Source organism: Pseudonaja textilis, chromosome Z (assembly GCF_049901715.1).
Source record: "Pseudonaja textilis isolate UNSWEBS1 chromosome Z, rPseTex1.2, whole genome shotgun sequence".
In the NCBI taxonomy this organism is placed as follows: Eukaryota; Metazoa; Chordata; class Lepidosauria; order Squamata; family Elapidae; genus Pseudonaja; species Pseudonaja textilis.
In genome coordinates this window covers 6981364-7125542 of record NC_142008.1, presented here as the reverse complement: position 1 = coordinate 7125542, position 144179 = coordinate 6981364, and the positions used below count along the sequence as shown (strand labels likewise).

The following is a 144179-nucleotide window of genomic DNA, read 5'->3' as shown; positions in this document are numbered from 1 at the left end:
TATTAGAGAATAGGTTGTTTGTCTCTAAGTGGAGGATAATGGATTGGTTAATAATTGACTTTACAGGGGATGCAGCATAAGGAGATTAGTCTGTAATTTTCAACTAGGCTGGGGTCTCCCTTTTTGAAGATGGGGATGAGCGTGGCTTGTGACCATAGTTTTGGCAAGGAGCTGGTCCTGAAAGATTTTTCAAACCTTATGCTTAGAGGTTCAGCTATGGCAGTGGATAGCTTTTTTAAGAAGTAGGCACATATTCCGTCTAGTCCAATAGATAGAGATGGTTTTAGATTGCATAGTGCTTTTTCAACATTGTCTTCTGTAAAATTGATATGTAGTTGTCTGTGGTTCAACTAGGAAATACTGGGCTTGATCCATTGCTGTTTACAAATACTGAGCCAAAGAATGTGTTAAAGAGGTTGGCTTTTCAGGGACTTTCGGTTTGAGCTTCTTCAGCGACAGACCGAAACCTCGTATCTGCAAGGCTTCGATCCGTGCTCGCCACTGGAGCACCCCGAACCAGCTGGCTTCGGGGCTAAGCCACCCCATAGAGGTGGTGAAGAGGTGGGAGACTGCCTGCAGGGTTGAGGAGAGCTGCTTCTCTCCTCCCCAGCTGGCCATTACTCCCTTTCCCAAAGGCAGTTGCAGCAGTGGTCAGAAATGGCCACCACAAAGAAGAACTCAACCAGAAAAGAATGTGCAGGAGGAAGATAAGAGGAGAAAGTTTTGGTTGACTAGGTCAAATAGCAAAAGCAACAAATAAGGTACCCTGGAATTGAAACAATTAAAAAAAAATAACATTGTTCCCTAAGAAGTTTTTTAAGCTTTGAAGGAGAGAGAAAAGGGAAAAGATTTGGGTTTTTTTTTCTCCTTTTCCTATACTGACAGTTAAGAGACTTAAGTAAGAAATTGGGGAAAAATCCACTGTGACATCAATAGGCATTTAATGCTGAAAGTAAAAAAGTCAAAGGGATAATAAAGATTTCTGGATAATTAAAAGCTTTTGAAAACAGAAAAGGAGAGAGGAAGAATAAAAGGGCAGGATCTGGAAAGGAGGAGACTGCCTGAAATTAAAAAAGAACTTATAGCAAAATCTCAACAAGACTTCCAAAAGATACATTCTACCTGAAATATCGCAACAAAAAGGAAGAGAAAGTTGCAAAAGAAATAAGAAGATATAACTTGGGACTATCTGGATTACTTGATGATTTCTGGATTCTTGGTTATTGTTTTGAATGACTAAAATTAATTGGGTGGTTGTTTAAAACTGTTTAAAATGGCTCCACTTTTAGAAGAACTGAAAATGGAACTTAAAAAGTACAAGAAGGGAGAGGTTCTTTTGGCTTCCTATTTCAGTTTTTAGAAATGGAGATTTGGAATTATGAGAAACAACAAGAAATGTCTGCAGAACAAGAAGACTGCGACAAAGAAGAAGCCATCTTTAATGAACAAGTAATCTTAGATGGGGGAAAAAGGGAAAGGGGGGGAAGAGAATGGAAAGTTTAAGATTGGGAAAAACAACTCCAAAAAAGAATAGAGTGAAAAATAAATATAAAATCAGAAAGCAACAGAAGAGGGAAATGCAGAAGAGAGAATTAGAAGTAGAGAGACAAAGGGGTAAAAGGGGGAGGAAGAAGATGAGAGGGAATAAAGAAAGGAAAAGAAGTTATAAAGGACACAAACAAAATACAGAGAAACAGGGCCTATTTAGAGATAATGGGTGAAAATTTAATGGAAAAGGGGATTCTGCAAAGGTACATAAGATAGTATGGTTATATTAGAAACAGAAATAATTATAGAAAATATGAAACAATGTATGATTAAAATGTCTGATAAAATAGCTATTGTAATTCAATGGAATGTTTGTCAATAAATAAATGTAATAAAAGGTATATTTTATGATTTATAAAACATCTGAAAAGAAATGAGGCAAAAATTAATTATGGAGATTATATGTGTTTTAAGGAAGTATGATTTTAATTGAAAAGAAGTGTTAAAGATGTTAAGATTTCAAGATTTTAATGATTATTAATGATAGAACTGAACTGGAATGGAATGAAGGTTTATAATTACATATATTTACAATCTTTTTTTAAAAAGAATATAGTGTGTATTATAAGAATGTACCAAGCAGAATTCGACTGGAAGTTATGTATTATGTATTATATTGAAGGTCATAACCTTAAGGTATCTATTGGTAGTTTACATAAGAGTTTGAATGGATGTAATTAAAAGATATAAGGGTGTCATACTCCAATTAGTAACTATAGGAGAAAACTTGTTTAATGAGAAAAGATAATATGAAATTGAAACAGAACAGACAAAAGTATAAATATAATGATTTGAATTGAGAAGAGATAATCAAATTAAAATCGAGAAAATCAAAAGAGGGAAAACTATATAGAAAATGTAAAATAGTATAAGATATGGAATAGAATACAAAAAGGAGCATGAAATTGAGTTTTGTGTCTGTATAAAGAAGTTCAACCCGGGACCATGCTATTTTTAAAAAAGATGTTTTACTTGTATTTTGTATGTGTGAAAACCCAAATAAAACTTTATTAAAAAAAAAAAGAGGTTGGCTTTAATAGTGTCGTCATTGCAGTCTTTACCATTAGGTCCTTTCAGGGGTGGGATGGACCTTGAGTATTTTAGTTTATTGTTTACAAAATTGTAGAAAGCACGGGTGGAATTGGTGCGTAGAAGGTTTTCTTCTTGTTTAATGTGATAATTGGTACATTAAGTTTTTATTTGGTGGCGTAAATTTTTGTATCGGCTTTTGAAGTTGGCAATGTGACCAGATTTGTTTTTCCACCAAAGTGATTTCTTTTTGGATTGAAGCTTCTTTATTGTTATGGGTAATTTGTTTTTCTGGTTTGGGGAATTGTTAATGGTACATATAGTGAGATGACTCATTTGACTTCAAGTAAAAATACGTTGTAATGGTCTTCTACAGTATTGCATCCAGAGAATAGAAATTGCCAATCAAGGAATAAGAGATCGTTGTTTATAAGATCATAGTTGCCTTTTTTGAAGTTATAATTGGGGATTCCGTCATTGTGATGACTTTTGTGTGGACGTATGTTGAGACAAAAGTCAATCATATTGTGGTCACTGTTGGAAAGGGGTTCTTTAATTTGTATTCCATAAATTGAATTCAAACTATTGTGGAAGATGAGATTGAGACAGTTGTTAGGCCTAGTATTGTTGGTTACTAGTTGTTCTAGTCCCAGATTTGTTACAGCATTGTAAAAGGTTGCATGTGTGGGTTTAGTTCTAAATTCGTTAAGGGTCCAGTTAATATGAGGTAAATGGAAGTCACCAAGAAAGATGAAATTGTGGGTGGGCAGGATGCTGCCCATGTTAGTAGTTTATTTAGCTTGTTTACATGTTCAATGTCATAATCAGGGGCTCTGTAACATAGTAAGAACCAAAATGTGATATTTAAGGATACATTTGTTAAGTCCCTGCAGTTGTTAAGTTAGTAATATGAATCTGGCTTCCCCGTTTTGTTGGAAAGTTGCAAAAAGTGACTCACAACACTCTGGGACACTGCAACCCTCATAAATAAGAACCAGTTGGCAAGCATCTGAATTTTTAATCACACAGCCACAGGGATGCTGCAACAGTTGTAAGTCTGAAAAATAGTCATAGGTCGCTTTTTTCAATGCCATTGTAACCTCCAAACCGCTGTAAGCTGAGGACACCAAAGCCTGTATTGTAGATTTAAAAGGTGGGCTTTTGCTCACCTAGTAACGGCTGCCATCGTCACCTTTTGGACACTTAGAAAATTCTAAGATATATCACTGCAAGCTGAACTGTTTCAGTCCAAGCTTAGTACTTCCAAAATGCTTAGAAAAGCCCAATTCACAGAAACCTTAAAGCTGCCATATATAATTAGAAAGCTGCAGGTCTCTGGACGTGCACAACAATGTATTGCTTAAATTTTCTAGCAGATACGTGCATGAGAGAGAGGGAGAGAAAGAGCAAGAAAATGAAAGAGAGAGGGGGGAAGGAGAGAGGAGGAGGAGGAGGAGGAGGTTCAAATGTATCATGGCAGCCTTGAAACCTACAAGAAAAAAATGGCTATAATTTCTGAAAGGCTAGGTTTTAGAATTCAGTGAGATAAAACTATTCAAGCCCTGTACTGCATTTTTTATCCAGCTTCATTTTAGCAAGAGCCAACCTCAAGTCCGCGGTTACATGCTGTGAATCCAAAACCTATCCCCCTAAAACTGCTATCTTCACTTGCTCAGTAGAATACTTGGCATTTTAGAAATTATCCCTTTCGTGAGGCCATTTTTAAAATACTTGGCAGTTATTGGTAATGCTGGAGCTTCCGTGAACTTCCTCAAAAACTGACATATCATCTAGGGATTTGAATAAAAAACAAATCCCAAGAATTCATAAAATGTACATAGATCTGGGAAAGACCAATCCTTTCATTTCTGTTCCTTGTTCGGAAGCCCAAGCTCTTTTTCTTAATGTGTTGCTTCTGTTCATAGGGTGACTTCTAAAGGCTCCTTCTAGTTAATGGGCAGAATAACCTTGAAGAACAAGAAGATGAGCTACAACTCAGAGTATGGTGACATTTTTAAAAAAAATCTGAGTTCAAGGCAGTAATGAAATCTGAATAAAGCTCGCAGAAATATTCTCCTGAAGATACAGATAGTCCTTGACTTATGACCAGTTTTTCAGTTGAAGTTGCAATGGACCCATCTGGTGGTACTTATGACCCAGACTCAAAGTCCTATCAGCTACACCTCCTCACCTCTGCAGTCACATGACACCACTTCAGGTGCGTTTATGGCTGTTGGTAGCATTCTACAGTCTCATGACCCCGTTTAAACAATCATTTTGTCCCAAACTGGCATTTACTTCTGGTTCTCAGCAAAAACAGCCTATGATGAACCATTGGTTCACTTAACGACCATGGGGTTTGCTCAGTGACCACTACAAAAAGCATTGTAAAATTGAGTCGGTCGTATGAGTGACCTGTTTTACAAACATCATGAGTTACAATGAGTAACCCAGGGCAGTAGCTTTTTTGAATTTTATTTTATTTTTGTATTTATTTTTGTATTTATTTGATTTGTCAATCACTTACAAGATAATAGGTATAAGTATAAACATAATTATGAATACATGAAATGGATACATATAAGAATTCTGCAGTGTCGGGGGCGCAGTGTCAGGGGTTTTTGGTTCAATGTGTGGAGGGTGAAGGATGTATGTTGTTTGTGTTTATTTTCATGGTCATGGTCATGATATGCACTGAAGATGGTGTTTGACTTCATTGTACGAGGTGCGATGACAATAAACTAAACTAAACTAAACGAGCGTGATGGGCAGTCTCCATTATGGTCGTAACTCAAGGAATATCTGTAATGGGGGAGAAGGGGAAAACACATTTCAAACGTGTAAAATTACTACTACAATGACCTTATAATTAAAGTAGTATTAGCTTACATGTCTTGGGCTTCTAAATTTGATCTCATTTGGAGGTCTGACATCCCATCTTATTATCCAGTTCCTCTGATTTAATGTCTCCAAAACAGATATAGTACACTTAAAACTCTACACTGGATCTTCCCATAATGTGCATATAGGAAAATGCAACTGTTGTACCATAGATATTATAAGAGGGGATCTGTGCTAGTCTCTGGGTGGCCTGAAATCAAGTCAAATCTAACAGCATCTTTGCAGACTAACACATTTTATTATAAGATATTGGCTTTCATCCTCAGACAAAACCTGCATTTGCACAACCATTCTGTCTTCTCCTCCCTTCCCACCTCATCTCATCCCACTTTAAACCCTAGATTGTTTTAGCTATTTCATACATCAGATGGAAAGCCATCTGGGTGGCTTTGGGCCAATCACCAGGAGATGGTGAGTTCTAGTCCTGTCTCAAGCATGAAAAGTGACTGGTGAGTTTGGGCCAGACACTTTCTCTCAGCCCAACTCACATTAAAGGGTTCTTGTTGTGGGGAAAATACGAGAAAGAAGAAGTGTTAGGTATGTCCACTGCTTTGAGTTACTTATAAAGTCATAAAGATAGGATAAAAATCTAATAAATAAAATTTGTTGGATAGGAAAGATGTTATTGGACTCTTCCTAACTACCATCTCTGAGAAACAAAACAAAATTCTTCAGCATGTCAGAAAAGAAGCTTATGGATTAAAGTTCAATAACCAGCCATATTTATTTTGGCTTCCACATGGAAACCCCAAGAAAAGAGGGGGGCACCAGGGCAGGGGTATCATTTTGAGCTGAATTTATGAAAGCAGCAAGCCTTATTCTGCCAGGTGACAAAAGGTGAATTGCCATTAAAGAGAATGACCCTGACTCGGGTGAAAGTCTAGCAGGCAGAGAATTAAAAAATGGAGACGTGGCTGCCCGAATAGTACCAAAATTGCTTCGCAAGAGAAAAGGCCCAGGGGCAGAGAGAAAGGTGAAGAGGTGCTACGTGTGAGGATTGTAAGTTAGATCTCCCATTATGGGTCCTGAAAGATGAAAAGAAAATGGGAAACCTTTACAAGCCACAGCAGTTATTTAAATCAGGGAGAGGAGGAAACGTAGCTATCTAAGGCAACCTTTGAAGGCCTGGCCTCATCCACAGATGCACTGCAGAGTTTGGAGACTCTTTTCAATTCCAGTCCACTCCATTTTTATTTACAGCCAAAGGGCCTGAGAGGATTTGGGGACCTGTAACATTTAGTACTGTAAATCAACCAGCTTTTCTGCTGTAATGGAAACAACCTCATATCTGTACACTCCTTATCTCATAAAAGAAGACAGGTTGACTTTCTTATTGAAAATATTTCAACAAACAATTCTCCAATTACGCAAAGTAGCTTTGTCCTACCTGAACAATGAAACTTTTTTGTCAACATTGCATCTCCTCGGCCAGCTTCTTTGTCTGGTTCTGAGCATGCATCAAGGCTGTTGTGGAGAGTCAGAAATGCAGTAGGTGAGCTCATTAGTAGAGCACCTGGAAGCATGTAGGGTGCAAAAGCTGTGGCAGCAAAAGCTGTGGGAAAGTATAATGCTCTTGAACCTGGAACGGACAAAGGAAAAGCAGACTATCTCAGTAGCTTCTGTGGGAAGATTACCTAAACTTAAAGACTTCCTCAGAAACAGATGTGAGATCTCAGTTGCATGCCGCACACAATAGCCTGATAAATGCCTGTGTACTCAGGATAAAGAAGAGCATTATAACACTGTCAAAAGTTTCTGGACTTCCAATAGCTTGTAAATGCTGGATACATTGTCCACATCCACCACACTGTTTCTTTCATGGTCCAGAACAGAAAACCACCTGGTGTCCCACTTTCCATCTGTATTCAGCTAGTGCCATACAGGTAGTCTTCAACGTATAACCAGTCAATTAGCAACCATTCAGAATTGGGACATATCTCCAAAAAGCTAATTATAGCCTAAATTGGCTCACATTTCCATGTTTGCAGCATCCCATACTTTACATTTTTTGTGGTGTGTGTGTGTATAGTTAGAGAGAGAGAGAGAGAGAGAGAGAGAGAGAGAGAGAGAGAGAGACAGACAGACAGACAGACAGACAGACATGGAGACGGAGATGGATGGATAGATAGATAGATAGATAGATAGATAGATAGATAGATAGATAGACAGACAGACAGACAGACATGGAGAGGGAGAGGGAGAGGGAGAGGGAGAGAGGCCACATATGTAAAAGTACTAAAGCTGGCATATTTAAAGGCTTTTGACACTGCCCATGCAAATTATTCACAGTAGTTATTCCAATGGCACTGAAAACTCGGTGTCTTTTCTAGTTCTTAAATTGTTTGATTCAACTACCAAACTCTTTTTCCCAGTCTTGAATAAACTAGCTATCCCCGCACAAAAAACAGCCTATGTTGTCTGCACAAGATCTCAACCGTGATTCTTGCAAAGTGGATCCCTAGCTGTCATACACTTACAAACTTCCTGAATACATTCCCCAGGATACATCCCAATTAACCCTTAGGTGGTACTTTTAGAAGGCCAGATATAGATCAGTGTTTCTCAAGGGAGAAAAATAGATAAGGGAAAACAAAGAGCTATACAGAGCCCTCTAACCACAGTGTTCTGCTGGCAGGGGAATTCTGGGAGTTGGAATCCAATCTTCTTATGGTCTCCAAAGTTGAGAAATTCTGATATAGAAAGATAAAGATGTTAGGTTCATATCTGCTGTTCATATCTCTTTGTCTCCCTATGTTTCAGGGGTAGGCTTCAAAAATTTTAGCAATGGGTTCTTTGCCCAGTTGCTGGATGGGTGTGGCCAGGGGTGGGATTCTACAGGTTCGCACCTATTCGCTAGAACCGGTTGTTAACATTCTAAGCAGTTTGGAGAACCGGTTGTTACAAGAAATTACTGGCCTAATCCTGTAAGGAAGGCAGGAAGGAAACATTCTGGTGTTGCTTACAGAAACTGCCTCTCCGTTAACTCTTTTTACATTCTTGGCAGTACTAGACTTCCTGTCTCTGGAATGTCTCTGGAGTTTTTTTCCCCTCTTTTGCTGGTACTTTGCTTGTGTGGAGTGACCATTCATCATTACAATGGCACTGAAAAAAGTGGCTTATGACCATTTTTCACACTTACAACTGTTGAAACCCACAGTCATGAGAGGCCAGGCGAGGAGATGCGTGCCTCAATGTGAGTTATATTGAGTTGGCCACACCCAGTCAGTCACATTACCACCAAGCCACGCCTACCAATGAAGCCACTGTTATGTCTTGGGAACCGGTTGGGGCTCCAACCGGGTCCGCTCTTTATGCAGATTCAACAACCGTTCCTATTGGCTGGCGCCGTTTGACAGCCGGCATATAAAAAGCCGGCTGTCAAGCCAAGCCAGCCGTTGTTCGCACGCCAGTCTGCCCGTCACCGGCAGACGCGACAACCACCGGTTCATCAAATAAACTTTGTTAACCGTATGCCCTGGTCTAGCCTCTCCTTTCCTTCGAACTACAACACTGGCGACGAGGGTGGGATAGGAAGGCTAGTCAGGAGCATTTCCTCAAGGAACGGAAGCCGCAGCCGTTTGATTTACCGAGCAAGCCGCAGCCGCTTGGATTACCGAGCATCGGGCTCAGAAGTGAAAGTGCTAGAGCCGCTCAGGTTAGATCTGCCGCGGTTAGCGAAGGCTGGGTGCTGTCAGTAAAAGTTACAAAGGTTAGAGCACCACAGATAGTGAGAGTCGGGCGCTGAAGCCGCAGCCGCCAGCAGCGCCACAGAAAAGGGCGCGAAAATTCTAACGGCTGTCATTGAGCTGCAGCCACTAGAGCAAGCTACGGCGCTGAGAGCCTCAGCTGCCTCAATTACAAAAAGGGCGCAAATTACAATAGAGGTCACTACAGAAGCCACCAAGTGAATTGAGAGCCCCCAAAAAAAAAAAAATAATAATAATAAAAAAGGCTCGAATTTTAAAGCGCTGTCAGTACAGCACCGCAGCCACAGCCGCCTAACGCTCGCAAAAGAGCGCGAAAATTCAAGCGCCTCAGGAAAGTCGAAGTCATTGAGTGAGACTAGGGCACTGTAGCCACAGCCGCCAGCGCTCTCAAGCAGCATCAATCCAAGACCACGAGCACCCAGTGAGGCAGACCAGTCTACCAAGAGACTGAGGGACCCAAAATGAATGTCAATTCAGTATTCCCCCCTTTCAAACCTGATGAGGAAAAGTGGGATTCATATAAGAATCGCTTCAACCACTTTATCGATGCTATTGGACTGGCTGAAGCTTCAGAGCAGAGGAAGAAATCCTACTTCCTCAGCTACTGTGGGGCTGTAGTATATGACACTGCCACAGCACTCCTGGCCCCACGAGAAATAGGGAATGTCCCATGGGCAGAGCTGGTGGAAACGCTATCCAACCACTACTCACCAAAACCGTCTCAGATTGCTAGGCGCCGCCTTTAGGATGAGGAAGCAAGCCGAGGGGGAATCCATAAATCAATATATGGCAGCCCTGAGGACAGCAGCTCTACAATGTGAGTTCAAAAACTATTTGGACGACATGCTGCTCGACCAACTCGTCTGTGGGGTGAGGGATCTAAAACTCCAGAGGCGTTTGCTGGCTAGAAGAGACCTCAACCTCCCCCAGGCAGTTGAAGAAGCCTTAGCTGCAGAACTTGCAGCACAGTCCGCAGCTGAGATCCAGGGCACCGCTTCCAGACCCAGCACTTCCTCCGTACACTCTGAAGAAGCGGTAAGTGAGGATGACCCTGCAGAATACGCTGATGTGCATCGCCTCAAGCCAACGAGACAGCCGCAGGTAGGAGCGAGGCCAAGAAACAACAGTGGCCCAAAACAAACTCTTTTATGCCTGACCTGTGGAGGTTCCCATTCCGGGCATCTTGCAGGTTCAGAAACGCCACCTGCCACAATTGCCACAAGAAGGGTCACCTCGCAAGAGTCTGCCAGGCAGCGCGCACCTCTCCACAAAGATCTCTTTCCTCTCCTGTTCCCGAAGGCAAGTAGAAAAATGCCATACTTGTTACCAAGCCAACCACACACTTTACACCCCAATAAAATTACACTTTCTGTCTTACTAGAAGGTAATCCCTGCCGCATGGAGGTAGACACGGGGTCAGCGCTCTCAATCATATCTTGGGACACGCTTAAGAAGATCCAGCCCAGACTGACAAAGAACCAGCTTCAAAAGTGCCATCTCACCTTGAGAGACTACCAAGGAAAGAACATCCCGTCCTCGGGAAAGGCAAGTTTCTCGTGAAATTCCAAACCTTTAAAGGCCATTTGCCTTTAGTGGTTGTTAATGGTGCCCTCCTTAGTCTTTTGGGGTTGGATTGGTTCCCTCTCTCGGCCTTAGTATAAAAGGAGTCCATGCTGTCTCAACTTCTGATGTTGACTCCTTATTTACAGACTTCTCTGACGTTTTTAGTAGTGAGTTAGGCTGCTATAAGGGCACTCCCATCTCCTTCTCAGTAGACCCACAGGCAGTCCCGTTTGCTTAAAACCACGTGAGTACCTTTCGCCATCCTCCCCAAATTGGACGCGGAACTAGACAAACTACTAAAACAAGGGGTGATAGAACCCACAGATTTCGCTAAGTGGGAGACCCCAATAGTCACCCGCTAAAAAAGGCGGTAATCTAAGAATTTGTGCTGACTACAAGACGTCAATCTACAGGTTAGCGCATATCCAGTCCCAGTCATCCAGCACCTGTTACACACATTCGAACCTGGCACCATTTTCGCCAAACTGGACATGTCACAGGCATACCAACAGTTCCCGTGGATAACCAAACAGCTGACTTACAGACCATAGTTACACACAGAGGGGCATTCAGATGTAAGCGTCTCCAGTTTGGCGTAAGTGTAGCCCCAGGTATTTTCAATCACTGATGGGGCGAATCCTCCAAGGTCTCCCGGCGTAGTGCCATATTTCGATGACATCTTAGTCACAGCCAGGGACAGACCCCAACTCATCCAGAGAGTCAGGGCAGTATTAGAAGTTCAGGCAGCATGGCCTCAAACTAAAAGCGGGAGAAGTGTACCATCGCCACTAGACAGGTGGACTTTCTAGGCTACAGGCTAGGCGCCTCAGGCATCCACCGGTGGAATCGAAAGTCAAGGCCATCCACGAGCGCCCACGCCTACCAACAAAACCGAGTTACAAGCCTTCCTGGGGTTATTGAACTTCTACGCTTCATTTCTCCCACACAAGGCGTCAGTTGCTGAGCCATTGCACAGGCTCTTAGACAGAAACACACCATGGCACTGGGGACCCAAAGAAAACCAAGCATTTGTGGCAGTCAAATCTCTACTCACCTCTGAGGCTGTCTTAATACAATTTGACCAATGCCTTCCTTTGGTCCTAGCCGCAGACGGGATAGGAGCTGTCTTAAGTCACAGGCTCCCCAATGGCTCGAGGCACCAATTGCCTTCTTTTCAAGAACCCTTTCAGCGACTGAGCGTAATTACAGCCAGGTTGATAAGGAGGCCTTGGCTGCAGTAGCAGCAGTCAAAAAATTCCACAATTTCTATTCGGACACCAATTCGAACTTATTACTGATCACAAGCGCTTTTAGGATTATTATCAGGGAAAAGCAAACCCATGAATATTGTCGCCTAGAATGACCAGATGGACCTTATTCCTGGCGGCTTACTGCATCAAACTGGTCTATCGTCCCGGTAAAAATCTAAACCACGCTGATGCCCTCAGCCGCTGCCCCTTGCCAGCCCCAGTCGAGGACCCAGCTCCTGTGCATGCCATTTTTGATGTAAACGAACTCAAGCTGCCGGTGACTGCAGATGACATAGCATCACATTCCAAGAAGGACAGAACAATCACCCAGGTTCTGGACTGGGTAGGAGGGTGGCGGAAACTAACTATTCAGTTGATTTGCCCATTTAAAACTCACCAGCTAGAGCTCTCTAAGTTGCAGGGATGCCTATTGTGGGGTACCAGAGTGGTCATACCAACCACCCTTCGCATACCCGTCTTGAAGATGCTGCACGAGGGCCATCCAGGAATCGTGCGGATGAAGGCGTTAGCTCGAAGCTACGTCTGGTGGCCGGGATGGACGATCAGATCGCCAAGTGGGTAAGCTGCGTGTCGACCCTGTCAAGAATCTAGGGCAGCCCGCCAACCGCCACACCCACAAAGTGGGAAAGTGCCAATGCCCGTGGTCACGGCTTCACATCGACCTGGCCGGGCCAATGCACGGCAAGACCTTCTTGGTGGTCGTGGGCGCCTATTCAAAATGGATAGATGTGGCCTTACTTCACCGACCACCACACAGGCAGTTGTTAAAGCCTTGACTCACCTTTTTGTAACTCACGGACTCCCTGACACACTGGTATCCGATAATGGCCCCCAGTTCACCTCGAGCAATTTAGTAGGTATGTCACAAATCTAGGCATCAGAACCGTCCTCATGGCCCCTTTCCACCCCGCCAGCACGGGTTGGCGGGCAGGCAGTCAGATCAGCCAAGGAGCGTTAGCCAGATTCGGCCCAGTGGGTTGGCATTCTAAACTGTCTCAATTCCTCCTAAGCCAGCATACCACACCGTGCACAGTTACGAACAAATCCCGGCTGAGCTGCTGATGGGGAGGCGCCTGAGGACTGCCTTAGACAGGCTGCACCCCCACTACTGTCCAGACACCCCTTTGGGGTCCGACAGTCTGGCCAGGAATTTCGCAGTTCAGGACCTAGTGTTTGCTAGGAACTACGCGGGGGACCCACTGTGGGTGGCCGGGAAGGTCGTGGCCGTCACAGGTCCGAGATCTTATCGGGTCCAACTTGAAGACGGGCGTGTGTGGCGAAGGCACCTGGACCAGCTGCGGGGACGACGGAGCAGCCTGACCGGCCCAGACCCGTCTCCACCAGATGAGCCGCGGGCTCCACACCAAGATCCAGCTGGGGATCCCCAGAGGGACCAACCTTCTCCAACGGAGCAGAGGAGCAGGCAGTAGACCGGGACTGCCAGCCGGGAGCGCCACCGTTTATCCCCAGCGAAGGCAGAGACTTTTCCCTGGCTCCAGTTCCTGCACGAGCCCTATTCGCCCCCTACGTGCCGGACCAGGGGTCCGCGAACTGTCTTCGCCCAATGACCCTCCTGAGTTCACGTCGCTCGGGTCGCCAACACAGACCACCGGCGTATCTCAAAGACTATATGTGTTCCCATCTAGGGGAAGGGTGTTATGTCTTGGGAACCGGTTGGGGCTCCAACCGGGTCGCTCTTTATGCAGATTCAACAACCGTTCCTATTGGCTGGCGCCGTTTGACAGCCGGCATATAAAAAAGCCGGCTGTCAAGCCAACTCAGCCGTTGATCACTACGCCAGTCTGCCCGTCACCGGCAGGCGCGACAACCACCGGTTCATCAAATAAACATTGTTAACCGTATGCCCTGGTCTAGCCTCTCCTTTCCTTCGAACTACAACAGCCACGCCCACAGAACCGGTTGTTAAAAAAATTGAATCCCACCCCTGGGTGTGGCCATGTGAGTGTAGCCTAGTAAATCTCCTGCACCACAGTGGGGAGCTTTTTTGCCCTCCCCGGGCTCCAGAGGCTTTCCTTGAACCTCCGGAGGACAAAAACAGCCTCCCCGGGCTCCAGAGGCTCTCCGGGAGCCAGAAACGGGCCCATTTCCAGCCTTCCCAAACTTCTGGGAGGCCTGTTTTTCACCCTCCCTGAGCCTCCGCACACACCCTGCACTTACCTGCATCCTGGAGTGGAGGAGTGGGATTTGGGGGTCCTCCAAACTGCACAGGATCTTAGCTAGGGGCTCCCCCGAACCCTTGCAAACCCCCAGCAGGCCACTCCTGCTATGTTTGCTGCCTTCGGGTCTCATTTTTTTCCTAGCTGTGAAGGAAGAAAGTAGTTTAAAATTTCCACACAATTAAAAGTTGGAGTGAGCAGAGCCTGTCTGTTTCTGCGCCGGTTCCCATTTACATTCCAGGAACGAAAGGCACTACGCTCTTTGCAGGAAGGTTTTGTGATTTTCTGTCTGATGGACTTTCATTTCACACTCCTTTGTTTTAATTACATTTTAAGATTAAGTGTGGGGACTGCAGTTAGTTATAACCAGGGATATTACACTGATTAGAAGGGTCACTGCAGAAAGGACCGTGGAAGGAGGAGGTGGGGGGAAGGCCATTTTTAAGATAATTGTTGGGAGCAGCCACAAGAGAATAGGCAGTCAACTGTAGAGTGGAAGTTAATAGGAATCTGGCTTGACTTTACTGAGTAAAGTTGAGCAAAAAGTTCCTCAACTTAATAGTTCAGCTTTTTTTAAAAAAAAAAATCTTTCTTCACTTGCAGCTAAAAGGTAGCTGAGTCCGTTTGAAGGCTGGGCTTCAGAAAAATTAATCAAGAAATGTCTGGAATTGTAACAATGCAACCATCATCTAGGTAGAAAAAAAGTCATCAACAAGGCTGGAGATATTCAGAGTGGATATTATTAACTGCAAATTTAACTCTTAGAAAAGGCAGGTAGCCCTCAACTTACAACTATTCATTTAGTAACATTCAAAGTTACAAGAGCACTGAAAAAAGTGACTTACAACCATTCCTCGTACCTATAGCTATTGCAGCATCTCTACAGTTACGTGATCAAAATTTGGGTGCTTGGCAACTGGCACGTGTTTATCACAGTCCGGTGTCTGGAGGACATGTAATTACCATTTGAGACTTTTACAGCTGGCTTCTGACAAACAAAATCAATGGTTGAAGACCACATCATTCACTTAACAATTGAAGTGATTCACTTAACAAACATGAGAAAAAAAGACAGCAAAAATCAGGCACAATTCATTTAATAACCATCTTGCTTAGCAACAGAAATTCTGGTCCCTGTTGTGAGTCATAAGTCATGGACCACCTGTATTATTTTTCATTGATAGCACTTGTGCCCAGAGTGTACCCAGGGAAGGGGTCTCACCATGCATGCAAAGAATATGGGGCTTCAGTTACGTGGTTGTGGCTGCCATCTTCATTTTAAGGGGGCACATTTGTTCTGTGTAGGGAACGCGGTGGCTCAATGGCTAAGACGCTGAGCCTGTTGATCAGAAAGGTTGGCAGTTTGGCAGTTTGAATTCCTAGCACTGCGTCATGGAGTGAGCTCCCTTTCCTTGTCCCAGCTTCCGCCAACCTAGCAATTCGGAAGCATGTGAAAATGCAAGTAGAAAAATAGGGACCACTTTGGTTGAAAGGTAACAGCGTTCTGTGCACCTTTGGCATTTATTCATGCCGGCCACATGACCACAGAGATGTCTTCAGACAGCGCTTGCTCTTCGGTTTTATAATGGAGATGAGTACTTCCCCCTAGAACAGGAAATGACTAGCACATATGCACAAGGGGAACCTTTATCTTTGCTTACTTGTCCTGCGGACCCCTCACTTGTGATCAATGAACATAGATTCAAAACAGAAGGAATTGCCATAGTACATCAAGGAAGGGACATGGATTGTGGTGTGACATTCAGGTATTCCTTCCATTACTCTTCAAATTGTGAATGAGAGCCTTTGTGGGTATAATAATGCAATGGGTTTGCTCATGAAAAAAAATTTATTCATGAAAAAAAAATCTCCTGATTTCTCAGTCCCATGCTAGAAGCAATGTACAGCTTTTTTTTTTTTTAAACCCATCACAGTGAGATGGGCTGGTCAAAGAAATTAGCACACTTCTTGAATTCTTCTAAGCATCCAAGTGGCCAATGTAGATTGTGATCTTCATGAGCAATAAAGATCAGGCCAAAGACACGTACTTGAAAGGACAACCCAGAACTTCAAAGGTTAAAAGAAACCAAAGAACGCTGACAGGCAATTATTTAATTCCTAATTATTTTATTTTATAAATAGGCAAAAGGGTAATTTGCTTAACTTTATATTAGTTGCAGGAATGGGAAAAATAACTTTCTCACTTGCATTTATTCTTTCTCAAAATGCAGCTTGCTAGCCTTTTCACTGCAGCAAGCATTACATTGGCTATTTCTCTTCCAATACTCAATTTCCAATCAATCTTTCAGGCCTGCTTCCTTAAAACAATGGCCTACCTCCCATCAATCTCCAAAAAGGTGAGCTTTGGGGCTGAACGGGGTAATTTTTCAAGAATGAAGAAAGGATTATTGGATGTTTGTTTTGCAAATGGTGTGGAACAAGAGGAATTCATCCCACCAGTGAATTTGTGAGTTATTGACGAAGTTCAGGGTTGCCTCATCCACTTGTCTTCTTGTGTGGGGTGGACATCTCTTGAAGAGAGCAAGGGATGTCGTGGGCATTGTCACATCACTCTGCAAATTAGATTATTTCCATTGGTTTTGTAATGGAAAGCATGACACACATGAGATTAATGTAGCTTGCCCTGGACAGCTATGGAGAGTGCCCCTCTCCCTCAGCCACTAATGAGGGTGCCAGAGGCTGTTTTTCAGCCATAAATAATTGGTAGTTCACCTCCACTGAACTTTTACAATTATTCCTTTTCTAAGTAAAATCCAAACAGAAACTTATAAAATGTTGCAGAAAAGAATGTAAGAAATCGGCTAGTCAAGTTTAATCAACGCATTTTCTTGCAATATAAATTTTAATCAACTTCGAGACCATCCAATTAGTAGTAAAAGATCATTCTTCATCTTGGACAAGAAATTAACTTAGGACATAAAAGTTGTCCTTGACGTATGACCACAATTGGAATCAAAATTTCCATTGTTAAGTAAATGACTGTTAAATGAACTGCACCCAATTTTATGACCTTTTTGCCATAGTTGTTAAGTGAATCACCACCGTTGTTAAACAAATCATGTGATTGTTAAGCAACTTTGGCCTCTCCCATTGACTTTGATTACAAATGGCAATCATGTGATCCTGGAACACTACAACCATCACAAACACATGCTGGTTGCAAAGGGCCTGAATTCTGATCACACGACCATGGAGATACCGCCATGATTGTAAGTGTGATAACTGATCGGAACTTTTTAAAGTGCCACTGTAACTTCCCTCTTTGGGGGAAATGGATTATTTAGAAACATGAAATATAAATAAATATAAACTTTGAATAATCACTAAAGAAATGGTTGTAAATCATGGTGTCAGGATTCCGGCATGCACCCCCATTCAAATCATAAGTCTCTAGCTGCATCTCTCAGAATAAAAATATTGATTTATTAGGAGTTGACATGCTGGTGTTTCCTGGTTGCAGCTGACTCTGACACATCATTCATTTCACCTTTGACCCTGGTCTTCCCCCCATCTCCTGGATGTATATTCTCCAATGAGACACATCCATAGCCAAGAGTCATCAATCATTCTCTCCAATAATAATCTTGTGCGCCAACAGCTTTGGCTGCCAAGGCAATTATCTGAAGCCTTTAAGGAATGCACTGCTTTCCCCCCTCCCTTTCTGCTGTCAACTAAAAAGACCAAAGAAGAATTTTTTTAGTTGATATATGGACTATTTTTAATCGGAAAGGAAAACTCTACTGAGATCACATTTCTTGGGATCCATCTGAAGGACTTTAGCTGCCCTTTGAACAAGATGTTTCAACTCCATAATATGGTTGCAGCTGAAAGGGGTAAACTACTTTTCTTCCCCAGAGGATGTTGGTCTAAATTACATCTTGAGATTACCCCCTTCAAAGCAAGCATTAGTTTTCATTTTAGAAAAAATACAGGACTTTGCTTTCCTGCAGCAGGAGCAGTTTGCTTAAAAATAATGGCACCTGTAGAATGCTAAATATAAATATAAATACAGTATAATGCAAGCATATGCAAACATATTCTATTCAATCCATGGTAATTCTCATAACTTTTTACATTTTAAGCACCACAGCTGGTAATAAAAACAAATAGACTCCTGCTAATTAAATCAATAGTCCAAGCAAATGAGTTTTTAAAGTGGAAATTTTATTAAGCCTTATTTTGTTAGAGTGGAAGTCAATTACAAGGAGGTATGAGGTGTGGATTGCTTCCTGGCCCAAGTTATCAGAATTCTCAAGCAATTAAAGTTTTTTTTAAGGTGTGAAGGCTTGGTGAGAAACCAAAGCAAACCTAATTTATATACCATCAAAAAAAGAGAGAAAACCCTCTCATGTCTATTTGTTTGTTTGTAACCTTCAATTGAATGAAATAATACATCATAGGGCCATCATTTTTGAACCAAGTTACCTCACATGGGCTAAATTATAGAATTTCAGGATCCATTATAAATGTGAGGATAAACTTTGGGGAAGTGGTAGATATTTCACCAATGCTTCATAGCTGCTACTTCAACCAACTTCCTGCTTTAGTCGGTTTATAGAAAATGGCAATCATTTTCAATTCTCCCTGACAGTTTTCCCACAAGTGGATATGGCTGGTCTAGTGAAGAGAAAGACCAGGGGACACATGATAGCAGTGTTCCAATCAGTGGTGGGATTCAAAAAAAATTATTATTGGTTCTGTGGGCTTGTTTGGTGGGCGTGGCTTGGTGGTCATGTGATTGGGTGTGCATGGCCAACTCAGCAGGCACCTTGCTGCAAGTGACGTCGAGTTGGCCACACCCACTCAGTCACATGACCGAAACTGCAGGGACAGGGTGATTTCCTACGTACCTTCTCCCCCCCTCCTTCACCCTTGGGCTGACCAAAAAAACCCCCAACTAAATATCGCAACTGCCTGCCGAGTCTGCCTGCCGAATGGGTTTTGTTTTGGGGTGGTGTTTGTTTTGTTTTTTTGCCAGAAGCCCCTCAGAGATAAATTTGCACCGCCAAATCTTACCGTACCTTGTTGCTGTGGCGCTGCCTGTTATTGCTGGGGGTGCTGCTGCGGCCGTCTGGCTGCCCAAAGAAAGAACCACACTGGCTCAGGGTGACTGTAAGGAGCAAGAGGGGAAGCCAAGGCACTTCCAATTTTGCTCTCTCTCACTCTGGTTAGATGCTCCCGACGTGCACAAGGAGCATGTAGGGAGGCAGACACTGCGCAGATGCATTTTAAAAGTCAGAGAACTTTCCCTAAGACTTCTTGTGTATTCAGGGGCTGCACCTGTCCCAACGATGAGTTGGCAGCGATCTAACAAAACATTTTCCAGCTCTTAAAGATCATCTTTAAAAGCGCCCTCATGAAAGAAGCCGAGAACAAGAGCAAAAGTAGCGGTGCTGGTGGCAGCAGGGTTGTGTGATGGGTCCCTCTGGGGTCTCCTCCTGGGTGACAGCCATGGCTTCAGCACCTCCTCTTTTCCTCAGAGGGGTGGTGTCTGCCTCCCTTCACACTCCTTGTGGAAGGACATGCGTGGCCGTCATCCCCGCCACTACTACTTTGGCTCTCGGTTCTCAGCTTTTCCCATAGGGGTGCTCTTAAAGTCAATCTTTAAGTGGTCCTGCCTGGTGCCCACCCTTCCTTCTCCTGGTGGACATGCCTCTCCCAGCCTGGCCTGGCCAGCCAGCAGTCCGGGGCTTCTCGCCCCCCCTTGTGGTGAGATGCCTGCAGCTGCTGCGTGCTTTTTTTTTAAGTGCAGCCGCACTAAAAAAAGTTCGTCCTGTTCTATGTACCAGGCCTGGCAAGTCCGAGCACCTGGCACATAGAACAGGATGGTGCCGGACTGTTGGAGAAGCAGAGTGAAGCTGGAGATCAGTAGCTGCCTTTTTTGCAGCTCAAGAAGCCTCCCCGAATCAGCCGGCTGATCTCTTTTTCTGCCGGTTTGTTCTATATAGCCGAGGAGGAGGAGACCAGTCGGGCAAAGGGGGCAGCTGCTGGAGGCGACTGTTTTTTGGTCTCCACCTACCTCTTTCGGTGTAGAAAGCCTCCCTCAACCAGCCAGCTGGTCTACTTCTCCTCGGCCATACAGAACAAACAGGCAGAGAAAGAGGAGACCAACCGGCTGATTCGAGGAGGCTCTTACACTGTGAAAGAGCTGGCTACTGATCTCAGACTTCGCTCTGCTCCTCCACCGGTCTGACACCACCCTGTTCTAGGTGCTGGTTGCTCTGACTTGCCAGGCCTGGCACATAGAACAGGGTGTGATTTTTTTGGGGGGGGGGTGCAGCTGCTGCACTGCAGACACACCAAAAAAAAGCATGCAGCAGCTGCAGGCATCTTGCAACAAAGGGGAGCGAGAAGTCCTGGGACATGTGGCCACCTGCTGGCTGGCTGGGCCTGGCTGGGAGAGGCGCGTCCACTGGGGGAAGGAAGAAAGCATGCTCTGGGAGGGCGGGCAGGAAGGCAGATGTCCTGGGGCTGCTGCACAAGCACACTGCATGTGTAGCAGCTGCACATGCAGTGTGCATATACAGCAGATCTGGGACATCCGCCCGAGCTGTGCCATGGCCACCATGTGGCAGGGAAAGCTAGGAGAGTGACCGGGACAAGTGAGCAACTGGGCCACTGGGTCAGGGGCATGGCCAGCCAGGGGTCGTCACCAGTTCAGAGACCCATGCCAAATCACTGCTACCAGTTCACTCGAACCAGTGTGAACCAGTTGAATACCACCTCTGGTTCCAATATCTGAGGGGCTGCCACAGAGAGGAGGGAGACAACCTATTTTCCAAAGCACCCAAAACCCAGACAAGGAATGATGGATGGAAACTGAGCAAGGAGAGAGATTCAACCTGAAAATAAGGAGAAATTTTCTGACCGTGAGAGCCATCAACCTGTGGAACAGAAGTTGCCTTTGGAAGTTGTGGGAGCTTCACCACTGGCTTTCAAGAAGAGACTAGACTGCCATCTGTCAAAAATGGTGTAGGATCTCCTGCTTGGGGGGTGGGGGTCAGACTAGATGACCTGCAATGTCCCTTCCAACTCTGTTAATCTAATCTAAATTCAGTGGGGAAGCTAATTTGACCATGTTTGCCAACATTCCCCGCCAGCTTTCTATAAACAAAGTCTAGTATCGTTTAAGGCTGAACAACAGTTTTCTTCAAACTGAAGACTATTGGACTATGAGATTTCCCTCCAGCAAATTGGATATGGGCCTCAGGGTCAAGGAAGAATCCTAATTTAGATGTTGGCCTTTTTTAACTTCAAATTATTCTAATTATATATTGTTTAGTTTTATTTTTCTGATTGTTAGGGATCTCAAAACCTGGAATGTGGGCTTACTAAGGATTTAGTTGTTATACCGAAACTTCTCAGAATTGTCAGTCACACCAATTTTATGCAGAAGTGTTGACAACCTCATGAATGAACAGCACATCTCTGCTATTCATTAAAGCAACCCACTTCTCTTTTTAGAAATTTGAAAAAAAAGATAATGCCTTAAGGAGGTACTCATAATGTTTTCTTTTTTTTTTTTGCATATAAATTTTATTGAATTTACAATTAAAAAAATAACATAACAACATTACATAAGAAACAGAGAGAAAAAGAAGAAAGAAAGAAGAGAAAGAGAGAGGAAGGAAAAAAAAAACGCTTGGTCTTGGACCGAAAAGGAGAAAAAGGAGTATAAAGAGAAGAAGAAAAAAACAAAAAAAACAAAGAGACGGAAGAAAAAGAAAATACGTTAAAACCAGACAAATATTCTTTTTGACAGTCTACAAGATCCAATTCTCCAATTCTTCTCTTACTTTAAATATACACATCTTATCGCTATTTATGGATATTTATGCTTATTTATGCTCATTGAACAGTTTATCTCTGATATAACCAATTATACCATGCATTCCAATTATTATCAAATGCTGAAGACTCTTTATTTTTAAGAGCTATGGTTAAATTGTCCATTTCTGCGCAGTCACATATTTTCTGAATGACCAATTGATCTGTAGGTAAACGGGATGATTTCCAGCACTGAGCAAATGCTAATCTGGCGCAGTTAGAATATGAATTATTATATATTTCGTCTTTTTAGGAAAATGTTTATCAGAAATCCCTAGTAGGAAGAACTCTGGTTTATATTCAATTTGATCTTTGGTTATCTCCTCCAGCCATTTTCTAATTTTTGCCAGTATTTCTGGGCTTCTTTATAGGTCCACCACATATGAAAGTAGGTTCCCTCTATGTTTTTACATTTCCAACATTTTGGACTAGAGTTTGGGTTCATTTTTCGCTAACCTCGAAGGGGTAAGTGCCATCTATATAACATTTTATACATATTTTCTTTGTACGCTTGCAGATTTCGTAATCTTAATGATTCTATTCAGATCTTTTCCCATTCTGTTAATGTAATGCTTCTTCCAATATTCCTACTCCACATTATCATGTTCCCTTTCACTATCTCTTGCTCTAATTCTACCTCCAATAGATATTTATAAAATTTAGAGATATTCTTTTTATTTGATCCTAATAAGATTTTATCTAAGTGTTGTAATTTGCTATAGATTCCAAACTCTTTGATATCTTGTTTGTATCTACTATGGATTTGTATATATAACCACTGATCAATTTTAAATCCCTGTTCCTGTAAGTCCTGTCGAGTTCTTAATTTTCCTAAAGGATCTAATAAATCTTTATATTTAGTCGTTTTTGTTATATCCAAATTGTTGGGATGAACCATTGCCTCCATTGTTGAAAGCCAAATCGGAATTTTTAAATAATGTTTTTACATATTTTTTCCAATTAGTTAATAGTGAATCTCTAATAAGATGTCTATGAAAGTACGCCTGTTTAGTTTTCCCCACATCCCATAGAAATGCGTGCCATCCTCTCTGAAGGTCGTGCCCTTCCAAGGCTAGAGTTCTTTTATTCCAGTAAATTGACCCAGTCTTTTAACCATAGTAAGTTGGCTGCCCAATAATATAATTCCCAGTTTGGAAGCGCTAGCCCACCTCTACTTTTTGCATCTTGTAAGGCCTTAATACTGATTCTAGCTTTTTCCCTTGCCAAATAAATTTAAGAGTTACCTTATTTATATCATCAAAAAAATTTTTGATAATTTTATTGGGATTGTCTGGAATAAGTAAAGGAGTTTTGGTAAAATGTTCATTTTGATTGTGGCAATCCTGCCCAGTAAAGAAAGCTGCAACTTATTCCAAGATTCTAGATCTTTCTTAATTTGCTGTAACAGTTTATCATAATTATTCTCTTTGAGTGATTTACTATGGTGTTAACCATATGCCTAAATATATTTGACCTTTTTTGTTGCCTGTATCCCCATGGTTTTTTCTAATTCTTTCCTCTGGTTCTCTGTTAGATTTTTAGTCAGTAATTTCGTCTTATTTCTGTTGATCTTTAATCCTGCTACTGAACCATATTGTTCTAGTTCTTTTATTAGATTATGTCCTTTTTCCATGGGATCCTCTAGGAAGAAAACCATATCGTCTGCAAACGCCTGTAATTTATATTCCTCTGCCTTGACCCTAACCCCTTGGATTTCAGGATTTTGTCTTATCCGCGTTAACAATGATTCTAAAGCAAATATAAATAAGAGGGGTTGTACTCATAATGTTTTCAACAGTCCAAACAAATGTAATGAATGGATAATTACAAACAAAATAATTTTCTCATAAATGCTATCTTCTTACCATTGTTCATGCTCTTGATTTCTGGAAATAGAGCATGCAAAGCCCACTCAGTTTAATAGCCTGAATGTTTATTCCTTTGCATTGTTTTCCCTGCTTCTGAGATAAACGTCAGCATAACATCCTGTCCAATGGTATCGTAACAGTGGTTACACCACTTTGAAGACTGCAGCAGAATTGTGTACGTATGTTATAGTGTTTCACTGCTCTTTTTTTTTTCAATTGCACTTGTGGGAAGAAAATTATATTCAGAATAATTTTATTCGTGTACTGCCTTTGACATTCTTTTAACCAGTAACATGACCTGCAGGTAACAAAAACCAGAAGAAGTTATATCGGAAACAAAGATAGTACAATGCTGTAAGGATTATTTAACTTCTTTCAGCCTAACAATTAAAACTATTCAAATTGTGCAAATAATAGCAAACCTGAAAATACTTTAACAATATGATCTTCCCTGAGCACACAGATGTAGCATCCCAAAATCAGCATGTAAGTACACACCAAAGAAGATCTGTAAACTTAATCAAAAGCAGATAATAGCATCTCCCCACCAGAATAAACACTTCAAAGGTCACGTTCACGCACATCTCACAAAGGGCCACTTCTATAAATACTAACAGTCTCTACATCCCAAATTGTAGCCTCCTTTTGAGAGCTACTGCCTCCTCTCCGAATAGCATGTGTAGTGTTATTTTTGCACAATTCAGCTCAGAACTGGAATTCATATTCTTCTAACAGGCTTTGCACCTCAGGTCACATATTTGGTAATGGAGAAAGGGAATTGCAAATTGCATGTCCTTCATCTTTGGACCTGAAATGGTCATCTCTGACTGTTTGAAATTTGAATGTCCATCTTGACTGGTTGCTCTTTGCAGGGTTAAAATATGAATATTAGTGTTAGGGCTAGATTGGCTTATTTCAGCTCTTTAATCATTGTAGGCCACACAATGACAAGTATTAAAGCTTCTCCTGCACCATAACCCCACTGTAGTGACAGTACTGCTCTTTTGATGGTATCAGCCTGAATATTTTAGCTTAAGGAACCCATAATCTCCTCAAATATAACATCATTCATTTAACAGACTCTATTTAATAGAGAAAGGTTTTCAGTTGAAAAGAAATTTTTTTTTTTGTTGGAGTTAGCTATGATCACTCATGCAAGGTGGTCAAGATTTTTCCCAATCTGGTAGAAGAAAGATGATTCCTGACATGCAGAATCGGAGTTTTCTGGCAAATTAAGGACATAAAGTGCCAGCTGTTCCATCAGATAGAATGAAACAATGGCTTTAAACTGGGAACAACAAAATGGCTGCCCTGAGATCTTCCATGAATTCCTCCTTTAGTCAATCATTCTCAGATTTGGTAAAAATGTGGCTGTCTTGCCAGTGTTAAAAGAAATCTATTCCATATTTTAAAACTCTATCCTGCTGCCTCCATGGATCAGAGAAGAAAAGGCACCTTTGTCTTTGTAATTAATATCTACTCTGAGAAAACTGGAAGGAAGTTGAAATGTCTTGGTGCATTCATTCATGTGTCATGAAGATAGTCCTGCTTTTGTTAAGGTGTAGGCTATAAATAAAAAACTGCATCACTTCAGACAAAAAGAAACAAACAAGGGATTCCTGTAGGATTTGCTTTGCTGCTTTGACACAAAGTTCTTACTATAAATCCCCAATGTAGTTTCGTTGCTGTTATAAGTTTTTCTTCATGTGGCAACTGCTATACAGTGATTTCAGGGCATCCTTAAATGAGTTTTTCTTATTCTGCCAATTATTCAGCAACCATCGTTTGCTGCTGTTTTCTTGCACAGCCTAAGGTTCTTAATTCACTAGGCAAAAGAGTAATGCAATACAAGCACTAGTGCTGGCCGAAAGTTTTTCATTTGTTTTCTATCAGTTCTTATCCAGTTTGCTTTGAAAGTTACCATCCAGTGAGGAAATCAGTATATTTTATTGATATTCATGTGGGTGGAATGCAATGTTCTTGTACTTACTTAATTACCATGGGACCAAGGGATTTGTTTGAACATCCAATCTTTTCATTGAATAACCATTTTTCCAGCAGTCTAAGCTTCATTTCTCTATATTTTGTTCAAGCCTAAAGAAATGAATCATAAAGCAAATTCTCCGTTGGGTTTTTCAATAGCACTGCTACAGTCAATGCTAAAGAAAATCCTGGACCTATTTTAGAAAATTTCTCCTTCTCCAGAAGAGTTTTCCTTCAGAGATTTGGTAGAGAATTTTTAAGACCATTGGTACCTAGTTCTAACCATCATATGGTATGCGTAGTCCTCAACTTACAGCCATTCATAGAGTGGTCATTCATAGTTATAATGGCACTGAAAAAAGTGCCTTATCACCAGATCTCAACATTTATGACCACATGTTCAGAAGGAAAAAGTCTAGAAAGGATACCAGGAAATGAGTAAAGGCTGTGAGAACCAATGAGAGTTTAAAATTGCTCTGTTTAGTATTAAATGTTTTTTTTTTTAAAAAAATTACATTTATTGTGGCTGCCCACTCAGAAGATTCTGAGCAGTTTATACTAGCCAAATATAGAATTAAAAACGTGGAGGAAAACATGGCAGCCTGGACAAAAACAATTGTAACAATAATAACACAATACAGGCTCCACAGACATTTACCCCAGAGTTGGAAGGGACCTTGGAGGTCTTCTAGTCCAATTCCTTTCTCAAGCAGGGGGCCCTTTTCAAACAAAGGGACTGTCTAACTTCTTCTTAAAAGCCTCCAAGGATGGTGCGCCTATAGCTTTTGCAAGCAAGCTGTTCCATTAATTAATTGTTGTTCCTATCAGGAAATTTCTCTTTATTTCTAGGATGGCTCTCTCTTTAATTAGTTTCTATCAAATAAACCATATGGCATAAATATGTTGATGAAGATTCTGAGTCATCCAGTAGAGCTGTCTGGATGTTGAATCATGTCAACCGGACTTATTTTCTTGCAGGCGTGAGAGATTTTGCTGCCCATGATCCCAACTTCCTAAATTCCTAGGGGTATTCCCATAGCAACTTCAGGGTTTCTTTCCCAAGTGTGGGGCAATATGTCAGTGAAGAGTCTCAGTCATCCAGGTAGAATTGTCTGGAAGTTGAGTCATAGCAATTGGATTTATTTTTGAGGTTAGTGCAGGAATATAAGAAAAGTAGCAGGCTACAGGAATCACCTCTGCTTCAATCTAGTTGGTATACTCCAACGACTTTGACTATTCACCCTAAACAACTTGTCCAGATGGAAGAAACTGCTTGGATGGGCAGCAAAACATCTCAAAGCAAAAAATAAGCCTAGCTGTCAGGACTCAACTTTCAGACGTATAAAAGGAACTTCCAAGAAAGAAACTATGCTTATGAAAAATTGCCACTTAAAATACAGTATTGTCTGGGTAGTATTGTCCTCAATGCCTCACAGCTTTTCCATACATTCGTCACTGACCATGCTAAACCCTTGATGTGATGATGTATATTCTGAGGGGTGCTTGGTGCTCTCTGACCTTTGTTGCTTCCTTCTAGATGTTTTATTAGGTAACATCATGAGTGCTGATTATTTGGGCCATGAAACACCTGCAAGAAAACAACCAAGCTCAGAGAAGACCCCTCATTTCAACCCTGAGCTACAAATAGTCTCCTTTATGGATGTATATTCTGGTTTGTATAACTCTATTCTGGTAATCCTCAATTTACCATGGATTGCTTAGTGCTCTTCAAAGTTCTGTTGTCCGCAAACTCGGTTTAGTCTGGCGCAGATGCCAATCAGAGCCAGACATGAGAGTTGACTCAAATAACTTTTATTAAAAGTACTTCAGCTAAAGGGTCTCAGCAGCTAAAGTAGCGAAGACCCCGAACAACACACAAATACAAATTTTATAGTTATGATTAAGAAAGTTAACATCCTAAGAATCACTCAAATGTTACTTTTGATCTGGTTCTTCTAATTTACCCTCCTTCTTCATATGTTTATATGTTTATGCTAATAAGCCTTCTTATCAAAAGAGATGTGTGTTTTACTATTATAATAAACTAGAGGTAACCAAATTTATGTTTTAGCTAGCATCCTTTAAGAGATGTCCTTCCAACTTGTTACTTTCCTGTGACTTTCTTGTTGCTAGGCAGTAATGTAATGTCCCACCATTAGCAATAGCACTTAGACTTATATACTGCTTTATAGTGCTTTCCAGCCCTCTCTAAGCAGTTTATAGAGTCAGCCTATTGCCCCCAACAATCTGGGTCCTCATTTTGCCCATCTCTGAAGGATGGAAGGCTGAGTCAACCTTGAGCCTGGTGGGATTCGATCTACCAAATTGCAGTAGGAGTAGCTTGCAGTACTGCACTCTAACCACTGCACCACCGAGGCTCCCTTATTATATCATTAGCTCCTGGTCTTGTTATATTGATCACAGCTGCAACTTTCTGCCTTGGCAATTCCTTTAACAAGCTTCTCTAACTCCAACCTGAGACCTTTGGTTTCAATAAGTCTATTGGAGGATACTAATGAATGACCCAGACCCAAAGTTTCAATGGTCACATGACTGCCCTTTGGGCACTGGCAATCAGATTGCATTTATGACTATGCATTCTCCCATGGTCATGTGACCACGTTTTACAATGGTTTTGCCAAAACCTGGTATTTAGATTTGTTTTTCAGCAAAACTCCACCCATGGCATTGCTTCACCTAGCAACCATGGCATTCGCATGACAACTACCCACAAAAAAGTTGTAAAATGGCCTTACAGCCATCCTGGGTTATGATCGTGATGCACAGATTCCATTATAATTGTAACTTGAGGATTACAGGTAATCCTTGGCTTATAACAGTTCATTTAATGACTGTTCAAAGTTACAACGGCACTGAAAACAATGACATTTTTCACAGTTGCAACTGTTGCAGCATCCCCATAGTCACATGATCAAAATTCAGATGATTGGCAACTGACTCATGTTTATGACGGTTGCAGTGCCTTTTGGGTTGTGTGATCAGCTTTTATGACCTTCTAATAAGCAATGGGGAAATTCACTTAACAGATTCACTTAACAACTGTGTGGCACTAACTTAACTGCAGTTATTCACTTAACGTGGCAAAAATGTCATAAAATGGAGCAAAACTCAGTTAAGAAATGTTTCACTTAGAAACAGAAATTTGGGGCTCAAGTATGGCCATAAGTTGAGGACTATTTGTATAGAATAGTTGCACCCTTGCCAATTTTTAGGTCAGCTTTGTTGCCTCTAACCATATGACAAAATTTGGGCTTCATAAGAATTGTATGCTAATCTCCCATTTTAGAACAAGTTTAAACTTTTGCGGAAAATAGTGAAAGGAATTTCTCCCACAGTCTTCATCTGAGTTTAGGCTTCGTCCTTCCTATATCTGCATACCTGTTTTCAATCACATGAGGTGAAGATTCAATTCCACCAAGTTAAAGAAGAGTAGAAATAACAAGCATTAAAACCAAGCAGGTGCTCTGCTGTAGGCAATCAACTTCATTTTCTATTTAGGGAACAGCACTGCAATTGAACTGTTTAGCTTTTTTGCCTAAATACATCTACCAGGAAGAAAGTTCCATCAGTTAGCGTGGAATTTAGCTCAATTGCCTTTACTTATGAATGCTGCCTAGGCAAAAATCAATAATTGGTGTGATAAATAGGATGATGTGATGAAAAATGTGGCCAAGTTCCTGTGGTTTTAACAGACAGAAGGAATAACTTTTTTTTCACATTGCAGATAATTTATCAGTGGAATTCATTAGCACAAAGCCTGGTGATAGCCAGCGGCTGGATAATGTTAAAGGGGAATTGAATAAATTAATGACAAGTGGTCTACTAAGAGCTATTACACTGAAGATTCAAATGTTACTTACTAATTAATGGCTGCATACTTCCAAATACCAATTGCAAGAGATAACTGCAGGAAAAGGGTAAGTTTGCAAGCTTCCCAACTACAAGTAGTCCTCAGCCATTCATTTAGTGTCTTTTCAAAATTAGAATAGCAGTGAAAAAAGTGACTTATGATCATTTTTCACACAACCATTGGAGCATCCCCACAGTCGAAATTCTTGATCAAAATTCAACTGCTTGGCAACTGGCATACATTTACGATGGTTGCAGTATTCCAGATCACAGTGTCTCCTCCTGCGATTTTCTGACAAGCAAAATCAATGGGGATCCACTCATTAACCATGTTACTAATTTAACAACTGCAGTGATTCGTGTAACAAATGTACAGTAGCAAGAAAAAGTCATCAAATGGGTCAAAACAAATTTCTCACATAGCAACACAAATTCTGGGCTCAATTGTGGTCATAAGTTGAGGACTATCTGTATGTTACCTAGGTTTGGTAAGGAAATGTCTGCAATAAAGCAACCAAGCTCAGAGAGCTTTGTTTTTTATTGTGTTCTGTTAGATCAGGAGGGAAAGAATAAGTTGGTTTGGGATTTAAATCAGTGAAATAAAGAGCAAACTGCTACTGGTAAGTCCTTTACCTTAGAACAGCTCGGGTTTATTACAGCCAAGAAATCTGGGGAAATTAAAAAAAAAAGTGTCATTACTGGGTATGATGTAGCGTGCAGCTGGTTAGTTGTCAAGAAAACAGCAAGTGAGAAATCGGATGGCAAGTTTGTGTCTCTTTGCTGCCAGCGCAACAATCTTGGGAGGACAAGCTGTGTTTGTATTCAAGGAAATGCTACACCACTGAACTTTAATTAGTGGTGAAATATAACCCAAGCTAAATCAAACAGGGCTTCTGTTTATTCTTGTAGAATTCAACTCAATATCTCTCAAACTCCCATTGTGCCTGTAATTCCAAGTTAGCATTTAATTGTATCTATTTAATTTTAACGACCAAAGGCCTCTAACTGAATGACAGCTATGACTCCTGTTCCTAAGGAGCAGACAGAACACTAAGGCAGATATCACACTTCAGTTGAGCAAACTTGCATGTGATTTCTCCTGCAGTGAAAAATATGCACACCCAAAGGATGCACATCGATCGGGGTTATTTGATCAGTCTGTGTTGCTCAGTTAGTGAAGATTGGCTGAGATAATGTGGTAAGGTTTGTAGGATCTCAGAGTTCCATATAAAACTGCAGTAGGGTTGAGCTTCTGCAGAATTTTCTGCTAGTTGAAGAAAGAAAGGGAAATGGAGAGGTCCTCAAGGACATTGTTTTCATTGTTGTTCCATCTGACTCTTCACAGCCCCCTGGTCCATAGCATGCCGGGCTTTCGTCTCCTCCTCTGTTTCCCAGATTGATCAAATTCATGCCCCTTATGCTGATAAAAGTAAGCCTCTCATCCTCTGCCATACCCTTCAGTCTTTCCCAACATCAGGACCTTTTCCAATGAGTCCTCTCTTCTGGACAAAGTATTTGAGCTTTAGCTTCAGATCCCCAAGGATAGAACAGCAAAACTCTTATTTCCAAAGAAGAAAAAGTAGCTTGGAGTCAAACTTTGGAGTTCCTTGGGTTGTTTACTTGTAGACATTTCTTTACCCAGCTAGGTAACCTCATCAATGCTAATGAGTATGGGGTTTGCTCTCTGTTTATATACTGTAGCTTGCCTTGCGAGGGTTGCTAGAGGTATGGTTTTCTCCTTGGTCTGTCCCTGATTAGGGTATTGTTTTCTGCCTAATTATTTGGCTGGTATTTATCACTGCTTCTCTGGATGCATTTTTTGTTGTTGTTTCCTTCTTAGTCTCTTTTGAATAATATAAATATGGTTTCTTTCTATGTGTGTGTTGTTGGCTAATTTGCCTGAATGCCAAACTCCAGAAGTTCTGTAGCATTTTTGGATTTGGTTTAGTCAAAGATGCTCTCAGTCTGTCTGTGTGTGGTGGGATTAAGGAATTTTCATTGTGTCTTTTGATTGCTGGTTGGTGTTCATGGACACACTCTTCAAGTCTTCTCCCTGTCTATCCAACATAGTGGCTGCTAGTGTTACAGTCCATAGATTTTATGTTGTAGAAGATGTCTGTTTTTTTCTTCTTCTTTGGCTATTGGGTCTTTTGGCTTATTCAAGATGCTTTTGAGGGTTTTAGATGGTTTGTGGTTGATGGCTGGTTATTGTTTCTGTGATGTTTAAATATATGTTAATGTTACCCATTTCAAATCTTGTGTTGGCTGTACTATAGCGTGTTGACTGGGACAGCCCTTTTCAATAAAGTTGCATGGATACCCCTTTCGTTAGAAGATGTTGTGTAGGCAGTTTGCTGTCTCTCTAATTTTCTGGCTGAATATAGAGACAGGTAGTTAAACACTACAAAGGCTTCCATATGAAGCTTATTTATTGGATTGTATTAGGCATCCTTAAGGTAGTTATGTTGAGATTCACCTAATGTCCAATCTTTGCATTGTCGTCTTCATAGTGTGAAAAGCTGGTTATCTTCATCCCATAATGATGCAGCAATACAGATGCTGGGGTCCAAGTAGGCATGAACAAAGCTCCCCACAACCCAACTAGAGGTCACTTCAATGACCAATCAGGATTACAGATGTGACCACATGACATGAACTACATCTCCCATGAGGCATTAACTACATTTCCCATAAGGCATTCCCTTAAGGGGACAGCTCTCATTCCCAAACTAACTATATACTGTTTAACCAACACAGGCAGTCTGTTTCCCTTTTCTGGTATTCCAGGCCGTTGCAAGGTATTTATCTGAATTATGTTATTACAAAGCTCTTCTTGTGGGAGGTTGGGTTGTTACTTTGATAATGAAGCACTTGGTTTGTGTGAGTGGTTTTTTTGATAGACTTGCATTTCTAATTTGCTCTCATTTCCTCTGCTCATGAAGGTATCTAAGATACTGTTTTCTCTTTTCTTTGTGAATTTTATCCCTTTGAACACACTGCTGATTGTTTCATGTGTCTTCTTTAGTTGTTCCTTTTTTATTATGACAAAGACAAATGCTTTTATTGTATGTGTAGGAGTACAATAGTGTCTAGATGTTGCTTTATACTAGTCTCTGCTATGAAACCTGAGAATGTGATTCCATGGGTGTTCCTCTCATTTGTTATTATATCTGTACATCATTCTGAAAATAGGTAGTGATGCAGAGGTGAATGAAGTCCGTGATTCTGGCTATTTCAATCTTTGTGTATTTTGTATGTTTGGGGTGGGGTTATTGCATAGTACTGCTGCCATGGATTCTTTAACTAGTTCTGAATTTATGGGCATGAAGAATGACATAAAATGAGGCCATGGTTTCATCTTCTTTTATTTTGGGTCATTGATCACTGTAGGGGAAGAGTACTGACTCCTCTGTATGAAATGTCCAAAGTTATGTTGTAAGTTGGAGTCCCTGTTATTGATAGAATTGGATGAAAAGGTATGTTGGAGTTGTGTAGTTTTGGACCTCCATGGAAGTGTGGAAGGATGGATCCACTACTTTTCATCCACTGTTGTTCTTATGATTTTCTCTTTCTTAGGTGATTGAAGGTTTTCATGAGCTGGATGCCCAACATCTAAATTAGGTTGGTATTCACTGGGATGTAAGTTTCTCTATCCATCCCCTAATCCTTTGATTTATTACACTACGTGTATTAGAGTTGGTTCAAATAGCCATCAAACAGCCATGAAACATCCAAAATCGGTTATTGGTTATTCCAAAATGTCTAAAATAGGCCTTTGAAGACTTCAATTCATTGCTAAACATTGTATGAATTAAACCAGGCACTCTGCTTTATTCAGTAAACCATGGATCGGTTAACAATGAATAAATATGTCTTTAAAATAAGGCCATTTTGAAGCAATAGTACAGAAGTACCATTCATTGAAGATTGACAGTATGATTGTTCTTTAATAATAATTAACGTTTTTACATTTTAGAAAATACATTCAGACTCAAGATAGGCCAACCAACAATGGCATTTTCATCTACAGTGGCTTGAATGGTGCAGATATTCAACAAAATAAAGTCCCGGCCTATGCCAGCTTTTAAGACATAGGCAGGGAAGATATTGGAGCTCTTTCTTAAAAATAATAAGCCTCTTGGCAATAGGTAATAATTTTGGATAAATCTGTTTCCCCTGTACTTATCTTTATTCCTTGTCCATCAAGGAACCTCAATCAATTTGGTCCATTTGACAAGTTCTTATATCTTTGCTTTGTCCTATTCTCCTTTTTCTTTCTTTGCTAAGAAAGACCCACCATCTGCCTTCTAAACCGTTAGTCAAAAGAGGTATGCATAGCCTTCCTTTTGAATTATTCATATACTTTCTTACGGACAGAATTTAGATACTGAAGGGACTAAGTAGTGGGAGCTCAGAGGACAAATGGAAAAGAAATAAAACAGGAGAACAATGCTAAATGATCAGCATGATGTACTCCAGTTATGAAAAAAAATCAAGAGATTCAAGAACAATAAATGTTTATCAATAAAATGTTCTCAAGTTGATCTTGAGTTCTGGTGACTACTCCCTCTTTCCTTCCTTCTCTCCTTCCTTGATCTGGTCTGCTCTGATCTGGTTTTCAGCTAGAATTTCTGTCCAAGCATTGACTAGGAATCTTCCTTAGCTTTTCTGAGTTCAACTAAGGTCAGATAAGTGCTATCCTTAGCTGAATTGATCAATAATAAACATCCATATTAATTTCCTACAAATTTAATTGTCTTACAAATGTCACCATCACCACCAAATTTCTGTGTAATTATATGCTGAAGGTATTGTTCCATTGCTCCTTTTATTATATATATATATATATATATATATATATATATATATATATATATATATATATATATATATATATAATTCTTCTATACAGAAAAAAATATTAGAAGTTGAAAAGTTACAGCATGTATACCCAAAAGAATGACTTGCTGAAAAATGCAAAAAGGTTTTCTGCATGTATTCAAGAGATATCCACAGGGTATGAGTTTTTTAAAAAAACATGATGATTGATGCGTCCCCCATTTTTTAAGGTCAAATACGATCCCATAAAGTAAAAAAAAAAAAGTCAAAATGGGTCACAGCTGCCACAGTGTGATCAAAGCCCTTTCTTTTTTATGGACAACAGGCAAAGCTTTGATCACATCTTGGTGATTGCCATCTTAACTTTTTGAGCATACCTTATGGCTACTACTAAGATATTACTTCTTTCAGAGGATTAACTGGATGGAGATTTTGTGTGTGTGTGTGTGTGTGTGTGTGTGTGTGTGTGTGTTATGGAGAAAAAGCATATGGTACAGAAACATAGATTTTTATAATAATAATAATAATGTGGGCACAGAATGATAAAATCCATAGACAACAGAAGAGGTATAATCCTGGCTGGAATTGCACAGTATTGTGAACCTGTTCTTTCTCTTTTCTCCTGAAAAATGCTTCCATGAGAGAGAATTCTTTCCTATCTTCCTTGTTTTGTTTTCTGTTGTTTTATCTGTAATTATAGGTTGCAAGATACAAAGCAGTTTCTGAAACCTAACTTTCAATGTTGTTTGCAAAGACCAAAAAATGTGACATAATTAGGATGGCATAAAATTCTGATTTGAGAATCAGAATTCTCAACTCAGCTCAAAAATTATTTATCAAATCCCCACGTTGAATTGACTTTCTGACTCCTTACAAGCAATGTTAAATCGTTGAATTCAATTGGATCAACTTTCTGAGCCAAGTCAATTTGGCAATGTAATTCCAAGTGTCAATTCAGTTTTCCCAAATAAATCACCCTCTGAACCAAATCAGCTTGAATATTGAAAGCAATGAGAAGCTGATTCAGGCACTCCTAAAATTTCTTTAGCAAGGACTGGAGACCTTGGCCAAAAAAAGATGCCATCAAGGTTAAGAATGCTGGATCTGTGGTCTGCATCATAATAAGTAGGTGAAGCTTTTCATTTAAAAGACCGTAAAGCTGTCTTTCCTGAAATTATAGGGACACCAAGCAATACGGATGATAAAAATAAAAAGAGGAAGAGCAGAATATTAAAAGTTGTATGCAGCAGAGAAGTGTGCTATGATGAGATTGCAACTTTTTAAATTCCTAGGATAAAGTCCCAGGACTGTAGGAGACTATAACTACAGAGAAGAAAGACCAGGGGTGGAAAGGACTCCCGGCTTTGGAATTCTCCTGTCATGGTTGTAAACCTCCACGGTCCTTGCAAAAAACAAAAGGGGTGGGGAGTTCTTTTTGATGGGGCGGGGATACTGGAAACATCGTTTCCCACAAGGTGCACAAACATACCTCTGCAGTTTGCTTTGCATTAAAATGAAACACAGGCAGCTTTAACTTTTCAGACTAATAGGAAGGCTTTAGTTGATCTTCTCAGATTCTGTTTCTATTGCTCTATGTACAGGTAGTCCTTGATTTATGACCATTCAGCAATCATTTGAAGTTATGGTGGCACTGATCAAAGGGACTTAAGACCTGTGTCCAAAGTTATAGCTGGGTCCCCATGATCATGTGATAAAAATCCAGGCGCTTGGCAGCATCCTACTCTTCTTCACTTTCTCCAGTTGCTGACAGGCCTACCCAATCTATGCGAGGCAGATACCCTTCTTACCAAGGACACCCTGCTCAACCCTTCTCCAATATGCTCCATTCTCATGGCCCTTCAGAAACCTTCCATCTGCAAATAATGTGAAGAAGAAGTCTTCCAAAGCACCACAAGAATGAGCTCCATTCTTTACTCACCAACCGCAATTCTGCTCCCAGCTCTGGTCTTAAGCCAAGAACTATCTCTACGTACATATATATTTGAGGCTTAGAGTTAGTGTTGACTCCTAGCGATTGTCTGGATGAATCCCTGCAGATTTCTTGAAAAGATTTCAGAATAGGTTTCCATTGCTCCTTCCTAGGGCTGAAAGAGGTAGACTGGCTTGAAGTTACCCAGTTGGCTTCGTGCCTAAGGCAAGGTTAGAACTCATAGTGTCTCAGTTCCTAGCTAATATCTTAACCACTAGACAAAACAGGATCTCTCCTACTTGTAGTACTACTTAATCTACTATTACTTGTAGATGAATTTAAATTTGGAAAATAATTTTATTTAAAGCAAGAATGCATAAAATAATAAGAGTATTCCTAGTAGCCTTCAGGTTCCAAATAAGTTTTCTTTTTATTGCTGCCGGTTCTTATTTTCTTTCAGCTGATTCAAGGTATATCTTCTTTTTTCACATGTGTACATTTGCATTTTTTATCAAGTGTCTTCAGGTATATTACAGTAGTGGGTTTTTAACCATGTTTTTTTTAACTATAATGGCAATTGTTAACGCTATGAACTCACTTTTAGTGGGAAATAGTGTAGAAATTTTTTAAATAAATCAATTCAGAAGATGATTTTGTCTCAGCTCAACCAAATTCACAGGATTGTAGCTGCTGGGATAAAATGAATAGAAATCCCCATGAAATCCCCTGGAGAAAAGGTAAAATATAAATCTAGCAAATATTAATATTTTAACTATTCTGTTAAGCAATTCCTGCTCTTTATACTTTGCACTTCTTTGTTCTCAAGCTCATGGTTTTTTTTAGATTGGGGTTGAAACTTTCTGGAAGTTGCCAAGGGGAAGCTTTTATTTTGAACACCTTGTATACATTTTTAAAACCAAATAAAATTAATAAAATATTTATCCCTATTTTGGCAAATTTAGCCAGGTCTTCCTACCTCATGCAAAACAAAGTTTGTGCAGTTTCAAAGGCCTCTTGTCTACAAATTGGTTGACATTAGTTTAACTCAGTATTTCTTACCTTCAGCAACTTTAAGATGCATGGAATTCTGGAAGTTGAAATCCACTCATCTTAATATTGCCAAAACTGAGAAATGGTTCATCTTTCCTTAAGCTTTCAGAACAGAAAGATAAAGATGTCGCGTTACAGATAGTCCTTATCTCATGGTGGCAGTTGGGACTGGGATTGTCACTACTGAGCAATGAGGTCATAAACTATGACATCACACGATCACATTGCCTAGAGACAGCAATCCAGGGATTGCTATTGTAATTGTATGTTAGGTGGAAACATACTTGAGTGGAAGAAATCAGCTCTTTTAAAGTCTAAGATGCTAGTTTTATTGCTTGGGTCTGCATTATGTTGGATTCCAATATGACATGGTCCCCCAAAGTTCTGGCAACTTCAATCCACTCAATCCTTTCTTCTCTGTTGTCTGTCTAGTTCCCTCTTCTACCTTTTGGACGACAAAGTTGTCACCTAGGTTTAGATAGCAGGTGCAGCAGGGACAGTGGATGGAGATCAGGTGGGTAAGGAAACTGGGGAGGGAGCAGGCCACACATCAGTGGAAGTGTTGTGGGTGGGAGTGACATACCAGACTGGGCAACTTGCAACTTCCCTGCCAGCTTCACCACTGATTTTGCTGGTGCAAAGCCAGCAGGAAGATCGCCATGGCAATAACATGACTGCCACTCTCTGCAGTGTTGTAATTGTTAGCGAGACACCCAAGTGCCTGGATTACAATCACATGATCATGGAAGTGGTACAACTTCTGGATCTCCAAGCAATGTTTATAAGTCCATTCTTTGAGCACTGCTATAACTTTGAACAATCACTCAATGAATGGGTGTAAGTTGAGGTTTACCTCTATGTCCTGCCCGCTTACATGAGGTTTGGCATGACTTCCATCCCACTCACTCCTTTGGGAGAGGGTGGCATTTCCTCTGATTTTACACAGTGTCTATCCTATGTGGTGCTCCAGTTAAATAGACCATCAGGAGGCAGAGACTACATGACCAGATATGTCCTATTTAGGACTCTAAATCAGACAGCACAAAATGTCCAGCTGGCTCTGCAGAATAATGAGGGGTCCTTGGTGCTCTCTGAGCTTTCTTGCTTTCTTACTAATGAAACTTAATTTGGTTAAGGAAAAATCTACAAGAAAGCAAGCAAACTCCGAGAGCACCCTCATGTTAAACCTGAGCTACAAATATACTCTCCTTTATTGGCTGCAGCATAATCTTCCCAAGAGTGGTTAATAGTAAATGAAGTTGTGCCTGAATGGAAAGAGCTGGAACTGGCCAACATTACAAGCAATGCAAACTATATTTGTAGGAGAACAATGTATTTCTAGGTTTGGTTTTCACAATCAGTTTCTTGGCTTGTAGTTTAAATCGGTATTTACCTCATACGGGATACAAACAACTTAATGGAAACTGGGTACTTTTGAGCAGGTATGTATATGTGTATGTGTTATGCCTCACCTGTAACCACAGGTGAGCAATCACAATTCTGAAATTCCAAAAATATAAGCAACCAGAAACAAACCCCAACCAAGATAACTGCTGAAGTTTTTTCAGTCCTCAGCAGTAATTCCGTTATCTGTTTGGCAAACCTAAAGTGCCTATAAATCACAATGCCTCAGAGAATCTTCACAAGACTTTCGCTCTAACAGGACACTTTGCTTCTGGCAAATTTCTCAAGCCAATCCGTTTCCTTTTATCCCCTAAAGGGGATAAATTAATCTCATTAATCATTGGCTTGATGCTTCTTTCCCAATTGAGATTGACGTCTCAATCTCCGTCTATTTCTCACGTCAAGCCAGAATCCCTCAAACCCCTCCTTCTCTGCACTTGAAACCTCTCTCATGTTTTCCTGATTATTTGTTCCTGGCTGCTGTATAATCAGAGAGGGAGATTCGGGGGCGGGGGGGGGGGTCACCTCCAATAAATCAGGTTCATCTCTCCACTTCCTCATCCTGGCTGCCCTCAGAATCACTCAGCAATGCAGGCTCAAATTTCACTGCCAGATCCTCTTCGCTCGAGCTCACATCTGCCAACGGAACAGATTCCAATCCCGGAGTCACAACATGTATGTATCTGAATGTGTGTGGGGGAGGATCCAGTGGCTCAGTGGCTAAGACGCTGAGCTTGTTGATCAGAAAGGTTGATCAGAAATCCCTAGCGCCGCGTAAAAGAGTGAACTCCCGTTACCTATCCCAACTTCTGCCAACCTAGCAATTAGAAAGCATGTAAAAATGCAAGCAGAAAAATAGGGACCACATACACAGAGACACATATATTCAAAAGTATAAAACGTACATATGCAATATAATATACAAGATAAAATATTAATTTAAGGTAAAACCATGATAAAATTACCATAATATGACGCCACACAATCACAATAAGATAGATGTTTGTCAAAGAATAAGAGGCTTCAAAGGAGATGCTAAACAAAAGGATATTTTGCATTGCTTAGATCCAATCCCTTTAAGATAAAAATGTGAGATGATCCCACTCATACAAGGCATTGAATTCCTTAAAGTAACCTGGAATGCCTAATTCCATACTGTTGAGAATTAGAATTCCAGTCCATGCCAGAAAACCTATGACATCCAGTCACTTTCAAGGAGTGCTGACTATGATGATGGATTCATTAAGCAATATATTTGGTTCAGCAAACAGTAATCTTGACTTACGCTCAGGAGTTTGAGCCAACAATCAATGTTCTTTTTCATGTATTTATTTCTAAGAGTATGATTGATGAACCTGAAGGGGAAGTGAGTTGAATCGGTGTATTTCATGTACAGTGTAGCCTTTACAGCGTGTCAGAAGTCCTACTTTCTAATATATAGCACGTCTCAATTTCATGACTTTCTGACATTCCATAAAATGACACTTCATTAAGAATCAACGGAGAATCATCCATCCAGAACTGTTTTTTTATTGATATGGTTTCAGCAGAAAAATATCAGGGTCACTCATCACTTCCCACATAAGGAAGACACAATGAAATCTTTATTGAGAAAGTCTAACAGGCAAGAATGCATTCAATTTTGTCAAAGATAACATAACCAGCAAAATATATCGCTCAATCGTTCCAGCAGTTACTCTGAACAAACAGGAGTATCAGCCGATTACAAATCTTAAAATGACTTCCATGTCAAAGTAACTGAGACTTACATTTTTCCACATCTTTGTCACACACAAAAATGAGGACATTAAAAATGTGTGTCCTGCATCACACAGATTTCATCATGCAGTGCAAGATAGAGTTAAGTTTTATCGCTCACCAGGAAAAAGTCTGAAGAAATTATCTTCTCAGTCTCCCTTCATATCAACTTGTTAAATCCAGGCTGAGTCCTGGGCAATTAAGTCATTTTCTTTTTCTGGCACTCAGTTTTTCATATCTTATTATTATTGTTGTTGTACACGGATTTTTTACAACAGACAATACAATGGACTGGTTCATTCATTTTATGAGCCTATCACATAACTATGGTAAACTATATAAACTGTAAATTGAAATTCACATAATAGTATCAGATATACAGTATGCAAGTCACAAGGAATGATGTCACCTAACAGTTTAAATCAAAACAAACAAGCCACATTATATGATATTGGTTAGGCCAGTACACATGCAAGTACTCTGGATTTTATATCTTTTATTTTTTTTGCCAGCACATCTAACTCACAGGTAACCATGTTATACTGGAGGGATTCAGGATTTAAGCCAAGACAAAACATAGTTTGTTTCAGCCTAGTACGTTGTATCTATAAACCAGTGTTTTACAAACTGGCAGCTTCAAGATTAATGGACTTCAAATTCCAGAATCCTTTAATTCCAGCATGATGACTGACAAATTCTGAGAGCTGAAGTCCATCCACCTTCTCTCAACACCCCAAATTTGATCCTGTTGTATTCTGTCTATTGAGCAGAAGACAGTTCAAAAAATGTGTAGCGTTCACAATGGACTAAGCCGAAGTCTTCACTCCGGTCCGTGTTTCCAGCAGGAACACGGACCGTTCCTATTGGCTGATGTCGTTTGACAGCCGGCTATAAAAGGAGCTGTCAAATGGCATCAGCTGTTGCCACCAGCTGGCTGCCTTGTTAGCGCGGCAGCCGCTTTATTGTGTCAATAAAGTTACAGCTGAAGTTCGCTCCGAGTTTTGCCTCAGGTTATTCCGCTGCTCTACAACACTGGCGACGAGGGTGGGATTCCTATAAGAGGCAACCGGGCAAAGAATCGCTGAGCAAAGTCACTACAAAAAAGACCTGAAGTCACTACCAAGCTGATTGTTACTTAAAGAGCTATCATCACTATTCGCAAACATGAATTTCAACTTTCCTTCAAAAGATACGGCATCGCTGAAGCAAGATGACTTCTAACCCTGCATTCCCGCCTTTCAGACCGACAGCTGAAACATGGGAGTCCTACAGAAACCGATTTGACTGTTTTCTAGATGCCATAGACCTTGCTGACATTTCCGACCATAGGAAAAAGTCCTACTTTTTAAGTTTTTGTGGAGCCACAGTGTTTGACACTGCTACGGCATTATTGGCTCCATGTTCAGTTAAGACTGTTCCATGGGAAGAATTGCAGGAAATTCTTTCCAACCACTATTCCCCTAAGCCATCCCAAATTGCCAGAAGACATGCTTTTAGGAGACGGGTTCAAGCTGAGGGAGAAACTATTAGTGGGTACATGGCTGCCCTACATGCAGCCGCTTTGCATTGTGGGTTTAGAGGACATGCTATTAGACCAACTAGTTTGTGGAGTCAGGGATTTAAGGCTACAAAGGCGTCTATTGGCTAAAAGAGATTTAACCCTTAAAATAGCTATTGAAGAGTCTCAAGCTGCTGAACTGTCTGCACTTTCAGCAGCAGAAATTCAGGGAAATCCAATTAGCCAGGGCAGCTCAACCATCCATTATGATGAAGCCTCCTCAGAAGAAGGCTCTGAAGAGGCTAATGATATAAATCGCCTCAGGCAGCAAAAAAACAGTCAAGGGGAAAATAGGCCAAACCCCAGTCTACCTCCACGGCATCAGCCCATTTGTCTAAGCTGTGGGGGAAACAAGTTCAGGAATGCCATTTGTCTAAAATGCCAAAGGAAGGGTCATTTAGCCAGGGTCTGTCAAGCAGGAAAGACTTTTGCCCAAAAGCCTCAGACAAGCCAACATTTTCAAAGACAAGTTGAAGACTGTTTTACCTGCTATCAAGCCATGCTGACTAACAAAGGCTCTAACAAAATTAGTGTTTTTGTTTCTATAGAAGGAAAACCTTGCAGGATGGAGGTTGACACAGGCTCAGCACTGTCCATCATCTCCTGGAGCACCTTAAAAAAGCTACTTCCCGGGATGGCTAAGTAGAAGCTTCACGGCTGCCAGTTAACCCTACACGACTACCAAGGCAGAACCATCCCAGTTCTTGGAAAAGGCAAGTTTTTTGTACAATTTCAAAATTTTAAAGGTCACTTGCCTTTAATGGTAGTGGATGGTGCCCTCCCTAGCCTGTTGGGGTTAGACTGGTTCCCTGCCCTTGGCCTCCATGTAAGCGGAATCCACTCTATTACAAATGCTGAAGTGGATACCTTGTTTAAGGACTATGCTGATGTGTTCAGCGAGGGGCTGGGCTGTTATTCAGGAACCCCAATATCCTTCAACTTGGACCCTCAGGCAGTATCAATCCATTTAACGCCTCAAAGGGTACCATTTGCAATCCACCCCAAATTAGACATTGAGCTGGACAAATTAATTAAACAAGGTGTACTGGAGCCTGTGGACTTCACAAAATGGGAAACCCCAATAGTGACACCCCTGAAGAAAGACAGGAGCATGAGAATCTGCGCTGATTACAAGATGTCATTGAACAGATATTTACAAATCAGTGCCTATCCAGCCCCTGTTATCCAGCACCTTCTACATTCCTTTGAGCCAGGAACCATTTTTGCTAAATTAGACATGCCACAGGCCTATCTACAGTTCCCTGTTGATGACACAGCCGCTGAACTGCAAACTATAGTAACACACAGGGGCGCTTTCAAATGTAGGTGCCTCCAATTTGGCATAAGTGTAGCCCCAGGGATTTTCCAATCCTTAATGGAAAGACTTCTCCAAGGATTACCGGGCGTGGTTCCGTACTTTGATGACATTTTAATATCTGCCCCTGACAAGCCTCAGTTACTGCAAAGAGTCAGAGGAGTCCTTGATCATTTCAGACAGCATGGCCTTAAGTTAAAAAAAGACAAGTGCACTATTGCCACCCCACAGGTAGAATTTTTGGGATACAGAATCGACGCCTCTGGTATTCACCCAATCAAATCCAAAGTAAGGGCTATTCACGAGGCACCCACACCAACTAACAAAACTGAGCTCCAGGCCTTTTTAGGACTTCTTAACTTTTACGCTTCATTCTTGCCTCACAAAACTTCCATTGCAGAGCCTCTGCACATACTCTTGGACAAGCAATCCCCCTGGCACTGGGGACCTAGGGAAGCCCATGCCTTCCACGCTGTCAAATCATTACTTACATCCAATGCTGTCCTGATACAATTTAATGAACATTTACCTTTAGTTCTAGCAGCAGATGCTTCTCCCTTCGGCATAGGTGCTGTTTTAAGTCTTAGACTGCCTAACGGTGCTGAGGCACCCATTACCTTTTTCTCCAGAACTTTTTCCCCAGCCAAGCACAATTACAGCCAAATTGACAAGGAGGCTTTGGCTGCAGTTGCTCCTGTCAGAAAATTCCATGAGTTTCTATATGGACACTATTTCGAGTTGATCATGGATCACAAGCCTCTGTTAGGCCTTCTGTCTGGCGAAAGACAAACTCCTCAGATTTTGTCTCCAAGAATGACTAGGTGGACCTTATTTCTGGCTTCCTATTCCTATACACTGGTTTATCGTCCTGGCAAGAGTCTATGTCCAGTATGATCAAAAGTACAAAGGATTGTATGTTAATTGATTGTTTGATTGATTGATTGATGATTGATCAGGTTGTTTTTGACCCCTAGTGACCAGATGAATAGATTTTCTCCTTCTGGTTAACAAGTCCAGTATCTTAACCACTAGCCATGGTTTTTGAAGTTTGGCTCAAGGCTCATGATTTAATTAAGGTGATTGTTGGAATCCTGACAGTGACCCTAAAAAGCAGGAGCTAATCACCACTTTCACACCCATTGTCAATTATAAGGCTGGTATTGGTATTCTTTATATTGAATTTTAGCCCCATTTTTTCCATTTTGCTCCTTAATTTTCTTTACTAAAGCTTTCAGATCATTTGCATTTTCAGCAGAATAGTTAAAGACTTCGTAAATCAACCAATGGAACAGCTTGCCCTCAGAAGTTGTGGGAGCGCCATCACTTGAGACTTTCAGGAAGAGATTGGACTGCCATTTGTCAGAAATGGTGTAGGTCTCCCGCTTGGACTAGATGATCTACAAGGCTCCTTCCAACTCTGATTATCTGTTAAACAGAATTTTTGCTAGCAGTAATTGTCTGACATATGAAGGCTTTTTTCCAAATATATCTGCATTTACTGTTGTATTTTTGGGGGGAACAAAATATCCTCGCCGGAGAAGTTTATTTAGTACCAACTTTACTTGATTTTAGTAAACAAAATATAATTTATTGCTGTACTAGCATTTTTGCATGCAAATGATGTGGTTTGGCTGAATATCCACGCGATTAGATAGATTGCAGAATGCAGCAAGGAATATGGATCTGAAAATTAATGCTTCAAAGAGTATAGTACCTGTGTTTGACCGGAAAAATGGGAGGAACAATAGCTAATAAGCTATATTCAAAGGATGAAAAACCAAAACCATTTGATAGATTTATATGCTTGAATAGAATGGTAACTAACAATGGAGAAATGGATGGAGAAATATTAAGATGTACAAATGCAGGTTTAAAAAAAGTAATGGGCCCCATGTGGTCTGTTGTAAAGGGTGAGTGTTTGTTAAAATTGTTTTCAAAAATAGCTGTGTCTAAGAGCATGCATCTGCCCACTTAGTTATACTGGTTTGATTTACAGCCAGTCCTTAGTCCTTCGAGGTTCTAATGAACCTTCCTAGGGGGTACATACAAGGGTGGGCTGCTGGGGGTTTGCAGGAGTTTGGGAGAGCCCCTAGCTAAGATTCTGTGCAGTTCAGAGAATCCCCAAATCCCACTCCTGGCTGGCCCCGCCCACCCCTCCCTGCCCCTCCCAGGAGTCCCCATGTGGCCCGTTTTGGATGCAGGTAAGAGCAGGGCACACACAGATCCTCGGGGAGGGTGAAAACGGGCCTCCCGGAAGTTCGGGAAGGTGAGAAATGGGCCCATTTCCAGCTTCCAGAGAGCCTCTGGAGCCCAGGGCGGTAGTTTTCTCCCTCCCAGAGGCTCAAGGAAATTCTCCGGAGCTCAGGGAGGGCAAAAACACCCCCAGTGCCATGGTGCAGGAGGCTGACTAAGCCATGGCCGCCATGGCCACGATCATACAGCAACTGGGCAGCAACTTTGCTAAAATTTGTACCCTGGATACATATAATCTGGATTTGAAGTTTGAATGGTCTGTTTATGCCCCATACTTCAGGTGCTCAACAACCAAGCCACTATTACAGCCATTGGTAGCATCCCACATCATGGTTTTATGACCAAGCTTTGAACAGTTGCTAATGCGATTTTTGTAAGTTATGACAATGCTGAAAAAGTGACTTATATCCTGTCCTCACACATATAATTGTACCGTGTCCTCATTCTGCTAGGCAACCAGCATGTATTTGTGACAATTACAGCATCCTGGGGTCATGTGATTGCCATTTGCAACCTTTCCAACAAGCAAAGTGACCATGGATCAATACTATTGGTTTTACCTTAATTTAATATTTTACCTCATATATTGTGTTCTCCACATATTTTGTATTTGTGTTTGTTATGTATTGTGTGTTTTATTATCGCTGTATATCAATAATTGTATGACCTCTACAAATGCCATACGCTAAATAAAATAATGACCATGGTAGTTCATTAACGATCACCATAATACACTTAACAATCATGGCATAAGAGGTTGGAAAATCGGGTGCAGACCCCTGATACTTCACGTAATGACTTCACTGTTTAACAATAAATCTGTCGGTCCCTGCTGTGATCATAAGTTGAGAGTTCCCTTTAGTTACATCATCAATAAATCAGGTATAATTTAATTGGAAGCGATACTTCTGTTGCACTCAACATTGATATGAACAGACATTGAACTGGGCTCATATTTGCAGTATGGATGAAGAGAGTTTATCCATGAGATTCAGTGAAGTTTTTACACAATGAAAGAGTGCCCTCTAGCCCTCTTCGAAGTATTTTCTATTAAATAGCCCATCCATTCTAAACAATCATCAAAGAAAAACGTTGCAGAGAGCTAGCAGACCTCAAAACTTATTGTAATTTGAGATGTAATTCATTAAGGCTAATGTCTCTGAGCCTATGTAATAGGCAAAGCTTTGAAATTAGTAATCTGCTGGTCTTGTTTCTTTTTGTGCTAGATTTCTTTTAGCAGCTTTAATAAATATTTTTTTAAAAAATTTGAAATTTAAAATGTACACTGCAAGCTGGACATGAACACATTTGGAATTGTATGTTTCATCTATTTTTTCACCTTGCATGGACAATGATACTCTCATTGACATCCCCATTTCCTGTCTAATTTTTCTTGCAATTGTATTTTATGATAATGCATAGAACATAGAACTATAGAGCTGGAGGGGACCTTGGAGGTCTTCTAGTCCTTATACCATTCTGGACAAATGGCTGCCCACAGCTGGATCCACAACTCCAAGAGGAAAGCTGTTCTATTGATTAATTGTTCTCACTGACACACTTTGTCTTGATGATTCCATCTGAATATGAGCCCTAGACCATCAACTACTTAATTTAAGCTACGGTATTGTATTTATAAACATTCCATATCCCCACAACAGTATCTGTATTTGAGGAAAATCTATTTACAGCTGCTGAAGGTTGAATGATACTTATAATAGTGTAGACATTCAGTAGAAATCATGAAAATCATCGCTTAAAATGGATTGCCAGTAGCATCAGTTGTATCTGGCTGATAACCCTAGGTCAAGGGGTTCCCAACCTTTTCTATACTCTGCACCCCTAGAATGCTTCTGATACATTCTTGCACCCCTTAAAAATAAATAATTATATGCATATAATTATACATATACACTATAATTTTGAAACTTCTAAACCCAAGTTTCCGCACCCCCAGGAATATTAACTCTGTGAGGATAAAGGAGCCTCTATGGTGCAATGGTGAGAGGGCAGTACTGCAGGCTACTTCTGCTGCCTGCCGGCTGCCTACAATTTGGCAGTTCAAATCCCACTAGACTCAAGGTTGATTCAGCCTTCCATCCTTCCGAGGTGGGTAAAATGAGAATCCAAATTATTTGGGGCAATATGCTGACTCTGTAAACTGCTTAGAGAGGGCTGTAAAGCACTGTGAAGCGGTATATAAGTCTTAGTGCTATTGCTATCTTGCATCCCTCAGGTCGTGTGAGCACCCCCAGTTGGGAACCCCTGCACTTGGTGAATGATGTAAGGGATGACATTCATGTTATTTGTATGAAAATATTATGAAACACACAAGAAATCTCCCAAGACCCCATAGACATTCATGTATAGTGGTACATGGAGATTGAGGAGTTCCCTTTGCCTTTTGAAATTAGAATAGAATAGAATAACAGAGTTGGAAGGGACCTTGAAGGTCTTCTAGTCCAACCTCCTGCTTAGGCAGGAAACCCAAAACCACTTCAGACAAATGGTTATCCAACATCTTTTTAAAAATTTCCACTGTTGGAGCATTCACGACTTCTGGAGACAAGTTGTTCCCCTGATTAATTGTTCTGTCAGGAAATTTCTCCTTAGTTCTAAGTTGTTTCTCTCCTTGATTACTTTCCACCCATTGCTTCTTGTCCTACCCTCAGGTGATTTGGAGAATAGCCTGACTCCATCTTCTTCGTAGCAGCCCCTGAGAGATATTGGAACACTGCTATCATGTCTCCCTGATCCTTCTTTTCATCAAACTAGACATACCCAGTTCCTGCAGCTGCTCTTCGTATCTTTTAGCTTCCAGTCCCCTAATCGTTTTTGTTACTCTTCTCTGCACTCTTTCTAGAGTCTCAACATCTTTTTTTACATCATGGCGACCAAAACTGGATGCAGTATTCCAAGTGTGGCCTTACCAAGGCATTATAATGTGGTATTAATACTTCACATGATCTTGATTCTTTCACTCTGTTTATGCAACCTAGAACTGTGTTGGCTTTTTTGGCAGCTGCTGCACATGGCTGGTTCATATTTAAATGGTTGTCCACTTGGACTTCGAGATCCCTCTCACAGTTACTGAGGCAGTTATTGAGTGAGGTACCATCTATACTGTACTTGTACATTTGATTTTTCTTGCCTAAATGTAGAACCTTACTTTTTTCACCGTTGAATTTCATTTTGTTAGACAGCGCCCAATGTTCAAGTCTGTCAAGACCCCTCTATATCTTAAACCTATCTTCTGGAGTGTTGGAACCACTAAAAAACCACAAAACTCTCCAACTCCTATTTGAATGGCTCATTCAGTTTGGAAAATGTTTTTAGAGAAGCACAAAAACAGATCAAAAGGCAAAGGATGTATTTCTGGGTGGACTACTTTGTTCATGTGAATACAGACAGGAATCTAATTTCTAAAATATAAATTCACTCAGAGCTTTGAACGATGGGCCTGCCTCTATTCCTCAAAAGGCCAGATTCAGCTTAAGTCTTCATTGCTATCAAAAACAGATCTTGAAAATGTCATATATCTCATTGCTATGGCAATGTAGAGATTGATGTCACAGACATTTCATCCATCAATGTTTCAGTTAAGCTGCCTTCTTATCAGAATTTAAGTCTTCTGCAGGAATCGTATACGTGGCACAAAAGCATTTTTTAGTATCCTATCCTTTTTGCTAGAGAAGATAAAAGTTTTACTTTCATATTAGTTTCCTAATAGTTTCATCAGCTCCAACTAACTGGTTTTCTATGAAGGCCAAAAGGCAGGGATTAATACAAAGAGCCTTCCGCTCTCCTATTTACCCTCCCTAGGAAGTAATGTATGGATCCAATAAAAAAGTTAATTGGTTTCCTGTGGCTTTGGAAGCATCAACGCAACACAAGAAAAATCCTAATTTCTGTTGCTAATTAAAATTTCTGAACAGGCTTATCATGGAAATGTCTCTCTGGGTTTTTAGGACTGTTCTCAATCATTCTGTTGAAATACACCAGAATGTTCCATCTCTAATTCCATTACTTGCTGGTGGGGGTAAGGACTTCCACACCTTATTTCGCACTTCAGCAAACTGCTGACACAAAATGTAGACTAGATAAATGTGAGGGGCTGGTAGTTGGTTTGGGGCATTCCTTTAAGAAACAATGGGAAATTTAATCCTCCATAATTAGATATGGAGGACTTAGATATGATTTTTCCTGGTTCTGCTGCCATCACCAAATCCTGTCCCCAATTTGGAACTCATGTTCTTGTCATCTTCTAACTGAGTTACTAGAATTTTCTGGGGGTGTCCCTGAAAACCGGTGACAACTTCAGCTGCTACAAAAGATGTGGTGACCCATATATCCATTAGGCTACTGGAATATGCTATGTAACTGCTGCAAGAACTGCATTGATTACTGTAGGAGAAAAACAGGCAGAGATGGAGGGCAGAGTTATATGTGTCATCAGTTTGGAATCATTGCTTTGCCACAAGAGACCCAAATCCAACTCCCTGTGAATTCCATTCATCCTTATCTAGCACCAATTTAGCACTGGGTGACTAGATTTTTGTGTACAGTATAGGTCACATCAACAATTTCTTCTGTGCTTTGAATCCAATGAATGCTCTTTGCTATTTGCATCTGACAATTGGTAATTGTACAGTTACAATCTGTTGTAATTGGTAATTCGAGGTGCAAGTTGTTAAACAACTGCTGTGGGTAATATCAGAATAAACTGGCTCATAAAATAAACCAAATACAGTATCAAAATTATACAGAAAGCCAAAATTTACCCAAACATGCCTCTGTGAAATTCAAATCTTCAATCATAGCATGACTGCCTTATGTGATGGAAGACTCAATTTTTCTTGTTCATGGGTTCTTCACAGGAAGAAGTTTCCAGAATATAAGAATCAACTAAAATATGTTCCCCTTCCACTGAGAGATTGCATTCTCATGTAGACAAGATCTGGTTGATGTTGAGCCTCTTCAATCTGATTGGACAGGCAGATGAAAATGGTAGAAGGCAGTCTGTTAGATAACCAAGTTCAGAGACAAGTGGGGTCTTAAAAGAGATAACCAGCATCTTTAAACATATCTGGTAGCCAACTAAGCAACCACAGCAGCTCCTAAAACAATGGACTCATATGACTGTATTGAGGTAAACCCTAGGGCCGGGATGGCGAACCTACAGCACACGTGCCAAAAGTGCATGCAGAGCCATCTCTTTGGGCACAGCAGCTGTCACCAGTTGTTCTTTTGGATTGCACCAACCAGGTGGTCTTCGTACATGTGGGAGCACCGGAAACCAGAGGAGCAGCTCCCCGGCATACCAGGAAGCTGAGCTTCCAGTTTCCGGCACCTACATGCACATTGGCCAACTGGTCTTCGCACACACATGCATGCCAGAAACCGGAAAACCAGGTGGCCGGAAGACCAGGAAACTGAAAGACCAAAAACCGGAAGACCAGGTGGCATGCCTGCCAGCCACCTGGTCTTCCTGTTTCTGGCACACGTGCACGCATGAAGACCAGTTGGCTGGCATGCATGTGCAAGCTGGAAACCGGAAGCTCACTTTCGCTGTGCACACATGCACACCAGGAAGCTGCTTTTCCACTTTCCGGTGCTCCGGCATGCACACTCTCATTTCGGCACTCGGTGCTGAAAAGGTTTGCTGACACTGCCCTAAGGTACTACATTTTATGTCAGGGGTAGCTTCTGAAGACTATTCAAGGTAACCCCACATATAACCCAAGTAAGAGGCAACTAGCATACATGTGACAATGAGCAGCGCCTCCTGTTCCAGAAATGGCCACATTTAAAACACAAGAGTTAACTCCATGAAAGTTCTCTAGGCCACCTGCTGATCCAGTGGGAACTATTAATCAGAAAGACCCCAAAACTGTGAATTATTTCTTAAAAGAGAAATATAACTCAAAGATGGTATTTAAATGCAGTTGTTTGATCCACAGATACAAAGACACTTCATCTTGGAAGTATTCTGTTTGAGTTTGTTCTTCCCCACCCGTCAGTTTCACATATAGGTGTTAAAAAGAAGTGATGTGGATAGAAAGATACTCTATAAAGTAAAGAATTTCTTGTTACCAGCATTGATGGCAAATCAGGGACCTCCCATTTCAACCAGAGGCAATGTAAAATAATACTATGATTTTTGACGGCACTGAAAGTTGTTGAGACATCAGGAAGAATCAGGAATTCTCCCAGACTTTGTGATATTCAGGCATACCCAATGCACTTTCCAAACTTACCTGAAACATGACTACCACGTGTCCAAATATACAATCTGGAATTGTATGTCTACCAGTCATTGTACAATATTTCCTATCAAGGGGAAATTGGAGACAGGTCAAAAGTTGTCCAAAACAGGGAAATCAACTGAGAGTTTATTCAGTAGAGGGTGCAATGCAGCTTCCTTCGGAGGTAATGGGGGATACGTACTCACTCGAAGAAGCATTGTTTACCGCGTTTAGAAGATGCACAGTCATTGTTGGGTATATGGATACACCAACCAGGTTTGGGTTGAATAAATATGTAAACCTAGTTTTAAGTGTTTTGTAGCTTTAAGCAAGAAACTGCAATGTCATTGTGGGTGCGGTTGCAGGTAGTAATAAAGGTAGGAAGGGAAACGTAATAGACCCGGCTTCTGGATGCACCTGGTTCTGTTCCTGGTCTGCTGCCTACTGTTTTGGAACGTCTATCTGCTTACTTTGGAGGCTACTGTGCCAGATACCATTTCAACTGAACACAAAGACTGTTTGCTTGGTGAGCTGAGGATTCAGCGTTGTCTTTGAGAGAAAGGTATCGGGAGGAGAAGATTTACAAGCAGATAAAGACATTGTATTTACTGTTAATGGACTTGATAACTGGAGGAATATACTGGATAATGATATATGGACTGAATGACACTTCTTTAATCTCTGTGTGAATTAAATAACTATTTTATAACTACAAACAGTGTTTTTGTCTCCAGTGTGTGTATACTCTTGGGCCCACTCTCTCTCTCATTTGCCTGCCTGGCTTGACTGCTGCTGCATACTCTGCTTGGGGGTTTATCCCCAAACACTAACATTGGTTATGGGCCCAGCAGTGAGCACAGTCTAACTAACCAGGATATAGCAGTGAGAGTTGGTGTGAGTTGCACATTACTGTAAATCACAAACTGTTTGTTAAATAGTTATTTTTCACAAGAGCAATGGCACAAGAAAATTTGCCACATCTGTCCATGATATCCAGACTAGATGGAACAAACTATGTTTCATGGTCAATGAAATGTAGTTTACTTCTACGAAGAGAAGGTTTGTGGGACATAATAACAAACCCCCAGATGTATCAAACTTAAATCCTAACGATGAAGAGGATTATAAACTGATACAGGACTATGAACGAAAGAATGAACAGGCTTTGTGCATCATAGGTCTCACCCTGTCTGACCAGCAACTCATTCATATCCGTGGAGTGGAAAATGCTGCAGACTGCTGGGATAATCTCAAAAGGATTTATGTTCGAGACAGTGTAGGAGCTCATATCAATCTTACACGGAAGCTGTTTAGAACACATCTTGAGAAAAATGGAGACATGTTAACTCATTTAAACTGTATGAAAAGCATTTTTCAAGAATTACAAGAAAAAGAGCTTATATTTAATGAGTTGCAACAAGTATACATCATACTGTCTTCTTTGGATCGAAGCTATGATGATTTTGTGACTGCATTAGAGGTGTTGCCAAAAGACAGTTTATCAGTAACTGAGATTACCGGCAGGCTATTAGAAGAAGCCAGAAGAAGGTTTGAACGTGACCAGCTGAGAGAAAATAAGCCTAATAAAGAAGAGAAATTATCTTCAAAGCTGGAAAGAAACCAGCTGTGTAAAGTAAAGCACCCGGAAGAAGAGAATTTATCTTCGACGGCATACACAGTTAAAAAGTGTTTTAATTGTGGAGGCAGAGGACATTTGGCAAGATTCTGCAGAAAAGAAAAAGCCAGAATGTAAAGAAGCCAAAGAAATCCTTTGAACTGGCCATGTTTGGCAATTGTGATATGAAGAATGATTTATGGGTGGTGGACAGTGGTGCATCCCACTGCATCACGAGAGATAAGACAAAGTTTATAAAAATGTCTACAAGTTCTCAACATATATCACTCGCCAATGGCTGGCACCTCAAGGCCAAGGGTGAAGGTATTGCTTATTGTCCATGTTTAAACCAGAATATAAAAATGTTGTATGTACCACAGTTAAAGATGAACTTACTTTCTGTAAGAGTATTAGATAAACTAGGATATGTAATCACATTTAAGAATAATAAGTGCATACTGGAGAGAGATAACAAAAAGGTAACTGCAGCTTTAAATGGAGCATTGTATGACTTACATGATAGTAAGAAAGGGGAGGCACAAACTGTATTTAATAATATCAAGCCTCATGATGAATGTATCCATTTATTGCATAGGCGTTTGGGGCATGTGAATTTTAAAATGCTAAAACGTACAGTAGAGTTATCTGAAGGAATAAGGTTAAAACCCTGTGATAAGTATTTGCGTTGTAATGTCTGTTGTGAAGATAAGAGTAAAATAATGCCTGCAAATAGGCTAAATGGTTTCAAAACTAAAGAACCTTTAGAAGTAGTATTTGCAGACATTATAGGTCCAAAGAAACCCAGTATGGGGGGTGCTCGATATATACTGAGCATTATGGACCATTACTCTAGATATGGGTTTTGCTACCTAATGAAAAGCAAAACTGAAACATATCAACATTTCTTCAACTGGTTAAAGTTTGCTGAAAGAAAAACCAAACGGCAAATAATAACCCTGGTGACAGATAATGGCACGGAATTTGTTAATAGCAAATTCCAGAATAGTTTAAAGGCAGCTGGAATAGCTCATAAGACATCTGCACCATACAGACCACAACACAATGCATATATTGAAAGGCGAGGCCAAACGTTGCAGGCAATGACTCGTACTATGTTAACTGATTCTGGGTTACCTGATTCTTTGTGGGGGGAGACCACAATGTGTGCTAATCATTTATTAAATAATGTGGTTAACTCAACCACTGGTGAAATACCATTCACCATGTGGCATGGCAGGAAGCCTGATCTGAGTTACCTGCACACATTTGGTGCACCAGCATGGGTGCATATCCCTACACAACTCAGGCATAAAGGGCAACATAGAGCTAAACAATTATTCTTCGTTGGTTACCAAGCTAACCATAGGGCATATAGATTTTGGGAGAAAGGCACATCTAAGGTGTTATGTAGTGCCAATGCCCAATTTCTAGAGCACGTAGGATGGGATAAGTTAGAGCAGGGTAACAATAACGAGGTGATTATTGAATCATACAGAAATCCCATTAAGTATCCCTGTAACTTTAAAAATAATGTAAAGGAAGAAATACAGGAAGAATTAGAGACCCTAGAGGAAGAAATAGCTGAAGATGAGGAACAGGTAGTAACTCAACCAAGCCCAGTAATACCCAGAAGGACTACACGTATTTCTAGACCGCCTGATAGATACCAGGCTAATACAGTGTGTCAGGAAAATAGAATCCCAAATACTGTGGATGAGATTAAAAGATATCCTTCTAAAGAGAAAGAAAATTGGTATGCAGCAATTAATAAAGAATTGAAATCTTTGAAGGATATGAAAGTGTATGAGAACGTGAGATTACCTAGTAATGAAAAACCCATTGGCTGCAAATGGATTTTTAAAATAAAAACAGATAAAGATGGAAACACAATCCATAAGGCAAGGTTAGTAGCCCAAGGCTTTTAGACAAAGTGCAAAAGACTATGATGAAGTATTTGCACCTAGTCTGAAAGCAGCAACTTTAAGGGCAGCATTAGTGTGGGCAGCAAGCAAGCAATATATAGTTCACCATTTAGATGTGGAAACTGCTTACTTGCATGCTCCACTAAGACATACTGTTTATATGAAAAGGCCTAATGGATTTAAAGGAGACAATGATAATGATTGTTGGTTATTAAAGAAGAGCCTTTATGGTCTTAAACAATCGGGCTATGAATGGAACCAGTATATTGTGAAGGAACTGACCAATATAGGGTTTAAAGCTGGTTTAGCCGACCCATGTCTATTTAAGAGAGAAAAGAATGGGAAGATATCATTATTATTGTTGTTTACTGATGATATTGCTCTGATAACTAAGACTAATGATGAAGCAAATGAAATAATAACATCATTAGCCAAGAAAATAAAAATCAAGCAATTAGGGGAGATAAAGAGATATCTAGGATTGAATATACTGAAAACACAGAAAGGTTTTAAGATATCTCAGGAAGATAAGATATCTAAATTGCTAATAGATTATAAGATGGAACTTTGTAAGCCTGCAAAGACTCCATTGAGTCAGGATATTTGCAAAATGGATACTCAAAGTCCCAAATGTGATAAGGAATTGTATCAATCTTTGATTGGTAGCTTATCATATATTAGCAATTGGTCAAGGCCAGATATTGCTTTTAGTATTAATCAGCTGGCACGACACAATAATGATCCGCTTCAATGTCACTGGATAGCATTGAAAAGAATCCTAAGATATCTTAAAGGTACATTACACCATGCACTGTATTTAGAACCAAAAGGTGATCTCATATTGAGTGCTTATGCAGATGCTAGTTTTGCAGCAGAAAGAGATACTAGAAAGTCGACTTCAGGAACAGCCATAATGCTGGGTAAGACATTAATAGGCTGGAAGTCAATAAGGCAACAGCATATAAGTTTGTCTACTATGGAGGCAGAATTCTCCTGTTTATCTTTATTGTGTACTGAGTTAATTATGTACAAACAAATGTTGAAGGATATGGGTATAACTGTAAATTACCCTATAGTTGTACATGAAGATAATCAGGCAGCAATTCAAATGGCCACTAATATTGCAGTTAAAACCAGAAGTAAACATACAGATTTGAGGTATCTTAATGTAAGACAATCTGTACAGAGTAAATTGATACAGCTGGAGTACTGCATGTCGGAGGACAATGTAGCTGATCATTTTACTAAAGCCCAAGGTGCTATTAAGCATCTAGAGAGTTGTAAAAAATATGGGTTTAGAATGTAAAGGCATTACATATTTATATCACCCAAAAGGGGAGAATGTTGGGTATATGGATACACCAACCAGGTTTGGGTTGAATAAATATGTAAACCTAGTTTTAAGTGTTTTGTAGCTTTAAGCAAGAAACTGCAATGTCATTGTGGGTGCGGTTGCAGGTAGTAATAAAGGTAGGAAGGGAAATGTAATAGACCTGGCTTCTGGATGCACCTGGTTCTGTTCCTGGTCTGCTGCCTACTGTTTTGGAACGTCTATCTGCTTACTTTGGAGGCTACTGTGCCAGATACCATTTCAACTGAACACAAAGACTGTTTGCTTGGTGAGCTGAGGATTCAGCGTTGTCTTTGAGAGAAAGGTATCGGGAGGAGAAGATTTACAAGCAGATAAAGACATTGTATTTACTGTTAATGGACTTGATAACTGGATGGATATACTGGATAATGATATATGGACTGAATGACACTTCTTTAATCTCTGTGTGAATTAAATAACTATTTTATAACTACAAACAGTGTTTTTGTCTCCAGTGTGTGTATACTCTTGGGCCCACTCTCTCTCTCATTTGCCTGCCTGGCTTGACTGCTGCTGCATACTCTGCTTGGGGGTTTATCCCCAAACACTAACAGTCATAACTATCTCTTCATTGATAAAGAAGATCCTGGCCAGACTCTGAGGATTCAGGATCAGTTGGAATACACTCACCCTCCTGGCTTCCTGAAGAAGGTGATCAGATAGACAGACAAATGGACAATTTTACTAGTGGTATCCTTTAAGGATTTTTTGTATCGATTACCAACATTCCCAGTCAGCATGCTAAGGAATTTTTATATTTTAATATCCATTATAGTTGAAAGATGCCAGGTCATGGAAGCTGCTTTAAAGTGTGAAGCATGGAAAACTATAATATCATGTTCATTGTATCGTAGGCAGTGTAGGTGGACATCTTCTTCAGTTGTGATGGCCACCAAGCCAAGCAGCCTTGAAATAGCAATAATTTTCTTGGGTTACGTATCAAGAAGTAGTTTGGAAGTGCATAGTTCAAGACTTCTGATTGTGACCCTCACCATTAATCGTGGCTCATCAGGGCAAAAGCAACATAATTACACCACAAGCGGCAGCAAAATCACTGAAGAACTTCATTGGACAGGAATGTAATTATAGCCTGCCTCTAATCCTTTAATTGCCACCAGCATTGGTTGTAAGTCAAGGACTATCTACTTTGTGGTTGTAAGTTGAGGACTACCATCATATCTATAGGACTACCTATAATCCCAGAAAGTTGAGGTTATCTGGAGAAATCCTACTGGCAGAGGACCTGGTTATCTATGGGACCATCTGTCTAATGTTACTTCTGCTAGTCTTGCCAATTTGGCAGAACAAGCATGCTCCAAGTCTCTTCCGTTAGATAATGGCATTTGAAGGGCTTAGGAAGAAGGCCTCACAGAGCGCCTGCCTTCTGGAGCAGTTTTCTCCCCAAGATCCATCAGGCCCTTAACCAGCATCAGAATCTGGACCTGTTTTCGCTGTTGGTTCCTATGTACAATAATTTTTAGATTGGATGTTTTGCTTCTACTGGACATTTGTGGACATTTGTTGTGTTTTTATCTGCACTGTTTTTACCACTGATTTTATTATACATCACCCAAAACTGTTAAGGAGTTGGATGGTTTTACACATTTATTTTTTTAAATCCTTGATGGAGGTATGTTTGGACTTTGGACACAGGATGCAAACCACCATTTTGCTTCATCTAAACTAAAATACATTTTTCTTCCTTCTCTTCCCCTTCCTCCTTCCTCTTCATCATGTTTGTTTAGAGACTTAGTCACAGTCATTTTATTTCGCTTAATGCATTATTAGCCTCCTAGAGTCACTGGATTGAGGTCAATGGCCTTAAAATTATTTAAATACTATAATAAGGAAGAGTTATGTTTGATAATACATGTAATCACTGCGGCAAGAATGATATTTGCCCAGAATTGGAAGGAGAAGAAAATCCCTAGTGAGGATGAAGTAATAAATAAAATTTTGATATGCGCTGAAATGGATAGGCTAACCCTAGAGATGAAAAATAAGGAATATATATATACACACACACACACACACACACACACACACACACACACACATACATACAAATGTATATAAGAATATATATATTTATTACTACAAAAAGTACCAAAAGTTATGTCAAAATGACTTCACCATGTTCAATGCTTTTAAAGGTTATGTTTAATAAAAATAATAATTTAAATACATTCCTTTCATTTAAAAGCATAAACATGATACTGGTTCCACTAATGGTGTTATTATTACTGTTACACATTGTAATAACTAATAGGGAAGGGAGCAGACATTCATCACAAATGTGTGTCAGATTGGAGAGCAAATAACTGCAGGAATTTGCCATTAATGTGATGACATTGTCGCACAAATGGCACAAATTCTGTAATTTACATTCTTTTCTTAATTCTTTTATAGAAATGATTTCTTTACGTATGTATAATGCCAACTGCTCACCAATACTGGTTGTTCCTTGCAAACTGCTATGTCCCTACGTTCACTAAATGGAGATTTCACTGTGTGATTAATTATTTCATTGAATTGCAATCCTATGCTGAAGAAGGATAGTTATCAAAGTTACATGGTGTTAGTACTGCTTTATACTGCTTCGGTAAGTTCCCACTTAGAATAAGGTGCCCAGTTTGGGTTACCACAATGCACAAAAAGATATTGAGGCTTTAAAAAGGGCACAGGAAAGAGCAATGAAGATGATTTAGAGGATTGGAGGCTAAAACACATGAAGAATAGTAGCAAGAATTGGATAGGTTTCATCTAATGAAGAGAAGGACAAGCAGTCTTCCAATCTTTGAGAGATGTCACATCGAAGACGGGGTCAACCTACTCTCCAGAGCACCCAAAGGCAGGACAGGTAGTAACCAATGGAAACTTATCAAAGAGAGATCCAACTTAGAACTAATGAGAAATTTCCTGATATGAGAACAACTAATCTAGAAGTTGTAGGTGTACCATCACTGGAGGTTTTTAACTTTGCAACTTTGTCGCTTGTATCCTTACTATTTATATTGACAGTTTCCTAGTGTTATTTGATTGTTTATTGTACCCTATGAATATCATTAAGTGTTGTACCTGATGATTCTTGACGAATGTATCTTTTCTTTCATGTATACTGAGAGTATTTGCACCAAGACAAATTCCTTGTGGGTCCAATTACACTTGGCCAATAAAGAATTTTATTCTGTTCTTCTATTCTTAAGAAGAGATTGGATAGCCATTTGTCCAGCATGGCATAGGATCTCCTGCTTCAGTAGGGTGTTAGACTAGAAGACCTCCAAAGTCCCTTCCAACTCTGTTATTCTCTATTCTGATTGATTGATTGGAGCAGATTGCTCAACTCAAATATGTGACCTTAAACAAAACAGGCCTTTGTCAGCCATATTACAGAGCAAGAGTTTGTAGCTTTGTTTCACACTCTCTGGTGTTATGTAATGTTTTCCAGTTGACAATTAAATTGCAGATTATTTATTCCTGTTTCCGCTGCTCTCCAGGGTGAATCTGAGCCAGCTTTTCGCTTTAGTGCCTTCAGACACTCATTTGGCACCCCTGTGCTCTTTTCCAGACAAGAGAGAACAGCGTGATCATAAAGAATGAATTATTTACAGAAGGATCAGCACTTCCCATCACGTCAAAGCTCTGCTAATTGAGTCTAATTGAAACTTTGATGGTGAGACATATGCACCACATTTTTCAAATTTATCACAAAGAATCCCAAGGGTCGTTAAACATTTACCAGTGAGGCAGCCTAGGGGATAGGCTATAGAAAGCCAACCAGATATTTCTTAAAAATGTCAGATCAGGATGGTTGAACAAAAGTTATTACATGCACATTTTTGGCTGACTCATCCAGTCCTTCCCCATTGCTGATTATTGCACATCCTTCAGACTAAAACTGGGTAAGATCAAAATCCTCCTCTTCCTGCTTCTTTGACTCCAAATAATACATAGCTTATCTTCACTGCCCTCCCTCAGTTCTTTTCCTCCAGCGATGGGATCTCTTCTTCTTCTTCTTCTTCTTTTTCTTCAGCGTTTGTCTCGCGCTCGGGCGAGGTCCGCTAATGTCCTTGAGTACTGCTTCCACACCTTTCTGTCTGCCACGTGTGTCGGGTCTGCCTTCGCGATCTCTAGATCGGCCTTGATCGTGTCCATCCAGCGTTGTTTAGGTCTACCACGCGGTCTCGCTCCTCCGACAGTCACCTTCATTACAGATTTGATGATGGATTCTTCCTTGGCGCGGCTCACGTGGCCGAACCATCGTAGCCGGGACTGCCTCATGACCGTGGGGATGGGCACGACGTTGAACCGCTCTACGCACTTCTTCGCTCCTGACGCGATCGAGTAGGGTGAGGCCTACCGACCATCGGAGCATTCGCATCTCCATTATCTGGAGTCTGCTTTCGACTTCTTTGGTCGTCGGCCAGCACTCTGCGCCGTATATGGCCACGGGCGCACCACAGAGTTATAGATTTTCGCCTTCAGGCGCATCGGCATCTTCTTGTCACAGAGGACGCCCGTGACGGACTTCCATTTGCCCCACGCTGCATTGATCCTGGCTGCCACCTCAGTTTGTAGTAGGCCTTCTTCCCAAGAGTAGTTCCCAGGTACTTGAAGGTGGAGGCGCGCGGTAGCTCCTGCCCGTTCACGTGGATGGAGCCTGTCATTTCATTGTCAGTGGTCAGGTATTCGGGATCTCACAGTAATAAATAATTGTAATTGCTTTTCAATGCTATACTAAGCTTTAATTGTACAATTCAAGCAACCTTATATTTATCAACATTTCAGAAATTATATCCAATACTGACACAATCTATTTTTTTAAATCTTTAAATGTTTAACTTACCTAAACTATGACAGTGTTAGCAATTTTTAGATTTTTATGCTGCTAAAATCCTTGTGCCTGTGACAGTCAGTTGAGGAAAACAGCATGTTATACAGCAGGGTTGTCAAACTTGATATCATTGAGGAACACATCAGGGTTGTGTTTGACCTTGGCAGGCTGGGGTGGGCGTGGCCAGGGTGGGTGTGGCCAGCTCGATGTCACTCGTGTTGGGGGTGCCTATGTTGGCCCAAGTGCTCTGGCAGTGAAAACGGGCTCCCGTTTTCAGCTGGGACGGCCTCCTGCAACCCTCTGCCAACAAAAATGGAGCTCAGGAGGTTTTCACTGGCAGAGGCACATTGTCTCAGGGTGGCCCCACGGACCAGATCTAAACATCCCATGGACTGGAACTGGCCCCCGGGGCCTTGAGTTTGACACCCCTTTTATAGAGTAACAATTTTTGAACTAGGTTTTCAATAGATGATCAGGCTGAGCCAGAAGCAGAGGACAAACACATCATCAGTCTCGAGATGCCCACGAGATCTAAATCCAGCCCTCCTTGAATTCCTTTGACACTCATCCACTGTCCATTTTCTTTGCCCATTAGTAGTTCAGATTCTTGTTCAGAGTTTATACTTATATCTGTCATGCTTGACAAATAAAAATAAAATAAAAAATAAATAAAAAGAGCATTGGGCTTACCTCAAACATATCTTCTACTTGTACGGGAGGAGAATCCAAAGCGTGGGCTGTCTCCTGCTTCCTTGCTTAAAGACGGAGTCAATCAAAGTTTAGTCCAGCCCCCTTTCCACTGCGCATGCCCAGTTATTGATGGAAGGCTGATGATTGACTTGGAGAGTTCTTTGGTGCTTGTTCTTGACCGTTCTGAGCTCGGGACTAAGTATCTCAGGGTGGGATTTGGATTCTCCTCCCGTACAACTAGAAGATGGTAAGCCCAACGCTCTTTCTCAGTTGTACGGGTCGGAGAATCCAAAGCGTGGGATGTACCCAAGCTAATTGTCCTGAGGGTGGGCCAACTTCTTGTCCCGAGCCCCCATCTCTGTGTGAACTCTTTGTAGCACCCTTCTTCCAAAGGATGCTTCCGCTGATGCAAATGTATCCTGTTTATAATTTCGGATGAATGGAGATGGCGATGACCACGTTGTTACCCTACAGATCTCTTCAATCGAGGCCTGTGTGTTCCATGCCGCTGATATGGCTGCACTCCTGGTTGAATGTGCTGTTATGTTACCCGGCAATTGCAATGATTGGCTTTCATAAGCTTTTGTGATACATGTCTTGATCCATCTGCCTATGGTAGATGGTGAAACCCTTTGTCCCAATGAATTTGGTCTAAATGAAACGAACAATGCTTCCGTTTTTCTAATGGGCCTTGTTCTCTTAATATAAATGCGTATAGCTCTCCTAACATCCAAGGAGTGCCACTTCCTTTCTAGGCTATGGACCGGTTCTGGGCAGACGTCTGGTAGTACTAACTCTTGTGCTCTATGGAATTCTCTACGTAGAATTGATCTTTGGGATAAAGGTCAGGTCTAATCTTAATACTACCCTATTCAGATGAACTATACAGAGGTCCTTCCTCATGGATAATGCTGCCAACTCTGAAATTCTTCTGGCTGATGTAATGGCTATTAAGAAGGCCACCTTAAGGGTGAGTGAAGGTAGTCCTATTGACCTCAGGGGTTCAAAGGGCTCAATCCTGAGTGCCCTTAGCACCCTTGTCAAGTCCCAAGTAGGGTACCTGTGTATCACTGGTGGCTTTAGATTGGTTGCTCCCCTGATGAACGTGCAGATTAGGGGGTGTCATGAGAGGCACTCCGAGGTCCCACAACCCAACACTGAAGCTATCGCTGCTACCTGCTTCCTTAAGATGTTAGAGGTTAAACCCTTCTCCAGGCCTTCCTGGAGAAAATCCAGCACTTGAGTAACTAACACTGTGGTTGGATCTATTTGTTTCTTGGAGCACCAGGTTCCAAATGCTCTTTAATTAGCATCGTACATTCTGTTGGTTGATGGTCTCCTGGATGCCTGGAGTGTCTGTATTACCTTGTCTGAGCACTCTAAATCCTTTAGCGTGATCCTCTCATGTGCCATACAGTTAGCTGCAGCCATTGTGGCTCTGGGTGTCATATGGCTCCCTGACTCAGTTCTTTCTTGTCTGGGAGAATTCTCCATGGACTGGATACCAACAGATCTCCCAGATCCGTGCACCAAGACCTCCTGGGCCAGTGAGGTGCTACCATTAAGACCTCCGCCTCCTCTTCTATCACTTTCTTGATTACCTTTGGTATCAAGGGAAGTGGGGGGAATGCGTAGAGCAAACCCCTTGGCCATGCTCCTCGGAGCACATTGGTTCCTTCCACCCCATGTTGAGAATCTCAGGAGTTGTGCATTTGCTGGCATCGCAAACAGGTCCAGGACTGTTCTCCCGAAATCTGTGCGACAGTTCCCTGAACAGGTCTGGGTGTAGGCACCACTCTGAGTTGTTGACCATTGTTCTGCTGAGCCAATCTACCTGAACGTTTTCCCCTCCGAATATGTGTTCCGCCCTGATTGATAGGTGTGCCTCCACCCAGCAGCCCAATCACTCTGCTTCTTGCATGAGCGCTAGGGAGTAAGTATCCCCCTGCCTGTTGATATGAGCCTTGGCGGTCACGTTGTCTGTCAGGATCAACACATGCTGTCCCACTATCACTGACCTGAAGGCCCTTATAGCCAGATGAGATGCCCTGAGCTCCAACCAGTTGATGTTCTTCTTGAGGGCTGACTGAGACCACTGACCCCATGTAATCTGGCTCTGACAGTGGGCTCCCCAACCTACTAAACTTGCATCTATTGTGATAGTCAGTCGGGTGGGTTCCTTGAACCCACATCCCTTTGTCACTGTGGGTGATCTCAACCACTGGAGTGACTGCTTCACTCTGGGGGGGACTCGTACCTTGGTTCCTGTATTGCCCTTCCTGCTCTCTGGTAAGGTAATAGAAACCACTGCAATGTCCTTGCGTGCAGCCTTGCCCAAGGTACTATTGAGATGCCCGATATCATCTTCCCTAGTATTTGTGATAGCAAGTCCAGGGACACCCCCGGAGCTGTGCTCACTTGATGGCACTTTTTGAAATTCACCAAAAAGCCATGCTCTTGTAATGTCTGTATCATGGTTTCTAGATCGCTCTGTGCTCTTAAGAGTTGACGTTGACTGTATTAATATGTCATCTAAGTAGCATTGGACCCATATGGACTTTGTCCTGAGGAAGGCTGCTACTGCTGCCAGGACCTTGGTAAAAGTTCTCGGTGCTGAGGACAGGCCGAATGGTAGAGCTTTGTACTGGTAGTGTCTCCTTGCGTAACAAAATTGCAGGAACTTCTGATGGGTCCTGATAATAGGTATCTGTAGGTGAGCACCTGTGAGGTCTACTGATGTCAGTACATCCCCCTCCCGTATGCTCCCTAGTATAGCTTGCAGGGACTGCATCTTGAATCTCCTGTATACTATGTCCCTGTTTAGTAATTTGAGATTCAAAATTGGTCTCCACCCACCTCCCCCCCGTTGCCTTCTGCACAACAAACAGGTTTGAATAGAACCCTTGTCCCTGTTTGTTCTCTGGTACCATTTGTACCGCCAGAATGTCCAGCAGATGTTGAACTGATGTTTCCATAATTACCCTTTTGGTTCTGTCCCTTGGCGTCGGGCATCTTCTGAATGAGCTTGGGGGTATGGAGATGAATTCCAGAACTAGGCCTTTTCTTAATGTGTCTAGGACCCACTTGTCCGTTGCAATCGACACCCATTGGTCGGTGAATAGGCCCAGCCTCCCGCCAATGGGCGCAATGTTCCAGTCATCACTTTGTATGCCGGAAGGCCCTGCCGGTCGAACTCCAGAAGGGGCACCTTCCCTAGGACCATTGCCCACCCCATCTCTAAATCCTGACCTTTCTAGATGTCTAGCAGGGGTCTGTGTGTACTGTATCTGTGTGTATGGTGAGTGGCTGAAGCCACCCCTCGAGATAGGAAAGGGCTGTTGCTGTGTATATAGAGAAGGTCGCCTACCTGCCTGACCAAATTTCCTGGGTAAAACCCTCCTCTTATCCTTGGTTTTAATCAGTAATGGCCCAATGGCCTCCCCGAAAAATTTGTCCCCTTTAACTGGAGCTGATGCCAGTTTCCATTTATGTTTCATATCTGCCTGTCAGTGGCAGAGCCAAACAAGTCGCCTTGCAGCCACTGAAGCTGCGATGACCGTAGTTGCGTACTTGACCCCATTAAGTGTGGCGTCTGCTATGAATTCTGTTGCAGCAGTTATTTTATTCAAATCCTGTTGCAATCGAAGATTGCCAGGTGGCATCCTTTCCTGCATCTGTTCAATCCATATCAGGACTTCTCTGCTGAAAAATGATGCCATGGACGTTGCCTTTACCGCCCATGCTGCAGCCTGGTGAACTTTTTGTAGGGTCTATTCTGTTTTCTTATCCTCCCCTTTTAGACCATCCTCTGCTTCGTTAGCCAACACTGTAGCAGACGTGGAGGCTGCCACAGGGCTGTCTATTGTGGGAACTGGGAATAGGTCTGCTAGTTCCGCATGATAAAATTTCCTCTCATTCCCCCCTGGCATTGGGAAAATAACTGGTCTGTCCAATTGACCTTCCACCACTTCCCTGAACAATTCAGGTGAAGGTATGGATTCACTTTCAACCTTGGTTCTAGCAAAAAATTTATCTTTGGGATCAGATGGTTCTAACTCAGACCCTTCTGTCCCTGTGATTCTCCCCAGACCTGTTGCTATCTTAGCCTTCCCCAGCAGCATCTTAAACGAAAGATGGTGACGAAATAGACCTGTGAACACTGGAGTTTCTGGTTCATTCATTTCCTCATCTGAGAAAGCTGACTCCCTATATTCTTCCTCTCTTGAAACAGAGGCCTCACTGTGAGCGTCTGATCTACTGGAACTGTCTCCCTGGAAGCCCAGTTCCTCCCTTACTCCTCCTGCTCAAGTAGAATGATGATGAGCATCCCGTCTCCTCTCATTATGTATCAGGCTGGGTCTGTTACGCTGACTGTCCCTGAATTCTGCCATCATTTCTTTCATCATAGCCCTCATTTCCTCTTTAAAGGACTGTTCCTTGACTTCTTGTGGAGGAAGAGCTAGAGTCTGTTGAAAATCTCTTTCTCTTGGGGGAGGGCTCTTCATTGCATGCCTGAGAGCATTGTCTTTCTTCACTCAATCCTTCGTTCATACAAAGAGCAGGCTGAAAAGGCTGATCTTCAGTGCCCTCTAGTGTTGCGCTCCTTTCCTGATACTTGCTTTCATTGGTTTGCCTGTTGGAGCGCAGGAATTTCCATTCTTCTCCGCCTCCTTTTCTGTCCTTGGGAAGCATTTCTCAATGGCCCTTTGTCTCCTTAATGCCTCCCTCTCATCTGCCTTGGACACCCTGCTGAGAGGCCTTTCTGAAGCTCTCCCAGCCTCTCTGGGTTCCTTTGTGCTTTGCTCTCTGTTCAAACTGGGGGCAGGGGATTCCTGCTCCTCCAGGCTTGCCTCTGTTTCAGAAAATTCAGCCACAGTCTTTTCCTTTGGCTTTTGCCAATATACTCAGACCAGCCTGAGCATGGACTCTAGTCTCCCTTTCTCCTGGATAGGCTTGTGTGGCTGGGTTGGAAGCTTGCTCAGCCGAAGACTGAGTTTGCCCCCAATTAAGGAGAGCGCTGGAGGCTTGTGCGGCTTCTGGTTTGTTTAACCAAGACTCTGGGAAAATTGGGTTAATTTGCCCTCCTTCTTTGCTAGCCGATTGAGCACCCGCCCGCTCTTACTGAGGCTGCTGCCGCTTATTCTCTTAACACCAAACAGCTATGTGGGCTTTCCTGTCTTGGGATGAGGTCCCGGCTCTTTCGCTGACTTTCACTCTTTCTCTTTTCTCTCTTTTTTCCTCAAAGAATCCAAAGCATTGATCCTATATTTTCTATCTTTCTTTCTTTTTTCTTTTTATAAAATTTTTATTGATTTTTAAAAACAAACATAAACAAAACATAAAACATCTTTTTTGAAAGCAGCTTGATCCCGGGTTACATCTCTTCGTACAGACACAAATTCAAATTCATGCTCATTTTATATACCATTCCATATCTTATTACCATTCTACATTTTCTATATAGCTTCTCCCCTCTTTTAACTTTCTTAATTTTATTTTATTTATTTCATCTCAGATCATTATACTTATATTCTTTGTCTGTCCTGTTTCCAGCTGTCTATTATCTTTTCTCATTAAACAAAATTTCTCCTGTAATCACTGATTGGAGTATGACGCCTTTATCTCTTTCCCCTAAGTTTATAACACTTAGCATAATACATAGCTTCCATTCAGATTCTGCTTAGTACATTCTAAAGTTACACACTATATTTTAAAAAGAAAAATATATATAAATATATAATGTAATTAAAACAACAATCCATACCAATTCAAATCTATCATTAATATTAATAATCATTTAAATCTTAAACATTTTACACATTACTTTTCAGACAAGTATCGTACTTCCATGGGAACACTTATAAACTTTCCATAGTTATTTCCCCCCTACTTCACTTATATTTTAAAACATTATGTCATTTAAATGTTCCCATTCCTCCCTAATTCAATTCTCTCATTTATTTCATTTCATTTATTTTATTCACAAAACTTTCACTGAATTACACTGAGTATTTTATCCCATTTTAATCATATGTTGTTTCCAATTTTCTAACATTATTTCTAATACTAATATAACAATACAATCTTATGTACCTTTGCAGAATCACTTTCAGTTAAGTTTTTACCCATTATCTCTAAATAAGTCCTGTTTCTTTACATCTTGCTCCACACCTTTGTAGCTTCTCTTCCCTTCCTTCCTCCCTTGCTTCTTCTCTCTGCTCTTTTTACCCCCTTGTCTCCCCACCTCCATTTCCCTCTTCTGTGTTCCCCTTTTCTGTTGCTTTCTAACATTATATCCACTTTTCACCTTATTTTTCCCTTTTTTGGTTGATTTTTGGGGTCTTAAAGGCTCCATTTTCTTTCCCTCCTTTCCCTTTTCTTCCCCAAGTAAAGTTACTTGTTCATTAAAGATGGCTTCTTCTTTGCCCCAATCTTCTTGTTGCGCAGTCTTTTCTTGTAGTTTCTCGTAGGTACAGATCGCCATTTCTAAGAACTGAAAAACAGAGCCAAGAGAGCCCTTCTCTTCTTGTTCCTCTTCTTTGTATTTTTTAAATTCCATTTTCAGTTCATCCACAAGTGAGACCATTGTAAAACATTTTTTTCAAATAACCACCCAAGTGTTTTTAGTCATTCAAATATAGTTTCCAAAAATTCCAAAGTCACCAAGCAATCCAAATGCACACAAGCTGTTTCTTTTGACACTTTCTTCTTTTTTCACTTTCTCTTCCAGGGGGTTACTGTTTAGTTACAAAGTTCCAGTTAAAGTGTTAGAAGTATTGTTAGAATTTAACCAGATTCTTTTAAATTCCAGGCAGTGTCTCCTTCCGAATCCTATTCTTATTCTTTTCCTCTCCCTTCCCACTTACAGCAAAAAAAGAGAGGTTTTTTTAATGTTCAGAAATCCTTATTATCCCCTTGACATTTAATTATCCAGTTTAATTAACTATTGATGCCAAAGCAGGTTTTCCGATTTCTCATTCACCTCTGTTCGCTGTCAACGTTAGGAAGGAGAGTGGGAAAAAAAACCTTTCCCTTTTCGCTTTCATTCGCTGCTTCCAAATCTTCCTTGGGAGCGATGTATCTTTTTTTAAAATTTAAATTCCAGGATACCTTAGTTATTGCTTCTTTATCCCGGTCAGCCAAAACTTTCACTTCTTAACTTCCTCCTGCACTTTCTTTTCTGGCTCAGTGCTTCTTTGATGCGGCCATTTCTGACCACCGCTCTTACCACCTTCGGGAAAGGGAGTTTAGCCAGCTGGGGAGGAAAGATGCAGCTTTCCTCGACCCTGCTGGGATCTCCCCCCTCTTTGCCACCTCTACGGGGTGGCTTAGCCCTGAAGCCAACTGGCTCGGGACGCTCCAGCGATGAGCCCAGGCAGAAACCACGCACGATCACGGATTCCTACCTGCCGCCGAAGCCCTGCAAACCGGAAGCATTCAATATATTTTCTATCTTTCTTTCTGAGCACTCTCTCCTCCTGTTCTCTTTGCATGAAGACGGAGTCAAAAACTGGGCATGTGCAGTGGAAAGGGGGCTGGACTAAACTTTGATTGACTCTGTCTTTAAGCAAGGAAGTAGGAGACAGCCCACGCTTTGGATTCTCCAACCCATACAACTGAGAAGAGTACTTCAGTGGTTATGCTTGAAATAAATCTTTATACTTATTTGAACTGCGTGGATCTTCTGATTTCCCTGGTGCATAATCTTATCTCAAATGAACTAACTTACAGAATGCATCCCAAATCCAGGATCTATCACTCTTATAGGACTGAAATTTGGAAAAGCTGTGATTGTTTCAAGTCAAGGACTGTTGTGGTTAGCCAGCAGCGGGTGCGGACGGTGGAGGAGAGTGAGGATTTGGATGAAGGGCCAGGACCATCAGGGAGTGGACTGCTGTCTTCAGGGATTGTGGGAGCTGGCAGCAGTGATGAGGAGGTCCCCGAGAAGCCTGTGCCAAGTGAGCACAGGATGATTCGTAGAAGAGAACAGCTGGAGCAGCACAGGCGATTCGGGAGTAAGGATGCAATGTAATGGCCCCTCCCTCCAGGGAATATAAGCCTGGTTTCAAAATTTTTGCCTTTGAAAAAGGCAAAAACGCTCTAAGGACCCAGCATTGTGTGTAGAGACTCCGACTTATCTAAACAATTCTGTCAAAGCTTTTCTGTCTGGTTGGACTAATTGGCTGCAAGCCATCTTTTATCTACAAAGAAATTATTTGTAGATTAAAGCTGTGAAGGTTTGAGTTGCTGCGTTTGTTTGAGATTTTCTTGCTGGTAACAGGGTTGGGTCAGAACAAGGACAGGTGTGTGGGGGTACAGGGTGAGCACCTGGCAGGACAGGAAGAGTCTGTGGGGGGCACTGAATAAGGTGGGGAAGATGTGCAAAGGAGCAACAGGACACACAAGAGATGGGTGCAAATATGGGAGGATATGGGGGTACCCAAGAGGTACCAAGTAGGTTGGGGAGGATACAAGGGAGTGAGTGACAGGCACCATAATCTGGAGTGGATGCACAAGGGTGTGAATGCATTAGAGGTGCCAAGCAGGTTTGAGAGGGTAAGCCCAGAGGTACAAGGGAGGCATCATGTGGGATAGGCAAGGTATACAAGGGTGCGAGTGTGCATGTGTGTGAGAAATTGACAGCTTAGAGAGGGTGCACAAGGGGGCAAATACAGGTAGTATTTGACTTGACTTACAACAGTTGATTTAGTGACTGTTCAAAGTTACAACAGCATTGAAAAAAGTGACTTATGACCTCTTTTCATACTTACAACCACGTTCATGTGATTTACATTTGGATGCTTGGCAATTAACTCACACTTATGATTGTTTCAGTGTCCCAGAGTCATGTGAACCTCTTTGGTGACCTTCTGACACAGCTGTTAATTTAAAAACTGCTGTGATTCACTTCAATGTGGCGAGAAGAGTTGTAAAATGGGGCAAAACTCACTTAACAAATTTCCAAACAAATTAGCAACACAAATTTCAGGCTCGATTGTAGTTATAAGTTGAGGACTACCTGTATGTACATGAGAGGCACTGCACAGGTCAAGTAGGATGCGTGGGAGTGCATGAGAGGTGCTATGTGGCTCGGGAAAGGTACCCAAAGGTCACAGGTGGTATTCAGCGGGTTCTGACCAGTTCTGGAGAACCAGTAGCGCAAATCTTGAGCAGTTAGGAGAACTGGCAAATCCCACCTCTGACTGGTCCCACCCCCATCTATTCCCTGCCTCCCACTGAGTCCCAGCTGATTGGCTGGGTCTTCTTTGGTTGCCCTGCACAGGAGAACGGAGCTGCAAAGCAGGTTAGTGGGGTGGGGAGGGAATGGCGATTTTACAGCATCCTTCCCCTGCCACGCCCACCAAGCCATGCCCACAGAACCGGTAGTAAAAAACAAAATTGAATCCCACCATTGCCAAAGGTGGATAAGAAACACATCATGGGTCAGGGGTGATGCACAAGAAGAGTTGCACAGTTTGGCAAGGTTGCATGAGCACAGCACAGGTTGGGAAAGGTGAACAGGGTGCCCAAGTCTGCAAGAGAGGCATCGCTAGGGTAGAGGAGTGTGGGGTTGGCCAAGTGTTATGTCAGGAAACATCTCTGAAACCATGATCCAATGAGGTTTACATAAATATCACTGTATCCAGTTCATGCCTATATTTTATAATGAAATAATTATGGGAACAGGGAGAAAGTCCCGTAATTGACTAAAGGGTTGGGAAATTACTACAGACAACGAGCCAAATAGTCAGTAGATTTTAGTATAATCCAACATTTTGTTTGCTCAGCATCCAGTTATTTTGTCCACCCAGATTCAATGAAACCATGAATATGTCAAAATAGCCTGATGGCAAGAAATTGCAAATATATGTTATGATTGTCCTCTTACAGCCTGATTTTTTAAAAGATGGATTCCACTGCAGAATCCAGGAACAAAAGATTCTGTCCGCTTTGATCTACCCAAGACCAGAAATTGGCATAATCTTTAAGCAGAATTTGCTAAGATGAATTTGAAAGAACTGGGTCACTGAACCTGCTGTTTGTACAAATGTAGTGAACGAATGCTAGCAAATGTTCACTCACAGCACGTGTGGGCAGGCAACGCACAATCTCCTTTTGCAAAACCCAGACTATCTCTGTAATATACTGGCAAAATGACTGCTTTCCAGCAAAAATTTAGTTGCTATTTTTTTTTAAAAAAAAAGGCAACACCAGGTTGACTCTTAACTGCATTAGGTCCTTCCTGACATAAATAAAAAATTCAGAGAACCGGCAAATACCGCCTCTGACTGGCCCCACCCCCATCTCTTCTCTGCCTCCCATTGTGTCCCAGCTGATTGGCTGGGTCTTCTTTGGTTGCCCTGCACAGAAGAATGGAGCTGGAAAACAAGTTAGTGGGGTAGGAAGGGAATGGGGATTTTGCAATAATCTTCCCCCAGGAGTGGGGAGGGAATGGGGATTTTACGGTATTCTTCCCCTGCTACGCCCACCAAGCCACGCCCACATAACCTGTAGTAAAAAAAATGTGAATCCCACCACTGGTTATGACTGGCATTAAAGCTACTGTATCTTCTTCAGGAATATACTGAAAAATTAGCCCCATTCCATAGCAAAATGGGGACTATTTTAAACAGAGAAAAATTAGCCCCATTCCATAGCAAAATGGGGACTATTTTAAACAGAGAAAAGGGCCTCAACAAGACAGAATATAACAAGTGTAGCTCTTTGTGAACACATTAATAGTTTTATTGCACCAAGAGGAATCAATTCCCATTTTTAAAACAATAACCCCCCCGTAATCAAATAAATAGCAATAATAAATCTTACAAATTAATTCCAGAAGCAGAACATGTTCAGCCCAATATAAACATTGCCATTTTAAAAACACATATGGCATCCTCAAAGAATGCCCTTAGGTTGTGTACTAGTGGCAAGGAAGACTTATTTCATTGTTTATTATATTTCTATGCTGCTCATCTCGATCTCAAATAACACTGGGTGGCTAGAAACATGGTATTAAGGGGCCTTACCTGGACACTCAGATCACTTCCACAAATTATGTGCGTATGATACCTGTACTTTTATGCAGAAAAACCCACCACAACCACAAACCACATAATCGAGAGAGTAAAACTTTCAAAACCTTCATATATGGCAAATGTAGGGTATTTTTTTTAAATGAAACTAGACCCCAATTTTACAATGGCTGAGTTTTCTCATGGCCAAATTCACTCTCACAGTGTTTCTCGACCTTAGCAACTTTAAGCTGGGTGGATTTCAACAGAATTCTGGGAGTTGAAGTCTACCTAGCTTAAGGTTGCCAAAGTTTAAAAACACTGCACTGTAAGGTTAGAACCAATGTTGGATTTTGAAGGAACAATACCACATTTTGGCTTCTTATCTGGACCTCTGTTCATCTAGGCCACGGGGGTCAAACTCGTGGCATCACGTTGCCATCAGGTGACCTTTCGCCATGTTTTTCCCTATTTGTGGAGCTGGAACAGGCGTGACTTGCGCATGACCCATCAGGCCCGCAGGCTGCCAGTTTGACACACCTGATCTAGGCTGGTGTTTCTCAACCTTGGCAACTTTTAAGAAGCCTGGACAACAACTCCCAGAACTCTCCAGCCTGCATGGGAAGTTGTAGTCCACACATCTTAAAATTACTAAGGTGGAGAAAAAGTGATCTGAACAGTTCATGCTTTCACTCTTTTTAGCAAAGCGAATGTTGTGTACTAGAAGCTAACTTGCAGAAAAGAGTTAATTTAACAGTCAAGTCATTTCTCACCACTGAGTTATAGCCGGTCCAATTGCTTTGAACTCCCTGATTCTAATGCACACTCTAGGCAAGGGGGCATCCATACCACACTGAGTTTTGCTCTTTGCACCAAGTCTCTCTCCTCCTTGTCAGCAGAAGGTTCACCATCAGACCCCACGGCAGATGCTACTGCACCATGAGCCTTATGACATAATTCCAAAAACAGGATTGTGACGGCAAATGCCAGGACCATATTCCTCGTAGGCTTTCTTGGTGTGACACACTTCAAAGAACTCTGGCTGAGGGAAAAAAAACACATTAAGGATAAATCAGAAGCTTTAGCGTGCAAAAAAAAAATGCGATCAAGAAAATGAACCAGTCCGGAAGAAAAATGGGTGGTACATGATCACCTTCCCAGCGCATTTCTCTCCCTTGAAATAGCAGGAATTCACTACACGGGGCAAAGATAGATTGGCAGTTTATTTTGAAAGAAAGAGACACACATCCTCAAGATATTTTTTGCCACAAGGAACAGAAATTTTAAGAAAGCAATACAGAAAGAATTTGTTCCATTTCTCACTCACATTATGCTACTATGCAAAGTGATTGCATAGATGAAAACTTGCTGAAGTCTGCTCTTACACCATTTGTCAAAATAGAATAAAATAGAATAGTTTTCCCCCCCATGCTATCATTCTGCTGAACAACTAATTCCCACAACACCATTTTATGCCCTGGATTATCAAACCACCAAGCAGAGCTCGATTCCTATTATCCTTCTCATCTTTCCTATTACCTATTTCTTCAGCATTTTATGATTATAACTTTTCTGTTTTGTATCTTATTGTTGATTGCTTTTATTAGTATCCTGTCATGATTTATGTTGATTATTTAGTAGCCTATGACTATGACTGAGTGTTGTAATATATGATTTATGATGATTCTATTTTGATTATGATCGTGATTTATCACATGCTGCTTGCAGGGGTGGGCTTCAAAAATTGTAGCAAAGGGTTCTCGGCCCGGTGGGTGAGTGGCCATGGTGAGTGTGGCCTAGTCGGCCTCCTACACCACGGCAGAGGAGCATTTTTGCCCTCCCTGGGTTCCAGAGGCTTTCCTTGAGCCTCCAGGAGGGTGAAAATGGCCTCCCCGGGCTCCGAAGGCTCTCCAGAAGCCAGAAACGGGGGCATTTCCAGCCTTCCTGAACTTCCAGGGGGGCCATTTTTTGCCCTCCCCGAGCTTCCGTGCGAGCCCTGCACTTAACTGCATCCAAAACAGGTCATGTGGGGACTCCTGGGAGGGGCGGGGAGGGGTGGGCGGGGCCAGCCAGGAGTGGGATTTGGGGGTTCCCCGAACTGCACAGAATCTTAGCTAGGGGCTCTCCCGAACCCCTGCGAGCCCCTAGCAGCCCACCCCTGGTTGCTGGTATGTACATTGTACACTGAAGAGCTTATCCTTGCATGCCCAATCATACTGGGCCAATAAAGAATTCTATTATATTTGTCAAAAATCCTATCCAATTGACTATTTTTCCTTCCTTACATTATCACCAGAAAGAGCTGGTTCTGAACTCGGAGGGCTCAGAGTTGGCTCGGGGCTGTTCCAAATTAGAGACTAAAAAAGCACCTTTTTTGAATTTTCGTGAACTGAGCACAGAATTGTACAAAGAGAGCAATTCAGTACACTGAATGATGGCTAGTCAAGTGTCAAGACTGGAGAAGGAAGCAGAGATGCTGGGCAAATGAAAGCGAATATATGTGTCCCAGGATAACATTGCAGGATGCAGTCTGGGCCGGTCACTGGAAACAGAGATTTACTCTTCCAAGCTTTCAGACTCGCGCTGAAGCCAATCCTCAAGAGAATTTCTCTCTACCAGAATGTGGGCTTTGGGCTATTCTGTGCTTCGTGTTTATGTGGTGCTGGGCTGCCAAGTGCAAAAATCTTCAGGTGTTTCGGACTACTTCTTTTAAATGCAGATCATCTCAGTTTGTATCCTGCAGAAAGTCCTCAACGTATGACCAGAACTGAGCACGGAATTATGATTAGAAGTTTACGGTTGTAAGTGTTGTGGTTCGCTGGCAGCCGGTGCAGACAGCAGAGGTATAGGTCAGTGGGGAAGAATGGGGACCAGCCAGGGAGTCTGGAGAGGACTTGGACTAGGGTCCTGCGTCCGATGCAGGGATGGGACCAGGACCATCTGGGAGTGGGGTGCTGCCTTCAGGGCCTTCGGAGTCTGGCAGCAGTGAGGTAGAGGACCCAGGGGAGTCTGTTCCCAGTGCACATGTGCACAGAGCTGCTAGAAGGCAAGAGCAGCTGAAGCAGAAGGGGTGACTCGGGAGTAAGGCTGGGAGGAGATTGCCTTTCCCATAAGGGATAAAAGTCAGACCTCAATGACGAAACTTTTGCAGGAAGCAAAGCAGTTCAGTATATACTGAGTCCTTCTTGAAGCTCTGCATATTCTGGTAGATTTTTTTCCGGTACTGTTACAATTAATTTGGATACTTCTGTTTTTGGCAGCATTCCACAGCACTGACAGGCATGTGCTTATCTGTTTACGTTAGTTTTGGCTGTGACTGGAAATAATTCCCAGTGTTGCATTAAAATAGATTTTGCTTTTAAAACAAGTTTGTGTTTAATTACATTTGACGAAGCCTGGGTCAGAACAGTAAGTCAAGGCATCACATGACCAGATTCAGAGTTATAACCTTTCTTTTAAGTTAAAGCTGCAGTCATTAAGTAAATGATCGTTAAGCAAATCTCTTTTCCCCAACAGGCTTTTTTTTTTTAATGAAAATTGAAAGTAAACCCTAGAAACTGGCCAAAAGAAATCACAAATCAGAGTTATATGACTATGAGACACTGCAAAAGGCTGTAAAGGTGAGCAGGTTGCCAAGTGTCCCAAATGTGATAATCTGATCATTGTAACTCTGAAAATGAGTCTGGGGAGGTCCACCAAACGGTCATTAAGCGGCCCTTTGTAAGTTGAGGGTTATCTATAGGTTCTCTGGATTAAACAAATTTAATCAGATATCCTTAGAAGACACTGGGTTTTTTTAAAACATTTGAGAAATGTTAAGTGGGATTTGGTGCGGGGGGGCGGGGCGGGGATTTTTGCCTAACAAAATTTGTTCTCTCCACATTGATCTTATTAATGCAAGACGTAGCCTGACTGACCAGCAATGGAAAAAACAATGAGTTCATTTGCTGGTGGGAACAATAAAAGGGAAGTTTCTGTGCCTAGGAATCGAACATATGATGTGCAGCCTTTCTAGGACCAGCTCATTTAATAAAAGACATACCGTTGACGCAAGCATAGACCCGCCAAACCAGACGGCATAACGCTGCATGTGATGACTGATGACTTGAACTTCCACAGGTTTGGGCTGCAAAACACAAGCAAAAGCAGAATATTATCAGAACACGACACAGGCTGAGTTAACCAGGCCTACCAGTTGGAACGGCACGCTGTGTTTAATGAATTACTATGGGAGAATAAATTCTGAATAACCATCTGTGTGGAATTAATGAAGCTGGCTCAGATTCCAGCAATGCAGGTTGGAAATCTCCATGGCTCACTACCCAAGATTTGAGTTCTCCATTCCTAATGCAAGAGACCGTTCTACTAGAAGGAATGTAATTACACTTGCCGGATTCAAGCACCTGCCCAAAATATTGTGAGTTCCGCTATTTTTTTTCTCCAAACTGTTGCTAGAATCACAGCTTGGACATCTATGGTCCAGCAAAAAAGGAAAATATTGATCTATCTTTCTTTTCCTTCCTTCCTTCCTTCCTTCCTTCCTTCCTTCCTTCCTTCCTTCCTTCCTTCCTTCCTTCCTTCCTTCCTTCCTTTCTTCCTTCTTTCCTTCCTTCCTTCCTTCCTTCCTTCCTTTCCTTTCCTTTCCTTTCCTTTCCTTTCCTTTCTTTTTCTTTTCTTCCTTTGTCTGTCTGTCTTGACTCCTGGCAATTAGCTGGATAAAATCCCCCCCAGTATTCTTGACAAGTGATTTGCCATTGCCTTGTTCCTAGGGCTGAGAAAGAGTGTCTGGCCCTAAGAGACCAGCTGACTTTGTGTCTAAGGCAGAACTAGATTTCACAGCCTCCCAGTTTTTAGCCTGATGCCTTAACTGCTATACCAAACTAACTCTCATTCATCCTCTACTCCACTCATATTAACCAGAATGAAATCCTTTGGGCTAAACCTTTTGCAATCAGACCTCTGATTTCCAAAAATCTGAGTTTTGTTACAAAGGAGTATAACTCTGGGCTGAAAATGTTCTAACGCTTTCTGGATGTTGGGCAGTTCTTTAAACCTGCAGAATTCAACTGACTGTCATCATATAAATAATATAATGTTGTTCTTTGCAAATCATCTCAGAGCACCATATTGGCCTGAATAAATGCAATTAGCATGCTTTTTAAAGGTGTCATCTGATTTACAGGCCTTGCTAATCAGTTCAGGGTCCTCCCTTTGTTTGTTCAGCCATTTAATGAAAAATCAAAATTTACCTTTAATCGACCACCACTGAGTTCTTCGCTGATTTTTAGTCGAGCATCTACTACTCTTTTCAAATCTCTCTGTAAGCGACGACCAAAATCTCTGAACATCGTAGATCCTCCTGAAAGCACCACATTCTACATGACAAAGAAATATTTTGGGGGCTTTAGACAATGCAGTCAACCTTTTGATAAAACAGACAGATCTATGGATCTTTTTTCCAAGATGAGGAATAGCAGGACAAAAATGTGATCGGTCAGGTACATCCATACAGAGAGTTTTCAACTTACGACCATTATTGAGCCTGAAATTATGTTCGCTAGTAGTTGCAGCCATTAAATGGGTTACCATAGCCTGAAATTATGTTCGCTAGTAGTTGCAGCCATTAAATGGGTTACCATATGATCAGGCCTGATTTTGTGGTTGTTAAGCAAATGACATGGTTTTTAAGTGAATCCATTTTTCCTCAAGGGCAGTTTTTGCTGAAAACCAGGAAAAAACATTGAAAATCACAGTCATGTGACCACAGACCGTAGCAAACAGTTGTAAAAACGAGCTGGTTTCCAAGCCTCCAAAATGTGATCACGTGACCATGTGAGGGGGATGTATATTCAGTCATTGTAATTTCAAAATCAAGTCATAAGTATCTCTTGGGGGGGGGGTCTGTGGTAGCTACTAAGTGATCAGCAGTAAGTAAAAAACTTCCTATATCACATGACAAATCCACTGATGTCATTCTGCAGGAAGATCGAATAAATCAAGTTGATGACCATCACCGCACAATCAAAGTGCAATCAAATCTTTACAAGCTTTGCACTGAATATGAGCTTCTATTGCAAAGGTGCCATATTTTTTTTGACACACATATCCCATGGATACATCTATTTTCACACTGAGCGTCCAGTCTTTCAGCTTGCCTGGGCATCATTGAGTGAACTCTCTTAGTATTCAAGATTTCGCTTTAGAATAAGCATCTCCATTACAAAATGAATTGAAGCAAAACTGAAAGAAAGCAGCAGCTAGGTTGGAGAAGGAATGAATTAATTTATGCATGGAACAGTGTTTCTCAACCATGGCTACTTTAAGGTGGGTGGACTTCAATTCCCAGAATTCCCCAGCCAGCTTGTGGGAGTTGAAGCCCACACACCTTAAACTTATCAAGTTAAGAAACAATGGTGTAAACCAACACACTAACAGAGGTCTCCAAACTTGGCAACTTTAAGACTTGTGGACTTCAACTCCCAGAATTCTCCAGCCAGCATAGTTGGCTGGAGAATTCTGGGAGTTGAAGTCTACAAATCTTAAAGTTACCAAGTTTGGGTTACCCCTACACTATAAGATCTTAACTGAAAATTAATGAGATATTTCAAAACAAAAATTCCAAATTTCCATAACCGAGAAGGTCATAGTCATCTTACCTCACCTGATAATTTACTTTAGTCTATAGGAGGGTACACAGTTTATTCTATTTATTACGTTTAATAGACTTTAGTCTATAGGGGGTACACAGTTATATTCTATTTGTTACATTTAATAGACTTAAGGCCAAAACCTTTTCCCTCACACGGCACATTACAATAATGAGTGCTAATTAAACTGATATGGTTTTTGAGAAAATTGTTGGTTTACTTCTTTCAAATGGCTAGAAAGGCTAATGAGAATTAGCCGTTATTAATTCCTTCATCTCAGCCACAGCAATCCTTATGAATCTGAGACAGGGGTCTTCGAACTTGACAGCTTTAAGACTTGTGGACTTCAATTCCCAGAATTCCTCATCCAGTCAGGTTAGCTCAGGAATTCTGGGAGTTGAAGTCCACAAGTCTTAAACTTGCCTAGTTTGAAGACCCTTGACCTAAACACTGGAGAAAAGAGCACATATGAATCCAGTTGACAATGGATTATAGGAGACTGTTGAATTTTGATGCAGAAGATGGTCTCTATAACTTCTACATTGAACCGTAGCATCCAGGGTAAAAGTTATTTGAATAATAATGGACTATAAAACAGAAGGACAGAAGACTAAGTGAAACTTTTGAATGATCCATCCATACATTATTCACGGAGAAAAGTTTGCTCAGCAGTTAATAATAACAAAAGGATAATAAAGTAGGTGTAAATGTTAACTAGAAAAGCTTATATTGTGTATGGTACAACCGAACTAATTAATCCACACTATTGCTATGAATAGAAAGCAGTAGTAAATACCAATTTAAGATATACAAAAAAGATTTTCGTTTAGAATTCCTTTTACGAAGGTATTTTAGACAACTTCTGCTGTGAAACGGTATTGCTTCATTCATGAAATCAAGGAAGAGCCTTCTTTAGTAGACAAATTGTTTCCCGTTTCCCCTTTTCATTCTTAATGATGATTAAATGTCAAGATACCCAACAGAAGAACCGGGGACTATTTCAAAGAGGATGACCCCAGATCACTATAACCAAGGTCCTTGGTGTTCTCTGAGCTTGGCTGTTTTCTGGAAGATGTTTCATTACCCAAGTAGGTAACCTAATCAATGCAAGTACAGCAGCAAATCCCACACTCACTAACACTGATGAGGTTAGTAAACTGAGTAATAACAATAGACTTATAATGAAACGTCTGCAAGAAAAAAACCAAATTCAGAGAGCACCAAGGAGCCAAAGTCAACTATAAATATTATCTTCTATTGGTAACGCTATAAAGTCTTCAGAGTGATTTATAGCCTGTTACAAATGTCGCCTATGGATTTTCAGCAGATAGTGATGATAGCAGAGCTGATCTCTCTTTAGTTAAAGATTACTTCACTCAATAATCTACAACTTTGGGTTTTTTTCATTAGCTACCTAATGAAATTTTACAATTTTACAAATAATGATTGTACTAATCTGAGAACAATTTATTTTTTTGTGATTTTATTTATCTCATTTTTATTTATTTTCCTGCAACAAGGTTATATTCCTAATACAAACAGCTTTGTTTCATCTGCAATTATCTGGTCAAACTTTTAAACTTTCTTCTTTTTACGAATTTTATGAGGATTTTTTTTATAGCCACAAGAGGGGGCTCCAAGATAAGGAATAACAACATGATGGTTTTCCGTTATGAAATTAAATTTAAATTAAGATAGGCAGACAGGGTTTTAGTATAAAAAACAGTATTTTGGAGAACTTTTAAGAACTGAATGCTTAGAATTAGGCTGTAGCGCTCTTTTAATGGCTTTCATTATCTTTTTTTTCTTACACGATTATCTGGAGGCTAAAACATATGAAGAATGGTTACAGGAACTGGGCCTGGCTAGTCTAGTGAAGAGAAGGACCAGCGGAGACATGATAGCAGTGTTCCAATATTTGAAGGGCTGCCACAGGGAGGAAGGGGTCAAGCTATTTTCCAAAGCACCTGTAGGCCAGACAAAGAATAACGGATGGAAATTGATCAAGGAGAGATTTAACCTGGAAATAAGGCAAAACTTTCCGACAGTGAGAACAATCAACCAATGGAACAGAAATTGCCCTCGGAAGTTGTGGGAGCGCCATCACTTGAGACTTTCAAGAAGAGATTGGTCTCCCATCTATCAGAAATAGTGCAGGGTCTCCCGCTTGGGTGGGGGATTGGACTAGATGACCTACAAGGTCCCTTCCAACTCTGTTAATCTGTAAATCTGGAATTTATATATTAGGTCTATATCATTTTTAAACCTTATTATGTTACACTTAACTGGGGGCCAAAACAGAAAAGGCTCTTCTTGCCAGCCAAAATTCTGTGATCAATGGGATCCAAAATAGGCGCTTTCTGCTGGAATTAATGGAGTGGTTAACACTGAGGTAAATTCCTTAGATACTCTGAACCCATCCCATAAAAGCCTTTGAAAATTATCATCATCTCTTCCTCCATTTCCCCAAGATTATCTATGCATTCCATTAGAAAAAGTTTTCTCTTCCCAGGTCAGGAAAGAGACATCACAAAAAAACATATTAGAACTCTGTTGACACAGGATATAATGCTAGAATCTTGAAGCCTGCCTAGGATTCTTTCTCCTCTTTATATTAAAGAGAATCAAGACAGGGCAATCTTGAGTGTTTTCCTCACCCTCCCCTGTCTACCTGGGCTAAGTAGATATTTACATAGTAGTCAAGGACTGCCTTCTTCAAGACTATCTTTGTCCTGGACAGCTTTTGTACACCCCACTGCTGATGCCAATAGAAGCCATTAGAAGAAAAGAATGAAGACATACAGAGAGGACAGAGAAGAACTACTATCTTTTTATAAATGGAATTGATAATTAATATCATGCATCATTATTATGCTAATAATCCTAATTGTTCAGGAAAAAATGAATAAAGCTAAAAAAATAAAGCTATTATATGTCTTTAAGAGACAGATATGAAAATAGAGAATGTTAACCTGTTGGGATGTACAGGAGCCAGCAAAAAATAAACACAATTCAATATAAGTAAATATACAATGATCCACAATGGAGCTAATTATCCTAATAACATAAAAAATTAGGAAAGCCTTCAATGCACTTCCTTGTAATTCTAGGACTGTCATAGTTTTTGATTGGCAGCATCCATCCAGGCACAACCAAAATGAAATATGTACCTCCGTCCTTGTATGAAAATGCCAACTAATGTTTAATCAAAGCAAGTAGCTCAAGGATACAAGGATAGCTAATAAATAAACAATAAACAGAATGCATGAAAATATCAGGCAAGAAAATTTAAATGAATCTTTTCCTGCCAAATTACACTGCCATTTTAAAAAGGGTGTTTTTTTTTAAAAAAAAAGTAAGACAAATTGCTTGTGCGTCTAATCACACTACACCAAATAAAGTACTTCTGTTCTATTCTATTCCTCTACTCTACAAACATATGCATGAATTTAATTATTAAAAGTTAATTTTTTTAATAGCTGAAATTTCATGAGATCAGTAAATCTCATAAGATTCTCAGAATTAGGAGGCTGCCATTAGTTTGTGGTGATAGGCCATCTCTAGCAACTAGAGCCACTTAAATATGGTATTTCATTTCATTTTTGCCTACACCAATGATCACCTGCAGTATTTTATGGGTCATCAGTGCCCCTTGGAGCAAAAAAACAGAAACCATCAAGGTAAAGTTATCCTGTCAGTGAGGTAGGCAGGCTCCAAATTTAATAAGTATAATAAACAAATTAAAAAGCAAGTGTGAGATTTTTGTCTACTTCTCTAAAAACGGATGAGCTTTAAAGGCATGAGAAAAGCTGAATCTATAGCTAGACACCTAATGATGTTCAGAAATGTTCAGTGTTGGACTAATACTGAAAATAAAAGCAGTTTTACCAAAATTATGTTTCCAAGATCATAATCTATTTGTTTATTCCTCTACCTGCAAGCTACTAATCAAACCAGCAGGAAGACACACAAGGTGTGAGACTTCAAATTTCACCTGAATGTCGTTTCATAATTCTGTCTCTCTGTGTACCTTATACAAAGGACGCCGAACATCAATGGGACAGTTCTGTATAACTTCATCCACAACATTCGAAATAGAGTCCATAAAATCTGGATTGGCAAACTAAAAACAAATAAGAGAGGCAGATAATCAATTAATGCAGATATAGGAAGTCTTGGAATTATGACAGTTGGTTTAAACTTATAACAGCTGAAGTTATAATAGCTGTAAAAAGCGTATAGGTAATTTTTGAGTTACAGCCATTGGTTTAATGACTGTTTGAAGTTGTGCCGCAGCTGAAAAAAGTGACATATGATTGGTCCTTGCACTCAAAATTCTTCCTCTTGGCAATGGGCAGGTATGTACAATAGTTGCAGCATTCCGGTGTCATATGATTGGCATTTGTAAGGCTTGCCAGGGATCCTATGACAAGCAATGTCAATGGGGAAAGCGGATTTGCTTTATAACCATATGATTCATTTAAGAACCATGGCAAAAAGGTCGTAAAAGCAGACACAACTCATTTAACAACCACATGACACAGCGGCAAATATTCTGGTCCCAATTTTGGTCATAAGTCTGTTCTTAAATCCTTCCTTGGGAGCTGACAAGATCTGCTGTAAATGAGCAAGGGAAAGAGGTGACATATAACCAAAACTAACAACAAGGAACTGTTAAAAAAGGTGTGGGGAGGAACCTTTCCTGGATTCCACATAGCAATTATGCAGGAAAGCATAATTTATTTCTCTCCCTGCTGGGTTGAAAAATGGACAAATTAATCCAATTTCTGGTCTGATTTATAAACATCATCAGAGCTGAAAAACAAAACCAGCTGAGTTTGTAAATAACAGCTCTTACATTTTAAATTTAACAGAATAATTCAGCTGAAAGGGACCTTAGAGCAGGGGTGGGATTCAAAATTTTCAACAACCGGTTCTGTGGGCGTGGCTTAGGTGGTAGGTGTGGCTTGGTGGTCATGTGACTGGGTGGGCGTGGCTTGGTGGTCATGTTATTGGCTGGGTGTGGCCAACTCAATATCACTCACATCGAGCCATGCATCTCCTTACCTGGCCTCTCATGACTGTGGGGATGCTGCAACAGTCATAAGTGTGAAAAATGGTCATAAGTCACTTTTTTCAGTGCCATTGTAATTTTGAATGGTCATTCCACACAAGCAAAATACCCGCAAAGGATGGGGGAAAATTCCAGAGATGTTCCTAAGACAGAAATTCTAGTCCTGCCAAGAATGTAATAAGGGTTAACGGAGAGGCAGTTTCTGTAAGCAACACCAGAATGTTTCCTTCCTGCCTTCCTTACAGGATTAGGCCAGTAATTTCTTCTAACAACCGGTTCTCCGAACTGCTTAGAATGTTAACAACTGGTTCTAGCAAATAGGTGCGAATTGGTAGAATCCCAACCCTGCCTTAGAGGTCTTCTAGTCCAACCCTCTGCTCCACCAGGAAACCCTATACCATTTCAGACAGATGATTGCCCAATCTCTTCTTAAAAAGAAGACCAGCCATTCTGGTTTTCTTGGATCTTCTAAGTTTATGCTTGCTATCCTAGCATTCCATCTACTTTATGTTTTGTCCTGGATTTTTCATTTCTTAATGAAGTAGCATTGTTAATACAGTTGTTTGCTGGCAAAGCAAGGCCAGCAGTTTGTGAATGCAAAATCAGACACTCCCCACTATTCTCTTTCCCCTTGCAAGGTTCCTGGGCAGATGCCCCCTTCTTCCCCCACAGCAGCTGGACACATGTGCTACTGCTTCCCTTGAGCTTTCGTTCCCAGCTGGTTTTCCACTTTTCCCAGCACAAGGGGCCTGGTTTGGACGATAAATGATATAGTCATACTACTCGTGGATCTTAACTGTAGCTATTAATTCTACTTTTCCAAGAAGAGGTGGCCAAAAGGTACTAATGGCCTTCTGTCAAGAATGAACATCATGTCAGAAAATAAAAGAATTAATTTGATGCAGTTCTTCAGTACCTAAAGCAGTGTTTTTTATCCCATTTTGGAAACTTTAGAATGGGTGGACTTCAACTCCCAGAATTCTCCAGCCAGCTTCCCTTCAATTCTGGGAATTGAAGTTCACACATCTTAAAATTTATTAAATTTATTTATTTAATTTATTAAATTAATTTATTAAAGTTGAGAATGACTGACTTATATCAAAGGGAAGGTGTGCATTTTCTAACACTAACACTAACACAGCATTTCCGGATCCCTTTATAAGTAGATTACTGCATTCCTGTCAAACAGGCAAACAAATAGTAAAAATAGGGAGCGCTATATCAAACACTGCTCCAGTTAACAGCGGTGTCCCCCAAGGCAGCGTTCTAGGACCCAGACTCTTTATACTCTATATAAATGACCTTTGCGATCACCTTATAAGCAACTGTGTCCTCTTTGAGGATGACGTAAAACTATTCAACACCACCAACAATGTAACTATCCTTCAAAGCTACCTTGATTATGTGTCTGAATGGTCAAACATCTGGCAACTCCAAATCTCGACCAACAAATGCTCTGTCCTACACATTGGTAAAAAAAATCAGTACATTAAATACAAACTAGGTGGATATGACCTCGTTGATGATCCTCACTCTGTCAAGGACCTCGGAGTTCTCATATCAAATGACCTAAGCGCCAGAGCTCACTGTAACAGCATTGCCAAAAAGGCATTAAGAGTTGTAAATCTAATCTTACGAAGCTTCTCCTCTGGAAATATCAAATTGCTAACTAGAGCATACAAAACTTTTGCTAGACCAGTACTCGAATACAGCTCATCAGACTGGAATCCGCACTGCATATCAGACATTAATACAATCGAGCAAGAAGTAAGAAGTATTTCACGAGAAGAATACTATACTCCTCTGCTTGCAACAGAATACCCTATATCACCAGGCTTGAGATTTTGGGCTTGGACCACCTTGAATTACGCCGCCTATGGTTAGACAAGCGTAGCACACAAAATTATCTGCTACAATGTCCTACCAGTCAATGACTATTTTAGCTTCAACCGCAGCAATACAAGAGCACACAACAGATACAAACTCAATGTAAACCGCTTCAAACTCGATTGCAGAAAGTACAACTTCAGCAACAGAGTGGTCAATGCCTGGAATGCACTACCTGACTCTGTTGTTACATCCTCTAGCCCCCACTCCTTTAACCTCAAACTAACCACTATTGACCTCACCCCACTCCTAAGAGGTCTGTAAGGGGCGTGCATAATGCCCCATCGTGCCTACTGTCCCTGTCCTATTGTCCCCATTTATTCGTACCTATTTCCTGTATTCTTACTCATGTTTATACTTATACCTATTATCTTGTAAGCAATTGACAAATCAAATAAATGAAATAAAAATAAAATAATTTAGCCACAAGATGATGCCTTACGAGTACCATTGCCCTCTTTCCTGCCTGCCTGCCTCCTGCTTTCTTACTACCATCCTTGCAACTACTATGATTACTACTACTACTTCTACTACTACGACTACTACTACTACTGCGGTGGTGGTGACTTCTATTACAGCAATCTTGTCTCGTACCTCTGGATGAAAGAAGACCTCTGGCCCAAGGAATCGTTCATAACCAACATCTATCGTAAATGTGTTTCTGTTGATGGTATTGATTCCTGTGTATTGCTTAATCCATTTGTGGGGATCAGCATCATACTTTGCAAATTCTTTTACTATGTCAGGACAAATATAACAGTATTTTTCCTGTCAATAATACAAAAAAGAAGGAAAATGTTTGTTTTATTGGGTGAAAGAAGCTGAGATTAAAAGTTAACATCTTTAGAAGTTATTCTACATTGCAGCTGCTCCAGGGGCTCATTTTACAATTGCTGAGGAAAAAAATGTTTATTATCAGAATCTGAAAGCCATGAGCAAAAAAACAAACAAACCAAAAAAGCAAACTGATCAAAGAACCGGTGAGTAAAGTTGACTTAATGGAGTTGGGCAATATTTTTGCATTTCAAGGAAGCCCCTTCTCATTGCTCTTCTTCTTTTCTTAAAATCACACAGCTATTGTGTCACGCAGGATCCGCTGAATAGGCAAAAGAAGAAATAAAGCACTTTTTAAGTCCCGAACTTCCACATAACATTCGGAAGCGGATCAGGCAAATTCCTCACTCACTCACAGAATTTTAGGGAGGGCTTACAACTTAATCAGATTTGCAAGATTCTATTATTATATCCAATCTCAACAAAAGTAATTTTATTCCCCGTGGAACTGATTTTCCAGTCAAATCCATCTAATGAGGCTGACAGTTATGTTCATTCCCCAATGTTCTGGGAGTTGAAGTCCAACCATTTATTATTATTAATAATAATAATATCCCAACTTTAATATTTTTATAAATAATTCAAGGCCCCACAGATACCTAATACTCCCTCCTCTTCTTATATTCTCCACAACAACCCTGTGAGGCAGGTTGGGCTGAGTGAGACTGGCTGGACCAAAGTTACCCAGCCAGCTTTTCATGGCTATGGCAGGAAAGTCTTATGGTGATTGGCCCAAAGATACCCAACCAGCTTTCATGCCTAAGATGGGACTAAATCTCACAGTCTTCTGGTGATTGGCCCAAAGACATCCAGCCAGTTTTCATGTCTAGACCGGCACTAGGACTCAGAGTCTCCAGGTTTCTAGCCTTAACTACTAGAAACACCAAGCCAGGGGTGTCAACTAATAGCCCGCTGGCCGGATGCATCACACGCAGGCCACACCCACCCCGGCTCCGCAAAGGCAAAAACCATTGCGATATGTCACGTGACGCGATCGAGTTTGACACCCATGCACTAAGCACTTCCTTGTCTCTAAAGATCCCAAAAGATCTTCACAAAAGATCCCAGTTCCTACTCCAAGGATTTTGGAAGTGTTGTAACTAATTATGGCAGTACTTCCTGTGAAAAACAATCTGTTCTGAGGCTGGAGCAACCTATTCTGGGATTAAGGTATTCTGTGACAGAACATTTCACAACTCCCTTCTAAAGATAAAGGTTCCCCTTGCACATACGTGCTAATAGTTTCCGACTCTGTCATGCCCCTGTTGGAGTCTGAATCTGAAGAGGAAGTAGAAGTATGGCTCCATTGGGTGTGGAGGAAACTGGGGAAGGGCAAAGTCCGGCTGGGCAGAGCAGGGGAGAGATAGAACAAGGGAGAGGGATTCCAGAGGAAGACCCAGGCCCACCCCCTCTTCATCCTAGGATACGCAGGGAGGAACGGAGAAGAGTGGTTTACAGGGGAGGAAAGGGCCCTGATTGCCTTCATTAGCTGAAGCTGGGAACACAGTGTATAAAAAAGGCAAGCTGTGGGCAGCAGGCTGTTGGGAGCAAACGTGACTGTATCTTGTATCATCGTGGCTTATCTGTGTTCCTGGCGTCTTCTCAACCATGTGAGTTTTGCTGTGCTTTCAAGTCTGAAATTCTTGCTGCTGCCCTGCCAAATTAATTATTTCAGTTTGGCTTGTTTGGACTTTAAGTTACAGTTTGTGTTTACCCTGTTTCGGACTGAATTTTCTACAGTCAAAGGCTGTTCCTGGGAGAGTTTTTCTCCAGCCAGAAGGTAATCGGGACATTGGGGGCAAAGTTGGAGATAATAAAGGGACTCTTATTCCTTATCTGACTGTGTTGCCTTTGTGCCACACCTGGGTCATCACAGGCTCTAGGGGGCAGTTTTCATCTCTGTTACAAAGCCAAAGAGCCAGTGCTGTCAGAAGACGTCTCCGTGGTCATGAAGCCAGCATGACTAAACTGCTGAAGGTGCACGGAATGCTGTTACCTTCCCACCAAAGTGGTCCCTATTTTTCTACTTGCATTTTTACATGCTTTTGAACTGCTAGGTTGGCAGAAGCTGGGACAAGTAAGGGGAGCTCACCCTACAAGGCACTAGGGATTCGAACTGCTGAACTGCTTATCTTTCGATCAACAAGATCAGCGTTTTAGCCACTGAGCCACCACATCCCTTCTACTATCAACTTAAAATGAATGGGATATCCAGAAATCAGGGGAGAGCACATTTCACTGATTCCCCCAACTCTGTTCATTATTTCTAGAGAATTAATGAAATAAAAAGTATTTACCTTTATTGTTTTTGCTGTTTCCAGGGATTGCTCCGGAGGAATTCCTATCTCCCTTTCCCTTAAGAGTTGTTGAATAAAATATGTGATGTCTCTTCCTGCAATGGGGATGTGCTTGATGCAGCTACCAATCACGTAACCTTCTGCCTTCCAAAGGGGGGGAAAAAGTTACTTAGCTTTAGACTTCCAACAGTAACCAGTTCAGAATTTGGGGGCAAGTACATTCTGCTTTTCAAGCAATTATGGTAATCCTTGACTTACAACCACAATTGCGACTAGAATTTCCACTGTTAAGCAAGCATTGCCTAATCCAGTGGTGGCTAACCATTTTGGCCTCCTGTGTCAAAAATTGTGCATGCACTTGCACGCTCGCACTCACATGCCAGCACCCAGAAGGCAATGCGTGCCTCCCTCACGTCTCCTACGCATGCGAGGGCAATCCCCACCTTTGCTGCCCCCTTACCTGCACTGCACCTCACAGTTGTTTTTCGGCTGGTTTGAAGCTTGAGGAAGACTTGTGCAGGTTTCTGCAGGGCAAAAATTAGCCCCGTTTCATCACTTCCGGTATTTTTGGAAAATCAGGAAGTATCGAAACAGGGCTAGTTTTCGGCCTACAAAGCCTGAAGGAGCCTGCAGAAGCCTTCCTCAAGCCTTTTGAAGGCCAAAAAAGGACTCAAACTGGCCGAAAATCAGCTGTGAGGTGCGCGCATGCGCAGTGAGGTAGTTTGCTTGCAGCTTGCATGCCAACACAAATGGCTCTGCGTGCCACCTGTGGCACGCTTGCCATAGGTTCACCATCACAGGCCTAATCCTTTGTTGTTAAGTGAATTGTGCCTCATTTTATGATGTTGTTGCCATGGTTAAGTGAATCACTGCAGTTGTTAAGTGAATCTAGCTTACCCTGTTCACTTTGCTTGCTGGAAGTAGCTGGGAAGATTGCTAATGGTGATCATGTGACCTCAGGACACGGCAACCATCGAAAATACAGGCCTGTTGCAAAGTGCCCAAATTTTGATCAATTGACCATGGGGATGCTACTACGGTTGTAAGTATAAGCACTAGTTATAAGTCACTTTTTCAGCACTCTGGTAGCTTCAAATGGTCGCTAAATGAATTATATGTCAAGGATTATCTGTATTATTTAATAAGGGTTTCAGATTTTAGCTTTTCAAAATGTACCCTCTCCCCTGCGAAATTAGCTAGTTGTGGAAACATGATAATTGAACTTATGACATAATCAACTTACACTGGGTCTAAAAAATCCTACGGTAGTTAGACCTCAATATATGACCATATGGGAACCTACCCATTAAGGTCATATCTTATGATAGTGTAAATTGGATTGGTTGTGTGACCAACCCGATTTTACAACCTTTTTTGCAGCAGTTTTGGATATCTGACTGATGTTGAAAAATAAAGTTTTGTCTGTTTTTAAAGAACAAGCAAAATCTTCCAGGCTGGGCAAACTGAACAGAAGAACAGACAGGACAGTCCTCAACTTACAATAAGTGATTGTGTGACTATAGGACACTGTAATCATTCATAAATGAGAGCTGGTTGCCACATACCCAATTTGAGTTTCCATAAGCAATCCTGGAGGGGTGGGATTCTACCAGTTCACACCTATTTGCTAGAACCGGTTGTTAACATTCTAAGCAGTTCGGAGAACCGGTTGTTAGAAGAAATTACTGGCCTAATCCTGTAAGGAAGGGAGGAAGGAAACATTCTGGTGTTGCTTACAGAAACTGCATTTCCATTAATCCTTATTACATTCTTGGCAGGACTAGACTTCCTGTCTCAGGAACATCTCTGGAGTTTTTTTCCCCTCTTTGCGGGTACCTTGCTTGTGTGGAGTGACCATTCAAAGTTACAATGGCACTGAAAAAAGTGACTTATGACCATTTTTCACGCTTACGACTGTTGCAGCATCCCCACAGTCATGAGAGGCCAGGCAAGGAGAAGTGTGCCTCGATGTGAGTGATATTGAGTTGGCCACACCCAGCCAATAACATGACCACCAAGCCATGTCCACCCAGTCACATGACCACCAAGCCACACCTACCTCCTAAGCCACGCCCACAGAACGAGTTGTTAAAAATTTGAATCCCACTCCTGAAATCATGTTACTGCTGAAGTGGTGCCCAGTTATAAATGAGAGTACAGTGCAATCATTTTTTCAAGGCCATTTTATTTGAGCCATTGTTACATGAATGATCATAAGTGAGGATTACCTGTGTATCGTACTTACCACTGGAATGACATGAGTCACCCCATCACCACTGTCAACCACTGTGCCAGTTAAGGTACGGTTCCCAACTTGTCGTGAAGTCCAGGATGCAGCTAAGGCGAGCACGGCCTGTGAAAGTTAATTTGAAAAATAAAATAGTAAATTAACATTTCTCACCAATTTCCCAAATAGTTGGTAGATTTCCAGGCCAAGTGAGACTCTATATATAAAATAAAAAATAAAAGACTAAATATCATGTTCCCTCTTTTTAAAAAATACCAAAGGAAAGAAAACCTAAAAGACATTTTAATAAAAATAAAAGCACTTTCTACATCTTCTGTACCCAAAGGGCAGAATGGTCTTCCTCAACTAACATTTCCTAGACTAGCATGCTGGCTTGGAACTTGGAATTGAAATCCACAGGTCTTGCTAAGGTTGAAAAACATTGCCCTAGAATAATGCCTTCAACTTGTACAGATGTTCTCTCTGGCCCCCATGCTAGTTAGCCTACAAACCAACATAATCATGAGATTATGTTAGATTCCTGGAGCAGTGTCTGGACAGGAAAGCAACAGAGCTGTCTTGATCCAATAAGGCACTGTTTGTGGTAGAAGAAGAACCATACCTTTCCAAAGGAATGGTCCCAAATAAGTTAGCGCTGTTAAAAGGAAACAAAGGTTTCTTCTAATTTTTGTGGAGCTATAGAAGGAAGGAAGGAAGGAAGGAAGGAAGGAAGGAAGGAAGGAAGGAAGGAAGGAAGGAAGGAAGGAAGGAAGGAAGGAAGGAAGGAAGGAAGGAAGGAAGGAAAACTGAAATTATGAAATGATGCAAAACGGAAAAATTTGGAAAATAGTTAAATAAAATCATCTTAATTACAGAGATGAATTAGAGATGAAATCACAGCAAAAGCCTTCCTTCCTTCCATCCCTCCCTCTTTCCTTCCTTCCTTTTTAAAAGTTTGTAACTTCAATAATGAAAATGTATAAGACAGATGGATATAAAAAATGTATACAATCTAAAGCTAAAGAGATATAATTTGAATAAATAGAAGGAAAGGAAGTAATAAAGAGAAGTTCGGGATAAGATATGAAGATGAATAGATAAGGTAAATATATATATTAAATTGTGTTTGTTTGGAAATGTGATAACTTGGAATAATTCTGTCTTTAAATAAGATGTTGTATTGGTTTTTTTAGAAAAAAAATTCTTATGTCATTATATTTTATGTTTTGTTTGTCTGTGTATTGTTTTGGAAAATCAATAAAATTTGTTTAAAAAAAAAAAGTTTGTAACTTCGGACTTTGTAAGAATGACACCACTTCCTCTTTCTATTTACATAAAATCGTATCTTTAGCAGCAACGCTCAACATTTTATATTAGCCAAATGAAAACACTTTCATTACATCAATCACACAAGCATTTGCTTGAGAGAGTTTAAAAAAAAGTCAAGATGTGGACGGCAGCTGCATGATCCAAATTCTGTTCTTTATTAACAGGTGTTGCAACTGCCACCTTCATCTTTTGGATATCCTACTTAATCATATCAACTTCTCTTCCAGAATATACTCTGGAAAAAAAAAACAGAATTAAATGCCTAGAGAAACCTCTGTTTCCAGTGCCAAAAGCATCATTCCAGGAAGAACTAATTTGATTTTACCTGCACAGCAATATAAAGTCCAGGTATGTTAAATGATTCAAACATGATCTCTGCAAGATATTCTCGGTTTTCAGGCGTGTTCAGTGGTGGTTCAGTCTATTTTCAAAAGACAGAGTTAAATAAAAAGGATACCAATCACATATTTTATCAAGGTTGATAGACAGCATTTTATGTTTATTGAAATTCTCTCGACTGACAGCTAAAGTTTTGACAGCAGCTATTAAATCAAGAATACGGCTAGTGAACTGATGGCTAAATTATTTTCAATATATTGATAACAATTAAACTGGTGTTGAATATTTACTGTCTCCTTGTTTTCTTTAGGACTTAACATAATACTCTGCCCTATTTTTTCTCTCACTTTGGCTCTCCAGAAGCTAATAAACGTGTTATTTATAGAGATTCTTAGGAATTTTTTCTAACAGGGGACACTGTATGTGCATCCCATGGATAAAATCAAAATTGTGCATCTGTTTGTCAAATAAACCCTGCTCCAAGTTCCAGCCATTTGTGATGTGGACTTTCCCAGGTCACTTTTTTTCTTTTAAGCTTGTGTTTTGTGTGTACTTATATTATATTACTAATGTTAAAATGTGATACCAATAACACTTAAACGTGATATATGGTGCCATTTGCCTGTTGGTCTTACCATTAAAAAATAGTGATCTTCTGGTTCAGCTCGAAGGTACTTAAAAATAACGTGTTCCATGAACCTTTCCATCAGATCCCAGTCTTCCACCATGCCATGCCGGATAGGCCACTGAAGTGAAGGAGAAAGGAACCACAGCATCATTCCATGAATGAAAGTGTCATCTTTACCTTGAAGAAACAAAGGTCTGTTCTATCACTCCATTCAATCAACACCTTGCACAACTTGATAATTTGGTAACACTTCTGTCTCTGACTTCGATACAAGAGATATACGATATACTATGGCCCTGAAAACCAGAGGTTCATTCCCGGGGTGGGATTCAAAAAATCCCAGCTACTGGTTCGCTGCCCGGTTGCTGGGTGGGAATGGCCATGGTGGGCAGGGCCTAACAGAACTTCCTGTTTCTGGCTTCTGGCGGGCCTTCAGAACCCAGGGGAGGCTGTTTTCTTCCTCCGGAGAGTTCAGAGGCCTCCCTCGGGGACCTCTGGGAGGGCGAAAACAGCCACCCCCGCTTCTGGAGGCCCACCAGAATCCAGAAAAAGGCCCGTTTCTGGATTTCCAGAAGGCCCGGTTGTCCCCCTCCCAGAGTCTCTGCACGGACCCTCCATCGAAAATGGGCCACGTGGAGACTCCTGGGAGGGGAGGGGCAGGGGCAGCAGTCAGTTGAAATACCGGTTTAGCAAACTAGCTGTAACTTTAACATCTGGTTCACCCCACATCAGGAGCTCAATGGAGCTTTAAAAAAAATTTTTAGCTTCACTTGGACATAAACATTCCAATTAAACCTGAGTAGGGTTTAAGATGACAGGTCTAGTCCTTTAGACCATTAGGAAGGACCAGCTATGCTGGAATGTGTTCTGGAGTCTCAGGAGGAAAGGGGTCTTTCCCAGAGAGCAAAGAGATAGGGGAGCTTGAAATATCTGGTCGGCAGGAAGAGAACATGGTCAGACCTAACATAGCATTTAGACTTATATACAATTATGGTGCTGGAGAAGATTCCTGCGAGTCCCTTGGACTGCAAGGCGATCAAACCGATCAGTCCTAGAAGAGATCAACCCTGACTGCTTTGACCACCTAAAGAGAAGGAAGGACTCACTGGAGAAGAGTTGGGAAGAAGACGACTTGCTGGAGAAGAGCCTAATGCTGGGAATGATTGAGGGCAAAAGAAGAAGGGGACAACAGAGAATGAGGTGGCTGGATTGAGTCACTGAAGCAATTGGTGTGAGCTTAAATGGACTCCAGGGGATGGTAGAGGACAGGAAGGCCTGGAGGAACATTGTCCATGGGGTCACGATGGATCGGACACTACTTCACAACTAACAACAACAACCACCCCGTGGCACTTTATAACATTCTCTGAGTGGTCTACAATGTAGAAGCATTATTTGCCTATTGCCCCCAATAATTACCAATCTCGTAAGGATGGAAGGCTGATTCAACCTTGAGTCCCCATCACAACTGAACTCCAGGCTGTGGATAAAGAAACTCCCTAGAAATTCACAGAATATATTTATAGTGATGGCAGATGATTGCTTTAGTCTGGCAAGATTCTGTTTACAGGCAAGCAACAATTAAGAACTATCAGAAGTAAGTCCATGTGTTCTCCTTAGTTCTTTGGAAATCATCTTCCTTCCAGTCTCTGCCTTGGAACTGAATGAGGAAAGAACATGATGGAGCAAGGCGTAATATTTTTTGCTCTTTTAATCTAGACCCAACCTTAGGAAGAATGTCCTCCAAATTTCTTCCATAGCACAGCTCAAGGAACCGAAGGTCAGTTTCTGTGCATCACTCCCTTATACATCTTACCAGCTTCTTCCTTCCAATGAATTTGTAACAAACAATATAGCCTTTTTGCTGTAAAAGTTGAATGAATCACCACAGTTGTTAATGAATCATGTGATCATTAAGAGACTCCTGTTTTCCCTATTGGCTTTGCTTATCAGAAGACATCTGAGAAAGGTTATAAATGGTGGTCATGTGACCTTGGAACAGGGCAACTATCATAAATAAATGCCAGTTGCTAAGCGCTTGAATTTTGATCACATGACCATGAGGATCCTGCAACGGTCATAAGCATCAAAAAAATATCATTAGTCAATTTTTTCAGCACTGTTGTCTTGTACACAAATTTGTAAATTTCTAACTCAACTCTCTGTCAAATCTGTTTTTACTCTTACAAATGGCCTTTGGTTTCCTCAAAGATATCTTCTACTGGATCTTTCTTCCAATAAATGCATCTTTATTGAATACATGTAATGTAAGCTTTAAAGAAAGCAAGAGGTAGGAAATGCACTAATCTCAAAGGTGCTTTTTCAAAAGGCAACTGGAATTTGTTTTTTTTCCCTTGAGGAAAACGTTTTGCTTATTTATTTTGTCAAGCATGTTTTCGATAACAGATATAATTAGGAACATGATTATAAGTACATGAAATGGGTACAGATAAAAGGGGACATTAGGAAAGGGGTGGTAGGCATGTTGGTGCTTTTATGCACGCCCCCTACAAACCTCTTAGGAATGGGGTGAGGTCAGTAGTAGACAGTCTAAGGTTAAAGTTTTGGAGAAGAGACCACAGAGTAGAGTACACACAAGTAGAGTATTCCAAGCATCGACAACTCTGTTGCTGAAGTCATATTTTCCACAATTGAGTTTGGAGTGGTTTACCTTAAGATTGTATCTAATGTATACTTGTGTATTGTTGTGGTTGAAGCTGAAGTAGCCATTGACAGATAGGACATCATAGCAGATAATTTTATGTACTCATTTTGTATCCTTCTCACCCAAGAAGCTTATTCAGTTCTGAAGAAGCTTCTTGGATGAGAAGCAAAATGGCTTCCTCAAGGAAAAAAACAATGCAGTTGCTTTTTGAAAAAGCAACAAAGCACCTTTGAGACAATCATGACCTGGATGACTGAGAATCAGCATAGATACAAAAATGCAGTAGCAAAGTAGAAGCGCCTACATTAGCCTTTGGAAGAGGAGAATGAAGGAAAACTAAGGTTCAGGGAATTGGGATCAAATAGATGCAATAATTTGTAATCTTTAATTTGAACTGAGCTTCAAACAGCCTTTGAAATTGGTTGGGACTACAACTCCCTAATGACTAGGCTGAGTGGGAATTCTAGGAGTTGTTTAGTTAGGTTTAAAGCAAGGGTTTTTCGCCTGAGATTTTAGCGGTCCCTGAATTCAAATGGAAAATAAATAACTTTCTTTTCACCACCCTCTAACTTTCTGTCCAATAATGAAACTACATAACGAAGTCAACTGACAGCCTATGGCCTCCAAAAAGGTTTGTTAACGTCAATATCACTCTCTAAAATTATCTGGATTATTCTTTAATATTTGGGTAATTGTATTTGAGCATCAATGCTTTCCTCTGTAATGTAATCTACATCTATATATTTTATGGCAAGCCTTGAAATATACTTTTCTGGGAAGCAATATGTAGCTTTTAGTAGTCTCAAAGGCTCAGAAAGATTAAGGACCCAGAATGTGCCAAAGACTTTAGGGGTAAAAGGAATGTCTGCAGAGGAGGGCCAAAATAATCAAGATAGCGGGCACTTCAATCCGAGGTGGTATTCAGCAGGGTCTGACCAGTTCTAGAGAATCGGTAGTGGAAATTTTGGCCCCGCCCCATCTATTCTCCATCTCCTGAGTCCCAGCTGATTGGTTGGATCTTCTTTTGTTGCCCTGCACAGGAGAACGGAGCTGGAAAGCAGGTTAGTGGGGTGGGGAGGGAATGGGCATTTTATAGTATACGTCCCTCGCCACGCCCACCAAGCCACACCCACCAAGCCACACCACAGCCACCAAGCCACGCCCTCAGAACCAGTAGTAAAAAATTTGAATCCCACCACTGACTTCAATATAATTTGGAGCTCTTGCACGCAGGTACAGGTAGTTCTTACGATTACCTTACAGCTGCAATTAAGCCTACTATTTCAGCCATAAGTTTGATAATTGTTAAGCAGGTCATCATGCAACCATACCCTATTTTATAATCTTTTTACAGTGGTCATTAAGAGAGCAACAGAGGTTGTAAAGTAAATACCACAGTCATTAAGTGAACCATTGTTTGCTGATTGTTTACTAGAAACCAGAAATAAATACCAGTTTCCAGCAAAACTATCATAAATTACAGTCATGTGACCATGTAATTCTGCAAACAGCCATAAGTGCAGGCAGGCAACTGAGCAGCCGAAAATACAATTACATGATCCTGGGAAGTGGAATACATTGGCACTTCAAAATCCAGATTGTAAATAGCCTTTTTCAGGCCTGTCAAATGGTCACTAAGTGACTGGACATAAGTCGAGGCCTTCCTGCAAAAAGGAGCAGGGCTTCATATCACGTGGGCACATCCGCCATCTTTATTTATTTGAATCCTTTCTGCAGATGTCTGAAATGCAAAAAACTCCCTGCAGGTCCAATCCTTTGAAAGCTCAATATATGAGAAGAGCAGGCAGAGCTGGGGGAGGGGAGGGTGTGTGTGGAGCTAAGCACATCATTAGCTTAGAGTCATTACACTCCCACAGTCTAAGTTTGAAAGCTCAATATACGAGAAGAGCAGGCAGAGCTGGGTGGGTGGGTGGAGTTAAGCACATCATTAGCTTAGAGTCATTACGTTTCTACAAACTGTCTAAGTTCAACCCCTCTTGAATTCTGTTGACTCTTAACTGGTGCCAATTTAATACTGAACTTTAGTACTACTACTTTCTGTTGACTCTTAACTGGTGCCAATTTAGTACTAAACTGACGAGATTATTGTGTATAGTTTTGAGCAATAAATCTTCTGAAGTGAAACTTAGTGCATGGTCCCGATTCTCTGTGCCCAACACTCCCATTCTTCGCTCCAGCTTTACCTTTGTAGCATAGGTGGGTTTAACAAGAGCTTCATCTCCAATGAAAAAATCTAGGTCATCCACGCCTTGGGCCAGTCTTCTCTGTGCCTGGTCACCCACTTTGGCCGATTCTCTTATTGCAATGCCTAAATGAAAGAGTTGCAAAACAAACAAACTGTTGGTACGCTCGCTTTGGGAGCAGTTAAATATTTGCCGTTACGAGAGGTGCTCAGTCCCACAGCCAGATGGCATCTTCAATTCAGAATACCAGCTGCCCAAAGTGTACCCCAAGTGAAAAGTCTTTCAAGCTGTATTCATGGTGTCAGGTAAAGAAGGAAGTTACTTGTTCATCAAGGCAGATCTGTGGCAGCGCACATAATAGAGATAGGAAGGAAAGAGGATTTGCCATAGCAACCGGAAAGTGGTTTAATGAGGGCCAGTCTTGGCAAGGAGATCTTTGTCTCTCCAGCTCCATACTAGCCTAGGACACTAATGTAGTAAATACTACTTCACAGAAAAAGGGGCCCACACATGCCACCCTAAACCCCCTAGACAGTAGAGAAGCCAAATGCTTGTCTCTCTCCACTGATGAGCACATATTCTGAAAACACCCTCTACTTACATGATGGGATAATAAATTGTGGTTCGGTATTTCCAGCGTAACCCAGCTTTGTGTACCTAGAAGAAGAAAGTGGACAATCAGAGACTCGGTGTGGTTTAGTCAAGCCAGGTTTATCCAAAAACAAGAGCACACAACAGATATAAACTTAATGTAAATCACTCCAAACTTGATTGCAGGAAATACGATTTCAGCAACAAAGTGATGTCTGGAACTCACTACCTGATTCTGTTCTCATATGCTCAAACCCCCATTCCTTTACCCTCAAACTAACCTCTATTGACCTCACCCCATTCCTAAGAGGTCTGTAAAGGGGCATGCATAAGCACACAATCGTGCCTACCGTCCCTGTCCTATTGTCCCCAATTATTTGTACCTATTTCATGTATTTATACTTACGTTTATTCTTATTTCTATTATATTGTAAATGTTTGACAAATCAAATAAATAAAGTAAAATACATAAATTGGCTTGTAAATAAATGCATCGTGTTGGCCCAGCTTTTTCTGAATCAAATAAAGGCTTGTTATGATCAAGGATTTAATGCAGGTAAATACATAATGTTTCGTAAAGCACAAATATTCCCCTTCATCCAAATTGCTGGATTTCTACACCTGCCCTGGAGAAAGGCAACATAAACAGTAGAAGACTTAAAACAAATGCAAATGTATACAAGAATCCATTTTCAAAATTGGTCTGCAACAAGGATGGCCATAAAGAAATACTGTATTATTTCACCATCACCACTGCTGAACCCTTGAAAGCAGGGGTGTCCAAGCTGGGCAACTTTTAAGACTTGTGGATTTCAACTCCCATAATTCCCCAGCCCGCATGGAAGTTGAAGTCCAGAAGTCTTAAAGTCTGCCAAGTCTGCTTTGAAGTGTATTTGTAAGGTATTTTGGTAATGATATATTGTAAGTTATCATTCCAAAGTATCTGGAAGGATGGCACCAGAATATTGATCAACATCTTCTGAGAAGGATGGATTTCAGTTCAGTTCACAGGTCTTCAACCTCTTGCCTTGCACCCCATAGAAATTTGAAGACTCCTTTATTCGAAGACTCCTTCCATAGAAATTATTGAAGTCTCCTGACCATCAGTAGTTCTACGAGAAAATGATTACTGATGTGGTGGTTAAGGTGCTGGCCTAGAAATCAGGAGATTTAAATTCTAGTCCTATCTTGGACATGAAAGCCGACTGGGAGACTTTGGGCCAATCACCAGGAGTTTGTGAATTCTAGTCCTGCCTTAAACATTAATGCCAATTGGGTGAATTTGCACAGTCCCTCTCTCCGTGCCCAGCCCACCTCACCTCACAGGCTGATCATTGTGGAGAACATAGGAGAAGATGTGCTGGATACGTTTGAGTAATTATTAGATTAAGGTGATACTTAATTCTGCTTGATGATGGTGATGTTATCCACTCGGTCGTGTCTGACTCTTGGGGATACTATGGGCCAGGTCTCTCCACATCTTTCAATCTTGCACTGCTTCTTTGAGTTGTTCTATGCTCTGGCTGGTGCCAGCTTTGATGGGCTCCAGCCATCGTGTTCTTGGGAGGCCTGGTTTGCTTTTATCCCCAATTCTGCTTAGTCTTTGATTATTTCACTCTTCTTACTGTACTGAATTTATTATTCTTATATATTATTCTTATTTGATCGTCCTTGGGAAGATCATATGGAACAGCCCTCCATATTTCCATCCATGCCCAGTTTAGGGTTTAAGTTCAGCCAGGCTGCCACATTTAGTGCCTGGGAATTTGGGAGTGGGGATTTCATAGAGAGGTGGAAGATTAGACTCAACAACCTTCCTTTCTCAGAAAGTCCAAGGACATGTTACCCTGCACTTGGAGAGGACTGTCTGGAGGAATGTCTCCAGTTGGGACGACATTTTGATTGGGCCATGTGATGGGCTGGTGGGTGCAGGGGAGGGAACTTTGAATTTGTTTTGGGAGGGGAAAACCCAGAACGCTCAGATTCGGGTTTTCCCAGATGGGCCAATATGACAACTCTAATAAAATGGAACTTTGAGGAAATGCTTGTCTTGGAGTTTATTGGGTTGGAGATGGTTGGTTGGAACGCTGACATAGAGCTGATTCCATAATTTCACCAAGATTGAACCAGCAAATTTTGAGCTCACATAATTGTATGACTGTACAATTTATGGTATTTGACTGGACTAATCTACCTATCTTGATTATCATACTATAAGCCTAGAATGCAAAGCAAGTTCAGGAGAGGAGATGTGAGAAGATCATTATGTCTAGATCTGTTAGACATCTTTTGCCTCACATACTCCAATTCCCAACAACCAACCTAAAACAATGCATGGGTAGTTTAGCATTTTTTGTTTTTAGACTAAGTGTTTATCCTGAATAAGTACATAGGAATTACACGCAAAGTTTTAAATGGAAAAATAATTCAAAATAAAATTTTCCAAGCCTCAGTTTGACAATTTCATTCCATCCACATAGTTCTATGACATCTATTTATATTGACTGGCAAGATTTAATTAGTGGAGTAGCTTGCCTCCAGAAGTTTGTGGGTGCTCCGTCACTGGAGGTTTTCAAAAAGAGAGGGTACAGCCATTTGCCCAAAATGATAAAAGATCTCCTGCTTTAGCAGGAGATTGGACCAGAAGACCTCAGTGGTCTTCTCCAACTCTTCTTATTCTGCAATTCTGTCTTTCCTTATAATTTTTAGTCCTAGAAAGGGCAAAGCACAATTTTAAGGATCATTCCTTTTGCTTGTTCTTCACTTAGTAAATAGATCAGGTGGGAAAGGATATTTAAAAGGCATTTACTAGAATTTTTGCAACCCTTAAAATTTCCTTTATAACAATTATTTTTTCTATGTAAATAAGCATACTTTAGCAGACTAAAAAAAAACCCAACCGTGGATATTGTTTTCAATCTACAGAGAGGCCTTTCTGACTATGCAGGTGATCAAGAATTATGTTATAACTTTCTATGCAAACCATGTTCTCAATTGCTGAACTGTAGTTCTTTTCTCAAAAATAATCAACACTATTTATTTATGCTTCAATTTATTAATACTCTGCTTTTTCGGTCTGAGTCCTAACAGAGAATTTTCCTTTGCAACTGAACAGTGTATACTGTATAGGATTCAGTCTTCCCCATGAGGTATTATTAATTCAGGCTGGCAAAAGCCAGCCATCAATTCCTAAGCTTTCATGCAAATACTTCTTCTTCAACAGTCATCATAAGAGATAGCAGGTGTCTGGGTGAGGAAAGCAAACAGAATTAGAAATCTCTAGGGTATCTCTTCTGTTGACTAGACTGTGAATTAAAAAAAACAAGCAACAGCAAAAATATTTTCATATTTTTGTTAGGAAATCTGCATGAATGGTTGCAACCATAAGGTGATCAGAGTTAAAACTTAACTGAAAGAGGAGACTTTACTTTTAAGAAAATTGCCAGTTTTATTAGTGTGAAAATCCTAGCCTAGAAATCAAGACACTGTGAGTTCTGGTTCCTCTTTAGGAATGAGAGCTGACTGGGTGACTTTGGGCCAATCACCAAAAGACTGAGTTCTAGTCCCACCTTAGGCCTGAAAGCCAATTGGGTGACTTTGAGCCAATTACTAGGAGACTCTGAGTTCAAGTCCCACCTTGGATATGAAAACCAACTGGGTAACTTTGAGTTAGTCCCTCTCCCTGAGCCCAAACCACTTCACAGGGTTGTTGTTGTGGGGAAAATGGAAAGAGGAAAGAGTATTAAGTAAATTCACTGCCTACAGCAGGGATCCCCAAACTTGGCAACTTTAAGACTTGGGGACTTCAACTCCCAGAATTCTCTAGCCAGCTGACTGGAGAATTCTGGGAGTTGAAGTCCACAAGTCTTAAAGTTTCCAAGTTGGAGACCTCTGGCCTAGAGTTATTTATGAACTAATAAAGATGAGATTAAAATTGAATTAAGAAATAAAATAAGTAAAAATATTACCTCAATATCTCCCCATCAAAACGGTAGGTCTTAAATCATTCTATTATTCAACCCCCCACCAACCTGTTATCATCCAAACATTTACAGTTTACAAATGCAGATTCACAGCCGCATCATTAATCTTAACCAATGGAAGCAATCCAAAAATAGAAGAGAATGGCTAAAAATGGAATTTTCAACTCTGCTGCAAATCTTTAAATTTCCATCCTCGGGTTCTACTCTACACATTTGGGTTATGCCTGCTTTGCATGCAATGTTCAGAGGTGTTTTGGCAGGTGAAATGAAATCAATCTAATGTGTCACTACCTCTCTAGAATTAATGTCATTATCTGATACGGTATACAGGGCTTTGATCTTGGACTCCAAATGTATTCTGAGAGGTTGTATCGATTTACAGGACAATCCTCAGCAGTTTCTCAGAAGAACTACCAAGTTCACAGAGTCCTTCTTCTGAAATACAGATGTATATTTAGCAGTATTGATTCAATTGCAAATTCTACACCGAAAATGAAAAAGTTTGGAAGCTGATCAGATTGCTCATCTAACTGTAATTAAATATGGGATTACTAGATTAGTCCTTAATTAATATATGCAAGGCCACCTCAGTCAGACAGAATAACATCAGAGGCATGCCATCTCGGAAGTTTTAAATAGATCAGTGTGCCTCCTGACTTTAGGGTCAATGTGTAAGCTGATCTCTATCTAGAATTGCAGGAGAGAGAGGATTGATAGAAACTAACAGGAGAATTGAAAGAGGCCGATTGTGTCGTGTTATTTGGCTAGTAATGGATTTACCTAAAATGCAATAAGAAGAGAGACAGTTTGGTCTAGTGGTTACTAAACTATCAAAACCAGGAGACTAAGAATTGTAGTTCTCCTGGGTGACTTTGGGCCAATCACCAGGTGGCTGTGAGTTTTACTCCCACCTTAGATATGAAAGCCAGCTGCATGACTTAGAGCCAATTATCAGGAAACTGCACGTTCTAGTACTACCGTAGGCATGAAAGCTGGCTGGGTGACTTTGAGCTCCAGGGCACTATGAGTTCTAGTTCCCACTTTAGGCATGAAAATTGGATGACTTTCAGCCAGCCCACCTTACAGAGTTGCTGTTGTGGGGGAAAATAGAAGGAATATTAAGTAGGTCAATGCCTTGAGTTATTTATAAAAATAAATAAATCTGAAATGACAAAAAACCAAAATAAAATTATCCCAATCACGCTATGGAGTTTAGAAGGAGAACAAGCACTTAATGAACAAAGGAGCTACCAATTACCCAAACAATCTTTGACTGCATAACACGAAGACTCAGTTTTATTAACATCTAACATCCCTATAACACATCGGGGACACAGAGTGATGCAACCCCTGTAATTTGGATAACTGATTATTAGAGTGGGAAACAAATATTTACTATTTCATTTCCATATTAACAGAGATCATTCATATACAAGGTTATACATCTGACAGACTTGTAGATAGTCTTCCATTTTCAATCACATGTGAGCCGAAAATTTCCATTACTAAGCAAAGCAGTTGTTAAATGAGTTGTGGCCCATTTTATGAAGTTTTGCCACAATTCTGAGCAAATCACTGCAGTTGTTAAGTGAATCATGCAGTCATTAAGCGAACCTGTCTTCCGGAGGAGGGTTGCAAGGGACCATCCCAGGATCCTGGGACTCTGCAACCATTATAACTTCATGCACGTTGTGAAGCGCACAAATTTTGATCACGTGACTGTGGGACTGCTGCAACGGTCATAGGTGTGAGAATTGGTCATAAGAAATTTGTTTCAGCACAGTGACTCTGAATGGTCACTAAAGGAATGGTTGTAAGTCAAGGACTATTTGCACTTCTAAAACCAAGATGCGCAGCCATCCTTATGCTTCTGAATTTTTATTTGGTTTTTATGGCTTCACTGTTATGGCTATTATTGGTGATCTCTGAGCTGGCTTGTTTCCTTACAGACCCTAACTAGGTAACATCATCAGTGCTAGTAAGGAGTGCTGTTTGAAGTCAAGTAAAGTGATGTACCACTAGTCCCCACACTAATGACCATAGAAATATTCCTATGGGTCATATGATCAAAATTTGGGAGTTTGGCAACCGGCATATGTGCAGAACCCAGATTTCAAGTGATTGGCCATTTGCAACCTTCCCAGCCAGCTTCTAACTAGAAAGTCAATAGAGAAAGCCAGATTCGCTACACCAAGGGTTTCAAATTCAAGGCCAGGATCTTGGAAACAGCAAAGGACCAACCCACGATGCCTCTGCCAATGAAAACAAAGCTTAGGACAGCCGCACACGGCCCTCCCAGGCTCCGTTTTCAGCCGTGACCATCCCCTGCAGCCCTCGGCCAGTGAAAACGGAGCTCAGGGGGGCTGCTTCCCCGCCATCATGCCAAAAACGGAACTCGGGAGCCCGTGTTTGCTGGCAAAGTACTCAGGCCACCACAGGCGCCCCCGACACAAGTGATGTCAAGCTGTCCACGGCCATCCCAGCCCCACAAGGTCAAACACAACCCTGATGCGGCCCCCAATGAAATGGGAGTTTGACACCCTTGCACTCACAATTATGATTTGCTTAACAATCATGACAAAAAGGTCCTAAACTCAGACGCGACTCCCTTAACTTTACTTGGCAATGGAAATTCTGGTCCCGGTTATATCCATTAAAGTTGAGGACAGCCACTTTGGTCTAGAGATTAAAGCACCCAGACTAGAAACCATGAGACTCTGAGTTCAAGTCCTGCATTAGGCATGAAAAACAATTGGGTGATTTTGGGCCAGTCACGCTCTCTCCCAGTCCAGCCCACCTCACAGGGTTGTTGTTGTAAGGAAAATAGGAGGAGGAAAATGTGTTGGATATATTTGCAACCTTGAATTATGTGTAAAAATAATAAAGGCAGTGTATACATACATGCATACATACATACACGCAGGTAATCCTCAACTTAAAACCATTCATTTAGTGACCATTTGAAGTTACAATGACATCGAGAAAAGCGATTTATGACCTTTTTGCACACTTACTGCACCATGTCCATGGTCACCTGATCAAAATTTGCATGCTTGGAAACTGGCATGTACTTATGATGGTTGCAGTGTCCCAGGTCACCATTTACGATGTTCTGATAAGCAAAGTCAGTGGGGAAGCCAGATTCACCTAAGAACGTATTACTAAATAAGTGTAGTGATTTACTTAACAACTTAACAAAAAAGGTCGTAAAATGGGGCAAAACTCACTTAACAACCATTTTACTCACCAACAGAAATGCTGGGCCCAATAATGGTTCTAAATCAAGGACTACCCATATGGAATGGTAAACTGAGCCAGTTGCCAGGACAAGTAAAATCTTTAGCAAACAAGCCTAGTTCTCAAGTTTTGTTCTCTGAATGGCTGCTTGGGGGGAGAAAGCTAAAAGGTAGAAGATTGGTAAAAAGATATCCAGACAAAAACCACTCAGGAGCTTCTGTTGGAGGTCCCACCAAGCCAAGAGAAGGAAAAGGACCCCTCTGGAAGATCTGCAACTAAGGAAAGTAGAAAGCCAAACGAATGGGCCAGAGAATGAATGAAATCCTTAGGTTAACTGAGTAATCTACACTGAGTGGAAAATGGCAGGGCTGCCTTAAAACAGGGGCCTGATAGGTACTTGCCCCTTAAGAGCATAGGAGCCCCTTACTAATCTGTGTATATTAACCCTTCAGTGCACCTTGCATCAAATACAGCAAGATATTTATGACATTTTACTGCATTTTTTGTATTAATAGTGACATACAAATATATGTTTAATTTTATTGACCATTTACATTTTTATTCCTGTGAGTGGCTGTCATAGAGGCCCCAGAACACTGCTTTGCCCAAGGCCCATAAGGCTGTTAAGACAGCCCTGGAAAATGGACCTATAAAACAAAAGGTGACATGTTTTTCTTTTTGTGTGGGCTTGCAAGAAAGTGTGGCAGAAAGCTGAGAAACGAGAGAAAACTCAGTGTATTTTTAGAGACAGTAACAAAACCAGCAAAAGGTTGAGAGAAACAGAGCAAGAAGTTAAGGCACATGGCTGTTTTTTTTCCCCTATAATTTCTATAATCCAGGACCCGTGGGCTGACTCCTGATAGTTTGAAATGTGTTTGCTTTTTTTTTAGAAGAAGAAGGACCCCTCTTGGGGTCCTTGCAAAGAGGTAAAGAAGAGGCAATTATTGGGTCTCAGGCTGGAAGGCAGGGAGTAGTGACTCCAGAGGGGTGCAATCCTAATCTCTGGGGGTCTCTAGCTAATTATTCCTAAAGTAACACACACACACACACACAAATGAGACTGCTGGGAGGGAGCGGGTGTGGATCTGGCATTAGGGAGGGGGGTGGAAGCAAAGGTAAAAAAAGTTGTCCTTCGGGGAGGCAGGAAAAGACAGGAACGCGAGGGCAGAGAAGAAGGACGGAGCCCAACTCTTTCAGGATTGCGGGGGTCCATTTGGCACAACGCCCCCCCCCCGCCCCTCTTAGCACAGCCATAGGATGCGACGAGGAGGGGCAGAGTTTTGGTGCAGAGAAGGGCTGGGGGAAGGCAAGAAGGGCGTCCCTGCCTTGAGATCAAGGAGAAAGCCCGGCGCAGGTGGAGAGAGACTTTCCATCTACCAGGAGAACAGAACCAAGGCGCTAGTGCTGGCGGAGGAAAAGGGGGCGGAGGTGGTGTAAGGAAAGGGCCGAACCCGCCGCCTGCCCCGGCGCTGAGATGGGAGGAGATACGAGCAGACAGCAGCGACTCGCCCGACCCTACCGCTGCCTTGCCCAGCCCAGCCAAGCCGCCAGCGCTGCGTGAGGAGGAGAAGGAGGCGACCCCGCGAAGGAGACCTTAGGCGGCTTTGCCCTCGGATTTCGCAGGGCTCACTCACCCGGTGCCGGTGTCTACGACACAGGGCGGCAAGCGGCTCGCCATGCTCGTCGCTGGGGATCTGGCAAGGAGGGAAAGCCCGTCCCGAGTCCGATTCCCGGGGATCCCCCCGCCGCCGCCGCCGCCGCAGCTACGAGCGGCCGGGCAGCGCCGCGCGCTTGCGCCCAGCCCCGGTGCCCACGTGCGCGGCGTGCCAAGGCTGCCCTGGCGGCCATCTTGAGAGAGGGGGCACCGCGGGCAGAGCTACCCACCCGTTTCCCAGGGTGACAGACCGGAGTGTGGGGGATAAAAAAGCACCCGGGCGCCTCGAAAAGCAGAAAATGGTCTGCTCAAAGTCCTTGAGGCTTGCCAAAAAAGGGCAACTCACGCTGATTTCAAGATCGTTGTGTTTATTATAACGCCCTAGCCTTAGCGGATGTATTGTGTATCCTTGGTGCATTTTATTTTATTGGAAGAGGGGAGCAATGAAAGGCATCAGAAGGCTCTGAATTCACCATGTGCACGCGAGTCACTTTCAGTACTAGGAAGCGAAAACCATCCCCCAAAACTGGCCAAGGAAACGGCAGGGTCTTATTTCTGAAGTTACCAAAAGATATGACTAACTTGAAGCTTTTAATTGCTTATGATTGTTGCATTGCTTTTATATATTGTTTAGCATTACTAAACAATATATAAACTTAATAAAATGGAATCCCAATGCAAGCTGCTAAGTACAGATAGACCTCGACTTACAACCGCAATTGAGCCCAAAGTTTCGGTTCTTAAGTGAGACATTTGTTAAATGAGTTTTGCCCCATTTTATGACCTTCCCACAGTTGTTAAGTGAACCACTGCAGTTGGTAAGTTAGTAACACAGTTGTTAAGTGAATCTAGTTTTCCCATTGACTGCTTGTCAGAAGGTTGCAAAAGGTGATCACATGACATTGGGACACAGCAATGGTCATAAATATGAACCAGTTTTGTCAAGCAACTCAGTTTTGATCACACGATCGGGTTCAAATTGCAAAGGTCAGAACTGAAAAATAGTTGTAAGTCATATTTTTCAGTGCTGCTGCAACTTTGATCATTAAATGAACTGTTGTAAGTTAAGGACTACCTATATTGTAGTTGATCTCCAGATTCCAAAATACTTTCACAACCACATCGGGAATTTACTGTCACAGGTATTCTCTTTGGGAGTGGAAAATCAGCATAGAAATCTGGAGGCCTCTTAAGTTGGAAATGAATTACTTTGCTGAGAGGTGGGAGTTTCCCACACAGAGGAGATGAATATGTAATAGAAATGGAATTTCATGGGATCTAGTCTTCCCATATTGCAAAAGACGGGGAATCCCAAGGAGTGGTTATATAAGATGATTTGTGGAGAAAATACAATATAGATGAAGAAATATGATGAAATACTGAAACGAAACCCAGTTTTTCTTTGAAACAGCCCTTACTGGTAAAACAAAGACCAGCTAATGCACTACCCCAACTTTGCTTTGATCTGCTTTATACTTTGAAGGCTGAGTTTTTTAAGATAAGGAAAACAGCTGGATGGGACTATACATATCATTGAAATTACAGCTTGGAGATGACAAATGGCCAGATTATTGTGGAGGAGGCAGTGACCTCTTCCAAGGGATGAATAAAGTCAAGATCCCACCACACACTTCATGACTTCAATCATGCAATCATTTGTGGTCATTTTGGATCCAGCAAATTCTTATTTTCATAATACTGGGGCTAAGATCTGAATTTGAGAAGAACCGTACGTGCGATAGATCTTTGTGTCTATATGTCAAAACTTCGCAACCGATCCATCTGAAAATGGTTAAGTAAAGAATAATGTCTCAGTTTATGTCTCCATTTGATAAATGTTAAACAGAGAGGATGACAAAGGAATGTGTGGGCCACTGAGGGAAGTTTACACACACAAAAATTACTACAGTAAGCAGGCAGCATCTGTAAATTCTGTAGTTCTGGAATAGACAGTACAATTGAAAAAACAGCTCGAAAAAAGGAAATGGGAAATTGCGTATTTCCATGTTGCCTCTGAGAAAACTGCACGGACACATCCATAAAGTCAGTAACAGCTGAAAGATTTTACTTAGCTCTGCTCCACCATTTCCAGAATATTGAACTTTTCTTGAAATTCTGCTGAAGCCGATTTCTCCTTCACTGAACAGATAGAAAGCTGCAGTCATATTTTTCTATAAGCCCAGGTTAAAAATTGATAGCCCTTGGTTTATGACCATTTGTTTTATGATCATTTGAGGTTACAATAGGGCTGAAAAAAGTCCAGTCCTCACACTTACGATTGGTGCTTGCACTTAAAACTATTGCCACCACCCCCTATAGGATTATGTAATTGCAATTTGACTTTTATTGCAATGGCTGTTAAGACAATTATCACATTCATTAAGCGAATGACCTCGGGACACTGCAACTAGTTGTAAATGTAAGCCAGTGGTCAATTGCCAACAGGCTTGCATTTACAACTGGTCGCAGTGTTCTGCAGTCATTTACTTAATGATAGTAGTCACTCACTTAGCTGCCATTGCAATAACACTCATAAAAAGGTCTGAATGCAATTTCTAACTGTAACAATTTACAATGGAAATTCTGGTATCAATTGTGGTTGTAAGTCAAGGACTACCTGTGTACCTACTTCTTCACTGTCAAGCTAATTACTGAGAAATCTGCCTAATGGCCAAACTGGGCCACAAATTGAATAAACATAGATGATCTTTAAAAATAGCATTTGCCATAATTAATATAGCAACTAAATATGACTTGCTGTAAGAAGGCAAGCGGAACTAGAGTAACTGATTACACAGTCAATTTATCTTTTCAGACCTATCCTTTAAAGGAAGCTAGGTAAAGGTAGTCCTTGACTTACGAATTTTCATTTAGTGACCAATCAGTTACAACCAGAGGTGGGCTTCAAAAATTTTAGCAACGGGTTCTCTGCCTGGTTGCTGGGTGGGTGTGGCCACGGTGGGCATGGCCTAGTCAGCCTCCTGCACCGGGTGTTTTTGCCCTCCCTGGGCTCCGGAGGCTTTCCTTGAGCCTCTGGGAGGGTGAAAACAGCCTCCCCGGACTCCGGAGGCTTTCCGGAAGCCAGAAACAGTCCCATTTCCAGCCTTCCTGAACTTCTGAGAGGCCCATTTTTCACTCTCCTGAGCCTCCATATGCACCCTGCACTTACCTGCATCCAAAACAGGCCTTGTGGGGACTCCTGGGAAGGGAGGGGTGTGCTGGGCAGGGCCAGCCAGGAGTGGGATTTGGGGATTCTCCAAACTGCACAGAATCTTAGCTAGGGGCTCTCCTGTTACAACCGGGGGTGGGATGCTACCAGTTCGGCCCAGTTCTATAGAACCAGAAGCTGTGAAGAGCAGCTGACACTGAACCAGTTTGGTGTTTGGCCCGCTCACCTGCCCAGGGTCTAGGCTGTCCTTTATTCCTTGCTTTTCCCTCTTCACCTGTTTTGCGCAGCACAGCTGAGGTTGAAAAAGCAAGAAACAAAAGGATTTTCAAACGCTGCGCTTGTCAGCTGTCCAGGCGGCACAGCTGATGATTTCTAGCAAACGCTGCACACATGCATGTTATGACTGTCCGCAGTTCAGAGAACCAGCAAATCACTCTACTGGCTGGCCCCGCCATTCCCCACCCACTTACTCTTTACCTGGCATGTGAGCCATCCAACTTGTCTGGTTTGATAAGTTGATATTTTTCCTCCCCCCACCCCCGACCATCAGCTGTTCTGCTCTGCCAGGAGATTTAGATTAGCTAGAAAGCAGGAAATCCTGGGATTTCTTGCTTTCTAGCTAACCCTAAAGCAGAGCCAAACCTTCCTTAGGACTGAAGTTTCTACTTTTCAATGCAGACTCAGGTAGCCGATTGCAGATAGATAGATCTCTAAGTGAATCTCTGATTCTGTGAGCAACTCAATTTGCCTGCCTGCTTTGTCTGCTTTTGGGTAAAAGTTGCTCTTTTTATATAAAAAAATCCAATAGTTACATACATGGTGTGTTGTGAATTAATTTTGTGAGTTTGCTTGCTAGCAAATTTTATGTGACAGACTCAGGTAGCAGATTGCAGATAGATAGATCTCTAAGTGAATCTGTAATTCTGTGAGCAACTCAATCTGCCTGCCTCCTTTGCCTTCCTTTGGGTAAAAGTTGCTCTATTTTTATTTTAAAAAATCAATATTTACATAAATATTTATAATATTTACATAGAAGCCACACCCACCCAGTCACATGACCACCAAGCCATGCCCAGTCAGCAAGCCATGCCCACCCAGTCATATGACCATCAAGCCAAGCCCACAAATTAGGCCGCACCCACAGAACCGGGGAAATTTGAATCCCATCCCTGATTACAATAGTATTGAAAAAGTGACTTACACCTGGTATTCGCACTTGCATTTGTTACAGCATCCCATGCCGCATGATCAGGATTCGAAAGCTTCCCAGCCCACTTGGATTTATGACGGTTGCCCTGTCCTGAGGTCATATAATTACCATTTGTGACCCTCCCAGCTGGCTTCCAACAAGCAAAGTCAATGGAGGAACCCATATTCACTTAACGACTGCATGATTCAATGAACTGCAGTGATTTGCTAACCATGGTTTAAAAAAATCATAAAATTGGGCACAACTTAACAACTTGTTTAGTAATGGAAATTGTGGTCCCAACTGTTGTCATAAGTCGAGGATTATCTATAGAGGGATGGTTGACACCTGGACACATCCTTGTAGTTTTCTTGGTTGCAATTTATACAGAACTTTTTAAAGTAGAAACTTAGTATTTGATTCTAGTGATTCATATGCTATGATCAGGAATGTGTGCAGAGGTGGTTAAAAAAAGTGAAGATGGTGCATTTTTATGCAATGCACATAAAAACCAGGCAGAGCTTTGATTAAACCATTGCAACTGCCATCCTGACTTTTTGACTGGATCCTGCTGAAATGTTTGGCCATGATGTCTCTCTGTTTCTCACCCTCCTCCCTTGTTTTGCATTAATATTCATAAGCCCTAAATAATTGATTGCAAAAAGAATTCTGGAATAGCATTCGTTTTACATCAAGCACGAAACCATTTGCAAATGGACTCAGGCCACGATCCAAAACAACCATCAAAAAGTGTGTTGAATGTTGGAGAGAGCATCTTACTTTATGATCCATTGGAAAATACAAATTACTAGCTTAATACCTGTGCTTCACTACAAACTATGTGGTCGGGCTTAGTTTTTGGGGAGGAAAATAAGGCGTGGGGTGGGAAATCTGCCTCTGCCTACCAGCATCCATCGGTATTCATCTGGCCAGCGTCCTGTCAGTGTGTGTGAGAGCTGAGGGTTCTTTGGAAACTGAAACAGTATTTGCTGTGTGAGCAAGAAGGAGACAGCAAGGAGCCTGGGCATGGCTTAGCTCAACTATTCTGTACTAAAGCTGGTTGCTGCTCTGAAACTGAAACTCCTCTCCTCTGCTTGTGTTTTGCATTGGGAACAGATTTCTTTTCAGGTGGGGAGGGGGAGTAGAACTCCTTAGCATCAGAGCGTGTTTATAATAATATAGGAAATACTAACGCTCTGATGGTCATTTCGAAAAATCCTTTCTTAGTGGGGACTAGAAGCCAAGAGGAACATACGTGCCAAATGTCAAGTTTTGTAGGCTTTACAGTTCTGGAGATTTTGTGATGATGTGTGAGTGGTATTTTGCAGATAGATAGATAGATAGATAGATAGATAGATAGATAGATAGATAGATAGATAGATAGATAGATAGAAGATAGATAAGCAGAGAGACAATATTTTTAGCTGGAAATCAGACATTCTTCTGGGGTTCTGTACACACCTGTTTCATTTAATGCAAATAGTCCTTAAATTATTACCACAATTGAGGCAAAAATTTCTGTTGCTAAACAAGGCATTTCTTAACTGAGCTTTGCCCCATTTTACAATCTCTTTGGCTACAATTGTTAAGTAAATCACTGCAGTTGTTAAGTAAATCACGTGGTCATTAAGCAAATCTAGCTTCCCCCATTGCCATTGCTTGTCGGGAGCCAGCTGGGAAGGTTACCAATAGTGGTCACATGACCCCAGGACACTGCCAGTGGCCACGTGTCCAAATTTGAGTGTGTAACTATTGGAAGTCTGCAGCAATTCTAACTATGAGAACCGGTCATAAAGTCATTTTTTTCTGTGCTGTTGTAACTTGGTCACTAAACTAATAATTGTAAGTCGAGGGATACATATGATGTGAATTTAGAGCATATGTATTTGAGAATAGAAAGTCTGAACATAAACTCAACAAATTTGCAGATGACACTAATGTTCCGACCAAGACTTCCTGAGATCATAATTAATCACACGCTTAGTCCAAACAACTCTCTTTTTGTTTCAGCGCTGGGGATTATGTTCATTCCCAGCCCGTAATGAGTCCCAAACAGTCTCTCGAGATAAGCACCCACCTTTATCTCCTTTGAATTGCTGCCAACACCTAAAATGCCAAATTAACTGTAAAAAGCCAAACAGAGTACAAAGTCCACACAGAGCTTCAAGGTTTAATCCAAACAGAGTGAACAAAGTTGCTTCCTGCAAAGGTTCCTGCCCCTTTGCTCCTCCTTTATGTCTTATGGGAGGGCCAATCACCTCCAAGCCTTACTCCCAAGTCCCCCCTTTTGTTTTAACAGTTCTTGCCTTCTGGCAGCTCTGTGCACGTGTTTACTGGGAACAGGCTCCTCTTGTTCCTCTGCCTTGCTGCTGTCAGATTCTGGAGGCTCCGGAGTCAGTACATAACTTCCAGATGGTCCTGGCCCCATCTCTGTATTGGACACAGGACCCTTGTCCGAGTCCTCTCCAGATTCCCAGACTGGCCCATGTTCCTCCCCACTGTCCAACTCTGCTGCCATCTCCGCAGGCTGCCGGCAGACCACAACAACTAAACTAGCAGGAATAGCCAACACCCCAGAAGACAAACTCAAGATGCAAAAAGATCTTGACAGACTTGAACAATCGGCCCTATCCAACAAAATGAATGTCAATGTGGAGAAAAGCAAAGTTTTACCTTTAGGCAGGAGAAATCAAAGATATAAGTACAGATTGGACAAGACCCGACTCAAAAACAGTAATTGTGAGAGGGATCTTGGAGTCCTAGTGGATGATCACTTGAATATGAGCCAGCAGTGTGCAGCAGCAGCCAAAAATGCTAATACAATCCTGGGCTGTATAAACAGAGACAGAATCAATATCACTTAAAGTATTATTACTGCCTTATAAAATCCTAGTAAGATCATACCTGGAATACTGCAACCGATTTTGGTCACCATACTACAAAAAAGATATTGAGACTTTGGAAAAAGTACAGAGAATAGGAATAAAGGTTATCAAAGGTCTGGAGACTAAAACGTACGAAGAAAAGCTGCAGGATTTGGGTTTTGCTACCTAGTCTATAGAAAAGAATTGGGGTGACATGGCAGCAATATTCCAGTATTTGAGGGGCTGCCAAAAAGAAGAGGTGGTCAAATTATTCTCCAAAGCATCAGAAGGCAGGACAAGAAACAATGGTTAGAAACTAATCAAAGAGAGAAGTAATCTGGAATTAGGGAGAAACATCCTAACAGTGAGAACAATTAACCAGTGGAACAGCTTGTCTCCAGAAATCGTGGGCACTGCATCACTAGAGTTTTTTAAGAAGAAACTGGACAGTCACTTATCTGAAATAGTATAGATTCTCCTGCTTGAGGAGGGGGCTGGATTGGAAAACTTCCAAGGTCCCTTCCGGTTCTATTCCAATCTATAAGATAATAAATAATGAAGCTAGCTTGTTTAATTTTCTTGATCAATATCAACATGTTTTTATACGCAGGATCTAAGAGGTTAATAATACTGATTGTCATATGGTATGTCTGGCTGGGGAAGGGGGATTTGATCATGCCGTTGCAACTGCCCTATTGGCTTTTCGACCCCTTGTTAGATATCCCTGAGGTTAATCGAATGAAACAGAACAAAGGCAACAAAGGAATTGTGTATTGCAAAAAAAAAAAAAATCCATATGTGAAATACAATGCTTATGACAGTAAACCCATATATACACATATATAGAGAGTCCTTGACTTATGCCCGGTTGCTTAGCAACTAGTTGAAGTCAGGACAGATGTCTCCTGGGCAAGGGCTACTTATGACTCGGGGCCCCGGACTAGGTCACGTGATTGCATTTTGGGTGTTTGCCAACCAGCCTGCATTTGGCATGGTTGTATAGTGACTCACTTAACAACTAGCACGGCATATGACAGTAATTCCAGCCTCAATTCCAGTCGTAATTCAAGGACCACCTGCGTTCCTATGACTTTATATGGTTTACTCAATTAGCCCAATTTTCCAGGTTGTAAAGTCATAAGCCAGATAATCGATTGTCTTAAAAGTATTGTTTGTCATCCAAACTATGTTGTCTAAATACAGCCAATGTCAACTTCAAAGCGTGGTTTAATGTCAAGGTTCTGACTGGCAAACCGCAGCGGAAGGGTGCTGGGCCCATAACCCAGAGGTCGATGGATCGAAACCATCCTTGCTACCAACTGGGTTTGCAACTTTTGTAATAGGGAAAGGCCCCACTTACTTTGGACCCAGTGGAACTTACCCTATGTCCAGAGGTGAGTTTCCAAATGTTTACCTACCAGTTCTATGCATGGAAAGCTGCCTGAACTCATTTTTAGCTCAGCTGAGGCACAGCAATCTCACAAATCAGCTGAGCTTTGCATATGTGCCTGTTCTGATCATGGCTTCCTGAGACCGTAATTAAGCACACGCTTAGTCCAACTCTCTTTTTATTTCAAAGCTGGGAATTATGTTCATTCCCAGCCCGTAATGAGTCCCAAACAGTCCCTCGAGATAAGCACCCACCTTCTATCTCCTTTGAATTGCTGCCACTAAAGTGCCAAATTAACTGTAAAAAACCAACCAAAGTACAAAGTCCACATAGAGCTTCAAGGTTTAATCCAAAGAGAGCGAACAACTTTGCTTCCTGCACAGTTTTCTCTACCTTTGCACCTCCTTTATACCTTAGGGGAGGAGCAATCACCTCCAAGCCTTACTCCCGAGTCGCCCCTTTTGTCTCAGTTGCTCTTGCCTTCTAGCAGCTCTGCGCGCACATGCTCTGGGAACAGGCTCCCCTTTTTCCTCTGCCTCGCTGCTTCCAGACTCTGAAGCTCCGGAGGCAGCACCCCACTCCCAGATGGTCCTGGCTCCATCTGTATCAGACGCAAGATCCTCGTTCAAGTCCTCTCCAGACTCCCTGACTGGTCCCCGTTCTTCCCCACTATCCGATTCCACTGCCATCTGCACAGACTGCCAGCAAATCACAACAGTGCTCCGTGCTCAAATACAGACCTCTATCAAGACAGGAAAGCTGCCTGGACTGTTTTTTTTTATTCCAGGCAATCAGCTGAGCTAAAAAACAAGGAAATATAGGACAGGTAACGGCGGGGGGGGGGGCAACTAGAGGTGGCATTTGCGGGTTTTTCAAACTGGTCAAAATTTCCACAACCGGTTCTCCAGAACCTGTCCGAACCAGCTGAATACCACCTTCTGCCTATGTCTGAAGTGCAGTGGGTTAAAGCTCAGAGCATGAAGGAGGCTGGCTGGTAAGGAGACACCACGCCATTAAGTCAAGATGGCGCTTGCAATCATGTGGATCAGATGTTGCAACCCAATGAAAACTAGAGCCAATAGAGTTTTCCTCTCCCTACATCAGATTTTAAGCACAATAATACCTCTGTGTTTTCTATGTTTTCTTTGATCTACAGCAACTTAGATGAATCGGTTTGCCGAAGCAGCATATTTCTCAAGCACTGTAGTTGGCAGTACTTGTTACAAAAACACATATTTGGCAGGGAGGCCCAAACAAAAGGCTCTTTGACCTGGTACAATTGATTTTCTGTCCCATACAGCAGATAATAAATGTGAGGCTGGCTCAGTTTTGACAGGGAAAAGGTATTGATCTAATATATGCCTTCTTTTTTAACTACCACAATCCACTAAGAGATTGTTTGCGGAGACAGAGAAGTGCTGAATCTAACTAACATCACTGTTTGTTTTATTTTTCTTCTTCAATACTCCAATGATCTTTGGAACACTGAATAAATACAGGTAATCATCAACTTACAACCACAACTAAGCCGCCCAAATTTCCATTGCTAAGCAAGGCAGTTGTTTAAGTGAGCTTTCCCCCATTTTACGACCGTTTTTGTTGCCGTTAAGCGACTCATTGTAGTCGTTAAGTGAACTATGTGGTGATTAAGTGAACCTGGCTTCCCCACATTGAGTTTGTTTATTGGAAGTGAGCTGGGAAAGTTACAAACGGTGATTGCACGATCTCATGGTGCCATAACCATCCTAGATATATTCCAGTTGCCAAGTGCTCAAATCTTGATCCTGTGACCGTAGGAATGCCACAATGATTATAAGTGTAAAAAACACTTATAAGTTTCTTTTTTGGGGTGCCTTTGTAACTTTGAACTATCACTAAATGCACGGTAGAGTCAAAAAACTACTTGTACATTTTAATGCATTTTAGCCATTGGCAGCCTAAAGCCTTCTGCTTTAAGTTATACCATGCCAGCTTTACTGGGTAGACCAGACAAGAAACATGTACACATGAGCTAGATAATTGTACTTTATTGTGAAGTTACATTAAAAAGAATCTTGCAAGTTTGAAAGTATGTCTCTCCATTTTACAGCTCCCAGATCAAGAAAGGTTTATTCTGAGTCTCTTGATCAGCTCCTCTATTGAGCATCTCCTCTGAATTACTCTGAAAGACTGCAATGCTCCCTAGGGTACTATTGATTATTGGCATACAGTATGAATTGAAAGAAAGAAAAAGAAAGAGAAAGAGAAAGAAAGAAAAAGAAAGAGTGAAGGAGAGAAAGAAGAAAAAGAAGGAAGGAGAGAGAGAAAAAGGAGGAAGGAAGGAAGGAAGGAAGGAAGGAAGGAAGGAAGGAAGGAAGGAAGGAAGGAAGGAAGGAAGGAAGGAAAAAAAGAAAATATTTATTGTAGCCTCACAAAGCAGAAAACACTAAGCCTTTTGAATTTGCAGCTCATCTTCAGAGATATCTGGAGAAGGTTTCAAAATGGCAGCCATAATTGTGCAATCAAAGCACTATCTTTTAATGCGCATAATGCATGTTTAAAATGACAACTCTTTGACCTTATGGTTACAACCACTATTTTGACTTTTTTAACAGCCTTGCTGATGTCAGACACAAATATATAAATTACAGGGTTGGTAGTATTGACATGTATCTCAATGCACATTTCACCATCGACCCCTTCCTTGCCCTTCAGCCCTGTGGCTGCTTCTGCTGACAATTGATCTGTTGTTATATCTTTGTGTTTTATTGCCTCTGCCTGATACATGAACCTACTCAGTTGACAAACAAAGAGTTTTGGTTAAGATTTTTAACTGGAAAGTTATGGCTGGGCTTGTTCAACACAAATAAGGGGAGTTCGTCTATGGATCACTGCACCGTGCAAACCCAGCCATGTGATTAGAAGCTGCTTCAAAGGGTCAGATAAACACTGAAAATAAAGGCTAATTGGGAAAACCATGCTTACTTCATTAAATCTAGGAGTCAGCTTTGCATGCAAGTACAGCTCCTAAAATACATGGTTAATTCTGACTCTGAAATCAGAAATGTGAAACAGGAGAGATTATCAGCTCTTGGAACAACTGCAATGATCTTTTTCAAATTTTGAAAGGCATGGTGGCGGTATATTACATTATGGTGGTAGTATAGATTGTGCAGTATTTTAAAATATGGATCATTGAAATTTAGTTTGCAGGGAAGGGATGAAAAAATTAAGATGGCAAGCATGACTGCATGTTCAAAGCCCCACTCTTTTTCTACACATGTTGTAGTAGACTTATACTCAAAAATTTACTGCTAATCAGTACAGCTGGCCCAGCAGAGATGTTGTATGAGCATACCTGGATGCCCCCTCAATTGCCCACACTCTGAATTCCAAGCCCACATGCAGCACTTTGTAATACAAATAGTTGTCAGCTTGCAGGCACAATTGAGACCAGAAGTTTCATCGCAAAGTACAGTGGTACCTCAATACTCATCATTAATTTGTTCAGGGAGACGCAATGTGTTACCTAAAATAATGAATATCAAACATTTTTTTCCCATAAGAAATAATGTAGTGAGTCATAAGGCAGCCAACACTGACAATCTTGCTTATGCATTAAGCACCGAATAAATGATGAGTACAGAACACAATTTTCATGTCAAAATGAGTTGAGGACCAAATTTGATGAGTTTCAAAGCAATTGAGCACCAAAGGTACCACCAAAAGGCAGTTGTTAAATTGAGTTACGCCCACTTTTATGACCTTTTTTGCTCTGTTAAGTGAATCACATGGTTGTCAAGTGAATCTGGCTTGTCCCGTTGGCTTTGCTTGTTAGGAGCTGACTAGGAAAGTAGCAAATTGTGATCAAGTGATCCCAGGACATTGAAACCATCACAATTACATGCCAGTTGCCAAGTGCCTGAATTTTGATCATGTGACTGTAGGAACGCTGCAACAGTTGTGTGAGGATTGGTTATAAGACACTTTTTTTCAGCATAGTTGTAACTTTGAACGTGGCTAAACTAATAGTTGTAAGTAGAGTCACGTGTGAATTGATTTAAGATGTAAGTGACTATGACAGAGTATTTCCAGTCCCCAAAAGAACAAAATCAGTACATGCTGGCTGGGGAATTCTACTGGTAGGAATTAAAAGCTTGCATATCTTAAAGTTGTTAGGTTTGAAAAACACTGATCAAAAGGTCCACTGGCCAAAATCCCATCAGCAATCCTATCCTTACTGAGAAATCTGTGGTTCGGTATAGCTGATGTCTTCAAAAGCAGATGATTTTTTTTAAAAGGATAGGTAAGGAATATGTCAGCCTTGGGGAAAGCAAGATTGGTTTACAAGAACAGAAAATGTGGAATTATATTGTGAGTGACTAATTTGCAGGTAATTCAGTATACACGACACTACAGTAGACTTACGGTACACAACAGTATGGCATTTGGGGCAATATTCTTCTGTTTTATCTCTCGATTTCGTCTGGCCTGCCAAATGTAAACATCCACGAGGAGGCAGCAGGGATACACAACCTTTAGTAACAGTTCTTGACTGCCGCCTAACAAAACTTACAGCGAAAGAGATGAGGATGAAAATAATTCTCCACCCACACGCAAAGCTCTATAAACTACATGGGGGCGGTAGAGAGCCGGAGTGCATCGTTGCGCGTGCGCAGAGCAGAATTTCATTGGCCCAGATCCGTCAGGCGAGACCACGGTTTGAGAAGCCCAAGCGCGCCTGCTCAAATTGCAGGGTAGCGCATGCGCGCTGGTAGCGTCGAGATCGTCTGGTAAGCGAGCGCTTCGTGAGGGGCGTTCTTTACTCGCTCCCGGTCTCAGCGATGACCAGCGGGATGTCGAAGTGGGAGTCGGGTGCCCAGGTGAGGCAGGTACCGGTTTACCGGCTCCTGCGTGGGAAGGGGAGGAGACCTGAGACTGTTTCCTAATGGAGGAGTGTCCCATAGTCGAGGTGGTATACTGTTGCAGATTATGGAGGCTCTGCTGTGAAAGCTCCTTTCGCCCTTCCTATCTTCCTTCCTTTATCTCCAATGACCCGTTTTGTCCTTGTTGCATGGACTTTGTGGCCCTAAAACAGTTCACTTGCTGCTTTAAATCAGCTTTCAATCCAGAAAGGTTGACTTTCTAGTTTCATCGGGATAATTGGGGATTATGGGAAATGAAAGTACAGCAACTTCAAGATGGATGGACTTCAATTCCAAGAATTCTCCAGCCAGCAATTCTGGGAGATGAAGTCCACCCAAGTTGCTCAGGTTGAGAAATTATGCTTTCATTTCAGTATTTGCCTGCAGCACAGGATGCAAAATGAATGGGAATTACACAAACACAGACAACTGCTTTGTAGTTGCAAAAAGTGTGTGGACATTAATAAAGGCAGGTGTAGGAAAAAAAATCAGGGTAATTGTAAACCTTTTGGGACAGTTTGTGTCCTCGCAAACAATTCAAAGACAAAAGAAAAGGGACATAAACTGGATAAAATAGAATAGAATAGAATAGAATAGAATCCTTTATTGGCCAAGTGTGATTGGACACACAAGGAATTTGCCTCTGTGCAAATGCTCTCAGTGTACATAAAAGAAAAAAATATATATTCATCAAGAATTATAAGATACAACACTTAGTGATAGTCATAGGTTACTATAAGCAATCAAATCATACATGCATAGGTTACTAACATGCAATAAAAACATACTAGGAAAACAAATAAAACAATATAAATTGTAAAGATACAAGCAGCAGAGTAATAGTCATAAGTGACTAATAAGTGAGAAGTAAGTGAGAAGTATAGGAAGGATGACAATAATAATAGTAATACAATCTTACTAAGTAACTTGACAATGTTGTCAGAGTTAGTTGTTTGCTAATTCCACCCAGTTGTTTGCTAATTCTACCCAGGTTTTGGGGGGGAGAGGGAGAACCTAAAAGCCTTTTTTTATACCATGATGGCAATATGTCAGCTGTCTTCACTTTGCAACAGATTGATGCCAGCCTTTCAAGACAGCAGTCTGGCTTTAGAGCTTCAAGAAATCAACAGTTTGTCTGTGGAAGTCTGTCAGTTGGTTGTGTCACTGTTTTTTTTTTTCTGCTTTGCAGCTCACAAAAGTTTTTATTAAATTTTGGCTCCATTTTTTTTACAATTGTTGAAACAACTGAAAAACTATTTTACTTGCCATGAATGTGACATTCACTTTCAGCTCTTAGGTTGGCCCTTTAGGTTATAATAGTTCTTAAAATGGCTGACAAGTTTTCTGTTAAGTTGCTTATTATCTGAATTTAATGCAGCACTCAGAGCCCCTTTTGAAATATAAAGTGACATTAATGGAAAGCAAAAATGATGTTGCTTAAAACTCTTTGCAGCAAAAGTGAAATTAAGGCATCCTAAATAGGTAGCAAGGTAGAATTTTTAGCCTGCAATTTATTCAGCCAGTAGGGTTTTTTAAAAAAAAAATCAATTTTGAGTGTGGTCAAAAGTATAACCTTTTATGAAGATTAATATTTAATATCATTATTTGAAACTGTGGTGACAGTGCTTGGTTTTGGCATGCGTCTTCTTTTTTATTTCTTTTCTGTTAGCTGGTTCTCCCAGGATGTTAGTGCACACAGCATGATGCTAAATCACTGCACTTACTTTGCCTTAAAAACCAGAGAGTAAACATGAATGCATTAGTGTTTAAATTATTATAATAACCTGCGTCGGCCGTTAAGGACCTGCTGTTTTTTCCCTGTCAAAAATATCCAAACCCTTGTAGGGCAATTATCTAGCCCATAATAAATAGTGGAGTTCTATAATTTAGTCCACAATCACCAGAAAGAATAACTTGCCTAGCAGTTAGAAGAGCAGAAAGTGAGCAATCTAAAAAAATTTTTTACCAAGGAAAACTATTTATCAGTCAGTTGATTGCAGTTGCTTGTTAACTTTGTCTGGATGTAGGAAGATCAATAAAATCAGTCTTGGTTAGTGCTTTATAGAATACCACAAGGAAATCTCAGAGTTGTATTGTTTCGTTGTTAGTTGCGAAGTTGTGTCCAACCTATCACAACCCCATGGACAACGTTCTTCCAGGCTTTCCCGTCCTCTATCACAGTGGCCCCCAACCTTTTTTGTGCCACGGCCCGGTACCGGCATCAGCACACATGGCAAGGCGAGCCGAGCGACCAGCCAGCCAGCCGTCCCCCGCTTCTCCCCACCACCTTCAACTCCTCCTTTGTTCCCTTGTTGATGGGCTTCGGGACGGCTTTGGGACAGCCGCTCAGCTCACCTTGCCTTGGGTGCTGAAAGAATCCTCGCACCTTAGTTTTGTTCAAAGCCGCCGCCCCCCTTCGATGAAACTAAGGCGCGAGGATTCCTTCAGGACCCAAACGCCGCTTTCCAACCGGAAAAGCTCACCGGAAGCACTTTCTCATCAAAACAAGATGGCGGCGCCCAGCAAACCAGCGGCCCAGTAGAAAATGTTCCACGGACTGGTACCGTTCCGCGGCCCGGTGGTTGGGGACCCCTGCTCTATCATATTCTGGAGTCCATTTAAGCTCACATCTACTGCTTCAGAGACCCCATCCAGCCACCTCATTCTCTGTCATCCCCTTCTTCTACTGCCCTCCATCGTTCCCAGCATTAGCCTCTTCTCCAGGGAGTCCTTCCTTCTCATTAAGTGGTCAAAGTATTTAAGTTTCATCTTCAGGATCTGGCCTTCTAAAGAGCAGTCAGGGTTGATCTCCTCTAGGACTGACCGGTTTGATTGCTTTGCAATCCAAGGGACTTGCTGGAGTCTCCTCCTCCAGCACCAGAGTTCAAAGGCTTCGATTCTTTGGCGCTCAGCCTTCCTTATGATCCAACTTTCACAGCCATACATTGCAACTGGGAAAACCATAGCCTTGACTATACGTACTTGTGTTGGCAGGGTGATGTCTCTGCTATGTAGTATGCTGTCTAGATTTGCCATAGCTTTCCTCCCCAGGAGCAAGCGTCTTTTAATTTCTTGGCTGCGGTCCCTATCTGTGGTGATCTTGGAGCATAGGTTATATAGTTAATAAGTATATAAAAATTATATAAAAATAATAAATATATAAACAAGTTATATAGTTAATAATATTATTATAGTTAATAATAATAGTTGTATTCTAGATTGGGAAATTTAAAAAAGATCCTGGAAAAAAGGCAATGATGAACAATATCTACATTACTCAAAATATTACACGGATATGCAGTAAGCAAAAGCTAAGCTCAATTCAAGGGAATTTTTTTAAAAAATGGCTGCTATTTCAGAACATCTGAAACTTACTTATAGCTAGCTACCTGAATCTTTTAACTGGAGATATAATGTAATGCAAATAGTCCTCGACTTGCAACAGTTCATTGAATGACTGTTCAAAGTTACAGCGGCACTGAAAAAATTGACTTAAGACCATTTTTCATTATGATCTTTGCAACATCCCCATGATCATATGATCAAAATTCAGATGCTGATTCGTTTTATGACCATTGCTGTGTCCCAAGGTCATGGGATCACTTTTGGTGATGTTCTGACAAACAAAATCAATGGGGAAGCTCATTTACAACTGGGGTTACTAACTTATCAACTGCAGTGATTCGCTTAACAACTGAGGCAAGAAGGGTTGCAAAATGGGGCAAAACTCGCTTAACAAATGTCTCACTTAACAGAAATGTTGGGCTCAGTTGTGTTGTAAGTCGAGGACTACTCGTAATGTAAATTGGGGTCTCACATGGGCAAGGAATGCATTACGAATGAAGGCAACATATTCATGTCCCAGGATAATATTGCAGGATCCAATCTGAATCGATCACCAGAACCAGAGTTTTAATCTTCCAAAGTTTTGGATTTTTGCTGGAGCCCATCCTCAGGGAACGAGAATGCATGAGGATCTCTCTGCAGAATGTGCATTCTTTCATCAAGTTATTCCCTCTCTACAGCTGGTCCAAACTTTTTGGAAACAAAAGTTGAGAGGACTGACTTATTTTTTTAGCTGACTTTTGTCTACCTTAAGGTTCAATATTTTCGTTTGTCAAAATTCTTTCTGTGAAATTGAAAGCGGAAAGCTGCAATAAAAATAATTACATCATTGCTCTAAAATACAAAGGGTTTTCATTACTGATTCTCCCATAGAGAAGCGAGCAGCAAGAGCTGGAACTTAATTATTTGATATTTGCTTTTTAAAAAGTCATTACTAAAAGAAATGAAACTTCAGAAGAAATAAACCCAGCGACAAGATTATGGGACAAAAATATTACATAGGTGTGTAACAAGCCGTCACATGGTGCCATTGGGAACATGTCCATTTCTGTCTTTGAATCTCAGGAGTTTTGAAATACTAAAAGCATCCCATTAAATTGAGAGACTTGTCCACCTAACACAAAAATCTATATTGCATTAGGCTCTCTTGAGTGTGTTTTCCAGGAATTTCTTGTTAAACACTATGAACTTTGCAATCCAAAATAAATGGGCCATTCTGTCTACAAAGCCATGGTGTTAGAAAAATGGGCACATAAAGAACATTTGACCTTCAGCTGCATATGTGACTGTGCTTCTTGCCAAATGCCTAAATATTGCCTTCATTTGGATCTTTTGAGTATCTTGCAGACCTGCAGCTTCCAGAAAGAGTTGGAAGATTGTTTATCATACACAGCAAGCTACCACTTGAGCTTGGGATTGCAATAATTTGTGTCTGATGGCTAATGGAAGGTGGTGCAATTTCATCTTAAAATACTCCATCATTAGACAGCTGATTTGATTAGCATCACTCCAAAAAGGCAACAAGTTTTCAAGTATTTGAGTTCTCCAGGACTTTATTCTCAAAGAGAAAGTTACAAACAAAAAGCAAGATATGTCCAGGAAAAAGAAAATAAGCTATGAATTCTGCTATTCAAATTCAATACTATCTACATCTTTCAACTTAATATGTATCTGAAGACCCTGAAAGACCACTAGATTAGAAGCAGTCTGAAAATCCTGAAATGCTTTTTTTTTTGTTTGGCTCTGATAAAAGTGAACAAATTATACTGAAATTCAGATAAATTGGAAGGAAGCTTCAGTGGTACCTTGGTACTCAACTGCTTTGAAATTCATCAGATTTGATATTCAATGCATTTTGATGTGAAAATTTTGTCCCAGGACTCATCATTTGTTTCGTACTCAGCACACAGGCTAGAACTTGTCAGTGTTGGCTACCACTGTGACTCATTACGTTACTCTTTATGGGAAAAATGTGTTTGGTACCCATCATTTTGATACTCATCGCACCTCCTGGAACCAATTAATGATGACTACCAAGGTACCGCTGTATCTTAAATGCCAGCATGCCTAGGAAAAGGTAACTCACATGGGAAATGCCCCTGGCCTTGGAGCAATTCGTAGTTTTCCAAGTGCAGCTGGCGGTTCCACTATTGCAGAAGTTTTGTTTATTCTGCAGTTTGTGCTCTTGTCTGGTCCAAGAGAAACCAGCAGCCGTGCATGACTATAGTTTGTGGAGTTAGTCGCCTTGATGGGGAGATAATGTGATTTCCCTTGAAAATTAGTGGGAAACTGAATGTTGCAATCAACCTCAAGATTAAGAAGAAAAGAACATATACATTGGTAGCTGGATGTCTTTATTGCTCCGGAATTTCTGGAGAATAACATAGTGTGATGGTTGTATCCCCAGGCACTGGGAGCAGACAATAATGCTTCCAGATTTAAGGGGGAATAGAGAGATAACCCTACTAACTACAGTAGTCCTCAACTTACAACAGTTCATTTAGTGATTGAAGTTACAACGGCATTAAAAAAAATTGACATGACCATTTTTCACACTTACAACTGTTGCAGGATCCCCTGATCAAAATTCAGATGCCTGGCATCTCATAAAATATGACGATTGTAGTGTCCTGGGGTCATGTAATCATCTTTTGCGACTTCCGATAAGCAAAGTCAGTGTGGAAATCAGATTCACTTAACATCTATGTTACTGATTTAACAACAACAGTGATTCATTTATGATCTGAGATAAAACGGGACAAAATTCACTTAACAACTGTCTCACATAGCAACATAAAATTTTGGGTCAACTGTGGTTGTAAGTCGAGGAACTCCCTATACAGGACATAGGCTTAACATAATCAGCAAACTTTATCCTAAATACCCCCAAGATAAACTTAAGGATTGGTTGCATCAGGGAAATTTGGTAGCAGAACAACAGCCCAGTTTTAAAGAAGGCGCCATTGATCAACGTTTGCCACATTGTTGGTTGAATATTTTCTAACTAAGTTACAAAATATTCAACCAACCATGTGGCATTACTATATGTTACTATTATAGCTCTTAAGGCAGCTTCTGAGTATGTAACCAGGACCAAATTATGGGAGAGCCTGGAAGCCACATTCTTTCCCACCTGATGGCATTTGAGTTCATTTCATAGTCCTTTTGCCTAAATAACCAGAGCGCTAATGTACCTTTGAAAAGAAACTGTTTTATCTTCCAAGATTAGGAAAATACTGGAGTTTTATCATCAGGAAAGTGGATTAAAGGAGAAATGTTGATGGCTTTTCTTTATAGCCCAGGTACTTCCTAGAAAACCTAATTCCACAATTAACATCTCAAAATAGAGAAAATTATTTTGTGTCAGACTTAAGATTGCTGTTATTCTGTGACTTTCTGTGTACCTAAACTCACCTCAGTACAATATAATGCTAGTTTTGAGCCCATTAATTTTTTTTCATTGTTAGGTTGTACTTTGCAATATTGTAGTGAGTCTTGCAATTGCTTTGGGCAATTTTAGTAAAATGAAGAAATAAGCTAAACTTTATATAACTTGTTACGAATCACTGATTACAGGTAGTCCTCAACTTACAACCGTTCAGTTGGCTGTCGTACAGTAGACCACTGAAAATGACATTTATAATCTAATTCTGAGGCTCTGGTGGCCTCTGCTCAATTCTACATTTTGGCACTTGGCATCCAGTCTGCATTTATGCCATTTGACCATAATTTAAGAAGTGTTTGCCCCAAACCAGCATTTAGTTACGGTTTTTGGCAGAAATGCCCATAGTAAACAAGGGGTTTGCTTAACAACCACTACCAAAAACAGGCATAAAATCAGTCAGTCCCCTGGGTCAGCCATGTCATTATGAATATAATGGACAGAGGCCTATTACGGTCATAAGTCAAGGACCACACAAACATTTGTCACAGCAAACATCATTTTCTGGGAACAGGTATTTCTTTGATCGTTGAAACATGTCCAGAATTTTAAAATCAATTATATACATATACAACGTAAACACTTAAGCTACTGTGAAATCATTGAATTCATATTTATGGTATCTAACAACTTGCCTTTTTTCCCCCAAAAGCTGATTGCTCGTCTTGAAGGTCGAAGTTCTCTGAAAACTCTTGAACCGTGCCTGTTTGCTGAGGAAGGATATCCCATTTATGGTTTGGAAATATAAATATATATATATATTTCTGGCAAATATGCTACTTTGCATATTCAACCAGTGCATATTATTTTAAATACAGGTAGTCCTCAACTTACCACCACAACTGAGTCCAAAATTTCTGTTGTTAAGTGGGTTTTACTATCTCTCTAGTCCCAGTTGATAAGTGAATCACTGGACTTGTTAAGTTAGTAACACAGTTGTTAAATGAATTTGGCTTCCCCCTTGTCAGAGGGTCGCAAAAGCGGGTTTGGGGACACTGCAATGGTCATAAATATGAGTCAGTTGAATTTTAATCACGTGATTGTTGGGAGTGTGAAAATTGGTCATCAGTCACTTTTAATGTTCCATTGTAACTTCGAACAGTCACTGTTGTAAGTTAAGGGCTACCTGTACTACAAATCTCTCCTCTTCCCAAAAACACAACCTCTAACTCTAAAAATTTACACATTTTGGAAATATGAAGAAACTTTCTGTGGCTAGAGAGTGACCACTAATCTGTTTTATTGTATTCTGTTATGTCAGCTGGTAGTTTCCAGTAAGTTTTAAAGTGTTCAATGTTAATAAAAACACTGGAGATTAGATAATGATTTGGGAAGCTCTTTGCTCTAGAAAATACAAGTGTTTGCTCCTCCATTTTTTTCCCTTGGGTTTTATCTCCTTGCTTATAGTGCTGCTTACTCCAGATTAATTCCTGTAAAACCAAGAAATGTAAACTAATTATGCTGAATTGGAGTTGTCCAATAATCAGAAGATTCCACATGTTTTTCCTTTGGATTATATGTGAAGCGTGAGGATTCAAAGGGGGAAAAATATTTGGAAGGTACTGTACATGACCACATTTCTCTTCCCCGCTTCACAGGAGACGTCGTTGAATTCCACGGTGCGGAAGGCACTGGGAAAACAGAAATGCTCTATCACCTCATTGCTCGCTGCATTCTTCCAAAATCAAGAGGTGGTTTGGAAGTCAGCATTGTTTTTATTGATACGGACTTCCACTTCGATATGCTGCGTTTAGTGACTCTCCTGGAATACAGATTGTCATCTCAAGGCACCGAAGCCACCATGAAGTGCTATCTGGAGAGGTTTTTCCTTATGAATTGCCACAGCAGCTCTCAGCTGCTGCTTAGTCTTTACTCTCTGGAAAGCATGTTTTTGTCCCACCCTTCCCTTTCCCTCTTGATCGTAGACAGTATGTCGGCTTTTTATTGGATAGACCGGGCCAACGGAGGAGAAAACCCGAGTCTGCAGGAAGCAAACCTAAAAAAATGCGTGCAAGTCCTCCAGAAGCTTGTAAAGGATCATCACTTAGTGTTGTTTGCCACTACTCAGTCGCTTATGCAGAAATCATCGAACTTTGTGGAAAGCTCAGAAAAAACGGAGTGTGATGCAGGTTCAGATTACCGCCCTTTTCTTTGTAAAGCGTGGCGACAGCTCGTCACCCACCGGATTTTCTTCTCCAGGCATCCTCATCCAGATGACACCCAAGGATTTTTATTGACTACATGTCACATTCAGAACGACTGCGCGGTAAAACGTTCGTTCTGCATTACGGAGCAAGGGATCCAGTTTTAAAAGCCCAGGTTAATTTTAAAGGCGGGCATGCGTTCTTTCTTTTAAAACGGTTTTTATATTTTTTTGTACTAAGGTTATCTCAAATTTAATGTTAGAAAGCATGCTTCAGGTGTATACGGGCAAATTGATGATGCTTTATAAAAAACGTTAAGTTCTGGGGTCTAATAAAAGTGGTTACTTCTTATTTTCAAGCACAGAAACACAAAGTTGAACTGGGCTGAGCGCTGAGGTTGAGCTTGATTTTTTTTTCTCTTAGAAAAGATGTATTCGTTGACTGCATGCCCAGCACGCAACTGAATTTAATAGGAAGAATACTATTTTTTTTAATAATCCACTGAATAATTTGTTTTTATCTGTTTTGTCCTGATTTCCTGGAAATTTTTCTCACTTGTTTCAGTGGTCTTCATTCCATCCAGGGTTGTGGGGTCAACCAGGGAAATAGCTTTGGGGAACTCTCATTGGCCTTTTATTCAGATTGTAGCTTGAAATATGGAAAGCCATGGATGCAGTGGCAGAACAAACAAGTGAAGTTCTTAAAGAGAACTTGGTGTGCCTGAAACCCCAGCACTTTTATTCAGCGTGTCATATGTCAGAAGTTTGATAAAACAAGATTTGTTTGAATTAAAAAAATGCTCTGCAGCTCAGAGTAGTAGCAAAACCAATATTGCGTCTGTACAGTGCGTGTTAATTTTATTGCCCTTTGATTATTTCAGTGCTTTGCAAAATACATTTTATGATTGACAAGTTCAAGATATATGCAAGGCTAAAAAGAAATGCTTACATTATAGATGAAATCCATATATTTCGCGACTTTCCATTAATGTAGAATTGTCACACTTCCCACTTTTGAATAGAGTCCCTTCTATCTGTCATGCTACAATCTTCACAACAATCCTGAAAAATGATCCACATTGCAGATGGAGAAACAATTTGCCAACCTGCCTGAACAGGAAATTATAGTATTACTGACATGTCTGAATGCATACTTTGTATGTTTTCTTCTCCTGGGGATCCTTTATACATATACATGAATCTGTACAGATAGATAGATCTGTGGTGGGTACAGATAGATGGTTCCTAGGAACCATTTACTAGTAGTACTCAATTTACGACCAAAACCGGGACTGGAATTTCCATCATTGCAGTCAAAGGTTGAGTAGGGTATCATTTCTCCAGCAATCATTAAGCAAATCATAGGGTCATGAAGCAAACCCAGCTTCAACAATGGGTATTTTTTACCAGACATCTGCAAAAAAAGGTTACAAACTAATCAGATGACTGCAGGTTTCTGCAACCAGTTGTAAATGCAAGCAGGATTTAAGTGACTGAATTGTGATCACATGCAAGTATGAATACAGGTTGCAAGTCACTTTTTCCAAGATTATCATAACTTTGAACCATTGTTCAACAAATGGTTGTGAGTCAAGGACCACCTGTAGATAAGTTTTCTCCATGACGGTGTATCCCTAGCCTATTCTTTCAGGTCTCCCAACAGCAGGGCACTCATCGCCACCCTAAATGAACCCATCCCCCTTGCTTCCTGGCTGTCCTCTTTCCCCATTTCCAGGATTGGATCTTTGCATAATTGTGTGGAGTAAGATACATTGTGCCTTGAGTGAGAACTCTGGGTTGATATCTTTGACCAAGGCTCTTCAAACTTGGCAAGTTTAAGACTTGTGGACTTCAACTCCCAGAATTCCTGAGCTAACGTGACTGGAGGAGGAATTCTGGGAGTTGAAGTCCACAAGTCTTAAAGCTGTTTTGGACGATACATTATTTTGTTGGCTATCCAGGTTATTCTTAGTCTTCCCTAACACAACAGTTCGAAATCCTATCATGCTTCTTCAAAGTCCAACTTCCGAAGAAGACCGTCCCAGGGAATACATGGACTGCTCTGATCTTTTATTGCAAAGATCAGAGCATTCAAATGCATCAGGGCATTTGAATATCTTTGCCAAGGACTTCATGGCTGCTTTATCCAATGCTAGCTTGCAGATACTTCTTGACTGATGCTTTATTATTGAGAGTTGACAAGGCAAAGCTACTCATCACTTCTTCATTGTCCATTCTAGAGCTGATGGTTCTACTTGAGGTCATTAGTTTGGTCTTCTTTGTGTTGAATTTTGGTCTCATTTTTTTCACTGTACTTAACATTAATGTATTTATAGATGGCAGGAAGCCATAGGAACAGTGGTGGTATTTGACCGGTTCTGGAGAGCCAGTAGGAGTGATGAGCAGCAGAGAACAAACTGGTTCTCTCGGCTGCTCTTAATGGCTCTGCTGTTGGGTTCACCCGCCTGCCCAGGCTTCCATACTCACTTTATCCGCTGAATTTGAAGCACAGCTGCTTTGCCGCATGGCAGCTGCTGAAGCGACTGGGATCTTGCAGGCTTGCAGTAAGCGAAGTAGAATGCCTCTGCACTTGCACAAACGCCTTGGCGCCTGCGCAAAGTGCGTGTTTGGCAAAGTTGTGCATGCGCACAAAGCACGGCCGCCAAACCGGTGGCAACAATATTTAAATCCCACCATTGCATAGGAGGGAAGGTTCATCAGCCTTTTGACATTTTGAAGGTCCGATATGAGAAAGGGGTAAATCAGAAAAAGTCTACAGTGAGTGCTTCCATTTACAAAATGTCAGAACGGTGCTGTCCAAAGCTTCCCAGGACACTCGTCATTCACTCCCGGAATACTTCCCTCACACCACCCCCAATTCCAAGGGTGTGTTTGCAAACAATGGCTGTGCAACATTTGTATTTACTAAGGAAGCCTGAGCAGCCTTTGTGGCATCCAAGACTTGACAGGAATAAATCCGAAAAGGGCACCAGATAGTCTTCATAGATACAGGATGGGTGGGTAGTTAGGTAGATGGGCAGGAGGAGTTTAGCATAGTCGTTTCTTACGGGTGATTTGTGTGCTAGTTAGAATGGGGACTATTTTCTGGAAGGGTTTTAAATGAGCACTGGTAAAACAAACTACTGATGCGGAAGCCCATTTATAACCCAAAACAAACTTGCCCCCTCATTCTTTTGTCATCTTTCTTGTTTTACGTCATCGTTACTGAGCGCTCCAGTAATTTCATCGGCCAAGTATGAAAATAAATGCACAAAGGCAACTCCCGCTATTCGTTCCTTCATTTCATTCTTTTCTTTGAAATGCTTTTTTAAAAGCTCTGCAGCCCGTTTTACACGTCAAGGTTTCTGCCTGGGCTTGTATGAGATGCGTGGGGCTGCATTTTCTGTTGTTTTTACATCTAGTAAATTAACTGTTACCTTGAATTTAAATTATCCATTCAACAGAATTGATAGACAGGGCTATCACAAAGTGGATGGGAGGTGGAACTTCACTATTTCAGATTTAGTTATAGCAAATGTTTACCGCCAAGGCATCACGAATTACAATAAGAAAAGAGCTATTGGACAGACCTTAAGATGAATTAGTAAGTTTTCCTATGGATGTTCTGATTCAGAGTAAGAAAGTGAAGGTGGATGGGGACCTCCAGAAGAATGTCTATCTCTCCGTTTCTTTCTCGGCTCATTTCCTTAATAAGCTTCTTTAAAAAATATTTGCATTTTGGCCATTAGCTAGAGTGACTTAACCCTAACATCTTGGTCTTGCAAATATCTAGAGTCAGTTTGTTCTAGTGGTGAAGGCACCAGACTAGAAACGAGGGCGTGAGTTCCAGTCCCACCTTAGACACGAACGCCAACTAAGTGGCTTTGGGCTAATCACCAGGCAATGTGAGTTCTAGTACTGCCTTAGACATGAAAACTGGCTAAGTGATTTTGGGCCAATCACCAGAAGATGGTGAGATCTAGCCCCACCTCCGGCAAGAAGCTGGATGGATGACTTTTGGCCAATCACTCTCAGTCCAACCCACCTCACAGGGTGGTTGTTGCGGGAAAAACAGAAGAAGATGTATTAGGTAGGTTTGCAGTCTTGAGTTATATAAAATAATAAAGGCGGGCAAAATAATAAGGGCAAGATTAAAAGCATCCGATAAATGGGTTCCTCCTGAGCAATGGTGGGATTCAAAATATTTTACTATGGGTTCTGTGGGCGTGGCTTGGTGGGCGTGGCAGGGGAAGGATACTGCAAAATCCCCATTTCCTCCCCACCCCACTAACCTGCTTTCCAGCTCCGTTCTCCTGTACAGGGCAACAAAAGGAGACCCAGCCAGTCAGCTGGGACTCAATGGGAGGCAGAGAAGAGATGGGGGTGGGGCCAGTCAGAAGTGGCATTTGCCGGTTCTCCCAACTCCTCAAAATTTCCGCTACTGGTTCTCCAGAACTGGTCAGAACCTGCTGAATACCCACCTCTGATTCTGTGGCTCTGGGTCAGAGCCTCTCCAAGCCACTTTTGAGGCTTTGCCTGTGACAGAAACACAGCCGTCCACCCTCCCTCTTTGGTTATTGGGGCAGGTCATGAGTAGACAAAGCCCTTGGGACAGGCAGCCTCCTTGCTGACCAGCAAATCCAATCTGGATTTCTGTGCAGAGGCACTCAAGATCCTGGCAAGGCCCATGTCTCCACCGAGAAGCTTCCTTTCCTCCGAAGCTGTTTTGATTCTGGCTCCTTTGGCCTCTTTCCCTGACCAAAGGAGTCACTGGTGCACAGAGGCAAAATTCTGGTGCACAGAGGCAAAATTTGCTTTCCTGGACTGAGGCCCCTCCGCTTGACCTGGAAGCAAAGGCAGATCGAGGGAAAGAGGCCGAGGAAGAGGGAGCGGCTGCCCTGCCTGTTGTTCCTGTCTATTCCCAAGGCAGATCCCGATGCAGCTGTGGCTCCCCAGGGGCACCTCTGGAAAGAAAGAGCAGCTTATTACCCATCTTCTCCAACCTCTGTCAGGACCTCCACATCCTGAAGCCAGGATTAGAGGCTGCACAAAGCTCTTTGATGGCTCTCAGTGGGCTTCCTTGTGCTGCGTCCAGCTGCCTTCGCATGCCGTTTTTCCCTGTTCTTCCTTCAATATTTTTTCCAGTTGACTTAATGATTACAGTTCATGGACCAAGGCTGAAGGCAAAAGCACCAATAGATGGCCTGGGCATTATGCTGTGTGCGAAAAAGACGGAAGCGCTCTTGCCATGCGATGACATCACCTGGAACACGATTGGCCAGCTTTGGGTTGAAAATAGGGGGTTGGCCTGGGGCCTCAGGGATTTTGCCGCAGCTTCCATGATACAGAACAGAGACGGGGCCTTGTCTCTTGCCAGCTTGCTTTGCTGCCAATGTCCTGGCAAAGCCTGAGACGTTGAGAAAAACAGAACAGTCCTTTGGCTTGTGCTGAGAGGCGATGCGAGGAGGAGAATATAAAGCCCTTTCACAGTCCCAGCTTGGACCCAAAGTGGGAACAAGCAAATGAAAAACACTCCAATAAACAGCTCTGCACATTTGGATCCCAAGGAGCTCATAAACAAGTTGGATTCCCCTCCTGAGGAGGGTGAACACAAGCAAAGGGAGTTGTGGTGGATCTCTCAGGGAGAAGGGATTAAGCACCAGGCAAGCCTTACAAGAGGTTTTATTTAACGATGCACTAACTAACCAACCATTCAGCTGATTGTTTGTAGAAATGCCACACAAAGCAATTTGATTCGCCAACTTTTGGCAAGAAATACATGGGAACAGAGAAAACCATAGGAGTTATCAGGAACACACACTTCAAACCTCAGTTCATCCGTCAATTTAATCCTACATCCATGATCACAAATATGGGAAAGATAACACGACCCTACGTTTAAACCAGTGGTGGAATTCAATTTATTTTTTTTACTACCAGTTCTGTGCTTCTGTGGCTTGGTGGGCATGGCAGGGGAAGGATACTATAAATTTCCCATTCCCTCCACACCCCACTAACCTGCTTTCCAGCTCTGTTCTCCTGTGCAGGGCAACCAAACAAGATCCAGCCGATCAGCTGGGACTCAATGGGAGGCGGAGAATAGAAGGGGGCGGGGCCAGTCAGAGGCGGGATTGGCCGGTTTTCTGAACTACTCAAAATTTCCGCTACCGGTTCTCCAGAACCTGTCAGAACCTGCTGAATACCACCTCTAAAGTAGGATTTCCTTGCATTGGCACGAATGGAACTACAACCAGGAGCTCTGCTAAAGTTAAGAGCTTCTCAGGGCTACTATCATTAGAATGCAAGTATCCCAATGGCCATTAGGGGGAAACAAACAAATCTGGAAAACAAATCATTATGTGGGCCTCTAGTGCCGTGATGGCAAACCTATGGCAGGCGTGCCACAAGTGGCATGCAGAGCCGTTTGTGCCGGCACGTGAGCTGCAGGCAAACTTACCTCACTGCGCATGCGCGCACCTCACAACTGATTTTCAGCTGGTTTGAGGCCTTTTTTGGCCTCAAACCGTCTTCTGCAGGCTTTGGAGGCCGAAAATTATCCCTGTTTCATCACTTCCTGTTTTTTCAGAAAATACCGGAAGTGACGAAACAAGGCTAGTTTTCAGCCTGCAAAGCCTGCAGAAGTCTTCCTCAAGCCTCTGGGAGGCCGAAAAAAGCCTCAATCCGGCTGAAAATCAGCAGTGAGGCACGGTGCGGGTAAGGGGGCCGTTGGTGGGTGGGGAATTGCACACGCATACGTGGGGGACATGGGGATGCACATTGCCTTCTGGGTTTTGGCACGCGAACACAAGTGTGCAAGCGTGCGCACAATTTTGGTACAGGAGCCCAAAAGGTTAGCCACCGCTGCTCTAGTGTTTATTAATTGTTGTACATCCAGTGGTCATGCTAACAACTCCCAACTACTGGTGAATTTCCAAATTCATCAGCAGAGAAATTTCTCACTGATTGGGAATTATGGAGCACAGCTGGAAAGGGCTGGGTGTAAAAAAATCTAAAGTGACCATGAAGAAAGTGTGACCAAACTTTTTAAGGAGGGACTTGGCTGCAGAAGTCTGGGAGTTGAAGTCCACCCATCTTAAAGTTGCCAATGTTGAAAAACACTAGGATTACACAGTCCAGAGCTTGAAGGAAACATGAGAAAGAAACTCAATTTAACGCTGTCTTGATTTTGTTTACCATAAGGGTTTTGTTTACCATAAGGGTTTTGTTTACTATAAGATAGGACCAGGGGAAAATTTATTAGTACCATTTCTGTGGGTGTGGCTTGGTGGGCATGGTATGGTGTGGTGGGTATGGCTTGGTGGGTATGGCAGGGGAAGGAGACTGCAAAATCCCCATTCCCACCCAACCCCACTAACCTGCTTTCCAGCTCTGTTCTCCTGTGCAGGGCAACAAAAGAAGACCCAGCCAATCAGCTGAGACTCGGGAGGCAGAGAATAGATGGGGGCGGGGCCAGTCAGAGAAGGTATTGGCCGGTTCTCTGAGCTACTCAAAATTTCTGCTATCAATTCTCCAGAACTAGTCAGAACCTGCTGAATACCACCTCTACCTTTAACAATAAAATAGGAGTCCTGAAGAATCTGTTTCTTGATCAGTCTTATTTCAAAGGATTGTTCCCAGGCTGAGTAGTCCAGCACAAGCTACCGTGTTTCTCACAAAATAAGGCCGGGCCTTATTTTTATTTGATCCCTGAAAACATGGCTAGGCCGTCTTTTCGGGAGTGACTTAATTCCCCCCCCTTGCATCCTCGGGTGGGCGGGCGGCGACAGCTTGGATGTTCGGGAGACCTTCCACCACCATTGCTTTCCCTTCTCCCTTGTTGCCGTGGTTTTAGAGCAATGCCGCAGCGTTTGGCGCAGCCCCAGTCAGGGCTCCTCCCTGCAACTGGAGCCCTACGGTGACACTTGGCTTCAGGCACTCCTGTTGCCACCTTCCCTTTGCCTTTGAAGATAAAGCGAATTATTTTAAAAATGACACCCTAATACAACAAAGCCTCCCCTGCCTGAGAGGGCAGCCCAACCCCACGTAGGGAGGCGAATCTCCCAGGGCTGCAGCAAAGGATTGGTGGATCTCAGGAGAGGTGCCCAGCCGCCATCCCTGCCTGGTGCCGGGCAGAGCGCGAAGAGCTTCGCCTGGGGCGCCCAGCGCAGCTGACAGGTGGGCCCTCCTGTCCAGCAGCAGAGCTCTCACCAAGGCGGAGAGCGCCTCCCTGCCGGACCCTCCGCTCATCCTGCCAGGGCTGCGCCAGAGCCATGCCGGCCGGGTAGAGCCAGGAAAGTGAGCCGCAGGTGCGCACCCGCCTGCCAAGCAAAAGAGCCAGGCTGACCTGAGCTTGGCTTCCTTCCCAAGTCCCTCCAGTGCGAACCTGAAGGTACCACCGAGAGAGGCTGCCCGAGGCAGTGATAGCGCCCACCTGTCCGCGGTGAGAGAGAGCCCGAAGCCCCCATCCTTTCCACCCCTCGCCCAGCCCGTCCCAGTCCCCACGCATCTCCAAATGTGCCGGCAGCTCCAAACGCTGCAGCGGAACGGGCATCAGGCAGAGGCTCTGACTCGGCGGGGTTCACCTCAGAGGAGGACACAGCGCAGGCCGTCACCTTGCCTCCCTGTCGACGGATGGGTGGGCGCTATCACTGCCTCAGGCAGCCTCTCCCGGGGGCCCCTTTGGGTTTGGGCTGGAGGAACTTGGGAAGGAAGCCAAGCTTGGGTCAGCCCGGCTCTTTCACTTGGCAGGTGGGCGCGCACCCGCGGCTCGCTTTCCCAGCTCTTCCCGGCCTGCACGGCTCCAGCGCAGCCCTGGTGGGATGAGCGGAGGGCTCGGCAGGGAGGCGCTCGCTGCCTTGGTGAGAGTTCTGCCGCCGTGCAGGAGGGCCCGCAGGAGGGCCCGCCAGGCAGGGATGGCGGCTGGGCACTTCTCCCGAGGTGGACCGATCCTGCTCTGCGGCCCCAGGAGATTCGCCTCCCCATTTGGGGTTGGGCTGCCCTCTTGGGCAGGGGAGGCTTTGTTGTAGTAGGGTGTCATTTTTAAAAGAATTCGCTTTATCTTCAAAGGCAAAGGGAAGGCGGCGACAGGAGCGCCTGAAGCCAAGAGTCTCTGCAGGGCTTCAGTTGCAGGGAGGAGCCCTGGCTGGCCGCATGTGGCTGCGCCAAACGCTGCGGCAGCAAGGGAGAAGGGAAAGCAATGGTGGCCGAAGGTCTCCCGATATGAAGTGCTCCACCAACGCAGGCAGCACCATATCCAGACATGCAACAAAAGTACTTCCTAATGCAAGCCTCCCCCCCCATCCCCCCCCATTTCGCATGTTTAATATGGGTCTTAATTTGGGGGGAGGGGCTTAATTTGATTTTATGCCAATAAAACATGGTGGGGCTTCTTATTGGTGGAGGCCGTATTGTTGGAGAAACACGGTAGGAACATCTCTCTGCAATTTCCTAGTCCATTTATTTATTTAAAATAATAAATTTATTTAAAATATTATTTATTTTATAAATAATATTTTATAAATATTATTTATTTATAATATTTTTTATTTATAATATTTATTTATTTAGAAATTTTATATTGCTGCCTACTTGTACATGGTGACTCAAGGCAGCTTACAAGGATATATTTTGCAGAAAAATTATAATAATGTTTACAAGTGCACCTAAAGTCATGATTTTCAACAGCTAATATGCTCGGAAAGTTATATTTTTGTCTGTGATCTGTTGGAAGCTAAAACCCACCCCTCTCCTAGGAAAATGAAATATTTTAGGATGTATTAAAAAGGCAGAATATTTCCCCTAAAAAGGAAGTAGAAACTCAAAGAGGCAGAAACTCAGCCCCCACACCTTTTTTAATGGACCATTATGGCCTGGGCCAGTCTATTCCACATAACAAAGATCTAACTCCTTCAGGCAGAGCCATTTAATTGCCCTTCATTGTACCAAGTTTCAACCAAACTTAGCATACAGACAACCTACAAAGCTAACTATGACCTCTGACAGCAACCAATCAGAATACACTTCCTGTGCCCCAGGAAAGCTCAAAGCCCCAGAGAGGGCATAAAACCCAGGGACTCTCCTTTTTTCTTCCTCCAAGAACTCCAAGGCATGGGATCCTGTCCACCATTAAACCATCTTTCCAAATAGCCTCCATGTTTCCAGGGTCTTTTTCCCCACTTGGAACTGAACCCACTAGGATAATTCTTCCAACAGATCCCAGCTGTCCCAGAAAATCAGAAATATTTGAGACATGGCATAAGTGTAAAGCTAGGTAGTATAATTATATGTGATATACGTGACATCCATAGCTCTCTTCCTATGACATCAACTGGGGTTGGGGGGGGCGGGTATGCCAATTTCCCAGGTTAAGATCAGTACTGACTGAGGAATTCTGAGAGCTATCCTCATATCTACTTGAGAAACACTATAGTGTTGAATAATACTAGAATCTAGAAAGCTGATCTAAGCTTCATTCTGTGGCCTCTTGTACAATGACAATCAAGACATTGTGATATTTTTTCCCTTACTCTTGCTTCAAACTCCGGACTATATAATTGCATGTTCACCTCCATTCCCAATGATTCTGTCATCTCTAGATTTCTTTACAGTTATCTTCCTTTCTGGCAGTCCACAGAGTCAAAAAAAAATCCTCAAGAAGGTGCTAGAACCATGCAACCGAGACCTGTCCCAATGTGTACTGGATCTTGAATGAATGGATGGGGGGCGGAGGTGGAGTACAACTTTTATTGCACAGTTTACGTCATCTTGAGCTTTTAAAACTCCCCACTTCATACTCCTGTTTTCTAGCAAGGAAAAACGCAATCAGTAGAGACTCTTCTACGTTTCTTCTCAGGAGACAAGGGACAACACTGATTTCGTTGTAGTCGTGAGGGTTGGATGTATGTTTCCATTTTGTTTCATTTTGTTTGTTTGTTTGACTTTTATATTTATTTTCTATGATTGTTGGAAGTTAAAACTCACCCCTCTCCTAGAAAAATGAAATATTTTAGGATATATTAAAAAGGCAGAATATTTTCCCTAAAGAGAAGTAGAGGGGCAGAAACTCAGCCTCCCACACCTTTGTGAATGGGCCGTTAAGGCCTGGGCCAGTCTATTCCACATAGCAAAGATCTACCTTCAGGCAGAGCCATTTAATTGCCCTTCATTGTACCACCCACCAAGTTTCAACCAAACTTAACACACAGACAATCTACAGAGCTAGCTATGACCTCTGGCAACCAATCAGAATACACTTCCTGTGCCCCAGGAAAGCTCAAAGCCCCAGAGAGGGCATAAAACTCAGAGACTCTCAGCATTTCTTCCCTCTTTTCTTTGCCCAAGAGGTCCAAGGCATGGGATTCTGTCCACCATTAAACCATCTTTCCAAGCAGACACCATGTTTCCAGTGTTTGTCTTCCCACTTGGAACTGAACCCCGATGGACGTTTCTTCCCACATGATAAAGCAATATTATTTTTTTAAAAAAAATACAGAAATACATAAAGATGAAGAGCTTGCTAGCTGAATTGAGGAAGAGGAGGCAGAAGAACCAAATAAGAGCACGTTATTTCTAGAACTCCTTCTGTTGCATTTCAGCAATAGAGCCGACAAGGTAGCTTGAAAGTGACATATTTATTATTATTATTTTGGTTGAAAAAACAACATTCAATCTATAAACAGGTTTATTTGTAAGTGCTCCCTACAGAGAGAACAGTGCACGTAACATATGCTATTGCTATGCTGGAGAGAGGGGAAAAAAAGAGGTTTAGAGGAAGAAACCACAGAGGGGAGGGTGGAGCCACTTTAATGGACTCATTATTGCCTTCCTCTGGCAGAGCACTTAATTAATTAAATAACGAGACTTGAATGGCACCCTCTGGACAGGTGCATTAGAGCTTCCAGATGTGTGATATGAGCTCATTTGGGACATAAAAGGGTCACCACGAAGTCATCACTTACTCTAGGATGAATTGGCACAGGACGGCTCCTTTCGCTTGTCCCACATTTGTGCCAGGAGATGATAATAATTAAGTTCCTTCATTTGCCATAAAATATTTACAGCAAGCATATGTAAAGCATCAGGGAGGGAGGGAGGGAGGGAGAGAGAGAGAGAGAGAGAGAAACTTCGAAAGAAGGGCTTTAAATATGGAATGATGAAAGTCCAATTACCAAGCTGATTAAGTGAAGGAAATTTAAAGGAAATCTTTAATAGTGAAATATTTTTTTTAAATCCTAGTTCACCAAAAAGAGGGGGAGAAATATAGTGATTAAAAGATAGTGATTAACCTAGATATATTCTAGATATTAAAGCAACACAGCAAAACCTAACAGGGGAAATATCCATTTAATAACTACAAATAACAATATAATTTAATCCTTAAGCTTATCATTAAAGTTGTGCATTTAGCAACATGTTGTGTTATCTTCTCATTTTTAGAGACTTTCCAAAAATAGATAAGGAGCTCATAGTCTGGATTTGTAATCAGGAGGTTAAGCTTCTTTTTAGTTCTGTAAAATTATAGTCACTCTGTACCAAACAGAGGTAAAACTCTTGAAGAAATGAAATATTTCCTG

The 144179-nt window shown here is 41.5% G+C and overlaps 2 protein-coding genes across 8 annotated transcripts; one reads left to right on the top strand and one right to left on the bottom strand.

Moving 5' to 3' along the window:
- Window positions 1-73272: 73272 nt before the first annotated feature.
- ACTR3B (actin related protein 3B) lies at window positions 73273-109306 on the bottom strand. 7 transcript variants are annotated; one of them, XM_087916102.1, is made up of 13 exons: window positions 109142-109306; window positions 107285-107382; window positions 100298-100353; window positions 99697-99821; window positions 94835-95004; window positions 94186-94281; window positions 92550-92657; window positions 90305-90448; window positions 87768-87941; window positions 84243-84335; window positions 78815-78940; window positions 77608-77691; window positions 73273-74607 (listed from the first exon to the last, which is right to left on the bottom strand). In XM_087916102.1, exons 5-13 carry the CDS (start codon window positions 94976-94978, stop codon window positions 74512-74514), a joined length of 1065 nt encoding a protein of 354 aa, XP_087772228.1. In that variant the 5' UTR covers window positions 94979-95004; window positions 99697-99821; window positions 100298-100353; window positions 107285-107382; window positions 109142-109306; the 3' UTR covers window positions 73273-74511. The 7 variants fall into 7 exon arrangements, with proteins under 7 accessions (XP_087772228.1, XP_087772226.1, XP_087772224.1 ...); XM_087916100.1 differs by having other exon boundaries at window positions 94835-94945; XM_087916098.1 differs by having other exon boundaries at window positions 73273-74603; window positions 94835-94945.
- Window positions 109307-122496: 13190 nt separating this feature from the next.
- Window positions 122497-132434, top strand: XRCC2 (X-ray repair cross complementing 2). The gene is made up of 3 exons (XM_026719901.2): window positions 122497-122635; window positions 130117-130198; window positions 131063-132434. Exons 1-3 carry the CDS (start codon window positions 122597-122599, stop codon window positions 131773-131775), a joined length of 834 nt encoding a protein of 277 aa, XP_026575686.1. The 5' UTR covers window positions 122497-122596; the 3' UTR covers window positions 131776-132434.
- Window positions 132435-144179: the final 11745 nt, after the last annotated feature.

What these genes read in the sequence shown, in the direction of transcription:
- ACTR3B (XM_087916098.1), bottom strand. Translation starts at nt 107,337, where the DNA reads ATGCCAGTTTCCAAGCATGCAAATTTTGATCAGGTGACCATGGACATG. An exon ending in TTCGGCGTCCTTTGTATAAG is followed by an intron (nt 78,941 to 84,242) that starts GTACACAGAGAG and finishes TTTGTCATGTAG; the next exon opens with AATGTGGTGCTTTCAGGAGG. An exon ending in GGTCTATGCTTGCGTCAACG is followed by an intron (nt 74,604 to 77,607) that starts GTATGTCTTTTA and finishes TCCCTCAGCCAG; the next exon opens with AGTTCTTTGAAGTGTGTCAC.
- XRCC2 (XM_026719901.2), top strand. Translation starts at nt 122,597, where the DNA reads ATGACCAGCGGGATGTCGAAGTGGGAGTCGGGTGCCCAG. An exon ending in AGTGGGAGTCGGGTGCCCAG is followed by an intron (nt 122,636 to 130,116) that starts GTGAGGCAGGTA and finishes TTCCCCCAAAAG; the next exon opens with CTGATTGCTCGTCTTGAAGG. An exon ending in GGAAGGATATCCCATTTATG is followed by an intron (nt 130,199 to 131,062) that starts GTTTGGAAATAT and finishes CCCGCTTCACAG; the next exon opens with GAGACGTCGTTGAATTCCAC.